This window comes from Adiantum capillus-veneris, chromosome 12 (assembly GCF_014529385.1).
Source record: "Adiantum capillus-veneris isolate H3 chromosome 12, ASM1452938v2, whole genome shotgun sequence".
Classification (NCBI taxonomy): domain Eukaryota; kingdom Viridiplantae; phylum Streptophyta; class Polypodiopsida; order Polypodiales; family Pteridaceae; genus Adiantum; species Adiantum capillus-veneris.
Window position 1 is genome coordinate 32298616 of NC_140942.1, and position 144179 is coordinate 32442794.

The 144179-nt window shown below is 41.2% G+C and overlaps 1 protein-coding gene across 1 annotated transcript; it reads right to left on the bottom strand.

The window, feature by feature from the left end:
- Nucleotides 1-21549: 21549 nt before the first annotated feature.
- LOC147445538 (uncharacterized) lies at nucleotides 21550-68875 on the bottom strand. The gene is made up of 2 exons (XM_086524598.1): nucleotides 68351-68875; nucleotides 21550-21834 (listed from the first exon to the last, which is right to left on the bottom strand). The coding sequence occupies exons 1-2, from the start codon at nucleotides 68873-68875 to the stop codon at nucleotides 21550-21552; spliced, it is 810 nt and encodes a 269-aa protein (XP_086380724.1).
- Nucleotides 68876-144179: the final 75304 nt, after the last annotated feature.

Sequence of the window (144179 nt, forward strand, 5' to 3'; positions counted from 1 at the left end):
CGGTACATTCTCTGTCAGGCTTATCCCTAGAGTGAGCACTGTGTTTTCCTTAATAGAGGGTTGAGCCAAGTTAGGGAAGCTAAAGTTGTCGCTCGGAGGCTCAGATTGCATAGAGACCCCAGGTGAAATGACGTAAGATGGGTCCATGGGACTCATCAGAGGAGTCTCCATTTGTGATAGAGTAGGCTGTTGAGCCTTGCTCGTATCCAGAAATCTCATGGGGCCAGTTGAGAGTATATTTACCCCTCGGTTTTGCCTTTCTGATTGAATAATGCCATGGATAACATTACAGATCATTTTCTGTTGATCTTCGATGCTCGTGGCACTAGAGGTGGATTGTACAATCTCTATCCATCCTACATGGTAGGCGTGGCCAGAGTGTAGATCCGTTAACACCTCAGTGTGGAGGTCGTATGTCCAATGATCATTAATGAACAATCCTTCTAGATTCGACGTCTTAACGGTTTCTTGTGAGGTAGAAGCAATGTTGCTCCCCGTGGTTTTACTTGTCCCCAACGGTACTCTAGAGGGAACTTCTGAAGGAGGCAGCTCAACAGGGCCTTCTTGGTAAGAAGTTGGCAGGATATCCACATGGACACTCTTTGGGGGTGTGGGGTCCACGTGCGATGTGGAAGGAGATTCCACTTCCCCACCCCCTTCGTGTGCTTCATTTGCATCAGGTTCTGAGCGAGTAGCTCTACCTAATGTTTCCATGAAACGGCTAAACATACTAGTACTAGGCTGTGGAGCTTCGGGAGGTGCATGGCCTTCTCTCTCAGTGTTTTGGGTAGGGTATGCTTCCATGATTTCTGAGTCGGAGGAGGAATCACTAGCGGCTATTTTAGGGTCTTGGGTGGTGCTACCTTGTGTCCCCGCTGAGGGTCTAGAGCTTATCGTGGATGGGTAATGGATGTCCGTATGAACAGAGGCACCCTCAATATGCTCGTGTTCTAGCACCCGCCCAGAGCGTAAGTGCATGTGCTTTTGATACCCTGAGGTGTCAAAAAGCTGCTCTAGGAGGCCTTGTGACTAGTTTTTAGCGTGTTTTTTGTTTGTTTTTTTGCTAGATTTTTTAGAGCGTGTCGTGGAATGGGCCGTGTGATAGCTCAAAACGAGCGTATCGGTCAGAGGGTCGTGCCGTGCTTTATAACCCTCCGTTTGGTCACTCTATGCCCTCGGAATCCCTAAAACTGTCAATTTCCAGTAGGGAACTAGGCCCAAACTAGAAAGTCTAAGGGTGCAAGTGGGAAGAGAAAGGAGGAGAGTGGAGGACTTGTCCCACATGCTCTCATTCTCTCTTGAGGGAGTAGGGTATATATATAAGAGTGAGTCTAGTATATATCATAAGACTGAGGACTGAGGCCTGGGCCTGGGCCTGGGCCTGGGGAAACGATCCCGATCTAACTTTTATACAAACCAACCCGTCCGTTTTAAGAGTCACGTTTTTTATTTTCGAAAAATTTAACCACCCGCTCACTCGCGTTTTTATTTTCCGATTTTTTAAAAGATTTTTTCCAGCTTTTGTTTAAAATAATAATAATAATTATTATTATTTTTATAAAATGCAGAAATGCAGTTTTTTTTTTTAATGCAGAACTGCAGAAAACGCAGAAATTGAAAAAATGCAAGAATTACAGAAATTGAAAAAACGCAAGAAATTGTAGAAAATTGGAACTTGACAGAAAATTAAACGCAGAAATTGAAAAAACGCAAGAAATTGCAGAAAATTGGAACTTGGCAGAAAATTAAACGCAGAAATTGCAGAAATTGAAAAAACGCAAGAAATTGCAGAAAATTGGAACTTGACAAAAAATTAAACGCAGAAACTGCAGAAATTGAAACTTGACAGGACCAAAAAATGCAGAAAATGCAAAAACGCAAGAAATGCTAACTGTGCAGTGCAAACCAGAAAACGTAGAAAACGCAAAAAACAGAAATCTCCACACAACTACACACACTCATTCCCTGCCTTTCCTATGATAGAAATTGCACCACAAGAAAGCGTAAAGTGCTAACCGAGCTTAGTGTAGTGCATATCCCCGGCAGCGGCGCCAAAAATGTGCGCTCCTTGCCGCACTGTCGAAGCAAGGGACTTGCCAATACACCGTGTGCGAGCCACAAACGGCTCCAAGCACACAACAAGCCTAAACTAGCAAGCTCAAGGAAGCAAAGGGTGTGTCACTCACCGCTCTACGCTCGCCTTCGTGGTGGATTCCTCACCGCGATGAAGAAGAAGCTGCAGTCGTGCCGCGCTCAACCACTTCGCCGCCGTCGTGCCTTCGTAATGCTCGATCGCACACACACTCTCCCTCTCTCTCTCTCTCTCTCACACACACACACACACACACGAGGAGGTGAAGAAGAAGAAGATGGAGATGGAGATGGAGCAAGAGCACTCTTCTATTGCACAAATGAGAGAATGAGTAAAAATTAGGTTTAGTTGGCTTTTATAGGAGCTCACCCCATTCACACTTGGGCGCCCATGCTTAGCCAACTAACCCTAGCATGTTCGTGTTAGAGTGCGCCTCTCATCGGCGATCACTCCTACCCTTTTCCTATTGGTCCGACAAGCCCGGTACCTGACTCTAAATAATACAACGTTTATAGATCATAGGGTGTCCATGTGCCATGAGGGTTAACAGAGAGAGAGTACACACGATATAGGTGGTTCACCCAATGTGGGCTACGTCCACGGGAAAGCAGCCACTCAATGGCTTTAGTACTTCAAAACAAGAAGTAGTTTACAAAGGGATTATACCCTTAATGGAGCTCCCGTCTTGCTTCACTCTCACCACCTCACACTCACCTTGTTGCATCAACTTCACACTATATGAAATGTGTGTAGAAATGGCCTCCTTTTATAGGCCAAAAGGGCTGCCCTCTGTTATGAGAGACAGCCATGTGTAGCCGCCCTTGTGCGAATAAGTCCAAATCGGACCCTCCAATCCGCCCATGTGTGGCCGCCCTTGAGAAGACAAGTCCGCTTTTGAATTCGGCCACCGGCCACCGGCCATGGACTTCCGACCACCGGCCATCGGCCATTGACTACCAGCCACCGGCCAATCAACCGGTTTTTTCCCGATCACTTTCCGGCCGCCGTCCGGCCATAATATTTCGGCGAAAAAAAAATCTCGGGGGCCTCCGCCCCCGAGGCCTTTAAAGTTGCCCCTGATTCTTGTCCGTGAAAATTTTGGTTTCCGGTGAGTGATTTTCCTTCACGCACGATGGCTTCTCCTCATAATGGGGGCCTTACAAATGTGCGCTTTTACCACAGAAAATTACAAGGGTAAATCAGGCTCCATACTTAACACAGACTAAGTAATCTTGTGTGAAAATTTAAGTTAATAATAATAATATTTCGTGAAGATGATGTTAATTAAAGGAATTTTTCTTCTTACAACATTCTCTTGATCAAGTGTTACAATATGAAAAAATATATATATAAGTTTTTGTTTTAAAATTTATTTTTTCAATATTGGGAATGGCTCAACCTAATCCCTAACCCAATAATGACACATGTTACACTAAAGTAACAAGACAACATTTGCATATGAAAACCAAAAGTAAAAAAGAGATCTTAGTTGTTTCGTAAAGAAATACTTTCATTTAAGGACAAATTATAACTTTTTAGTTGTAAATTTTCTTCAAATGAAAGAGAAATATACAACTAAAAAAGTATGTATGATATGAAAGAGTTGAAGAAAAAGTCATGAGGTTCTTAAATGAAGAAATCCATTTAGAAACTAAACACAGAAAAACAAGTGAAAGGGTCATTAGGTTCTTAAATGAAGAAATCCATTTAGAAACTAAACACAGAAAAACAAGTGAAAGGGTCACGATGGCTTTCAATAACAATAGGAAAGTGATAAAATTGCTTAAACTGGTATCAGTGTTTGGGAAAGAATTGCATTAGCTTAGTCTTGAGCCGATTGAAAATCGAGACTAGCTAGCTGTAAACCATGGTAAATAAAAGAAAAACGAATAAAATATGTGAGAAAGTCGTCTAAATATTTTGTAAATTTTAGAATTTTTGCTAGTATTTTTGGTTTTTTTCTTTGTGACGAGGAAACTCGATCAGTAGCCGCTTAATAAAAGAGACTTTCTTGAATGTTAACACTAACTAGAATCAAGCTATAAAATGCAAGAAATGTAAAGCCATGTGAAGTTGTGAAATGAAAGGTGAAATAAAAAGGACTAATTAATATATGTGTGTGTGTAGAATTTATTACAATTATGCAAGGTGAAGCTTCACTTTAGCATTCTAAAACAATAGAATGCAAAAAAAACCTATATGTGTGTGTGTGTGTAAAATTTACTAAAATTAATGTCAGGTGAAACTTCACTTTAGTATTCTAAAACAATAGAATGGAAGAAAAGTAAAGACAAGATGTGAAATGAAAGGTAAGTCTCCATCATGCACTAAAAATTAGGAATGTCCCCCTAACCGAGCCCAACACTAAGGGTTTCTTTTAGAAAGCCAAAAAGAAATCCAAGTGAGCATTAAATGAAAGGACCAGGATACAATGATGAAAAGACGCATTTACATAATAAATCAAAGATATTATTTTCAGAAAACCTTTCTTTTCAATCAAAGAGGACACTTGTCCACCGTCGATAGCCTCTCTATCAACTACTCAAAATGTGCACATTTCCCCCTATGATCCTCTACATGCCAAAAATGATATGATTTCTTCTATTGGCCTGAAGAAGGCCATATGGTGGTGGTGGAGAAATGATGCAATCTTTGAGCCGTTGATGCAGAGATTGTCAATGGTGGACATGTGTCCTCTTGATTTTAAAAGGAAAGTATTGTAAACATTATATCTTCCTTTTAATTTGCAAATGTGACTTTCTATCATTGTAATTTGGTACCTTCATTTAAATCTTCCTTGACTTCTTCTTGTATTTTTGTCTTTGTTTCTTTGAAGTGTTTGAAAAAACCTCAAAGAATAAAACATTAGAAGTACATTAATAGAATGATTTGAAATAATGCAATATTTGATTTGTAAAAAAATCTTTTCATTTAAGACCTCCTAAAGGAGCTCCAGCCTTTAGGAAAGTTGACTACAAATGTGAAAGCCTAATTATTTTAACAGTTTGACACTAACCCATGTACTGGGTAGGATATAGGTCAAGATGATGATGAAGGACATATGTATGTAGTAAGGTTTGGAGCAAAGTTTCTCAATGATCATCAACAAGGCTACCGACATGTTAAAAGAGAACTTTGGGATGTTGCTACTTCTCTAAGGTCTAACAAAGAATATTTTATTGGAGCTTCAGTTGTGGTAGAGACATATTTCTTGCCATTGATAGGGATGATTACAAACTTCCTATCCCCGGATATTGCCATGCTACAATGGATAGCTCACATAAAGTCTCTTAACCTTGAATTTTCTTATATTGTAGGTAGAGATAATCCAGTGGTGGATATGTTATCAAGGGCTAGGTTTGAAGACAAAGAAGACATGTTTATCACGAGTGATGATGTTGGCTTGAAGTTATGTACATCATCTTATCTACATGAAATTGCGGTAATATTGCTCATGTTTTTGAAGTATTTTTTGAATATTTCTATGAGGGAGAGTGGATTTTGATTGGCTAATGCCTATGCACTCTAACCATGCAAGAAGGATGGACTAACCAAGATTATAAAAGGATCAAGAACAAGGCCAATATCTATTTTCTAAATGATGGTTATCTATGGAAGTAGTCAAAGCGTTTAGGAGGGGTACTGCAACAGGTTGTTGGTGAAAATGCAACTCAAAAACATTTTATAAAAGAGTTTCATGAGAGATTGTGGTCTCGACACAGAGGAGTATGGGCAACCTTTGTCAATATAAAGATCAATACTAGCTCAATTTGTGGAGACATTCTTAGTATGCCAACAATATTCTAATGTGCGACATTGAGATGGATTGCATCCCACCTATTCGCTGGCTATGCACTACAAGTAGGTGGTGGACCTTATTAAAATGCCACTAGTAGTGTGGCAGATGAGTTATATCATTCTTTCCAGAGAAGATCTTACTAACCAGGTTGAAGGGAGTTTTACCAAACACCGAGCGAAGTTTTTCGAGCAACCTATAGTCCGAGAGAGTCTCTTAATTGGTGAGCCTTCTATATATTACCATTATGCTTTTACGCTTCCATCAGCCTATGTAAACATTTTGTTGGTAAGGTCACACAAGGCCTCCCTGTAAGTCCCAGCCTCTTGCAACATTTGTAGTTCTTGACGGCTAACCTTTGGAAGATTGTGAGCTACAAATAGTTCTACACAACAAAAATTTGAGATGTAGTGTATTTCTAACGAGCTAAACTTGAGAAATCCAAAGGCTAGATTTGGGCTTTCGATTAAGAAAACATTCAAATTTTACAAGTGTTAGTGTAAAAGTTAGCTAATGCTTCAAACTTAACCTTAAATTGGGAGGATTTCAAATAGTATTTATAAAAGCTAGTGGTGTACTCTATTTTCAATGGCCTCAATTAAAAAATATCGGCTAGGAGCTTGCCCTTGAGAAAAGTGTTAAAAATTACGAGTTTTAGTGTAAAAACGAGAAAATGCTTCAACTTTTGACTTAAAACTCGGAGCTTTTCAAGTGTACCTTTTCTATATATTTGGGGAACTTGCCTTCTTTTGACCCTGGTTGATTTTTCTTTTGGGAAAATTATAGAACTGCCACGATATTTTTAATGGAAAATATCTTTAGGAGCATCATCGCCACGCTCTGCTAGAGTGAGAGCACGTGATAGAGAGAGGTAGACAGAGAGAGGGAGAGGGAGGGAGAAAGAGAGTGTGTGTGTGTGATAATTTCAACATGACTCGAGAAAAGCTAGGGTCAGTTTATCCAAAGCCTCCTCAAGTGTGCTTGGGGGGGGGGGGGGGGGGGGGGGGGGGGTCTCAAAAATAAGGGAGGAGGTTAGTGAAACCTTCTCAAATTTTTGCCCAAGAGGCTTTAAGCATGTTCACTTCAGTTGCAAAAGGAAAAGAATAAGCTCTATTGACCTTGAGCACCATTTTATATAAGGAGTGTAGGACCAGTGAGACTCCATATTCATTTTTTCAAAGTAATCGTCCAATGCCAAGAGGCTGGAAAAATTAGAATGCGTCAGAATCCTTCAATTTAGATAACGTACACTCTCTGTGTACATGTGTGTTTTCTCATGTGCCTCGAGAGGTGTTCAAAAGATGCAGTGACAACAAATCTGCACACACTAACAAGTTACGGTAGAACATGAGACGATGTCCCTCTCACAAAAAAAACAACTCTTCCAAGTTCCATCCTCTAGTTTGAATAAACTTTCTTGTGTCAACTTGTGTGGCTTTACTTCTATTGGTTTTCATCCTTTAACATTAATTCAAACAAGTTCTTTTTTTCTTTTATGCTAGGCGTATTGAGTTACTACCGTCCTTGTGTGAACAGGAGCTCAAACCTTTATTCAAATAGGTTCTTTTATTCTTTTATGCTAGGATTATTGAGTTACTACAGCCCTTGTATTGCGAACAGGAGGGTGGAATATAGTGTTCGAGAAAAGTGTGCCTTAGCTTAGCCTTATAATAGAGAAGGAGAAAATCCACTTGAAACGTTTAAAAAAATAGAGTTAAGTTGCAAAACATGTAGGTTAAATTTCCTCAATAGATTTACTCAAACAATGGTGAAATGCAAGGATAAGGAACCTCGTCTAAAATTGGCTCTCCTTGCACTTAGTGTTGGCGGTCTCCACATGCGTTGCCAACTTCCCAGCACACCCGGCGGTTCCAACTAATCTTTCCCAGCGGTTTGTATTCGACAGCTTTTCTGTCGTGACCCATGGCTGCCATCTAAACTGCCTTCAAGGGTGCATGCCGGAGAGAGAGAGAGAGAGAGAGAGAGAGAGAGAGAGAGAGAGAGAGAGAGAGAGAGAGAGAGAGAGAGAGAGAGAGAGTCTCTTGTCCCCAACAGTTTGTATTCGGTAACGTTTCTATTGAGACACCTATCTGCTTGCAAGGGTGCACACAAATGTGTGGAGAGAGAGAGAGAGAGAGAGAGAGAGAGAGAGAGAGAGAGAGAGAGAGAGAGACTCTCGTAGCGGTTTGTGTTCGGCAACGTTTTTGCTGCAACACATGGCTGCCATCTAAATTGCACCATCTAAAGTACCTTCAAGGGTGCACGTCGGCGCACAGTGGTAGAGAGAGAGAAAGAACAAAGGAGGCGGCATTGGGCAAGTAGAAGCAGAAGAAATGGAGCAAGAAAAAGAAGAAGGAGAAGGTCCATAATATTATGGTTTTGTTTGATGAGTCTACTTATGATAAGCTTCTTTTTGAGGTTCCAAAGTACAACCTTATTACCCCATCCATCAACATACAAAATTCCTCTCGGTGAATTTTCCAAGAGGAAATTCTAGCAAATTAGGTTATCTTTTTGGGTTTTGGCACTACTTTTCTCTATTTTGGTGTGAAATTTCTCCTTTTCCTCTTGCTCTCAACCAACATATTTAAAATTGAAAACGGCACGATATTAAGCTGAGATAAAGGTTACTAGCAGCGTAAGAAACTATCCCAAGAGACCTTTAATATCTATTACTGGCGGCGTAAGAAACTATCCCAAGAGACTATGAGATGAGGAGAGCTGAACTCAAGACTTGTCATTCAAGAGGGAAATGGCATAACCAATCTACCACACTTGGGTGATTGAAAAGCTATACCATTTTACTCTTTCTATTATCGCACACAAACCCCAAAAACTATCCCAAGAGACCTTAATTAAAGATCCCGACGAGCCGAGAGAGAGAGAGAGAGAGAGAGAGAGAGAGAGAGAGAGAGAGAGAGAGAGAGAGAGAGAGAGAGAGAGAGAGGAATTCTGCGATATTGCACGGAGCGACAAGTGAGAATAGAGAGACAAGTTCGTGCTTGAAGTGACGATTGCGGATGGGGGCATGGAAGTGCAGAAGAACAAGTTCATCGAGCAATTATGGTCTACCAATCGAGAGAATCTGGAGCTGTATTTTAAATTCGATCATCGCAACGCCGCCCTCATATTCTCGTTCCCATCGTCGTCTATAAGAGGATTGTTGTAGAACATCAAAAACATTACTTGGACTACAACAGGAAACCCACAAAATTCAAAAGGCCACCATTTTGAGCCTTGGAACACTGCTGGAAGGCCAAGGGAAGGTTGCCATAAGTTTATTTTTGAGTGTTGCAGCATTAGGTGAATGCTTTCTGTGCTATAACTGGATGCTATGAAAGCATGCATTTCTGGAACTCTTGTTAATTAATTCGTAATGTTGCAGCTTCTCTAAAAAAAAAAGAACCAGCCTTGAACTGTCGTAACGTGCGCGCGCCGACGCGCGGTGCTAGAGAGAGAGAGAGACGACGTCTTGGCATCTTGCTGACACGGCTTGCGCCTCCAAACCTGCTACGGCCAGTCCAAAGGACTCTTCAATCGGCTCAAGGATCCTGTTTTAGGGCTTGAGCTTGATCAACGTGCAGTTCATCCACGAGCTAAATGATATCCGACTGCTAGTTGCCAGCAGGTCGACGAGGTGCGGGTTTTTAAATTGGACTCATACTGGTCGTCGACGTGTGGGAACATACGGGCCGCAAATATTATACGGGTTCTGTGTTGGACGGCCAAGGCTAGCGGAAGTTGGATGCATAATGGCTTCCATGTATTGTTCTTGAGGAAGCCGATTAATGTGATTATGTACTGGAGCATGTATGTTTGCGCGAGCAGTACTGGCGCGATATGTGTCATTTTGCATCATGACCGTGCCTTGATTGTCGTTTTGCATCATGGTCGTGCCTTGATTGATGCAGAATAGTAAACGAGAAGGTGCTTCATTCGCTCCGAACATTAATCAAACGAACCATATATTGTTCTGCTGTAGTCTGTGTTGGTATGAAGCACTTAGATGATACACAGCAATGAGATCATAGTCATGCATTTCTTGGCTAAGAGGGCGGCCACATACGCCTGATAAGATGGAGGCATTTCAATGGCAGCCTCCACTCAGAGCGGGCCTGATATGAGATGGTTGCAGTACATAGAATTCACAGTAGCCGGTTTTATGCTTTAATAGTCTCCAAACGATTGGTGTTGGTTGTAAAAAGGGCCCACGTCAAGCTGAAACAGGAGCATCAGATTGGTAGCTACCGATGAAGGAGGCGTATCGTAGCTTTGGAGGGTGGTTCAACCACCCTCTACACTAGAGGTGATCTAAAGATGAAGCAACCTGCCAGTTCAGCCATGTATGGCATATGAGAACACAGCCGCCCCCTTATTTCACCTCGGCTTAGAGGTGGTTTTATCAGGCCTATGTGAAGGCAGTCTTACACATAGTCGATGACCGTCGGCCCTATGGGGGGATGCTCAAGGGCATTAATAGGATCTTTCCTTGGGTCCGACACCCCCCGTTTGATGGTTCGTTGCCTGCAGCAAACGAGTCTGATTCTGATTGGGCATTATGGCACCAAAGGATGCCATCAGAAAGCCCTTATCGCATTTAGCTACATGCAAGAGCATTGGCTTGGACTCATCAAAACTTGTACGGTTGTTCTTCATTCTGATGCATGCAGCCATTCACGTAGCCGATCATGGGAAGACATGGGCGTGGTGGCCCGTGGGGTAAGCTGGGCCAAGTTGCGCTTTTCTGCCAAACGTAGCTTGCGAACGACTCATTTGCGCAAAAGTCTCTTGATCTCGACTACGATGTTGATGACACAACAATCCCACCTTCCCTATCCCTCCTCAATCTAATGAGGAAAACCCATAGTCCAAGAAGGCTTCACCCATCGATGATGATCCTGCTTATTGAGCTTAGTGCAATAATTCAATGTTGTTCTTCATTCATGGGGGGTCCACAATTCTTTGATCGGCCCAAAACTTTTGAATTTTGTGGTCTTTGTTGCTGCAACTAGCTACTGTCATCAGACAGATCAATACCTCCACCTCTGTTGGTGTTGGAAATTGGAATCATGGGTAACTATGGTACTTTGACTGTTTAGGGACTTTTTGTCTCACTTATATAAGTATTGGTGCGATTTGTTAAAAGAGAGAGAGAGAGAGAGAGAGAGAGAGAGAGAGAGAGAGAGAGAGAGAGAGAGAGAAATTTAGTGTGTGTGCATGGGTGTGTTTTTTCTCATGTGCCTTGAATTACCTTCAAGGGCGCACACCAACACGTTGTACTAGAGAGAGAGAGAGAGAGAGAGAGAGAGAGAGAGAGAGAGAGAGAGAGAGAGAGAGAGAGAGAGAGAGAGAGAGAGAGAGATTCTCCAACATGACACTAAAAAAAGTGCAATCCTAGGCGCGTGACTTGCCAGGATGTGTGCCGCATGCGGATCCACCAAGAAGATTTTAAAAGATGTACACTATCATCCAGATTATTCATTCCCATAGCGATTGTGATAACACAATCTCAACACAATGAGCTTTGAAGGTAAGAGGTGTTATCGTTTTGGCATGATATCTGGCTTCATGAAGAATCTGTCCTAGTTCACGAAGGCAGTGCAAGTGGTGAATCCTAAGGGGCACATGGAAAAGAATAAACAATCCAAATGGGCACAATTGGCACAAAGGGCGAAGAATCCTAAGGGGCATAGGCTATATGAGAGGGAAGAATCCAGAGTGATACAAATTAAGCCCACAACTATATCTCGTAGTAGATGGTGTCTCTTGCAGCTAGTGTTAGTAGATGGGAAAGCACTATGTGCATGTCTACATCACAAAAAATAAGGGGGGTGCCCCACAATCACTGTGATGGTCCCTTCTCTTTGCAACCAGCCTACAGATGAGCTACTCCTACAAATATGACGAAGGCATCAAATGAAAGCTTGATGCAACACAAAGATTTTTTATGTACTCTACACGCATGGTCATGTTGTGTATCTTGAGCCCTTGATCAACCTCCAAATTGGAGGAAAGTTCAAGCTAAAAGTAGACACCTACGAGTTAGAATTACAACATTCTAGTTAGATTTTGAGCATGATTTGAAGAATATTAAAATTAGGAAATTCTTCAAATTTTGACATAGCAGTTGATTAGTTTTTAGTATGCCCTTGTTTTCTTCAATTACAAAAGTGTGTTTTTGGCAAGCCCTGGTTGGGACACCATCTAAAAACACTATTATTGGTAAGTGCCCATGCAATTTTATTTGAGAGGGTCATGTTCAAGAAAGTCGGTTATTCTCTTTCGCCTAAACCATTGAGCTTCCTCCTTGTAAACATGCAAACAAGAAGTACAAGTAAAAAATTACAAATCTGTAGGATTTTTGAACTATTTTTTATATTTTTAATCAATTTTTATGCCCTTTTCAAATGTTTGTAGTCCGATAATCTTGACATGATGCTGCCATACTTCACAATGTGGAGATAATAGAGGGAGGAATGATGGCTTCTTATGACAAAAGTACTCACCCTATTAGTAGAGGCAACAAGCTTGCACCCACACCAAACGTAGTTGTGTCAATCCAGTAGAATGTTATGATGTTGAAAAAAAAAACCAAGAGAATGAGGAGCTCTTTTTTATAAGAGATTTTGCCAAAACTGTTTTGTTTTTGTTAGCGTGGATCTACCCTTGTGTTCTAATACTATTTTTTTTTCTTTTTAACTATTTTCCATGGGCCCTACATTTGTAACTACAACTAAAATAGGAAAAGTTATTCTTTTTTATGGGAGCGCTCTATCAATGCTCTAAGAAAGGGGCTTCTGGCTTTACACAATTCAAATTGGTCTAAAATTGAGAAAGAGGTTTCTAGAATGGACACAATAAAAATGTTTGTAGAAATCATGCTTGTGAAAAATTGCTAGTATCTTTATAATTGTTTATTATAGTCCTTATGCTATTATAGTCCATAGCAAAGATTTCTATTTTACAGCCATCACTAGCTCATTAGACTTGCATATTAGAGGATTTGCAACTCATGGACAGTGGTCCTGAAGTTGCATACATTGTAATAGCACTATATCTTTCTATTGACATGTCCAAAATTTAAACTTTGGGCATTGCTAGGTTAGTGTCTACATATTAGTGATTGTATATATATAAGCTACAACATAACATTGAAATCACGTGAAAAATAACACCTCTACCCACTCCCTTGATTTGTGTGCTAAAAATCAAGAGATCTGCTTGCTATTTTGTTATTGTAGCTTACTCTTTTGCTCGGTTTAGAGATTGCTCGAAAAATCTTGCTCGGAGTTAGGATCCTTCGGTTAAAGGTAGAGCTTTGCATACCAAAGCTACTAGTTCAGTATGCAAGTTTTTTCTTGAAGATTTTATTTCCAGGTATGGTTGTATCGGCATAATTACTCTAATAAAGGAGAGATAAATGCAGATGAAGATGATAATTTCTTTTCTTGGTTGGGAATTTTCTCACTACAGCATACAATCCAGAGGGAAATGGGAAAAGTGAAAGAGGGCATCCACCTATTGTAAAGCTTTAGCAAAGTCATGCCAAGGGCATATTGGTGATTGAACTAAGCTCTTAACATTTTATTTAGGGTTGGTTGCACTACACACAGTTTTGTTACAGGTTTTTTGCCATTTGAGTTGTTGCATGGGCAAAAACCCATTATGCCTACAGAGGAAGAGGCCATGTCTTGGACCATAATGCCATGGGAAGAAGGTCTATCTGCAAAATATTTTCTTGCTTTGCACATGCACCAACTTGAGAGGTGTCAAGAAGATCGCGAACAAGCTAAAGGAGGCAAGGTTGAGTAATAAAGTGGAATTCAATGTAAAGCACAAACTACGACCTCATGCTATTAAAGATGGGAATTGGGTGCTTGTTTATGAAAGTAGCTTGGAGAACCAGTTTATTTCAATGTGAAAGATGGGTAAATGATGATTTGGACCATATGTGGTGCTTCAGATTTACAATAATGTGACATATAAGTTATGTGAGCTGAATGGAATTGTGCTTAAGGTGCCTATTGCATGGAAACAAATTAAGTTGTTCAAGAATCGAGAAGGCTAACATGATCACTCAAGGTGGCAAGTAAAAGGGCTTTGGTATGCAACAAGTATTGGATCATTTTAAATATTCAAAACTACATAAGGGAAAACTTTCATATTCTCATTCTTAAGACATAAGCATTCAGAACCTCAAATAATATCAAAATTTCCATGTAGATCAACTAAATGTATCAAAGTACGTGGTACATACACAATTGGGGTGCCTAAAACCTTGATTTCAATCTTATTATGAAGAACTCAAGATTTTTAAGAGTTTTTGCATGATAAAAAATTCAAGATAGAGTTCAAGCAACAAGATTTGCTTGTGTTAGGGAGCCCAAAAAATATGTAGTTTCTTGGTTTAAACATATAAAGTCATTTGTAGTTGTCAAATTGCACTAGAATAGTACCAATTTCATGAGGGGACCTTTGGAAGACCAAAATTATGCTCTTATTCAGCACGTGCTCAAGTACGAAATTATGTCTATAGCTTACATGTGACTTGAAAACTTATCTTTGAAGTGCATTCCATTGTTTTATAACACTAAATGCTAACACTTGGCTTTTATAAACATAAAAAAGGCCATCTCTATAAAAAGATACAATAATTTTATAATTTTTTTGGCAAACCAGCTTGAAATTTTACTAAAATTTATGTCTTAGAACTTATGAGAATTGTCTCCCACAGATTGTATTTTGATATTGAGAAAAATCCAGTGTTTTCTTTCCCTCATAACTAGTCTATGGTAGCAGCAAGGTGTAAAAAACTTTTTTCTAGCTTGACAAATAAATTGCCAAAACATGGTAGAAAAACAGGACACTTAAGTGTCCAATTATAGAACCAGTGTTAAGGGGCCAAAAACTAAGTTTTTGATGCTAAAAGTGGATATGTTTAAAGAGACCACAAATGGAATTTTGTTACTAAAATAGTAGTGCTCAAAGATCTCTACATGCCTATCTTTACGATTTGTCAATTATAGCTACGATGAGAAAGTTATAGCGGCTTGAAGTTTGAGTCGATTGCAGATCTATAACAGATTGAGTAGTTGTAGATAAAGGGCCAAGGCTGAAGTAAAAGAACGGGACTAAATTTCTCATCATACGATGCATGTCGATCATTTCAGATTGGCAATCAGAGTTCTGGTTGCCAAGTTATTGGCAATTGAAGTTGCACCGAGGGCCAATTTTTTGCCACGTTGGTCTCCTCAATCAACATGACATATAAGGTTTTTGGAACTTTTTAAGGGTTTGTATGTGTTCTATGGGCATATGCAGGCCACACAAAGTGACGGCACATCAGTTGGTGTCTAGATGAGCGAGATATTGAAGTTCAAATTTTGCAGCAATCGGTTGCCGGCCGATTAATGCCATATGATTTTCCCGAATTTTGTCACCTCAGTTGGAGGGCTCAAAAATGTCCAAGAGCGGTGGGATCAGCACAGTCTGAAGCCAAATTACAGGACTTTGAATGATCTTTTATGGCTTGATTACTGGATCCATGGGTAACAAAATGCATTAATTTAAAGTTGGTGGGGAAAACTTACCCAATTGTGGTTTAATGAAGGATTTTGAGGCCTTGGAGGTGCGGTTTCTGAGGGCTACCACGTGGCCTAAGATAATACCACATATGAAAAAAAGTTTTATACCTTGGGCTATGAGCCCTCACTTGGCAATCAAAAGGGAGAGAGAGGGAGTCCTCTCCACATTGGCCATGGTGGCTCTCTATTAGTGGGGCAACAAGCGCTGCTCAGGTGTGCTCGTGGCGGCGAAGGCCGGTGGCGGTGGTGCTGGACATTGGTGGGCGTCCATGCAGTCACTTGTTGATGTGGCAAGGTCAATCACTATGGGGTAGTATTTTTATGAAGATGAAGGTGGGGCACCGAATGATTTGAAGCCAGATTACGAGACTTTCAATGAGCTTTTACAGCTCGGTTACTGGATCCATAGGTAACAAACTACAACATTCTGAAGTTGGTGGTGAAAACTTGCCCAATTGTGCTTTAATGAAGGATTTTGAGGCCTTGGAGGTGGGGTTTTTTAGGGCTTCTATGTGGTCTAAGATAATCCCACATATGGAAAAAGAACCAAAGGGTTGGGGGTTTATACCTTGGGCTATGAGCCCTCACTTGGCAACCAGAAGGGAGAGAGGGATTCCTCTCCATGTTGGCCATGGTGGATCTTTGTCGGTGGTGCAGAAAGAACTACTCACACGTGGTTATGGTGACGGACACTGGTGGCGGTGGTGCTGAACATTGGTGGGTGTCCATGCAGTTAGTTGTTGATGTGGTAGGGTCAATCACTATGGGGAAATATTCTCTTTGAGGATGAAGGTGGGAAATGTGGTGTGACACTTGAGATGTAAGGAAATTCCAAATTAAGGGTGCCCTCCCATGCAGAGGGGAAGTCCAAAATAGAAAAGGATGGCTAAAATAAGGGGAGTGGGACCAAAAACAGAGAGAAGGGGGCATACGCCCATATAGGAGGTGCAAAATCTTTTTTTAGTAAGCAATTGAGGAGAACTAGAGAAGGTTAATCACAGAGGGAGACAACCTTTTGCAAGGAGAGAGGATATTTGGGAAAGGAAGATCTCAGTGAGAGCTATTAGAGCTCAATCTTTTGGAGCACAAAGGAGAGCTTTTGAGAGCTCATGAAGCCAGATAAGGAGCTCTTCTTTGCAACAAGAGAGGAGAGGGGCTTCATCAATAACGTCAAACATTTAACTTTATTAATAGATTCTCAAACAAGATGATTACTGATCTAATTGGGATTAAACCCTTTGTACAAGAGCATAAACTCCTTAATAAACAATTAATCCAATTATTGATGTCGTTAACGGCACTGCTTGGGCAAACAAGTGTCAATTCTCATCCGTGGTTTCATTTCCAATTGTTTTTCATGCTTCATTCTCATTGCAAAGAGGTTCTAGTTTATCGTACAGTGTTGTGCATATTCTCTCTCATTTTTTTTCTTATAGCCAAAGGCCCCATGCCTTCTCGCCTTGCCTTTCAAACCCAATATCCCCCAACATTGGGAAACCATTTCTGAACTAGAACATGCATGGGTAGCCATGATGTTGTCCTTAAGAATAGTGAAGAGTTTATTCCCCTTGATCTACACTCTCTACAATAGATTCTCTACTTGTAGTGATTGTCAAGGAAGGCAATGAGAGAATGATGATACTATGGTGCACAAAGTTGAAATTGGTGCTTCAAGAGTTGACTATGGGTGTCCATGGTGATGCCTACATAATGATGCTCATAGTATGCTTGTTGCGATACTACTCTTTACCTTTATATTGTAATGCATGTAGGTTTTGTACCTTTATCTATGGAAAAATTTTGGTGATGGTGTGGCATTGGACCATTGAGTCATTGCTAGTGCATGATAGCCATATTTCTCCCATAGGCTTTGTATGCTCCCTACCCTTGCCAAGTTTCATAGCAATTTGACACCAACCCAACAATCTAGTACCACACCAAAACAATTTCCGACCCTCTCCCACCTAGGGTCCATCGCAGTATTAAGGCTATGGTGTGGTAAAAGACCATCATACTAAATTACAATTGAAACAAACTTTGTAGAGATGGGGAGGAGGGAGATGCATTTCCCCTCATGTTTCATTGTGATGTGACATTGAATCCACGATCACTAGCTCCAAAGATGCTTTGCCGTGATCATAAAAAGAAAGTTTAGTAAAGTACCTCCAACGCTTCATTGCACAATGGAAGTTTCTCAATGATACTAGTTTTGCTAGCACTCTTTCTGATCTAAGAGGTTAAAGACTTGAATTCAATATTGAAACAAAATCCAACCTAACCTAAGTTTTCACTAGCTCCTTAGCTACCTAGAGGAGCTTCTAGCTCTTGACCTCTCCAAGGTAACTCTAAGTTTTTGTAGTACTTTACCTCTGCAAAACATAATCTATACTATGAAATTATTTAAGTACTTTGTGTATATTGTATGTGTGACCTTTTTTCAACTAGAAAAATCTTGATCAGCACCTGAAACTTGCAAAAAATTCCACAAAGCTTTTGAAACTTGTCAGTTTGTATCTTTGTATCTCTAGTAGGTACATTTCGGCCAACCTTGGAATAAGTGATGTAAATAACTATTTCTAGGAGTTTATCAAATCACATACATGCACTGTGATGTAATGTGAAGACTTATAATTCCTAACTTTTTAGATGTGGAGTCTGACCTTACACACGTGCTCAAAGGAAGAATTCACATCCCATGGAAATTCTAGGTATCACGTTCCCAAGTGGAATCTTCCTGAGGATATGTTGACCATTTAACAAGGTGTTCAATAATGGTCCGATTTCATAGAGTCTTAGTTCTACTTTGAAGTATCACTGTGGGATATGCTTCAGAAGTTCCATCAATAGAGGTAGATAATAGAGAATCATCAAGAATATGTTGCGGATCAGGTACATACTTCTTGAGAAATTTGACGTGAAAAACATCATGTACATTTATGTTGTGTGGTAACAAGAGTCTATAAGCTTGATCATTAATCATCTATGTCATTAACAAAGGTCCACAATATCTGGCACTTAGCTTCTTACACTTACCCATTGATAAAGAACTACATTTGGGTTTTACTCTTAAAAATGCCATATTGCCCTCTTTAAAAAGTCTTGCAGATAATTTTGGATCATCATAACTATTCTATCTACCTTGAGCAGTCTTAATATCCTGCCATATAAGATCAAATTGTAATTGCATTTCATCCAACATTTTCTTGGTTGCTTGCACTCGTATCAGAGGGTCTGTCCATTTGAGTGGGGTAAGACACTTGGCCGTACAATGCTTGAAAAGGAGACATTCCAATTGAGCGTTGGAATGAGGAATTATACACAAATTCAACCAAATACAAATATCTAGTCCATTTACTTTGCTCATGCATACAATAAGCTCTTAACATGTCTTCAATGATTTCATTTGTCCTTTTTATCTGCCCATCAGTATGAGGATGATAAGCAGTACTAAAGGCTAACTGGGTTCTTCTAGCTGAGAATAAGGCTTTAAAAAAATTTGAGGTGAGCTTCGTATCACGATCAAAAATTATATTGTGAGGTAAACCATGATACTTGAAAACACCTTTCATGAAGACTTGAGCTATATCCTTGGCCATAAATTTTGTCTTGACTGGAAATAAATGGGTCATTTTTGTAAGCATATCAACAACCACAAAAATAGAGTCATATTCCAGAGATGTAGGAAGTCTTGTAATAAAATCCATGGATATGAATTCCCATTTCATTTTTGGAGCATCAATAGGTTGAAGCTTACCGGTATAACCAATTCGTTCAGCTTTAATATGTTGACATGTTAAACATCTTGTAACATAGTTCAACACATGAAACTTCAGTCCTGGCCAAAAGAAACTCTTTCTTACAGTAAGTAAGTCTTAATTTATCCTGGGTGTCCTGCTTTAGGTATATCATGAGCTTCATGTAATATCTGAAGTTAGATTCCACTTAAATACAAAGATGATTACCCTAGTAAAGGTCATCTTCTTCACCGTGGAAGCCTTTGATTTGCCTTTCCTGCTTCCCTATGCAACTATTTAAGTTCATCAAATATTGGATTTTATGTAATAAGAGTGCTAAGTCATACCTTATCGAGTAAGGTTAATTAAAGAAGTAGTAGAGGTTGTGATAGCCGCTACAATACTCTTCCTGCTTAAGGCATCAGCCACAAGATTTTCCTTCCCATGTTTATATTCAATACCAATGTCATATTTGCATAACAACTTCATCCTTCTTTGTTGCTGCATATTAAGGTCAAGTTGGGTGTAGATCCACTTCAGGCTTTGATGGTCGGTATGTAGTTCAAATCTCCTTCCAAGAAGATAATGTCGCCATACTTTAAGAGCACGCACAATGGCCAATAATTCCAAGCCATGTGTAGGATAATTTAACTCATGTATACGTAACCTACGAGATTCATGAGCTATTGGTTTTCCTTCTTGAGATAGAACACCACCCAGTGCTTGTCCACTTACATCAACCACATCATAATTAAAAATTATTACACTTAGATTGTGGAGCAATGGACAAGGAATGCAATGTGCTATTCGGAACCATATTCTGATTACCAGTTCAAGAGAAAAGAAGATTGCAATTTGCAACAGTAAGAGGCCTCCACAGTGCTTCAACTCTCTCAAGATAATAATAATTCTCCTCTCAAAACTAAGGGTTTTGACTTTAAAAGTTAAGGGGCCTTTCCCACGGCCATCCGGCCTCTTACAAGGGTGTAGACTCAGAGAAGTAGAGACGATATTGTCTAATTACATCACGGTTACAACTCATGCTAGGCTGAATTACATGTCTTTCTTCAAAAAATAGAGTGTTTACAAGGTTTGATGTCCATATGCCTATATCCACCAAACATTCCCCCCTTCCTATTCATTGCACGTCCTCGTGCAAGTTGTTTCTTGAGCGAGTCTATTACCTTCTTTCAAGCGTTGCAAGGAGATTTATGAATTTCTGAGCTCTTGCTTCAATCTCTACTTTGGTGGCCAGCTCTTTGAAGGAATTATTACTGAGGGTACTTTGGTAGGCGATGTGGTGGGCTGATAGATCTTTTGTCATTGGATTGAATATGGAAGAGTCCACTTCAAAGAAGCCTGTCATGAAAGCCTCTTCGAAGTTCTACATGTAATAAGAGGGCAGAAACATGACTCTTGTGTATAATCCCATGATGACATTCTTGCTTGGGATTTCTGTCTCCATATTCCAGCAAATGCCTCGCGTACCTTCGACAAAGACTTGTCAGGGATGGTCTGCTGCTTTGATATCACTGAAAGTTGTCATGCATGTGATGAGCATCTTGACAATCTCTACTAGCATCTGACAGGTGAGATCTGGGATCTCCTTCATCATGTTGATTACCCCTTTTAGAGTTTGAACCATGTACTTCTCAGATGGTGGGTTTTTCTTGAGAGGGTTTGTGATTACTGGGTAGTTTAGCACTGCCGGTCTTTTATTTTGCCAAAGATAAAAACTGCCCCAGGATTGCTGTCTGTTGATGGGACAGTAAGTGGATCGATCTTGAGATGCTGGGGAGCGTTCCTATAATAGGTTTCATTGGTTGGCCGTTCATTAAACCATTTTTTTTGCCAGAGGGATTGATTATCTATGATTGTCCAAATCTGAAGTGCCGTAATAGGAACCCCCTTGTAGCCCCCTCTGCTGTTTGGTTCAAGTTCAGGGAGCATTTTCTATTGCCATAATTTAACCTCTTGGTGCATTAGTGGTAGGGAAATCATCTCATGCCCGAGATTATTTACTACCTCATTTGGAGTAATCATGAGGAGGGCAGCCGATTCCAGCACCTTCAGTTCATACTGCATATAAGCTTTGTGGAGAGGGTCCTTTACTTCTGAGATCCAGTGCTAAATTTCGTTCTTTGCCGAATTTGAAGTGGATGTCATGGCTGGATCTGCAGATTCTTGCGTTTCTTTTCTTGTGCTGGTAGTGGGCACCTCTGTTTGATGAGCTTCAAACGTGGATTGTTCGAATCATCCTCCTTGCTCAAATTCCCTTGGGGCCTACTGATATTTTGTCTCATATGCTCTTAGAGTTGCTAAATCCCCTCTTGCCTCAGCCAACTACCTTTTTAATTCTTCGATTTCCTCATCCTTGGCCTGTTGTAGGGCCCTATGACCTATCGTCATGATCTGTCTATCATATTTCTCTTGATTCGGGGCTTCTTTCAACTCTTTGATTTCTTGACTCAAGGAGGTAGATCTTGCAGTCGTTGTTGAGGAGGAGGGGGTCTCTTGTATGGCCAAGAGTTGAGTTAGAGATCTTCTAACCACTGCATATGAGCCTTGTAGCTTCTCTTTTTGTTCTCTTTCTCTGGTGAGCTCCTCCTCGAGATGTTGCTGCTCAACCTACAATGCGGAGTTTGCCTTGTTAAATTATTGCACTTCCTTGTAATAGTAGGCTGCATTCTCGTGTTCTCTTTGCAACTTCGATTGTGCCTGGAGTTGTGCCTTCTCTAGTGCCTCTATTAGTTGCTTTACTGCAAGGACTATGCTGCCATTTTAGATGCTTCTTTCTTGGTATCTTCTAACTCTAGATCTTGTAGATTGTAAAGAGTCCTTTGACATTGAAACTGTAGCTTGATCTGCTCTAAGTGACCATCAATGTCAAAGTATTTAATTATCTTCGCTCCTTCCTCCATGGACGCTTGTGAGCATGGCGATCTTGGCCTATGTTGGTCTTTTTGGCCCTGATCCGTTGGCCCTGACCCGATTGTTTAGCTGCCTCAACATGCTTTTCTCGTTGTTTCAAATCTTCTAGAGCAACAGAGGTTGTGGCGGGCTTTGTTTGTGCGGACTCCGTTTCTTGATTTGTTTTGTGTTCTGTCTGCTTTTCCTCCGCTCCTTGTTCTGTCAAGCCTTCAACTGTTTCCTTCCCTTTTTTAGAAGTCTGTGGAGGTGCCTCAGTGTCCTTGGGAGAACCAAGGTCTTGACCTTGCTGGTCTTGTGTGTCTTGCTATTCCTCCCCTTGCGAGCGACTTTCTCTTTTTCGCTTCGATTAGATTCGTCAGATGATTCGAGCTCATCGAAGTGTGGCTTATTTGATTCTTCTTTTTGTCTTTGCTCCATCTTTTTCTTGAGTTCATTGTGAATGCGCTGCCGCATGGTGCTGGTAATCTCCCATTTTTCTTCAGCTTCCTGCCTCTTCTGCTGCTTTATTCTTTCTAAAGACGTTGTTTGCCTGTGTAGTAGTGGAATATTTTATGCTTCATCCTTTTCTTTCTCATCATCCGCTTCTGTTCCTTAGGTTTGTTTCTGATTTTTCTTTTGTTGGCGGAGCCTTTCCCTCAATGCCTGAGCTTCTTCCATTGTTCTCCTGGCATGAGTAATGGGGATAGCCTCTTCTAGGTGCACATTTTTTATACTCAACCGGGTATATCCAAGTGTGTATGGGCTGTCCTTCTCATCCTCCTCCGAATACTGTTACTCCGAAAGAGTGTCTCTTGCTTAGGAACCTTCTTCCTGGCTACTCCGAGCATCTAACTCGGTCTTCTTGCTGTCAGAATCCTTTAGCGGTGCGCTTTGCCTTGTCTATTTGACTTCTGGTTTTGGCCTTGTAGAAGGGTCCTGCCATTGGTCTTACAGCTCTTTTAGATTTTTGGATCAGATCTATCTGCGCTTCAGCAGGTGGTAGATCCTCGATCATTCTCAGTGCTTGATAGGAAATACATGTTGATGGGAGCAAAGCATGACATGAACCCCGACATCCTCTAAAACGTCAGGAGCCGATGCACGCCGCGAGCCGGTCACGGTAAAGCGAAGAGGGGGCACCACCTAGCTTTGAGCGGCTAGGACACAGAAAACAGGGATTTGAAATATCAGGAATTCTACACACACAGAGAGAGAGAGAGAGAGAGAGAGAGAGAGAGAGAGAGAGAGAGAGAGAGAGAGAGAGAGAGAGAGAGAGAGAGAGAGAGAGGAAGAGAGAGAGCGAGCGAGAGAGAGAGGGATTAGAGAGAATAGACAGGTGATGAAAACCCTCAAGGGTGTGAGAGAGAATGGTTCTCTTGACATATTTACAACAACCTTATTTCTGACGAGGTGGCATATCATGGTGATAGAGAGATAGAGAGAGAGATAGTGAACCTACTTGGTGCGTTCTCGAGAGATGACCCTTTGACATGAAAACTTGCTAACATGAGTGTGTGTGCATCGACCGTTGGAGTCGAGATGTGGACATAGCTTCCTTTACATAGTACAATTCCTAAAGAAAATCACTACGCTAAGTCCCCTCTCTTGTGATGCAAATGTTGCCAATCCTCCCCCCAAAATACTACCAAGTGCTGACCTTTGATGAACTTCCCCCCCCCCCCCCGGATAGAGACCTCTCAATGCCTTTTTATAGGTGCTAGCTGCTTTAGATTATGGTAATCAGGCTTGATTAGGGTAATCTAATCAGGCGAGACAAAGCAAGGTGGTGGGCCCTAGGTGGTTGACCCTTGCTTTGTCTTGGGAGTTATTATAAGGAAAACCTCTAGGTGGGCCTTTGTGACCATCACCTACAGAGATGATAATTTACAAATTTGGGATTTTTTACAAGGTTTGGTTGAAACTGAAAAAAATGATGATAATTTACGATTTTACTGAAGAGGGCGTCGTGGACGTGACGCCGGTGAATAGCAGCTTCACTGGTGCGTCGGTGTGGCGCGTTCATCACTTCGGGGTCGGCCGGGGCATGCCTTCGACGACTTTGCTTGTTTTGGTGTCGATGTCGCGAGATTTAGGTCGTCTTCCTTCTTATCGATGGCATCGATGTCGTTGAATCCTTCATTTTTTTTGTATTTCTATTGGTGTGTGTGTATATGCGTGCGTGTGTATGTATGGGTGCGTGTGCGTGAGTGTGTGTATATATATCTGAGTGTGCGAGTGAGTGTATGGATGTACGTATGTGCGTATTAGCGTGCGTGTGAACGGGGGGTATATGTATTCTCTCTCTATATATATATATATTTATTTATTTATTTTTGTTTTGGTGGTTTACTGCTGCAGGGAACTGGAGACCTGAGCGTCAATGAGAGAGGGAGAGTGTGTTGAGGGGTGTGTGTGTGTGTGTGTGTGTGTGTATTTGCCAACGCGCTCGCACAGGCTTACTCTGGGAGCGCGAAAGAGAGAGAGAGAGACTTTCAGACGGGCCAGCATGCGTCAGGGGTGAGTGGGTGAGGGTGGGGTGTGTGTGTATGTGATAGAGAGAGAGGAAGTCAATTTCTGATGCAGCGCTTGCACAGGCCGAAGAGAGAGAGAGAGAGAGAGAGAGAGAGAGAGAGAGAGAGAGAGAGAGAGAGAGAGAGAGAGAGAGAGAGAGAGAGAGAGAGAGAGAGAGAGAGAGAGAGAGAGAGAGAGAGAGAGAGAGAGAGTGCATGGAGGGCTACCTGCGGGCTGAGGGCAACACAATGAGAGCGAGAGACAGAGAGAGAGGGTGGGTTGAAGTGGCGAGGGAGGGTGAGAAGGGGGATAGGTTGTGTGTATGGCATTTTTCCACTGCGCCCGCACGGGCTGGGTCAGGGAGCGAGAGAGAGGAGGTGGCGGGGGTGGCCCGTATCCGTTAGAGGGAGAAAAAGGGGAGGGAGGGGTATAGTCAACGAAAGGGGGGGGGGGGGGGGGGGTTTGTGTTATAGATAGAGAGAGAGAGAGAGAGAGAGAGAGAGGAGAGAGAGAGAGAGAGAGAGAGAGAGAGAGAGAGAGAGAGAGAGAGAGAGAGAGAGAGAGAGAATATTCTCTATGGCGGTTTCCCACCGTGGAAGAGAGTGAGAGAGAGTGTGTGAGTGGAGGGGGATGGGGGGGGGGGGGGAGGGGGGGAGATAAGGAAAGGGTGGTTGTGTAGGTAAGTGAATTGAGAGAGAGAGAGAGAGAGAGAGAGAGAGAGAGAGAGAGAGAGAGAGAGAGAGAGAGAGAGAGAGAGAGAGAGAGAGAGATTCTCTCCTAGTGCTTGCGGGACCGCTCCCCCAAGAAAGAGAGAGAGAGAGCGAGCTAGAGAGGGGAAGATGGGGGGGGGGGGGGGGGGGTTGTTAGGCTGGTGGTCTTCCAGGGCTGGGAAGAAAACGGGGGGGGGGTATAGGGAGGAGAGTGAGGCTGAAGGGGTGTGGACGAGAGGGGAGATGGGGGTATAATATGGTGGCCCGCCATAGCTGGGATGTGGATGAGAGAGAGAGAGAGAGAGAGAGAGAGAGAGAGAGAGAGAGAGAGAGAGAGAGAGAGAGAGAGAGAGAGAGAGAGAGAGAGAGAGAATATATTTGAAAGAGAGAGAGAGGGAATATGCAAAACGCGTGGTGGCCCTTCAGAGGGTGTGACAGAGGTATCTCGTCTCATGCGCCCACTGGGTAGGTGATGCAGCGGCAGAGTAAGTGAGAGAGAGAGAATTGGTGGAGCCGAGCAGTAGGAGAGAGAGAGGCTCTGTCTTCGGGCGATAATGGAGGGGTGTGGCCAAATTGGTGGCGCCCCGCTAGTGATTAAGCCTAAAGGGTGGTGAATGGTAAAGAATTTTTTCCTTTTTTGTTTTTTTTCTTTGGTAAAATGCTCTCCCCTTCTTAGGATATGGTTCTCGTGAGTCACGGTTTCAAAAACCGGCCGTCATTAGCCCTCCCATCTGGCTCGAGGCATTCATGCTTCTAGCCCTACCTCTGATTCTTTAGTTGTGGAGTTGGAGGGTTCACCCTCTTCTGGAATATCTAGCATGAACTTTGGATCAAACCTAAGGAAATACAATTTCAGCCTCCATCCATTGACTCTGGTCTTGTGAATTCTCCCATCTGCTTCCATCAACTTATAGCTACCATTGTCATAGCACCTTTTGACAATGAATGGTCCTTCCCATCGGGGTTGAAATTTCTTGTCCTTCCTGGTGTCAAATATATTGTCGTATCTCAATACTAGCATGCCCTTTTCCAGGCCCTTTTCCTTAAGCCCTTGATTGAAGGTGAGCCAGCGTCACTCTACCTACGCTGCATAGTGATTGATTTCTTCTTCCCTATCTAGTTAGAGCCTTTCCAGATCTAGGATGTGGTTGTGGAGATTTACAATTGGGCACTGTAATTGGCTAGCCATGAATCGTAAGCTGGCTATCTGTACCTCAATGGGTAGAATTGCCTCCTTTCCATAAACTAGATGGAAAGGGGTGAGACCTAATGATGTTCGGAACATCGTTCGGTAGGCCCATAGAGCGGCCATGAGATGTTTATCCTAGTCTCCTGTGTGGTTGTTCACCTGCTTTGTGATGATTTTGCAGATCATTCTTTTTACCTTTTCGACTAGGCCATTACACTGTGGATAGTATGGTGTGGAATGTCAGCGTGTGATGCCTAGCTTTTTTATTAGTTCTCCCACCAGATCGCCTCTGAAACCTGGTCCCCTATCTGATATTATCTCAAGAGGAGTGCCAAAACGGCAACAAATGTGCTCAAATATAAACTTTGCTACTTCTTGGGCTGTAATGCGGGTGGTGGCTGCTGCTTTCGCCCATCGGGCCATGTAGTCTACACCAACTAGAATGTATAGTTTTCTTGATTGGGCCCTTGATAAAGGACCGATTGCATCTATTCCCCATTTCTCAAATGGACCATATGAGATGATAGGAATAGGAGTCTGTGGCTCATAGGTTAGTGTGTGATCACTGGCCACTTGACAGGCCTTGCATGTTTTACACCAATGATGTACATCCCTGTTTAGACTAGGCCAAGAGTATCCTGCCTGTAGAATCTTCCTACTGGTGATATCTAAAGCAAAATGACTGCCGCAGACGCCATCATGGAAACTTGAAATTACCTCTGTGATCTCCACTAGAGGTTGGCACTCGCCTGAGAATCTGGTCCTTGCCCTTACAATACAAGTGGTCGTTTACAAGGTGGTATCTCGTAGCCTTCCTTACCAGGCACTGTTTCTGGCCTTTAGTGTACCCTTCCGGACATTCTCCGATATCTAGAAAGCTGATGATATCAGGCATAGAATCACTACCTTGAAAGAGGGGTAGTTTCAGTTTGATTGCTCCTACGAGAACGTCTTGTATTCTTTCCTTGGCTAGAGCATCTACCTCCTAATTTTTTGTCCTGGGGACATGAACTAATTGCACTACTTCAAACTTCCTTAAAAGATGCTTAACTTGGCGTAGTTGACCAAGTAAAACTTGATTTTTACAAACCCAAGTGCCGTTTATCTGCTTTATCAAAAGCAAAGCATCGCCAAACACATTTAGGTGCTGAATTCCTTGTGAAATACACTGCTCTAACCCAAGAATTAAAGCTTCATACTCTGCTTCGTTGTTGGAGTGGGAGTGTAATAGCTTTGCGATGGAGAATACCCTTTCCTGTTGCTCATTGAAAATGACTATGCCAGCTGCAGACTGGTCCACTGTTCTTTTGTATGCTCCGCCAAAGAAAAAAGAGTGAGCTCTTTCTAGCTTAGGACTCTCTACCATTGGTGTCTCTTCTTTTGCTTCCATGTTGACCTTCAGCTTCTTCTCATAGTGGCGATGGGTAAAAATACCCTCTAGACTAGCCCTGATGGAGTTTTCTACTTGCATGGTGTAGTCAAACTCTTGTAATCTAACCAGCCATTTAGAGATCCTAGATGAGACATCCATGTGTCACATTACATACCAAAAAACCTCCTCCATTGTCAGCATTACAAAGGGTCTAGGCAGAAGATAGGAGCCAAACATTAGTGGGAGCACCATGTGTTCTACTTCGGTAAATCCCTTTTCTGGTGGGGTCATGACACGACTAGAGAAGTAAATAGGACGCATGAAAGAAGTTTGGGGGTCCTTTTGCATTAGTACGGCTCCGAGTGTATCACTTCCTACATTGGGGTTCACATAAGATGGCTCGTCCCACTTGGGGGGTGAAATGGTGGGAAGCGTAGCTAGGATTTGCTTCACCTCAGTAAATTGCTACTCATTTTCTTCACTCCATGAGAAGACATCTCTCTGGGTGACTTGTTGTAGAGGGAGAAACACTTGAGATAGCAAGTGAATGAACCTGCTTAAGTATCTTACCTTCTGAAGGAAAGAAACCAGTTGCTTAGCTGTGGTGGATGATGACAAAGATACCAGAGCTTGGATCTTGCTAGGGTCAGCCTCAATCCCTTTTGCTGAAATTACATGGCCAAGGACAGTGACTTTGCTTTCACCAATGTGACACTTATCCACGTTGAGCTGGCCACCCAAGGTTTGTAGCCTCGTCAAGCCATCATAGACTTTGCTCAAATGGAGGGAGCATGAACTATCGATGCAAAAATCATCTATGAAGACCCGTATTGACGTTCCAAAGTAGGCTTGGAAGACAAAAGTCACATAGCACTGAAATGTGGCCGGAGCGTTGGTGAGGCCAAAAGGCATCACTCTGTAAGAAAAGTATCCCCAAGGCGTTATGAAAGTTGTCTTTTTTTGGTCTTCTTCCGTAATGCTAATCTGAAAGTATCATGAGTAGCCATCACATACTATGTAGCGCTCATGACCTGCCACTTCATTGAGAATTTCATCTTAGAATGAGAGGGGAAAGTGATCCCTCTTTGTGGCTACATTGAGAGGTTTATAGTCCACACAGACTCTCCAAGGCCATTCTTCTTTGGTGTGACTACTACTGGAGAGACCCATTCTGAGTCTTCGACGGGGTAGATGAAACCTGCATATAGCAAATTCCTCACTTCTTTGAGTAGTGCCTCTTGTTGGATTACCCCAAGTCTTTTGAGCTTCTGCACCACAGGTTTACTCCTTCCTTGAGTTTTATGTGGTGTTGTACTACTGTGATTCCTATGATCTTGTTATAGCCATCAATGAACAATGTAGTGAAGTTACCTAGCATGGAGACATATTCCTTCCTCTCTTCATCGGTTAAATCATTTGAGAGCATCCGATGTAACTTACATGCATTCTCTAAGGATTGCATACCTGATGGTTCCTCTCGGTTTGTCGGGGGTGCTTCAAATTGTGTCAATGTTTTTGGGTCTTTAAGGATGACCCCCATCACTTCGACGCTATTGTCACTCTCTTCAGTTGTTTTTGTCTCTTCTCCTGAGGTGGACGAATAGTCACTGGTGGACTCATCCTTTGAAGCCTCCAAAATCATGTTGCATTGCTTTCCAGTCCTCATGTCATAGAATATGGACTTCCCTTTAGCATCCTTCATCTGAATCATTCCGGTGCTCCAGTCTTGCTTAGCTTCCATAGCCATGAGCCAGGTTCTCCCAAGAATGATATGGTAGCCCTCCCCTTTGTGTGGCATGACAAAGATGTCTACCTCCCCTTTTGTATTGAATGCCTTTACCTTGACCGCATTCACAATGCCTACACATTTCACTCTTATGTTATTTGCCATTTTGGCTCGGCAGGGTGCCGGCCTACTCACCTTTGGACCTAAATGGTGCATCATTTTTTCACTCATGACACATATTTGTGCGCCACCATATATGTAGACATTTGAGATTCGTTGTCCCTTGATGTGGGCATCCATACTTGGTAGGATGTCATCGAGATCCCTCCCAGAGATAGCCCCAACTATCCTTGGTCTTTATTTCCTTGTACTTACCATCTTCGTCCATTGCCTCCTCATCCTTGGTGCAAGGTGGATTAATTGGGGCCAAGTTATCTTCGGGCCCTGTATCAACACATCCTGAACTAAGTCATATGGTTTAGCATACTCACCTAGTGAGAAATCCACGATGTCTATCTTTTGTCGTGGTTTAGCTGCTTGCTTGCTAGACTCGACTTTCCCTTTCATTTTATCTTCTCTTTGAGAGGCTTCTTTGTGCCTGGCACGCTTCACTCCCATGGCATCCACTTCTTCTACTTTTTCTTTCCCTTCGTGCTTCTCTTGAACTGGTTCTTTTACCTTTACCCCCGGGGGATTCACTCTATACACAAAACGGGACGCCACCTGCGAGCGGATAACTTTGATAAAACCCCTATATACGACTCATATTGGGGAATATGACCCCCCTTTCTATGCTTATACATCAATTAATACTGAAAACTATCATACCCCTATCTTACATATAAAATTTAGGTATCACGTGATCTAACTGAGCAAAACTAGTCAAGGAGTGTGTAGCATAATGGATGGCAACATATTAAGGAACCTCTTATGTTCATAATTAGATGTACCCTCAATATGTCTTAGTTTAAATTTCAAAATATGTGTCTGTTCAACGTACACTCTAGCTACTCGTCCAATTATGAACCATCTAAATTACTTTAAAAACATGGTTATAAAGTTGTGTTCGGTTCTCCATGTAATATTTCATCTATACAAACTCATTATAGCTTTCATCCCTCAACAAATGAACTATAATCACAAAACAAGAATTTGATACAAAGCATTGTTAGTTCTTGCATGTATCTTTGTAGCTATTGAATCACAAGTTTAAGGGTACACTATTTGGGAATCCATGATTTTGAAACACAAAAACTTCCTCTCATTTTCCCCTTTTCTCACCCCCCCCCCCCCCCTCCCAAACATAAATATGATACCCCCTCCCTTATTTTTAAGCTTGGGAGATAAGTTATTGGGGCATGTCCCTAACTTATACGCTTATGTAACTTGTAAAAAAATGCCCCTCCCCTGCACTTACGTGGTGTGATAAGTTTTCCACGGTGAACCCCCCGGGCCTTTACCTTCCCTTTAGCTTCCAAGCTAATAACACTCACCGCTTGGTTTACAACAGGTGGTGGGGTAGTGGTGGAATAAGAGGTTGTGGTGGTGGTTGTTGCTGTTGTACAGGTGGGCGAAGGATCTGGACCAGTGGAATCGGCCCTGGTTACCTGGGTGGTGGTGGTCTTGCCCTTGGCAGAGAGATCTGATTTTGTCTTCCTCCTCTATTGAAATTCTGTCTCCTTGGATGTGGGCAGTAGTACATACCATGGCCGTCTTCCCCGCAATTATAGCAGTGGTACTCTTGGTTTTGCCTTCGTTGTCCTCTTCCTTGTTTTGGATTTCTGACAGGTGCATGCCCTTGCTGTACTAGATGTATGGATAAACTCTCTAGTTGGGTAGTGATGTGACTCAGCAGGTCTTGCTGCTCTTCTGATGCCTCTTGTGGTTGGGCTCTATGAACCGCTGTTGCAGTCACTGGGGTTAGTTGGACTGTGCTTGATTCCTCTGACTCGCTGACTCTTGCTTGCATGCGCAGCTTCTTGTCTTTAAGGCGGGCTACTTCTACTACCAACTCATATGTTGCAGGAAATCTTCCCTCCACCTTCTCCTTAAGCGGCGACCCACATACCAGGGATAAATTAGAAGCAGGGAATCAACAGAACCAAACTTTATGTCTAGATGCTTTCCAACATGGATCGCGATCCATATTCCAGGTAGACATCTGACAGTAAGATTTGATCAGTGTAGTCCTAATTACTAGTTGAACAACTTTTCCAAAAGGATCCATAGACAAAAAGAAAAAAAAAACTGATTAGAATACCAAAAAGGAGTTGGTTGCAAAAAATTGCACAACAAACACAAAATCTTTCTTTTCACCTAGAAAAAACTGATCAAATCCAAAAAGACTTCGGGAATAGCATCACCATACCTTGTGTGATTAGCTCACAAAGTGTCAGTCCAAAATCTTTCCAAACATGGATCGTGATCCATGTACCTTTTTGGAATTTTGAGCTGATAATAGACAAGCAGGGAAGTGATAACAATTGAAACACTTTCTCCCAAATGACCCTTATGAGAAAAGTTCAAAAAGAGGGCAAAAGGGGGCAAAAATCAAGTCAAGGGGGAAACCACTGAAACAAACCCTAAAATTGACTTTTGTCTGTCCAAAAAATCTTTAAAACATTCAAAAACCATATAGCTAGCATCATTAGGCCAAGGACTAGCTGTGGGAAAAATATCAGTGCATTTTGACACAAAGGAACATGGATCAAGATCCATGTTCCCCTGACACATTTTGACACTAAACTAGCACCATAGCTAGAGGGCATCACAAGAGTCTAGTGGTCCTTCCAGAGTCAACTTTGGGTGCAAGAAACCATCCCAACAGCTCAGAACTGATAGAAGCTGAGGCAAAGTGACAAAATCAACCTAGCCTCCAATCCAGAGGTTCATTTCTAAAAAAATTGATACCATAAGACCTATTAATCATGTTAAACCTGATGGTAGCAACAAAAGTTCATTTGGATTCCCAACATGGATCGCGATCCATGTACCTCTGAGTCAGAACAGAGACAGAAATTTACCACACAAAGAGCTAGCCCACAATAACGTGGTGGTTCTTTCAAAACTAAAATTGGACCCAAATTGTTGAGGGTGTGTAAGGAATTGTGTGCTACTGAAAAAACCTAGCTAAGTTTTGTCGATTACAAGCAAGAACTAGCGAGAACGGTTGTAAGCTCATAGCTATCAAGAAAATTCTTGATAGGTTGCATGTACTAGAGGATACTACCTAGCAAGTAAGAAATGGGAGATTCGAACTATTTAATGAGGTAACTTGGTTTGGATTTTGTATTACCAATCCTTCATGAATTTGCGATCAAGAAGATTGTACGAGAATAGGAATCCCAGTGTCTTTGATCAAGGGAATAAGCACTCGACGGAGGAAAGTGTGAATTAGAGACCATTGCCACCTTTAGAACCCATTTTAGAGGAGAGTTTATCTGACACTTTGTTTGAGAGATCATAGTGCCTCATGACTGAAGAACGACTTTGATATGTGCAGGTCCTTCTCAGCCCGCATCTGATGTAAAATTGTTGTCTTTGAAGTTTCAATTTGAAAATGTTCTTAAGGCCAAAAACTATAAGGATGGAATGAACCGCTACTATGCTAAGATGGAAAATAAGCTGAGTGAGTTCAGAGACCTTGTAGATGTTGATTATGACGAGGAAAGATATTCGATAGAGAGGGAATAATGTACCTGGTGGTTCATAACTCTTTTATTGTGGATAAATGGGGAATGACTGGCACCAAGGACAAGGTAGATTATGAGATGGCCGATGAGCCACCCAAAATGGAGAAACAAAACGTGATACTTAGATGCACCAATGAGACAGAGCGTCTTAACACAGACAACACATATGTGGGGCTTTATAATTTCAATAATGGAGAACAAACACTCTATTACAGATGTGATGAGCCCCGCATCAAGGAATTGATTGACCAAAAAACTTGTATGTTTACACATACACGGAGGGGATAAGTATTCAGGTGGTCATAGTAGAGAAGTATGGCCGAAAGTACTCTCCAATGGATTGTAAGGAATTAGAGAGATATACATATTTTGGAGGACCACTCCACCAATACTATGTAAATGTGGAGGAGGTAAAAACCACGACTACTCACACCAGACCTGAGACTGTACATGGGAGCCCCTTGATAACTAGGGTGGAGGATTCTTATGGACATGAACGAGTCTAGAACCTTTAGAATCGACAATGTATAGGGCTTCCATGGACACATATAGGGGCAGTACTATTCTTCACATCACTTACACCACTAAAATCCCTCTGACTATTGCGCGAGATTGACTTGATGAACGTACATAGTAGATAGGATACCACTGTTAGTACCAAGAGGAGATTATGAACCTAAAGAAACCACACCATGCGAACCAAGTGTTGCTAGAATGGTTGTAGAGGCCAGAAGTATGTGACCATCTCAGGTGGCAAAATGCGTACCCAAAAAGTATAATGGATCTGTAGATCCGTATGCCCATGTATCAATCTTCAAACAAGTGCTGAGAGCAGAATAGGTAATTGATTTCCACACTCACTATGAAGGTTTTGGGTTGACATTAGAAGGTACTGCCTTGACTTGGTTCCAACCCTTAAACAACTTGGAATTCCCAAGTATTGAGGAACTTCTCCGAGAATTCGCTGAAAAATTCTCAAAAAGGGGGGGATCAAGCATAACATTGTCTCCCAGATCTATGCAATTAGGCAAAAGGAAAAAGAGAAAGTGAAGGAAGCATTGCTTCGTTTCAAGCAGTACATAAAAAGATGCCCTCCTCGAGAACTACCTCAGGATGAAAGACTATCCGTCCTTTTCATAGAAGGATTGTGAAATGACACACTCAAAAAAGACTTGCACTTGAAGGCATGTGTAACTTTTGAGCAAGTCATAAAAGAGGCTTTGTATCTTGTAGATAACTGCAAGGCATATGGGGAGGTGACTGAAGACACAGGTGAGGGGACGAGTAGCACCTCTTCAACCACTAGTGAGTACACGACCAAATTGGGAGGGCAAAACCCAACTGTGCCGGATGTTGATCAAATGATCAACAAAGTGATCAGGAGGATAAACCAAGGAAAGAGGACAAACCCAAACACACAACAACCGCCCATCCAAAAATGCGACACGTGTGGAGGAGATCATACAACCCAATGGTGCAATCTTCAACAAAGGCCAGTAGTGAACACACAACAAATATTGAAATGGTGTGCTACATAACAAAAATGGACAAACCATGATACTCTTGAATGTTTCTATAATCGGAACTATGTTAGAGAGAGACAATATGGACCACGTGGAGGACAACAATTTTCGCCCCCTCCAAAGTACCAAGTAGGGCCAAATAACGCAATCTTAGGGCAGGAAAAAGCTCAACTTGTGTTGGGACATCAACCTCCCTTACCCTAGGAAAATAGGGATATGGTAAGGATTTCTCAATCAATATAACCCCCTTCTTATCAGAGTATGGTCCAAGTAGTCTCATACCGGGAAGATTCAGACAATACTTATGTGAGGGGGTTCGATGGGAGTGTATATGCTCCATAGGGACATAATCCATGGATAATTCCTGAAGAGATGTCCGAACCCTCATACATAACATAGAAAACTAAAAACCATTACTTGGTCAATGAGAATATGTTCATGTTCATGGAAAATCACGTTTCAAACGTAGGGGCTACCCTCCTAGAGCACGACCACCAATGGAGGCTCCACAGGCTTCTCCACCACCTGTAGGACCATGCTATGAACGTGGCGGTGATCATTGGGCAAGAGTTTGTCCAAAGAAAGGAGGACTGGTGAAACTTTTTGGATTCTGTGACGGATGCACGACCTACCATCTCATTCCACACTGTCCAAAAAACCCTAAAAACAAAGGAAAAGCAAACATGAACAAAATGGGGATTGTGCCAAGCTCAAGTGGATCAGAAACAGAACTGAACATTCCGATAAACATGGTCACTAGAGCTCAAGCACATGAGGCAGCAAGGAAGATCCCAACCAACCAAACAGAGATAGAAAACTTATATGTCCGAACCCCTAGGAAATCCTGGAAGGCAAAGTGAGACAAAATGAAAGTCAAAAGAGAAAAACAAAAAATGGCGTTGGAAATCAAATTACTAAAAATAGAGGAACAAATTGAATGGGAAAGAGACCTTAAGGGAAACAATGAGATAAAAGAACCATCGGATCTACCATCAGGAGGGTCGGTCTTGGTAGACAAGGTGTTCGAACATTTGGATGCAATTTTAAAAGATTACGAGGCAAGGCTAAAGCCTAACCAAACCCAAGAGGATAGGTGGTTAATGTACCCTCATCCAGGCTATGGAAAGAGAGGCTACATATGTGCAAGGAGCTCATCCAAGCCGCTCAAGCACTTATGGAACCATCAGTTCTTACGGCTCCAAAAATTGAGGTACTAATCTGAGAAAAGATTCAGGAGTTAGAGGGGCAAGGAATTGAAAAGAATAACCTACCAGATCCTGTAGACGAGACACCATTGGATATGAGGGTAGTAGCCAATACAACAGATGGAACGTATTATCAAGTACCATGCCAATTCCTGAGGTAGAAGAAAAATGGCCTCAAGAGCTATGGGAACAGATTAGGAATAGAAAAGATGGAAGTGCCACACTTATGTCAGCTCCCATCCCAACAATCCACCTGGAACATGAGCTCTATCCAAATGACAGTAGATCACTGTATGGTGATGCAGGTACAACAATATCGGAAGACAATAAACCGCAGTCATTAAAGACTTTACCATCATTTATTGGTAACCATGAAACTCGATCAGAGGTAAGGAGAGTCCTATCTCAATGGAAAACCAATCCTAAGATGATGGATACTAAAGCTCTTCACGAGTTGATGTTATCCCCTATCCGTTGTACACTGACTCTGTTAGAGTTATTGCATATCAGACCGCATCATTGGGATGAGGTCGGGAAAAATTTGGAAAAAATGGGGCTGGTAATTCCTTCACCCAAGGCTTCTCCAAACACACTAGAGACGCAACCCTTGAAACAAACCGATCATGAGCCAGTAACAGTAACAAGGTTGGCGATTATTGCGAAGGTGAAGAAGGAAATACTACCCTGCCAGTGGAGTACAAGGAGGTCAAGTTGATAGAAATATTGGATAGTGGTGCGGGAATAGCCATAGCTACCAAAGCAATGTGGAAAAAATGGAGAAAACCTACTCTTTGAAAGACACAAATGAAACTTCAATTGGTAGATGGATGTCTAGAAAGACCCATTGGCATCTTGGAGCAGATTGTGGTAACCTCTTGTTGCATTGCATATGAATACACTTTTGCTATTATGAATTTTGATGAGAGTAGTAATTTTGACATCATATTGGGAAGACCATTCATGCGTGAGCTCAAAATAGTGCAAGATTGGGGTTACGATTATATCTATCTAAGGAACAAGGATGTTACTACGAAAATTAGTGTCACGAATCATAGCTATAGAGATATAGAAAGAACCCCAGGAGAAGACTTGCACGCCACAAGTGACCAGGAAGGAGGCATACCGGCTTGGCTACAAAATAGAGCTCACTAGTGGGCAAAAGAAGCTTCAGAGTGTGGAAGTCTAAAAAGGGAAAATTGCACTCTTGATAGGACTTCTCAAGACGAGGCATATATACCTGAGCCTTTTTCCAGAAGAGAAGTTTGAACCTTTTGGATGGTAACAAATACTAGCCACTCTTGATGTTTGTGTAAACGAGGTGACCCTCACCAGATTCTGTGATGATAAAGGGTATGTTATCGTTCCATTCTAGATGATGGGTGTCAGCCTAACTCTAAAGTCACAGGGGGAAGTCCCTGACAAGGACGGTGTTGCCGAGTGCCAACGCATAGTGGATGAAATCTCTGTAAGAGATCTTGACCAAACGGATGAAGAAGATTTCTAAGACTTGATTGATAAGATGCTAGAGGATAACGCAGACAGCGAGCTGTCTAGTAGCTCGAGTCAAAGCATCAAACGAAAGGATCGACGGGTGATCTACTATGATTTCCCAAACCAAAATCCTTGAAGACAACACAGATATCAAGAAACAACCGAGGCAAGCACAACGAGGACTCAATACCTCTGTTAACTAACAAAACACAGTATTTAAGATTAGTAGAAGCGACTAACTGCCTCAAGGACGGGATATCAAAGAAATACATGAAACCTGACTCAACCAAAACAAAATCGAAGAAGGCAAACACACAAAAATAATAAAAAAAGAAAATACTGAAAAATCAATTACGTTGTCCAAAATGGAGTGAAAAATCAAATACAATGAACTGAAGCGAGCCTTGAAGAAAGTTTTGACAACAGAAATGGAAACTGATGAGGAATCAAATGATGATAAATTTGATGCACCTTTCCACTATAAGAAGTATACCATTAAGGATAGGAAAATTGTGGTGCAAAAACCCAAACGAGATCCCAAGGAACAAGGAAGTTCATATGATGGGCCTGAAAATGCCAACTGCATCAACTTAGCAGAACCAGGCGAGGAGCCTAAACCGACATACATTGCCACGAACCTTACTGATGAGGAAGAGCAACTTCAAGTTGATACTCTCAGATGATACAAAGATGTCTTTGCGTGGTCATACAAAGATCTAAAGGGGATAGATCCTAATATCTGTCAGCACACAGTTCTCCTTCAGAGTGATGGGCAGACCACACAGACAACGTCCTTACACATACAATGAAACTTTTGCCAAAAAAATTAAGGAGGAGATAGACAAACTGAAGGACACTGAGTTTATCTACGAGATTGAACACATTGATTGAGTGTCCCCGATTGTGGTGGTACCTAAAAAGAACGGCAAACTGCATGTGTGTGTAAACCTCAAAGAGGTAAATGCAGCCACCATCAGGGATAACTATCCATTGCCAATAACATATCATGTTATTGAGAGGGTAGCAGGAAAAGAGGCCTATAGTTTCTTGGATGGGTTCTCGGGCTACAACCAGTTGACGATTAACACTAGAATGGTAACAGGACACTTTTATGTCCTTGGACACTTTTGTGTCCTGTTAAGCGACCATTTTGCTTGAATTATTTGAAGAGTATGAAAATGAATTTCTAGGTGCTATATATCCACAAAGTTGCCTTATGAGCTGAAAAAAACCTAGCATTTTTTTTGGACTATCGATCTCACCATTAACCTTACTCTTGCACAACATTTTTGAACCTAAACTGTGTGAAAAAACAGGTCCTGTTTTTGGCTTTTTTTCAATTTTTGGCAACTATACCACTCTAAAATTCATGTTTGTGAGGTTTAGATGGCTGGAGGTTAGGCCTTCATAGTTCTCAACATGTTTTGATGCTTGTAGGGAGAGCTAAGTGTTAAAATTGAAAGTTATGACCAATTTACAAGAATTGCATAATCCTGTTTTTTGGCCAAAATTAGCACTTTATGATTTTTTTGGTGGCTTTCTTGATATCCAAATTCAATTTTGATTGTGTAAGTGTAATGTATAACATAAAGAAAATCTTCCTTGAGTTTTGGGGGACCTAATATTCTATATAGCATAGTATATGATGATGGTTGAGTTTTTTGATTGCTGAAGAATACGATACATTTTAGAGTAGCAAGTATAACTTTCTCAATATTGCTAGTTTCTTAGGCCAATTGTGTGTATTTTGTAGGTAGTAACCATATCTAATCATAGACTACAAACCTGGTTAGATATTGAGTAGTTTCTATGGGTTTCTAGAGGTCATAATGCTAAACCAAGTTTTTTCATGTTTGCTGTATTTAGCACTTTATCATTGCCCCCAAGGTTGCAATTGTAAGAGATCCATTATACTTTTGACATGCTCCATGGCTCCTTTTGAATCCAAGGGCCCAAAAGAAACTAAGAAAACATGTATATAGTATCTGTATTGAGCGTAACTATAGAAACTTTGATGATAGTTCCGAAGAATGGCAAAAATGCAACTTTGTTGTACCTATTTTTTTTGCCCAAAAAAAATTAGTGAGGTAAAAGCAACCATATGTTTTGGTCACCAACCCATTGAAGTTAACGGGGCATTTTATCTCATGTCCTACAAAAATCCGCACTCTTATTTATATGCAATCAACCGTAAGAAATTGCTGTTTTGGGCAAAATGCAATGGTCCATCAACTTTGGAGGCTTGTAGTGACCAAGGGATGAGAAAAATTACAAGTTTCTCATTATTTCCATATGTAGTAGTTATTGAACTACAAGGTCATGAAAGGATTTTTCAAAATGAGTGGATCTACTATGGTTTTGGAATTTTTTTCTAAAACTCTAAAAGGACACTTTTATGTCCTGTTAGGTTACCATTCTAGTGTTAAAGCGGAAGATCATCATAAGACAGCTTTTGTGACAGAGTGGGGTGTATTTGCCTACAGGGTAATGCCTTTCGGCTTGACCAATGCCCCGACTACATTACAAAGACTAATGATCCACGCATTCAAAGAATATCTCAGACAATTTTTGGAGATCTACATGGATGATCTTTGTGTTTATTCTCATTGACGAAGTGACCACATCACTCATCTGAGAAAAATCTTTGAAAAATGCAGAACGTATCGTATTTGCTTAACCCGGAAAAATGCGTCTTCATGGTAACACAAGGTAAAATTTTGGGTCACATTGTGTTCAAAAACGGATTTCAACTGATCAAGAAAAGGCACAAATAATTGTTGCACTTCCGAGATCAATGAAGATGAAAGAAGTGCAAACATTTATGGGGCATTGCGGGTACTACAGGTGTTTCATATATATGTATGCCGTAATAGCTAAGCCGTTGTACGTCCTCATTGCTAGGTTTGAATGGACGGAGGAATGTGAGCAGGCTTTCCAAAAATTGAAGCAGCAATTAATTTCAGCTCCAATTTTGCAAGCCACTGACTAGAGAAAAATCTTTGATGTCCATGTGGATGCATCAGCCTATGCCATCGGGTGCATATTCACCCAGCCAGGAGAGAAGAAAAGGGATTTTTCCATTTGCTACTCTACTTGACAACTAACCAACGCAGAGAGAAATTATACCACTACGGAAAGAGAGGGTCTGGGAATGATATATGATGTCAAGAAATTTAGACACTACCTTTTAGCAAACAAGTTTGTCTTCTTCGTGGATCACCAAGCGTTGCTATATCTAGTAAACAAACCTTGCAACACTGAAAGAATTGTTCGCTGGTTTATACAGCTGCTTGAGTTTGACTTCATGGTATTTGTAGAAAAGAGGACCACACACAAAAGAGCAGATCATCTTTCACGACTATTTCATGGGGAAGCACCTGAGGGTGTCGATGATGACCTTCTTGATTCATATTTGTTTAACATCAAAATGGTACCAAGATGGAGAGAAGAGTTCATCCCTCTACTCACAATTGGCTCATTGCAGATAGAAAGACAACCTCAATTATCCATCAAACATAAAATCTCCAGCTTTTAGCAGGACAACTGTACAAACACGGTAAGGATGAGATATTGAGACTATGTGTACAGCCCGAAGATACCACATACTACCTCAAATAGGCTCATATACAAAATACGGGATTTCACAACGGTTAAACACAGACAGGCCGATGGCTACAAAGACTGGGCGTATACTAGGCAAGGTGGTCAGTTGCAATTTCGGAAACTATCTTCTTGACACTATTGTCGAAGAAAATCTGAAAGGGAGTCAAAGAAGTAAAGCTTACATGAACAGGGGACCAATGCTAACATTGACGGCCGGTTTTCAAAACCGCGATCGCAAGAACCATACCCTAAGAAGGGGAGAGCATATTACCAAAGAAAAAAAAAACAAAAAAGGGAAGAGTTCTTTACCATTCACCACCCTTTAGGCTTAATCACTATCGGGGCGCCACCAATTTGGCCACACCTCTTTATTATCGCCAGAAGACAGAGCCTCTCTCTCTCCTACTACTCGGCTCCACCAATTCTCTCTCTCACTTACTCCGCTACATCACATGACCCACAAGGCGCATGAGATGGGATACCTCTGTCACACCCTCTGGCAGGCCGCCACACATTTTTATATTCCCTCTCTCTCTCTTTCAAATGTTCTCTCTCTCTCTCTCTCTCTTTGCTCGTCCACATTTGGCAGGCCGCCATATTATACCCCTATCTCCCCTCTTGTCCACACCCCTTCGGCCTCACTCTCCTCCCTATAACCCCCATGTTTTCTTCCCAGCCCTGGCGGACCACCAGCCTAACACCCCCCCTATCTCTCTCTCTCTCTCTCTCTCTCTCTCTCTCTCTCTCTCTCTTGGGGGAGTGGTCCCGCAAGCACTAGGAGAGAATCCACTTAATCTCTCTTTCTCTCTCTCTCTCTCTCAATTCACTTCCCTACACAGCCACCCTTTCCTTATCTTCCCCCCTCCCCCCCTATCCCCCTCCACTCACACACTCTCTCTCACTCTCTTCCATGGTGGGAGCCTGCCATAGAGAATCCTCTCTCTCTCTCTCTCTCTCTCTCTATATATATATATATATATAATATATATAACACCAAAACCCCGCCCCTTTTGTTGACTATACCCCTCCCCCCCCCTTTTTCGCCCTCTGTCGGATACGGGCCATCCCCCCCACCTCCTCTCTCTCACTCCCGGACCCAGCCCGTGCGGGCGTAGTGGAAAAACTCCACACACACATCCTATCCCCCTTCTCACCCTCCCTCGCCACTTCAACCCCCCTCTCTCTCGCTCGCGCTGTGTTGCCCTCAGCCTGTGGACATCCTGCCATTCTCTCTCTCTCTCTCTCTCTCTCTCTCTCTCTCTCTCTCTCTCTCTCTCTCTCTCTCTCTCTCTCTCTCTCTCTCTCTCTCTTTCGCCCCGTACAGGTGCCGCATCATAGCTTGACTCCCTCTCTCTCTATCACATAAACACACACCCAACCCTCACCCACTCACCCCCGGCACATGTTGGCCCGTTCGAAACTCTCTCTCTCTCTCTCTCTCTCTCTCTCTCTCTCTCTCTCTCCCTCTCTCTCTCTCTCTCTCTCTCTCTCTCTCTCTCTCTCTCTCTCTCTCTCTCTCTCTGTCGCGCTCTTGAAGCAAGCCCGTGCAGGTGCGTTGGTAAATACACACACACACACATACACACTCCACCCTCCATTGCGCACACACGCACACACACACACACACACACACTCCAACCCCCTTATTGCGCACACACACACACACACACACACACACACACACACACACACACACACACACACACACACACACACACACACACACACACACACACACACTCCAACCCCCTTATTGCGCACACACGCACACACACACACACCCCCCCCTCAACACACTCTCCCTCTCTCATTCACGCTCACGTCGCTAGTTCCCTGTAGTAGTAAACCACCGAAACAAAAAAATTATTTATTTATATATATAATACATATACCCCCCCGTTCACACAAACGCTAGTACACACACACATACATCCATACAGTCACTCACACACTCACATATATATACACTCACGCACACGCACCCATACGTACACATGCATGCATATACGCGCACACCATTAAAAATACAAAAAAAACTAAGGATTCAACGACATCGACAAGAAGGAAGACGACCTAAATCTCACGACACGGACACCAAAAAAAGCAAAGGCACCGAAGGCATGGCCCAGTCAACCCCAAAGTGATGAACGTGCCACATCGACGCACCAGCGAAGCTGCTATTCAACGGCATCACATCCACCATGCCCTCTTAAGTAAAACTGTAGGTTATCGTCATTTTTTCCAGTTTCAACTAAACCTTGTAAAAAATCCCAAATTTGTAAATTCTCATCTCTCTAGGTGATGGTCACAAAAGCCCACCTAGAGGTTTTCCTTATAATAATTCCCAAGACAAAGCAAGGGTCAACCACCCAGGGCCCACCACCTTGCTTTGTCTCCCTTGATTAGATTACCTTAATGAAGCCTGATTACCATAATCTAAAGCAGCCAACACCTATAAAAAGGCACTGAGAGGTCACTATCGGGGGGGGGGGGAGGCAATTTCATCAGAGGTCAGCACTTGGTAGTATTTTGGTCGGAGGATTGACAACATTTGCATCACAAGAGAGGGGACTTAGCGTACAGATTTGTTTTGGGAATTGTACTATGTAAAGGAAGCTATGTCCACATCTCGACTCCAACAATCGATGCACACACACTCATGTTAGAAAGTTTCCATGTCAAAGGGTCATCTCTAGAGAGCGCACCAAGTAGGTTCACTATCTCTCCCTCTATCTCTCTATCACCATGATGTGCCACCTCGCTAGAAATAAGGTTGCTGTAAATATGGCAAGAGAATAATTCTCCCTCACACCCCCGAGGGTTTTCATCACTGTCTATTCTCTCTAATACCTCTCTCTCTCTCGCTCTCTGTGTGTGTGTGTGTGTGTGTGTGTGTGTGTGTGTGTGTGTGTGTGTAGATTTTGTGATATTTCAAATCACCGTTGTCTACATCCTAGCCGCTCAAAGCTAGGTGGTGCCCTCTGTTTTCTTTACCGTGACCGGCTCGTGGCATGCATCGGCTTCGGCGTTTTAGAGGCCGTCGGGGTTTGTGCCGCGCTTTGCTCCCGTCATTTGGTGCCCCCACGGAGGAGGGTTTCTCGAAAACCTTCAATTTATAATTTTGAAAGCAACACACATCATCAATCATGGACAAATGACTGAAGGAGTTATCTAACTAGAGGACGAAAGAGGAGGAGGATAAGGAGGCACTAGCCACCTTCATTGAAGTACTACTGACAGGCTACAATGTCGTCAGTATTCAAGAGGTAAGCTCCCCATCTCGTGTTGCTCGTTCTAACCACAAATGGAGAGCATCAGGTGGGAGACCTATGAAGTGCTATCACTGTTGTCAACCAAAACACATTGTCAATGAGTGCTAGCAACAAAGGCAGCGAAGGGGCTGAAATCGTTTACATCGACATTCACCACGAGGAACTCGTCCATATCAAAGGGGGAAAGAAAATGGTAAGGCCTCTCTTTCCTAAGGAAACTGCAATCAAAGGTATAATCTCTATTCCAAAATGGCCTAAAAGGGTTGCTCGAGCCAAAGGTAAGGAAAGGCTAAGACAATTTGGAAACAGATGACCCCAACGGAAGAAACGTCTGGCCAAGTGAGTGCTGCAAGTTTAGAAAGCCGGGTCGTACCCAGTTTGCCAAAGAGAAAGTTGTTGGAGGCTCGCCATAGCATAGGCAATCTCCCACAAAATCTATCAATCCAGAGAGAGAGAGCATGACCCGGCTAGGTCTTGGAGGCATCACACAAAGAATGTACGACAGCGTCATTGGATGCAAAGATTGAGAGGATTCAAGAGCGTGCATTCTCCAATGCAAATAGAAATCATCCCAAATCAACTAATGCTAATCGCACATCAAGCATCAATACAAGCAATCATCTACACACATCAAGCAACGAAGTGAAACACACTAATCTTGGAGTCTCTCAAGCACAACTCTAATTGCATGCATTGACGATTAAGAACACAAGATCTCATTCAAGTCGGCCACCCCAACCATGCTAATCATGGTGTCCAAATTAAGTCACACATAATCAAATTAAGCTCAAGGCTTCTTAAACCTACACACACACAAGCACACCATTAGAGGACAACTCTAATCCCTCAATCACGAGTACGCCCACTCCACTTAATCGAGAGAGTTAGATAAGGACTCCACTAATCCGAGTAGCTTAGCATAAGTAAGAGTTAGATTAGAAAAGATCAACACTTCAAAACAATGAAGGAAAGTAGAGAAACATGATTGACAACATAATGAAGACTAGATTAATTCAGAGAGGATTACACTTATTACATGTGATTAGCACTAGGCTTCTAAGCATGGGAATTAAGCTCAAAGTCTAGGCCATCAAGACCTACTCTAGGGAGAGAGTTCTCAAAAGGACCACTCCAGAATGACCTCTCATTAAGCATAGGGCTCTTTTATAGCTTTGGGCCTCAAACCCTTCAACTATGGGATAAAGTGAGCTCTCTAGCCTAGACTCATACAACTTTGGAACTCCTAAATGAGCCCAAGCCCTATACAATGAAAAGTAAATATTGTGCACCATGGCACATCCACAGCTTGGTGTATAATTGGTGTAGTCGTTAGCCGCTGCTAACAAAAGTCATCCGAGGCTAAGTGATGGAAGGTCACCTATTGATTGGCATGGTGCATGCGAGTACTGCTAGTCCACTTTGACAATCTTGAAGCAGAAGTGGTGAGAAGATTTCCACGCCCTAGGGAGGAGTGATTTGGCTACTGTTCTCGCTGTTTTGGAGGACTGGTAGAGGGTGGGTCTCCCTTCTCTCCCCATACAACTTATCCTGAAGAAGCTCTCCACCACCGATGAAACCCTGTGGGCTAGAGATGAGTTTCAGCTGAATGCAGTGGAATTCATGCAGTGCACCGACTATGGTAATTATGTGCAGTTGCTGCTAGCCAAAAGGCTGGGAGTAGTCAGACGCGTCGCCATCATCCCATACGTGCTGAGCGACGAAGGAAAGGTAGAGACCATGAAAGGCGACGACCTCCTGTGGATGTGCCGACTCATCAACATCGGCACAGTAAGAGTATAAGTAAGTGCTCCACCCTTTGTGCATGATGGAAAACGGGCCAACAACATTCCCGTTTAGATTTTTGCAGCATATGCATGTGAATATTTATGTAGATAGGAAGATCTTCTACTAATAGAAGATTGTGTATTTGTTTGGCGCTCCGGTTCTAGGAGAAATCCTTAGCTCCCCAAACCCTATCATTCTCACCATATTGGATTACCACCACTCCTTCAATGTTTTCATCTTTCTCTTGTTTTAATCTATCCACCCATCCCTGTAAAAAGCCGCTATGAGCCACTACTGTCATTAATATATATATATTTTAAAAGTTTGTAATTTCCTGTGTTACTTCTCATCCCTTTTTTACTTTGGACAAGTAAAAATTAAAGTTTTCCTTGTTTTTCCCCTTTTTACAAGGTTTTGCTCTGCTCACCCCAATCTTTTGATTTTTTGATCTTTTAGCACTCTATTTCTGACCAAATTCAAGGTTTTGATGCTTGAGAACCTGTTCTAAGCAAAGGAAATACTTTTAGCACATTTTGCCAAAAAGGTACATGGATCGCGATCCATGTTGGACAGGAAATTTGAAGTTTTTTGCACAGTCTTTTTCAGGAAGTGTTTTTATCCCCTTCTTGAAAGTTTTGCTGGGTTTGGTCCAGTTTTGAAGCTCTGACTATCACTTCTTCAACTTTTTAGAGTTATGGTCTTCAACACCAATGTAAGGTTTTTGACAAATTTTCCCTCGATTCTTTTGGCCCCAAATGATGGTGTAATTTGTTTCCTAGCCTACTCCTATAAATTGAAATGAATCTGCAAACATAAAAGAACTTAACAATATGAAAATAACAACAAAGTCTGTGGTGGAACAACCATTTTCAGGCATGTGAAAAACAAAGAACGAAATACTATCTTATACTTCACTCACAGTTTTCTTTACTCTTAAGGAATAGCACTGGCTAGTCTCAGACTCCAGTCTCTACCAAGCACTAAACCTACATCTAGCTGCTTCACTGTCTATGTGTAAGCGGAATGGGTGTCAAAAGCGTTGAAGGGAGATTTTTGTTTTTGTACACTGAGTCACTCACCACCTAAGGATCGATTTCCCCGGCAACGGTGCCAATGTTAGCGGGTCACCGCAGCATAGATCTTTTGTACTAACATGATGTCAATATGCAAGGAAGCGACTCGGGATGGGGCACGGAGACTTAATGAGAGTGTCAATCTCACCAAAGTAAACTCAGAGGGCTACTCATTATATGACAAAAGAAAATCAACCACTTCCTAGTCAGACAATCAATTTGCGTCTAATCTCATCGCTCTAGGTCATCACTTCTTTTTGGCATCCAAACACTTAAGGGTTCAATCCTACCAAGTTCTGTCACCACACTTAAGGGTTCAATCCTACCAAGTTCTGTCACCATCTGAGAAGGTACATAAATCACGATCCATCACAAAAAATTTGTAAAAATTTGAAACAGAAGTACTTGAAAAGGTCCTCCTTAAGCATAGAAACACTTATCCATGGTCAAAACATCATAAAACAACCATTTTAACCTCCAAGGCAATGCATTTAGCTCACAAACAATATGTCGCGAACCACAACAGAATTGAAAATGATTACCATAGATTGTAGAGCAAGAGACAAGGAATGCAATGTGCTATTCGGAAACGAATTCTGATTACTAGATCATGAGAAAAGAAGGTTATAATTTGTAGCAGTAAGAGACCTCCACAGTGCACATTTTCAACTCTCTCAAGCTAATGATAATTCTCCTCCCGAAACTAAGGGTTTTGACTTTGAAAGTAGAGAGCTTTCCCACGACCATCCAGCCTCTTACAAGGGTGTAGACTCAGAGAAGTAGAGAGGGTATTGTCTAATAACATCACAGTTACAACTCATACTAAGCTGAATTACATGGCTTTCTTTGAAGAATAGAGTGTTTACAGGGTTTGGTGTGCATACGCATGTATACGCTTGTATCCACCAAACAGTGAGCATAGTGAGTGTCTTTAAGAATTCTAAAAGCTATAGTATTGGAGCATTCACCAAATCTTCTTTGAGTTTCTCAAAACTAGCTTGAGCACGTTCATTCCAACTAAATACTTTAGCCTTCTTAAGCGTATTAGCCAATGGAGATGCAATCTTAGCGTGGCCTTGAGTAAATGTACAATACCATCATGTTAAACCAAGAAATCCACGTACTTCTCATACTAATTTGGTGTAGGCCAAGCTATAAGAGCTTTGATCTTACTTGGATCAGTAGAAACACCATCCTTGGTTAAAATAAATCCCACCTTGTCAGTGAAGAAGGTGCATTTTCTACGTTTAGCATAAAGTTGATTTTGATGGAGAAGCTCAAGTACTCACCGCACATGTTTTTCGTGTTCTTCTCTGTTTCTTGAGTAAACCAGGTCAGCATCAAAGAAGACAAGAGCAAAATCATCAAGATGCTCTTGAAATACGTCGATCATAAGACGATTAAAAATTGCAAGAGCATTAGTAAGTACAAAAGGCATAATTGTAAATTCATAATGTCCAAGACGAGTATTAAATCCTGTCTTTGGTAAGTGCTCCCGAGCCAAATCAAAGTAGTCATCCATGTGCTCAATCCAATCTTCAAGAAATTTCCTACAACTTTGCCTTCCCCGCTAAAATTTCCACGAGCAATAGGTGCATTTGTGTTAGCAACAACTACATTTCCTCTAGATGGCATGGTAAGTTACTCCACCATATCAACCAAAGTCACACTTAGTAAAATATTCTAATCCTGCTCAAAGTCCTCCAATCAAATAGAATAGACAACGGAAGATAAGATGAGAGAGAACTAGGAGAAATAATAAGGAATAAATTAATCCAATTTCTATATCACAAAATCTTGAGTTTTCAAAAATTTTACAAGTGTCTTGAAAGTTTCTAATAAATTCTAATGTCTTTGACATAATGCACTTGGTAATATCCGTCGTGACATACTTCCACCAATGGAGCATAGTTGTCCTATTCCTTGAGCATATCGGATGGGTGATCCCAATAATCTTTTTTTATCTTTGGCTGGAATATTTCTTCATTGGTGTGTGATTCATACCATTCTTGAGCAAGGGATTTGTTCGTTATAGGTACCCCCATTTTGGCATGAACAATTGCCTTCTTGTACCCAAAGTAGTTATTGAAGTAAGCAAATTCTTCTGGAAACACATTCTGTGTGTCCCATCCAATTGAGTTGTCTATATTTGCATAATTTGCAAGGCACTGAGGTCTGTTATAGGAATTGTATAAAACTTTTACATGGCAATGATTGTGGATTAGTGACTTTTCAAATAAGTCAAATATTAAATTCCAAGGTACCGGGCTAAAGGAATGTCGGTTGTTGTTTTCACATTGATGGCCCCATACATTGAACATAACAATGTCAAAGCATACCGCTAGCCATTACTTAAGGAAGTATGTTTTTGGCCATCCATGTTTCCTTTATGGGTCTTAGGATAAGTTCATAAGCATTTGTATATAATATTTGATTAGTGATAACAATCTTCACTCCCAACTTGGATTGTATCTACTATATATTCCCAATAGGTGAGGGTTTATGCTCAGGTGGTCTGAACTCGGGATTCCCTGCAACGTAATGATACCAAGCTCGAAATGTATTAGGTACAATAAAATCCATAGACATCAACCTTTTCTTCTCTTCCCCATTATGCGTGGTAGTGACAAGCCTTTTCACTTTCACTCCAGTTTGGAAATGCTCCTCCACCATAAGGCGGGCGTGTAATGGAAATTGCCTATGAACTTTGAGAGTAGCAGAATTAGGAAATTAGGTGAAGCACTTCTGAGAGATTATTTGTGAGCATAGCGGGTGAAATTATTTGATGGTAGCAACATAACCATGGCACTTAGTTAACTTGGCATGAAAAATACTTTTGCAAGAGAGAGAGTTTAGAGAACATGACAATAGTTGAGGACCGGATTCATATGGAGCCGGTCCCCCCTCCAATAGACATTTGTATTATAGTTTCTCCCATCAAGAGAGACTTGGTACAATCCAATCTTTGTGTTCCTTGTGACCTACGTGATGCAATCAAAGATGGAAAGCTTCATGCATCACAATCATAGCATAAACTTAAAGAAATCATTAACTATCCCAAGCCTCAGTCCCAAGGCCTCAAACACCTTCGAAGGTGGAGAAGCTAGCAGGGAATGAGGATACGGAAGAGGAAGAAGAAACATTCCATAGGAGAAAGAAGTAGTTCTTCACTTATCATTACTCTTCTTGCTAGCATACATAATAGCATAGTAATGGAGATGGAGAAGATGGCAAGCTTAAGCATTGAAGCATGACTCTTGGTTGGATTTGCATTCCATAGCCAAGAGTGTTGGTGTAGGCTTTCACTCTCACAAGCTTGGAGAGGGAGGTGGTGTTCCTCTACTTTCACCAAGTGAGAATGGCTTCTCAAGTGAGTGTGTGTGATGGTGTATATCCTCCTAGCACCCCCCCTCCTTGCTTTGGGAAAAAATTCTACTTGCTATAAGCTCATTGGACCCCTCTCCCCTTAGCCAATCACATGCAGCCTGTAGTCAAGCACATGGGTAGTCTTTTGACAAGTGTCCTCCTTACCCTTTAGAGAGAGAGAGCTTGAAAATATCTAGATATTTTTTAGGTGGAAGTAAAAGCTCATTGTACCCCTCTTTACCAATAGCATTCAAGCACCCATGTGGTTAAGCTTAGTGAGAGTCTGACATGTGTCCCATGTGATCTTTTAGAATTCCCCTAACTTTGAGATTTTTATGCATAGGAAGTTTCTCAAGAAACTTCCTCATTAAGTGAGTAGGTTCTCTTTTTGACTCAAGCATCTTACCCCCCATGCATAGGAAGCTTCTCAAGCAACTTCCTCATTAAATGTGACAAGTACCTCAAGTACCTTAGTCATCAAGCATGACAAGCACCTTAGGTGGAGTTCCCACCTCAAGCATAGCCCTAGCTTGCCTAAGTTTAGGTCGGGTTCCCACCTCAAGCACAACCCTAGCTTGCCTAAGTTTAGATCGGGTTCCCACCTAAAGCACAACCCTAGCTTGCCTAAGGTTCTCACCTCAAGCACAACCCTAGCTTGCTCAAGGTCAAAAGGACTTTTAACACTAACCATTGGAGGTCTTTAATGAAGCTAACCTTAAGGTCTTTTAAGCTTCATTAGTTAACCTTGCTCTTTGACAGACCATCTCTCATTAGTCCCCTTTACCATTGGCCCCATGTAGAGATAGATCCGTAAGCACATGTCTATATTCTAACCCTTGTTCCCGTTTATTATCCCATATTAAATGATCAGTTTAATATGAGAAAATCATTTGGGTTGGTTAGATATTAGATATTTGATGACAAGGAGAGTATATCCGCCCATATCCCTCAAGGTAAGAGGTCAATCATCTACACACACACACCCCATCACTCATGTTAGTTAGAATAATAAAACCAAGATTCAAACTCAAATATTCTACCCTCAAAACCAAAAAGATACATAGTGTTTCTAGGGAGATACATAAATACGAAAGGGTCCTATGAACCAATTTTTTATTCACATCTTGCGTATCAAATTTTAGCACTTCAACTTGTGCATTGAAATTCAAGTCTTCCTTTTCATACCATTCCTCTCCTCGTGATAAATTTGTGGGTGGTAATCCATTAAACCAGTTTACATGAGCATGACGTTTATTTATATCACCTTTGTAGAAATATCTACTGAAGTTCACTGGCATTGGTTGTGCTTGGGAAAAGTCAGCTATGCACTTGGGCTTCTCATAGTTATCAAAGATAATGGTGACATTATGATGGTTGTATTTAAGAATAGGTTCATAGACTCTATTGAGCCAATCCTGGGGTACATAATACTTGATTGCCGCTATTTGACTTCTTTCATACTCTCTATATGACCTTCTCACAAAAGCGGTATCTTTGGTTTAGCATAAGGGCCTTCTTACTAATTATGAGTTCACAACTTGGTATGTCCAAAAGAGAACATAGGTTAAGGTAAAGTACATATCCTTGCACTTTAACATCGCCTTCTTGGATATTTTCCTTGACCCAAAGCTGTGGGTTGGTCATAAACCTATTAGACACTTGTGTTTGATGTTCAAGCTGAGCTTCAACATATAACGCTCATGCTACATAAATGTTAGGTACAAGGTAGTCTATAGTCCCCTTTGAAACTCGAACCACTTCAATTTACCAATGGAAGCTAGATCCAACCACATAAGTGAAAAAGAATCTTTGTGCAAAGTCACTGAGGAGTTCATCAAGACAATTAAGAAGATCTATCTAAAAACAAGACAAGGAGAGAGAAACTTAGTACACATGTGAACCAAAATTGAGTCTATGCTTCTTTTTTTCATAAAAAATTGATATTTTTGATTTCATATTAGGGGTGTCTCAGAGCTAATTCTCTAAATATTCTTTTAATTCTCATGATAGGGTATTCTCTCAGACCTTCCATGCGACAATGTGGTCTATAGTTATCTTATAGTTTTTCTTTCCCTATTATAGTTGCAAGAGCTTCAAACTTCTTAGCAACTTCAGCAATCCTTAAAATTTGGGAGCGCATGGCCAAGTAGTAGAGTATGTATTCTAGGTCGCCTAGCCATATTTTGAGTTGAAGCAGCCTGAGGTTGGCAAACCAATCTCTTGGAATTGAGTGAAGGGTTCTTGGTGACGGGTAAGGTAACTACGATCAACACTCTTCCAACAAGTTATGCTTCCTGGCATGCCTTTGGTCCCGATTTCTAAGTAGAAGAGTTCCCGTTCATCCCTAGACAACCGTGACATCGTATTGTTAAACACTATGGCCAAAACCTCATTCCCCTAGCTAAAGTATTCATATGTCACTCTGGGAGCCATTTGTTACTACAAAACAAATATTCAAAGAAATTACAATGCCATTGTTGAACACTTCAATCACTTCACCATAACTCAAACCAAACACTTCCACTCAAGAAGACAAGTCAAATAAGTATCGCCAACCAGTGTCACTTATAGATGCATCATGAATACAATATCCTTTCTAAAACAGCATACATGAATGCGTACACAATGCATAACTAACCCGATTAGTATCAGGCTTTAGGCTATCCTCATACCTTAAGCATTGGCTCTAATACCAAGTGAGAGATACCCCTCCCCGGGGGTCTATGCACAAAATATACAATTTACACTTTTATAAAATTTTCAATATACATCAAAGTTGCGGAAGCATTTGCATAGGGGAGGAGTTCTTAGCGCCCGACCAAGCATGGAGTTTAGACCATGAGCCGGACTGCATCCACGGGTACCTAGCAACTAGTGCTACCACTGAATGAATGTTATGAATGAAAGCGTACTCAAGAAAATATAACATTGTGTAGGGTGAATATATGTGTACACTATGTTGTGGGAAGAGAGAGAGAGAGAGTAAAATGGAGAGTGAAATAGAGTGCATAGAGACATGAGGAAATGACAACAAAAAATCTTTCAATTCCCTCTCTAAATGCGGCAACCATGTATTAATGCAATGATAAAATTTGGGTATACCATAATATCAAAAAGTTTATAACAAAATAATTAGTAGAGCACCGAACCCTGTGTAGGGATTGACCAGTCCACTCTTCCACATCCACTCTACTACGGATAGAGAGAATTTCACATGGTGAGAGATACCCCGCCCCGGGGGTCTATGCACAAAATATGCGGTTTACACTTTTATACAATTTTCAATACACATCAGAGTTGTGGTGACATTTGCATAGGGGAGGATTTCTCAACACCCAACCAAGCATGGAGTTTAAGCCATGAGCCGCACTACATCGAGAGGTACCTAGAAACTAGTGCTACCCCTTAATGGGTGTTATGAATGAAAGCGTGCTCAAGAAAATATAACATTGTGGAGGGTGAATATATGTGTACATCGTATTGCATGGCAAGAGAGAGAGAGAGAGTATAGTGGAGGGTGAAGTAGAGTGTACAGAGACATGAGGAAATGGCAATAGAGAATCTTTAAATGTCCTGTCTAAATGAGAGAGGCAGCCATGTATTAATGCAATGACAAAATCTAAGTATACCATAACATCAAAACGTTTATAACAAAATAACTAGCAGAGCACCGGACCCTGTGTAGGGATCGACCGGTCCACCCATTCACATCGGCTCTACTATGGACAGAAAGAGTTTCACTTCGCCGAGAGGGAGCCAGAACATTGATGGGGACTTTTCACAAGCCAAGCTCCCATACCCCTCTTCTCTCGTCCCCACCCCATGAAAACCCCCTCTTAGGGAGGGAGTGATAAAAGGCATTGGAAAAAGTAAGAAAAAAAATAAAGTATGATTATGTAAATATACAAGAAAGGTAAAATAGGCCACCTCATGCCTGCGGGGTAGCTCATCCCCACCTTGCCTCCTTTTTCTTCACTGTTGCCCCGCCGTGTGTCCCTTTTCCTCTCCTCCACTCAAAAGGTCAACCCCCTCTCTCTTCCCCTTGTCCTTTCTCCTTTCTCTCTCCCCTCAAGCTACCCCACCTCTCACCAATAATGCATTATAACTCACCAATAATGCATCCTAACTCACATGCAACTTACCCTATCTTCCAAAATAGTATACCCCACCCCCCCTTTCTCTCTCCTATCATATCCCATGACCCAAATACCCCCCCCTCTCTCTAAAGGGCGCCATGTCTCTTGTTTTGTAGCTAAATAACCTCCCCCACACTCACACACACTCAGTTTCACTGAAAAAGGTGTCCACAGACCCATCCCCACCCGCTGGTTACCTGATTTTTCTTATGTTCACACACATCTACACACAGATTCACCTCTGAACACACTCCCCTCTCTCCCCTCTTGTAATTACTTTATTCTCCATGTCACCTCTCACTTTTTTTTCATCAACCCATCTCTCTCTCTTAGTCTCTCTCTCATGAGACTGCTATTCTGGCACATATACACACAACCACACAAGTGGGGCCCACAGTCCCATGGCCTATGTAGATAATGATTTCTTCATTTCTAAATTCTAGAATTTCTCCCCCCTCCTCCCCTATATAAAGAGGGGTCACCATCACACTAAAGACACACACAACATCACCAAAGAACACACTATGCACTGTGTGTGCCTAGTGCACACCCACACACACCCACACCATCACCATCACCGCAATCACCATGCTTGTCTTGAGCATGACCTCTACACCCTTGGCTATGGAAGATGAAGGGCAACTAAATGAAGGATGATGGCCATAACCCTCGTGCGAGTCTTCGCCATCAACTCCCACCTATCCGCCATGTGCTCTACCACTCTCTCCCTTCTCATTCCCCTACCCTATGCTCCCCATTTCATCGCCTTATTCTCTAAATAAAGCTTGAGGTTTTGTGAGTATGTTTTCTTGCAATGTTTTGCCCATGTGAGGTGTGCGGAATCGCCACCTAGTCTTGTGTTTGGAGTGAGCTTGTGTATATGTGAAGGGTGTGCGGATTCGCCATCCTTTTGTGGTGCCTAAGTACTAAGCCGCTATACCCCCTCCCTCACTCTCTCTCTCTCTCTCTCTCTCTCTCTCTCACTTGATCTCATCCCCTTTCCTCTTCATCATTACTCCCAAGCATCCATCTCTCTTGGATGAAAACTTTGTTATGGTGGTGTGTTGTTTGCGTCCTAGCCGCTGAAGCTAGGTGGTGCCCGTGTTTGCTTTACCATGACAGGCTCGAGGCGCGCCATTCGGTCCCCGGTGTTTTAGAGGCCGTCGGGGTTCAGGGTTCGCTTTGCTTCCGTGATTTGGTGCCCCCACTGAGGATCTTTTCATGAAACCCTTCAGTTTACAAGACTGAAACCCCTAAACTATTGTGAATGGATGAATGGCTAACAGGATTTGCTAATTGGACGACAGAAGAAGATGAGCTCCAAGCACAACTAGACGAACTCCGCATCTCCATCGAAGCTCGAGTGCCAGGCGTAACAGTAATCGCTTTGCAGTGGGAGAGTCAACCAACACGCCAAACCCAGTGGATATACATAGGCCAAGTGCCAAGAAGAAGAAGGAGAAGGTCGAAACCATGTCCACAACCTACAACCAACCCACAACAACAAAATGGAAGGAGCTCTACACAATAGAGAATCAACACTATTCTACTTTGAGAATCGGGTAACTCAAGTCACCGAGGTAATTATCACATTCAATTTTCAAGTCGCACCTGATGCTGAAGCACAGATAACAGAAGCATTGGCTCACACTCTCACTAGAGAAACTAGGGATCTACTGAGTTTGTTTCAGGAAAGAACACCACCCTCTCCCACAAGCTTGGACAGTGACTAAGCACCTCTAGGCTTCACATGAATCAGTACAACCTACCTCAAGACAGATCACACATACCAACACGTGTACGCTCAATCAAGGTAATAATGGACTTGAAGGCTCACTACCAACACGTCATTGACACCATGCTGGGTGGGGAGTGGTTTTTTGAGGTTCTAGCATCAGATCAACCATTTGTCTTACCTTTGGTACAAGGCAATGTACCGTTTGAAGTTTTAATCTATGTCCTAGTATAAGAGGGTATACACGACTTCTTGTAAAGAAGAAAAAAACTTTTGCAAGTTAAGCAGTGTGTCTTTCTAGCTCTCTCTCAGTAATCATGGCAAGTGTAGCATTTCCAACATTTAAAGGAAAGAAGGGGGAGGATTTGGTTACAGACTTCCTAGATGACTTTGAAGTAGCATGTGTAGTGAGAAACAAAGATACAGATGAATCCCGGGTTAGAATCTTTAAGCATCTCATGAAGCTAGAAGCTAGATCATGGTACAATGCACTTCCACAAGCAACCAAGGATGACTGGGAACCCTTAAAAACCGCTTTTAAGAGGCGCTTTGGGGGAGGTACCACTTCAGAAAAGTTGTGGGACATGAAGCAGGAGGGTCTTTTAGAATATGCCACCTATGAGTACAAATTTGCGGATTTGTAGGAACGGTGGGTTGAGTCACTGGCAAGGGGGGAAGCTGCACCCGATTTCCAAAAAAAAGATCGGTTCACGCATGGCTTATGGATGCTTCTCAAGGAGAAGGTGAAAGGTAGATTCCCGGCTACGTACGAGTTAGCCGTTGAGATTGTTCGCCTTAAGGACAAGAAGCTGCGAATGAAAGCCAAAGAAACCGAGTCAATAGAAGCAGGAACATTGCGTCGACCAGCAACTATGACAACCACCATTCCACCACCACCACCGGCTCTTGGGGTAAGAGGTGACCAACAAGATATGTTGGCCCATATTACTGACCAACTGCAGAATTTTTCTGTCCACTTAATACAGCAAGGGAGGAGTCAAGAAAGAGATCAAGACCCTAGAAGAGCACGACGACAAAACAGGGAGTATCATTGCTACAACTGCGGAGAAGACGGTCATGGTATGTACTACTGTCCCAAACCACGACAAAACTATAATAGAGGAGGTAGGAGGAACCATTTGTCACCCCCTAGAGAAAGAACACCCCCACCCCGAGCACCACCCTCACCAACACAAATTCTACGTCCACCCCAGACACCACTACAAGCATCCATCCCACCTCTTCCACCAGCCCCACCACCTGATCTCCCTGTAAACATCATAAGGCTAGAAGAGAAAGGAAAAGCCGTAGTAGTGGATCCACCCAGAGCAAAGGAGAGGGACAAGGGTAAGGAGAAGGTAACCTTTTTAGAACCACTTGAAGCCATGACTATGAAAAGAGCTAGGAGGGAGAAAGCTACACAATCAGATGATGAGAGAAGCATGAGAGGAGAAACTAGCAAGAGGCCATCCAGGCCACGACGGAAATTGGGCATCGCCGACTTCTAGCTAGGGGAAAGTTCTAAGCCCTATGACCTAACATTGGATGTGGCAGAGCAAGGACCGAAGATTACATGGCCACAAATGCTACATCTTGCACCAAAAGTAAGGCGACAATGGTCTAAAATGGTAAGTACAAGACGCTCCAAAACAAAGGTAGCCGGAGCAATTTCGGGATGCAACATGGATGACATCCTTCCAATTGTCGACGTAAACATAAAAGGAAAGAGGGTTGGAAACACCTACATTGATGGAGGTGCACAAATCTATGTAATGAGCGAAGCTATGATGCTTTGATTAGGGATCGAGGTTAATAGGCCTTCTCCATGCAAGGCAAAGATAGCAAACAACGAAAAAGTAAAGTGTGTGGGTGTGGTAAGTGCCGTGAAAATAAAAGCTTTCAACACTGAGGTAGAGGTAGATGTTTTTGTAATGCCTACTAAGGGGGAGGGCTATCCACTAATTTTGGGAAGGCCATGGTTGATGGCCATGAAGGCAAAACAGGACTAGGGTACTGGCCTTCTATGCATGACCGGTAACAAAGGGAAGACAATCTACTACGACATGAGGATTGGCAAGCAGAAGAAAATGAATCTGGAAAGATCGGCAGATGAAACCACTAGAGAATCTTCCAGTTCTGAGGAGGAGACCACATCCATTGACAAAAGTGACAGTTCCATTGATGTGATGGGTATCATTATGAAGGATCCACAAAGGGTAAGCACAACTGGTGATCCATCACCAAAAGGGAAACCCAATGAAGAGGAGAGAAAATCACCTGGCCTAGGAGGAAGTAGGTTGAAGGGTATGTTGTCTACGGAATTAACACTTGAGGAGAAAGATAGTTTTTTGCAAATGTTGATGGGATTTCCTAACCTGTTCATTGACAACTATGAAAGAATCACAGGCATTACAGTGGTGGAACATCATATTAAGCTGAAGGAAGGGGTAAAACCAGTTGTGCAAAAGCTACGACGACTGGGGGTCATACAAGAAAAGGCACTCTTGGCCGAGGTAAGGAAACTGTTGGAGGCGAGATTCATCTATCCTGTAGAAAACTCGGAATGGGTGTCACCCGTAGTGTGACGCCTGAAAAGAATGGTAAGTGGAGGGTCTGTGTTGACTACAAACCACTACATGCAGCTACAAAGAGAGACCACTTTCCTCTCCCTTTCTTGGATGAAATTCTGAATGAAGTAGTGGGTTTTGAATGCTATACCGTCTGTGATGGTTATTCAAGATACTTTCAAATACGCATAGCCTTGGAAGATCAGCTAAAAACCACTTTTATCACGCCATGGGGTTGTTTTGCATACAGGGTTATGCCATTTGGTCTCACAAATGCACCTGCCACATTCCAAAGATATGTCACATATGTTTTTCAACCGTTCTTTGGAACATCCATAAGAGTGTTCATTGATGATTTTTGTATATACAGCTCCCGTATTTCACATTTAGAAAAGGTAACTGAAGGTTTGGCCAGGTTGCAGAGCCTAGGTGGGCAATTAAATGTGGATAAATGTCACATTGGGGAGAGTAAAGTCATTCTACTAGGCCATGAAATTTCAGCAAGAGGTATCAACGTCGACCCAAGTAAGGTGTCCGCACTCATAGCCCTACCTTCACCAACGACCGCACATCAACTGGTCTCTTTTCTACAGAAGGTGAGGTACTTAAGTAGATTCATACATCTACTATCACAACTTGTTCTACCACTGCAACAACTCACTCAAAGATCAACTTTCACTTGGGACGAGGAAAGCGAACATCACTACAACAAGGTAAAGGAGGTCTTAGCCACTCTGCCAACTATCTCACCACCTAAGTGGGATGAAAAATTCTATGTCACCTCAAGTGTTGGTGATGACTCATTGGGGGCTGTGCTACTCCAAAAGGATACGACGACATCTTTCATGAGGCCAATCTACTTCTCTAGTCGAATGATGACAGCAGGAAAGAAAGGTTTCACCCATGTGGAACACTTAGTCCTAGCTCTTAGATTTGCAACTACAAAGTTTAGGTCATATTTGTTGGCTAAGCAATTTGTGATTCTAACCACGGATGAAATATTTCCCTATGTTGTACAACACATGGATGTGTCTGCTAGAATTACTAAATGCCTAGTTCTTCTGCAAGAGTTTGACTACACGGTACAGGTAGAAAGCACGACAACGGCAAGTTTGGGGGGACTCATGACCTACCAAGTCTTTGAAGGGAAGGAGAAGCAATCTAAGGAAGGAGAAGTCCGATTACCTCCAGTACCACCGATGGTAGAAGGAGCATACTCTCTCTACTTTGATGGAGCCTACAAGCGAGCGTCCGACAAAGCAGCTGCAGGCATAGTGGTCTTTGATGACAAAGGGACAAAGGTATTTTCGTTGGGCCAATTGTTAGATTCACATTCTAACAATGAAGCTGAGTATGCAGCACTAACCAAGGGTCTACAATGGTGCGTCTCGCAAGGTGTACAACGCCTTAATGTATTTGGGGATGCTCTACTTCTGGTAAGGCAAGTAAATGGATCATGGACATGCAAGAATCCTAGTTTAAGGACTCACTTAAGTGGTGTAAAAACCTTGTTGGGTAAGTTTGAAGAAGTTCAAATACACCATATCCCAAGGGCTCAAAACCAAGAAGAAGATGCCCTAGCAAGTGAAAGACTACAGGAAGTGGTGGTTGGAGCAATAAAACTAAAGCTGCCTCTATTTCAAGGAAGTGATGCCTTGCGTGACATCATGCATTTTTTGGAAACAGGGGAATGCCCATCAGATTTAACAAAGGGACAGAAGCAATGGCTGACGCGGAAGGCCACAAGATATCGACTCATCAATGACGGTTTGTACTGTAAGGGTAAGGACCAAATACTCAGGAAGGTCCCTCTCTCTCAGGAAATCACGGGAGTAATTGCCAGTTGTCACGACGGGGTTTGTGGTGGTCACTTTGCCCTAGACATAACAAGTAGGAAAATCTTGCAGGCAGGCTTCATATGGCCTAGCCTCAACCGTGATGTACACCACTGGTGCAAAACATGTAAGTTGTGTCAAAAGGCCGGCACTAGGTCACTTATGCCTGAACCATAGACACCTATTCTCTCATATGGCCCATTTGAAAAATGGGATATCGATGCCATTGGGCCATTACCTAGGCCCAACTCAGGAAAATTCTACATTATCATCGGGGTCGACTACATGACTAGATGGGCAGAGGCTACAACCACCACTAGAATCACAGCAATAGAGGTAGCTAAATTTATCTACGAGCACATATGATGTAGGCTTGGCACACCTTTAGAGATCATCTCTGATAGAGGGCCAGGTTTCAGAGCAGACTTGGTAGGAGAATTAATGCAGAAACTGGGCATTACAAGGAGGCACTCTTCACCATATTACCCTCAATGTAATGGCCTAGTTGAAAAGGTAAATGGAATGGTTTCTAAAATTATTACCAAGCAGGTAAATAATCATCCTGGAGACTGGGATAAGTATCTACTACCAGCTTTATGGGCCTATAGAACTTCATTTCGTACATCCTTGGGATTCACACCATATCATCTAGTATTTGGTAAGGAAGCAATCTTGCCCATTGAAGTGCAACTACAAAGTCTCAGAGTAATGGCAAGCCAGCTTCAACAGCCCAACATGCATTTGAGAGATCACATCATCAACTTGGAAAGACTGCAGCTGGACAGAGAAGAAGCAATAAATTATTATGCAGCACAAGCAGAGCATAGACGGCTTAGCTTTAACGAGCATCTCCGGAAAAAAGAATTGAAGAAAGGAATGTTGGTGCTCCGCTACGACAATCACTTCGATACGTGCAAGGAAAAGAAACTCCTACTCCGATGGGAAGGTCCTTTCATCGTCAAGAAAAAGTATGCCAATGGAAGCTACCTGCTTATGGAGGCTGATGGAAAACTTCATAAAACCAGGGTAAATGGTTGGCGACTTAAACCTTATTTTCTTCGATTTGACCAGGCTCCACCAATTGACATTCCAGATGAGGACACACCATCAGCCGCCACCTCCGACGATAATGATCAAATAGATGAGCTAGAGACATGAATGCCTCTAGCCAAAAGGGGAGGGCTAATGATAGGAGCTTTTTACAAGCCAAGCTCCCATACCCCTCTTCTCTCGTCCCCACCCCATGAAAACCCCCTCTTAGGGAGGGAGTGATAAAAGGCATTGGAAAAAGTAAGAAAAAAAATAAAGTATGATTATGCAAATATATAAGAAAGGTAAAATAGGCCACCTCATGCCTGCAGGGTAGCCCATCCCCACCTTGCCTCCTTTTTCTTCACTATTGCCCCGCCGTGTGTCCCTTTTCCTCTCCACCACTCAAAAGGTCAACCCTCTCTCTCTTCCCCTTGTCCTTTCTCCTTTCTCTCTACCCTCAAGCTACCCCACCTCTCACCAATAATGCATTATAACTCACCAATAATGCATCCTAACTCACATGCAACTTACCCTATCTTCCAAAATAGTATACCCCACCCCCCTTTCTCTCTCCTATTATATCCCATGACCCAAATACCCCCCCCTCTCTCTAAAGGGCGCCATGTCTCTTGTCTTGTAGCTAAATAACCTCCCCCACACTCACACACACTCAGTTTCACTGAAAAAGGTGCCCACAGACCCATCCCCACCCGCTGGTTACCTGATTTTTCTTATGTTCACACACATCTACACACAGATTCACCTCTGAACACACTCCCCTCTCTCCCCTCTTGTAATTACTTTATTCTCCATGTCACCTCTCACTTTTTTTCAATCAACCCATCTCTCTCTCTTAGTCTCTCTCTCATGAGACTGCTATTCTGGCACATATACACACAACCACACAAGTGGGGCCCACAGTCACATGGCCTATGTAGATAATGATTTCTTCATTTCTAAATTCTAGAATTTCTCCCCCCTCCTCCCCTATATAAAGAGGGGTCACCATCACACTAAAGACACACACAACATCACCAAAGAACACACTATGCACTGTGTGTGCCTAGTGCACACACACACACCCACACCATCACCATCACCGCAATCACCATGCTTGTCTTGAGCATGACCTCTACACCCTTGGCTATGGAAGATGAAGGGCAACTAAATGAAGGATGATGGCCATAACCCTCGTGCGAGTCTTCGCCATCAACTCCCACCTATCCGCCATGTGCTCTACCACTCTCTCCCTTCTCATTCCCCTACCCTATGCTCCCCATTTCATCGCCTTATTCTCTAAATAAAGCTTGAGGTTTTGTGAGTATGTTTTCTTGCAATGTTTTGCCCATGTGAGGTGTGCGGAATCGCCACCTAGTCTTGTGTTTGGAGTGAGCTTGTGTATGTGTGAAGGGTGTGCGGATTCGCCATCCTTTTGTGGTGCCTAAGTACTAAGCCGCTATACCCCCTCCCTCACTCTCTCTCTCTCTCTCTCTCTCTCTCTCTCACTTGATCTCATCCCCTTTCCTCTTCATCATTACTCCCAAGCATCCATCTCTCTTGGATGAAAACTTTGTTATGGTGGTGTGTTGTTTGCGTCCTTGCCGGTGAAGCTAGGTGGTGCCCCTGTTTGCTTTACCATGACAGGCTCGAGGCGTGCCATTCGGTCCCCGGTGTTTTAGAGGCCATCGGGGTTCAGGGTTCGCTTTGCTCCCGTCAACACCTCCAACCTACCTAAGCCAGACATAAGCTAAGGCTACTTCGCCTCCCTTCATGAACTTGAGCTCTGAAAGGATCCCAAGTACCAGTAGGTGGTAGGGTATCAACACCAACCATACTAGTTTAGGCGCCATGCCTCTTTGATGGCCAACACGGAGAGTTTAGGCCAAGCAAAGGAAAAATCTCGGACGCGTTAGCCTTGTAGGTCATTCAACACCCAATGCACTAACCGTGTAGATGAGCCTAACAAAAAGAAGAAGACCTAGGCAACACCCTTGATCCAGCAAAGCCCTAGGTCAATGACCCTTTAGTCTAAGGCTAAGAAATTCAGGTGATCCCAGTCTTGTAGTAGCGATGCTACCATGAGAAACATAACACATGAGTCCAATCACAATACCACTTCCCATATGCACAAACAATCTTTTCCAAGCAGTTAGCTCTAACCTTACACATCTACCATGAACCATCTAGATCCCTTTATGATCCAATCCCAAAACTATACACCATAATCCAATCACATCTCACAGATGAGCATGCCACCGAACTTGAGTGAGGCATGACCAATCCTGCATAATCACTTTAGAGCATAACATGGCTGCAAAAATTTTGGCAGCATTTTGACATCATAACCATATTCAGAAACAAAACCATGAGCCACACCTGCTTCCACCATAAAATCACAACCATAATCCATGAGGGAATTTTAGCCCTTAACCACCAATTCTAATCACACTAAACAAACTCCCACACTTGGAGTTTGACATAACCCCTGCAATCAATTGAAGTACATATACATCTGACTCTTAAGACATGATTCTTTCATGCATAAAAAGAGTCCGACCAACAACTAATCATGATATAAAAATGAACGTATTTGACCTAATCCAATGCATTAAGTCCAACTCCATAATATAGACTATCACTCTATCACATCACTTTACCCTTATGGTACTTACACAACAAATGATAGCCCAAAAAGAAAGCCATTTTAATCATATCTGCCTATGCGGTTCGGGATGTCTAACCATATACCTTCACATAAGTTTATGGACATCTAATAGCTAAAATCAACTCACCAAAACAAACCATAAATCATATATAAATGGCTCGGTTGACTCAAAACGTCATATGGTACCCCCCCCCTGATAGCACCCCTACACGTGTAGGTAAAACCGGTTATGGATCGATTTAATAACTCGCATTCCGAGGTGATAACAGAGATCTAAGTACATTTATCATCAAGTTTCATCAAGCTTTTCAATTAGTTGAGTGGGTTTTCCCAACCAGTGAATCTATATAGTGGTTCTCCAAGGAGCCTAGAGTCAAAAAAATTGGTTGTGATGTGGGCAACAAGCTTTATTTTGACCATATCTCTTAGCTCGTGCGCGATTTTCACATGACACCTTAGAGAGAAAATGTTCTAAATGATGTGTTTTATCTTTATCATAAAGGGTTTGGACTGATTCATAATGCTTTGTGAGTTATGACCAAAACAGTGTTCCTATCGCCTTTATGACGTGAAACAAAAAGCGTTTCTTATGCACGCACGTGATTATAAACACATCATGTGCATAAATCAGAGTGCTAAACATGATGAATTAATCATGGGGAAACCTTATACATACTCGGTTAATCCATACATGCACTCGTATACGAAAAAACAATCATCGAGTGTGACTACTTAGAAAAATGACATAGAGAGGGAGAGAGAGAGATGATGGTGGCTATGGAGTTTAGAGCTTCTCACCGTGCTTTAGAATCGATTAGAGGCTGTCAAAAGGCTTCTCGATTTTTTTCAAGAGAGCGGTGATGAGAGCTATGTAGATGTATTCACCACGAAAGCTTTCGGAGAGCGCGTACAGCGTGAAACGAGAGAGAAGATAGTAAGCAAGTAGAGAGAGAGTATCCTTCTTTTTCTTCTTCGTCTTCTTCTTCCCGAGAGGTAAGAGCTTATGAAGATGGTGATGAAGAGCTTACACCACTCCGTATAATAGATATGTATAGCCTTGCGGTAGTAGACGCAATAGACGACACTAAAAATTGAGGTGTTTATGCCAGCTTATAGCTTCTCCAACTGCGCGGAGTGTTCCCCAAGCTATAGGTAGTGCTACCTCCCAGCCACGATTAGCTTCTTGCTTTTGGAGAAAGACTCCGGTCTTTTCTAAAAACATGGCACAACTTTTGGTGGTCAACTCTCCCACTTACCATACAACTTTTAAAGTAAAATTGGTCAATCAAACAGTATCCGGCCAACTAATGGAAACCTTAGCTAGACTATGTTGCACCGTAACGTTGTGAAGGATTGGGGGGCTGGCCTCTACAACACCTCAAACCAAAACCAAGAAAAGAGGATTAAGAGTGTAGCTCTCTCGAGATAATATGGGCTGATCTTCTCTCACTAATTTTCTCAATTTGACACACACTCAATCTCGACTAGCCTCGACTAGCTCCGACTAGCTTCCCTCTACATCGCTACAACTCCCACTACACTCCATTTCACTCAAAGACACCAAGGAAGAAATAAAATCAAGGAAAAAAGTGAGAAAAAAACCATGGAAATCTCTGCACTTTTGACCATAACTCAAAGAGCTTCACTTCTTTTCAAACGCCCTTTCATGTGCTAGTAGAGCTTCCATAGGCGCTCCCATATATACACATAGCTTGACCAAACCCACTCAAATCAAGCTTAATTTGAAAACCCACAAAGTTCAGCAAAAGAAATTAAAAAAAGTGATGGAAAACTTGGGGGAAACCTTGCCCTTTGATATATGTACAAGCAAGGCATTGCAGCACATAGTGTACCCTCGACTAGCTGCACCACAAGGAGCTGCACACACCATAGCCACCATACCTCAAAACAAGATGAAGAGAGGTCAATATACAGAGCTAAGCACCCACTTTCATCATCCCATTGAGGATAGACACACTCTCAACTCACCACATCGGGCCCTCGACTAGCAAGACAGGCTGCTCTACTCCCAAACGCCTCTATCCCTCGCGGCAATCAAGGCTTTTTGCTGCTAGATCTTCCTCTGTCAAATCCCCCACTCACTCACGACCTCAAGCTGATAAAAACTCAGTTTTTGTTATATTTTTCAAGTACTAAGTGACTCTTTCAAGTCTCAACACGTCTATGTACAAAAACAACAAAACTATGCACCCCGCACAACCGGCCCGCATGCGTAGAGACAGCTGGCACACACCGCCTTTGTACACTTTGTACAAGCATGATTTATTTACATATAAGGGACCCAAAAGCATTAAAAAACCCTTTCCAAAGTCCTTGGGGTGGCTTGCATCATTCCGTAAAAACACGTCACATATTGCCCCCCCAACAAGCATGGAACACTTTCAAGTGTTTCATGTACATTTGTTGCTTCATCACATGATTCTGGTCACATAAGGCCTGATTCGGATCCCATTGACTCTTGCCTTATGCATATTTCCATCCAAGTCCTTGAGCTGATAGCTTCCATTATCATACACCTTATGCACCACAAAAGGACCTTCCCACTTTGCCTTGAACTTTGTTTGAAAGGTATTGTCCAAAGCACTATTATACCTCATAACCAACATGCCTTCAAATAGCCCTTTTTCCTTTATCTTTTCATTGAATACATCAGCCCTTCTTCTTCCCAAGTCTTCATAGTATCTAATGGCACTTTCTCTATCCAATAAGAGGCTATACATAGATGCCAGTCTCTCTTTTACATGCTCTTCCTCAACCAAACTATGCTTCAAAATGAACTCCAATGAAGGAAGCATCACATTAATCGGCATAGCACACTCTTCTCCATATACCAAATGAAATGGAGTGAATCCCATGGATGATTTTTGAGTCACTCTACATGCCCACAATGCCCTCTCCAAATACATATCCCAATCTTTTGGATGTTCTTCCACAAGCTTGAACAATATCTTCTGTAAAACTCCATTGAATGCCTCCACCAACCCATTGCATTTTGGATGATAAGGAGTAGCATACCTATGTTTGATCTCCAATTTCTCCACCAATTCAGTGATAAGATCATTCCTAAACTCTTTCCCTTGATCACTTACAAGCTCCAACGGCACTCCAAATCTACAACATATGCAATCAAAGATAAAGCTGCATACATCTTTGCTTGTAGCCCTTCTACTAGCCTTTGCTTCTGGCCATCTTGTCATATAATCCACTGCACTAAGTATGTAGTGCTTCCCATTTCTAGTGCCTCGAAGAGGACCAATTACATCCACACTCCACTTCTCAAAAGGCCCATAGCTTACAATGTGTCTCAAAGGCTCGGGCATCAACTTTCTCTTTTGATATATTTGGCACTCGTGACAGCTTCTACACCAATGCACAACATCCCTATTCATACTTGGCCACATAATTTGAGCATTCAATACTTTTCTTCTTGTAATTTCCACTCCAAAATGGCCTCCACATCATTCCTCATGACATGCTTTTAAGCAATCAAAAACTTCATCATGGTAGAGAAGTCTTCTCATGACACCATCAGCCCCCTTGTGATACATTTGCTCTCCAATCAAGACATACTTCATAGCTCTTCGTGTGATTGCATGCCTTTGTTGAGAAGCCAATCCCTTTCTTGCAAAACCCTTTTGCAACACATGTTCTTCCTCATGGAGGGATTCCCTTCCAAGATACCTTGGCTCTCTAATTATCACCGCATGCACATCCTTTGTGAACACCTGTTCCGCCAACTCATGAGCCCTTACATTCATATTTCGTGGTACATGCCATATTTGAAAGGAAGTAAAAGACTTTAACAACTTCCTCACTTTGAAAAACCAGCTCTTCATGCCTTCTTGATTTACCTTCCAGGTACCTTGAACTTGCCGCACAATCAACATAGAATCACCTTTGATTAAAAGCCTCCTTACATGTCTTTTAACACATTCTTCCAGGCCCAAATAGAGGCTTGCATACTCAGCCTCATTATTACTCTTTACATCCACTTCTTGGCTTCCAAACCAGCACTCAATGCCAGTTTTATCCACAAATACATAACCAATAGTGCCCTTATTAATGCTCCTTTTGAAAGCCCCGTCAAAGTATAAGGTACCCTCTACATCCTGAAGCTCCGCATGCATAGTTGGACTTGGTGCTATCTTCTTTTCCAAATCTTTCTTCAACTCACTCCTTGCATGAATCTCTTTAAAAGTCATCATATCCGCCATATTTGATCTCACACTATCCTCCTTAGTAAAGCTCATGTCAAATTGTTGCAAGCTAAGTATCCACTTTTGCAATTTAGGACTATCCCCAGGATACCTTAGTGCATTAGGCAATAAACTACATGATGTTAACACCACAAAAGGCTTACAAATAAGATAAGATTTTATCCTTTTTGCTGCATATACCAATGCCCAAAACAATTGCTCGATCTCATGCCAAGATTTTTGGGCATCATTCTTCACTTTGCTTATGTAGTAAACCGGCCTCATATAAGATTGCTTTTTTCCTTTTTGCATCAATACTGCACCAATAGCATGCTCACCCACGCTCAAGATCAAGTAAAACATTTCATCCCAACAAGGAGTCATCATCAAAGGTAATGTAGATAGCTTTTCCTTGATGTCTTCAAAAGCTATTTGCTCATGCTCAGTCCAAAGAAATGGGTCTTTTTGTGTTGCTTCTTGCAAAGGGTGCACATATTCAACAAGCATACAAAAAGACCTTGACAAGTACCTTAACTTTTGTACAAAACTTATCAATTCCTTTGTGCTTTTAGGACTCTCCATCATAAGCAAACATTCCATTTTTGCAGGATCTGGAGCTATCCCATTCTCACTTACCTCATGGCCAAGAAGTATCACTCTAGCTCTTGCAATTTTACATTTCAAAGGATTGAGTTTATGCCCATCATCATCAATCCTTTTAAACACCATATCAAGATTTTTCACATGAAGCATTCTATCACCGTAAACAGAAAAATCATCCATAAAAACTTTTACAAAGCTTCCAAGGTAAGGCCCCAATACTTTGTCCATCCAACTTTGGAAGCTCGCATAAGAATTCATCAAGCCAAAGGGCATCACCCTATAGCAAAACACTCCCCATGGGGTAAAAAATGGTCTTCTTTTGATCTTCATATGCAATCCCAATTTGAAAATTGTAAAGAATGAGGATGCAAGAGAGCTACACAAGACAAGCACAAAGCACACAGAGATGGAAAGCTTCTTCTTCTTCTTCACAGAAAAGAGAGTACAAAATGACTAAGTGCTAAAGCTGAAAAGTAGCACATATGTACATGCGGTCACTAAGTGTGAACTCGCTAGAAGCGTACTAAGCTGGCACTATAAGTGTAGTCCAGCTGTAGAATCACTGGCAGAGATCCTCCGTGTCGGTCACCTTACGCGCCAGTGAGTAAATGCCGTAAGCGGCCAAGACCCGTAGTGGATGCCAGCTCAAGGTGTAGAGCTCGAAATCTCAACACTCCCCCTCGAGCTCTGCATGTCGCAGAGTCCAAGCATAGTCCGAAAACGTCGAAGCTTCTCAGCTCCGAGGGCCTTGGTAAAGATATCCGCTATCTGCTCCTCTGTGCTGACGTAGACCAAGTCGATGTCGCCTGCCAACACTCGCTCTCGAACGTAGTGGTAATGGACCTCTATGTGTTTGGTCATAGCATGGAACACTGGGTTCCTAGCCAACTGCATGCTGCTGAGGTTGTCACAATGAATGACAATCTGCTGGTCCACCTGCACTCCCAAGTCCTCAAGTAATGTGCGTAGCCAAGCTACCTCGCACGCCGCAACTGCTGCACCTCTGTACTCGGCCTCTGTGCTCGATAAAGCAACCGTAGGCTGCTTTTTGCTGCTCCAAGTAACAGCAGCACTCCCAAAAAAGAACATGAAGCCACTCGTAGATCTCCTATCAACAATGCTACCTGCCCAATCTGCATCTGTATACCCATACAATGCTAATGGTGCATCTGCTGCATAGAACAATGCGTAGTCAAGAGTCCCTTGCACATACCTAAGTGTGCGTCGTACTCCATCCAAATGTGGCTTCCTCGGAAGCTGCATGAATTGACTCTCCAAGCCTACTGTGTAGCTCAAGTCTGGCCTTGTGATAGTCAAGTAGATTAGACTACCCACCATCTTCCTGTACATATTGACATCCTCAACAACATCACCCTTCTCTGCACTCAGCTTTGCATTCACATCCAAGGGAATGGAAATCGGCTTACAATCAGCCATACCATACTTTGACAACATGTCCAAAGCATATTGTCTCTATGACAGCCATACACCCTCTGGAGTCCTAATCACCTCAATGCCAAGAAAGTAGCGCAACTCGCCCAAATCTTTCATTTCAAACTCCTGTTTGAGAAGACCCTTCACATGGTCAATCTCCATAGCATTGTCACCAACAATAATAAGGTCATCTACATATATGGTAATGACCACAATCCCCACATCACTCTCACGTACATAGAGTGAATGATCAGCATGAGCTCTCCTAAAACCAATACTGACAAGATACTTGGCAATCCTGTCATACCATGCTCTAGAGCCCTGCTTCAAACCATACAAAGCTTTGAGAAGTCTGCATACATAATCTGGGTAACCTGGATCGACATAACCAGGTGGCTGATCCATATACACTTCCTCTTGCAACTCACCATTCAAGAAGGCATTCTTTACATCCATTTGATGCATAATCCATCCTCTAGATGCAGCCACTGCTATGACAGCTCTCACAGTCGTCATCTTTGCCACTGGAGCAAAGGTCTCCTCATAGTCTATGCCATACGTCTGTGCATAACCCTTTGCGACCAGCCTTGCCTTGTGACGCTCAATGTTACCATCAACCTTATGCTTGGTTTTATACACCCATTTACAGCCAATAGCTTTCTTGCCACTTGGCAATGGCACCAACTCCCATGTGTCATTTGCTTCCAATGCAGCCATCTCTTCATTCATTGCATCATCCCAATGCACATTTCCAACTGCATCCTCAAAACATGTGGGCTCCACATCCTGTATCACCTTAGCCATGTAGGCTTGGTGATGCGCTAGATACCCATCATAAGTCAATTTCTGAACTGGATTTCTGACTCTATTAGATCTGCGCGGTCCTTGGTCACTCCTTTGCCCTCTAGCATCTTCTTGTACTTTCCTTACACCAGGTGTCCTGACAGCCGGAATTCCAAATTCCTCATCAAGACTTTGTTCAGAACCATCTGAATCCATGTCTACATGTGAAAAACCTGATGATGCATCAACCATAAAGGGAGGTTCATCAACCTTTTCCTTTCCTTTTCGTGATACATTCCCTGTACCTGTTGGTGGAGTAACCTGCGTACGTAGTCTACCATTCCATGGTTTCTCAACAGAGCCATGAGAAGAGGACTCTTGTGGTCCACTCAAAACCTGTGACTGTGGCCTCACATTTTGTACAACCACATCATCTTTTACATCAGCCCCAATAGTGCCATGTGCATTACTGTACCAGTTGCTCATCTCATCAAAGACTACATCTCTGCTCACTTGTAATTCTCGTCTAGTAAGATTGTAGCACCTGTACCCCTTTTGTTCAAGGGAATATCCCACAAGAATACATTTCTCTGCTTTAGGATCCAATTTCCTACGCAACTCATCTGGTACATGCACGTAAGCTATGCAGCCAAACACTTTCAAGTGTGCCAAATCAGGCTTTGTACCTGTAAACTTTTCCTCAGGTGTTACATCATGCACCGCAGCTATAGGTGTCCTGTTCATAATGTACACAGCTGTATTTACAGCTTCAGCCCAGAAATGATGAGGCATGTTCTTCTCATTCATCAATGCACGTGCAACCTCTGCAATGTGCCTATTTTTCCTTTCTGCGACCCCATTCTGCTGTGGAGTATATCTGCATGTAAACTGCCTGTGTATACCATGCATTCGCAGAAAATCTGAAAAATCATTGGAGAAGTACTCTCCCCCTCCATCTGACCTCAATGTCTTGATTTGCATATCTGTCTCCTTCTCAATCATGACTTTGAAGTCTTGAAACTAACCAAACACTTCACTTTTGTTACGCGTGAAGTAGACCCATACTTTCCTTGTATGGTCATCAATGAAAGAGACATAATACCTGCAACCATGTATACTTGCAGTATCGGTTGGACCCCAAACATCTGTGTGCACCACCTCAAGTGGCCTTTTACATACATTGCGCTCATGTGGAAATGAGCCCTTTGACTGTTTTCCAAACTGGCATGCTGCACACACTTTATGCATACCATCCACCTTGAATTTGGGCAAACCTTTTACAATCTGTTTTTTTTGCATGCTGCGCAATCTCTGCTCATTGACATGGCCAATGCGTTTGTGCCAAATGTCAACATCAGCCACAACACCTGTGCCCTGTGCAAATAATGCAGCTTTTACCTCAGGCATGTCTACATTCAGCGTAAACATTCTGCCCACACATTTGCCCTCTGTGATCAGCTTACAGCCATTCTGGAAATCTTCTACATAACAGCCATTTGGATTGAAACGAACCTGCAAACCCTGCTCAACCATTTGTCCAACAGAAAAAAGATTCTTTGTAATGTTTGGGACATGAAGTACATCTGCTAAGTACTTTGATTTCCCACTCTTCGTATTTAGAGGTATGTCCCCTACATGAGCAATGGGGTGAGCTGTGTCATCTCCTGTCTGCACATAGCCTGACACATCTGGTTTGCGCATATCTCTAAACCACTCTCCACGAGACGTCATGTGATTAGAGGCACCTGAATCCACATACCAAACATCATCTTGGGTGGAATTCTCTGCAGTCATTGTATTCATTACATGCTGCATAACAAACATGCGTTCGTTTTTGCTGTCATCTGCATCTCTGCTAGTAGATGCATAGTTGCCCTGTTCTCTCTTTCTACTTGCTTTTCCCTTTGGACAGTCACGTGACATGTGACCTCTTTCACCACAAGTCCAACATTCTCTACTATCTGGAGTATGTTGCTGCCTGCTTGATCTTGCACCACGACCTCTTTGACTCCCCCTGCCTCGAGACTGGTTTCCCCTGCCACCTGTATTGTTTTGATTTGATTGACCTTCCAGAAATTGGCCCCTGCAACCCCTTGGGCCTCGACCACGACCTCTACCTCTACCTCTGTTGGAGTTAGAATAGAAGGCCTGTTCAGAATTATTTCTACCATGAGAAGAAGATGTGTCAAGGTTCTTCTCCTCAAGAATAAGCATAGAAATCAAATCTTGGAACACGGGGATGTCGTCTCTTGTATTCATGGAAGACCTAAAATGTACATACTCATCTCCTAGACCATCCAAGCATGCACGGACAATGTCATCGTCTTCTACTGAGACTTTAATAGATCCAAGAGCCTCAATGATACTCTTGATCTTCAAGGCATAATCATTGATTGAGAGGTTGTTCCTCTTAACCTGATTTATCTCCGACTTTAGTTGAAGCTTCCTGGCCTTGGTGTTCACCTCGAACACTCTGCCTAAGTTTCTCCATGCAATGGCGGGGGTTTCAGCATCCTATAGATAGCCCATCATGCCATCTGTGATGCTCATAGACAGCCAATACATCACTTTGCTCTGGCCTTGTTGCCAGTCCCTCAAAGCTTTCCTTTGTTCTGCTGTAGCATTTGCCTCGGAAATCTCTGGTTCCTTTTCATTGTCTCCTTCTACATAGTCCCAATAACCTTTTCCTTTTAGGAAATTTGTTATTCTGAACTTCCATGCAGGGTAGTTATTTTTCTCAAGCTTCTCAGTAACAATCTGACTGAAACCGTCAGACATTTTGAAGCACTAAGACAAAATAGCTGCAATCTGCAAAAACTTACAAATTTGCTGAACCTGCTATCGTGGTTCCTGTAACGCTTTCTACACTCAACGAGTGTCCACAATCAAGCGTTTCACAACCACTGTACTTGTACAGTAAATCTCTGTATACTGCACTTTGGAGACCTGTTCAGAAACTTGTGCGAAAAACCCCTAAAATTTTTTTCACTGCGCGAGGCGCCTTCGGCATCTGGTCGTGGATTGCGAACGAAGGGATTGTGATGCTCTTGCTCTCTTAGCCTCTCTTGCCTGCACCAGGCTCTGATACCATGTAAAGAATGAGGATGCAAGAGAGCTACACAAGACAAGCACAAAGCACACAGAGATGGAAAGCTTCTTCTTCTTCTTCACAGAAAAGAGAGTACAAAATGACTAAGTACTAAAGCTGAAAAGTAGCACATATGTACATGCGGTCACTAAGTGTGAACTCGCTAGAAGCGTACTAAGCTGGCACTATAAGTGTAGTCCAGCTGTAGAATCACTGGCAGAGATCCTCCGTGTCGGTCACCTTACGCTCCAGTGAGTAAATGCCGTAAGCGGCCAAGACCCGTAGTGGATGCCAGCTCAAGATGTAGAGCTCGACATCTCAACAAAAATACCCACTAAAACCATCACATACCGAATATCTCTCATGACCTGCAACAGTGTCCAAAATCTCATCCTGAAAGGGAAGGGGATAGTGATGCCGCTTTGTTGCAGCATTCAATGGCTTATAGTCCACACATATTCTCCATTTATTTCCCTTTTTTGGAACTATAACCACAGGGGAAACCCATTCTGCATCATCCACAAGGTAGATAAAACCAGCTTGCAAAAGCTTACTCACCTCTATCTCCAATACCTTTCGTTGAATGGTGTCCAATCTCCTTAGCTTTTGAGCAAAAGGCTTTGCACCTTATTTAAGCTTTATTTCATGAACAACACTCTTTGTTCCCCTCATTTGAGCATAATCTTTGGCAAACAACTTGGGATACTTATCAAACAATGCATCATATGCTTCTCTCTCTCGACTAGTCAGGTCACCTGCAAGCATATCCATTAATTCAGCTTTTGGTACATTCGGCTCATGATCAGCCCCATGGTCATTTTATGATATCATAGCATTCCCTTTATCACAATTTTCATCATATACATGTATCCCACAAAGATCTACATCAATATCAAGAAGACTTTGATCATAAACCTCATCATCAGTACATGTAGAGGATGCCCTAGAAGAACTGTCACACATGTCATAAGTGGATGGCGATAAATCTTGATGCATAGCTGGTTCATCATCAATTTCCAGCACCTTACATGTTTTCATATCATATCTAATCCTCTTATCTTTAGGCCTGTCCACAAAGAGGTCAATACATCCCCTGTACCAGTCCTGCCGTGACCTCATAGCAATCAACCAAGGTCTACCCAATATAACTGGATATGCCCCAAGCTTTGCAGGCATCACATGAATGTCCATGATAGCCCTTTGAACCAAAGAATTAAGCTCCAAGTCATGAATAACTCCCAAGCATTTCACTCTACTACTATTTGCCATCTTTACACTGAACAAGGATTTGCCTGTGAGCTGCAATCCCAATTGCTGCATTGTTTCCTCTGTCATAATGCACACTTGGGCTCCACCATCCATGTACGCCTTATTCACCCTCCTTCCATGTATCCAAGAATCAACCACAGGCAAAACATCAGTAACTTTATGAAGCTGCACTACATGTGCATCGCGTGTCTTTACCTTCACCCTTCTAACACTAGCTAGTTTATGCCAGTGCCTTCTCATACTTGAGCTCAAATGCAAGAGTTTCCCATATGATATGTCGGCCCTCTTGTTCTTCAAGTCTTCTAAGAGATTGTATGATGATTGACCCGTCCCAAGCTGAAAATCATCCATGCCTATCTTCCTTCTTCTTGCTCTTACCTTTGCCTGCTTACTACTTTCAGCCTCTTCCATAGGTGCCTTGCCTTTATCTACATCTCTCCTTGGCTTTGTCCTTGCTCTTTCCTCTTTGAAAAGGCCTTCACTCCTTGATTTTTGTGCCCTTGTTCTCTTATTTGCAAAGACATCAACCTCATCATCTTCATCTCCCTCCTCAACTGCCTCCAAAATTCCTACGTTAAATTGTGGAGGTGCTTGAGCTTGATTTTTTCCCTGTTGTTGTGCAAGTCCTTGACCTTGGAGAGGTTGCACATTTCCATTTACATTGCCTTCATTACCTATTTGTCTTTGTATGATAGGATATATACCTCCTGGCTCTCTCCTTGGTCGATTGCAATTGGGCGATATATTCCCTCTCTCCCCACAATTGTAACACATCACATTATCACCTCTATTCCTTTGAGTCCGTTCTCCTTGAGGTCTTCTTACTTGTTGTTGGATAGCTTGCATAGCAAGGTTGAGGTTTCCTATTTTCTCTGTCAATCTTTGAATGTCTTGGTGACAGGATTCCTGTCCTCTATTGTCCACTCTTGGAGCTTCTACATGGATTTCCCTTTCAACATGCATATCCAAAGGCAAAGGCTCGACCACATTATTTGTTGATACATAACCATCCCTTTGATGTACATTTTCTTCTCTTTACCTATTTGCCATTTCATGCCTTCTCACCTTCTTTCTCCATTGCTCTGTAGCAACCTTTACTGCCTCATTGTAGGTCCCTGGGTCCTTGAGCTCCACCTTGTCTCTAATGCTTTGATGTAAGACAACCACAAACCTATCTTTCTTCAAGAAATCAGGGGGCATTTGATTCTCTTCAAGTCCCTTTATGATCTTTCTCCAACAAGCTTCAAACCTGTTTATGTGCACATTGATGTCTTCATGTTCTCCTTGTTGCAGCTTGCTTAGCTCTCTCCACAAATACTAAGGATCATCCTCCTTCTCAAACTCTTCTCTCAAGGCATGAGAAACAAGATTCCAATCTCCCTTTACACCACCTTCAAGCCTATCTTCATACCATTCACGTGCTTCACCTTCAAGTAGCAAACTCACCAAACGTACCTTGAATGCACCATCGTCCCTATTGCTCTTCAATGCAATCAATTCGATCCTTCGGATGAACTTGTCCACATCTTCTCCTTTCCCACCCTTGAAGACTTCATACCCATATCCCGCCATAGGCCTTGAGTTGATCTTCAAATGGATGCCAATCTGTAGATCAAAACCCTGTTAGAAGGATTCTCTTCTCCTCCGTGGGGGCACCAGTTTATGTGAAGGATTGGGGGGCTGGCCTCTACAACACCTCAAACCAACACCAAGAAAAGAGGATGAAGAGTGTATCTCTCTCGAGATAATATGGGCTGATCTTCTTTCACTAATTTTCTCAATTTGACACACACTCAACCTCGACTAGCCTCGACTAGCTCCGACTAGCTTCCCTCTACACCGCTACAACTCCCACTACACTCCATTGCACTCAGAGACACCAAGGAAGAAATAAAATCAAGGAAAAAAGTGAGAAAAAAACCATGGAAATCTATGCACTTTTGACCATAACTCAAAGAGCTTCACTTCTTTTCAAACGCCCTTTCATGTGCTAGTAGGGCTTCCATAGGCGCTCCCATATATACACATAGCTTGACCAAAACCCACTCAAATCAAGCTTAATTTGAAAACCCACAAAGTTCAGAAAAAAAAATCAAAAAAGTGATGGAAAACTTGGGGGAAACCTTGCCCTTTGATATATGTACAAGCAAGGCATTGCAACACATAGTGTACCCTCGACTAGCTGCACCACAAGGAGCTGCACACACCATAGCCACCATACCTCAAAACAAGGTGAAGAGAGGTCAATATGCAGAGCTAAGCACCCACTTTCATCAGCTCATTGAGGAGAGACACACTCTCAACTCACCACATCGGGCCCTCGACTAGCAAGACAGGCTGCTCTACTCCCAAACGCCTCTATCCGTCGCGGCAATCAGGGCTTTTTGCTGCTAGATCTTCCTCTGTCAAATCCCCCACTCACTCACGACCTCAAGCTGATAAAAACTCGGTTTTGTTCATATTTTTCAAGTACTAAGTGACTCTTTCAAGTCTCAACACGTCTATGTACAAAAACAACAAAACTATGCACCCCGCACAACTGGCCCGCATGCGTAGAGACAGCTAGCACACACCACCTTTGTACACTTTGTACAAGCATGCTTTATTTACATATAAGGGACCCAAAAGCATTAAAAAACCCTTTCCAAAGTCCTTGGGGTGGCTTGCATCATTCCGTAAAAACACGTCACAACGTCCCGATATAATTATGACTTTCTCGTACTGCCCGAGTGTATTTACGATATCGCTTTTTATATATAGAAAAATCGTAAAAAACTCTTTTGATCCCGTTTTTACCCGAGGTGATCATTTTTAAATTCGACGGAGACTAAAATTAATATTTTTATGTTTAGGTCGTCATAAAATGCACGTTGATTTTCAAAAACGCCAAAAATCACAAAAAGCTAAAAATAGCGTAAAAAGCCAAAAAAAGAAAAATTTTCTAAAATTGAACCACAAATTCCTCTTGTCCACTAGAATAGGAAAGCGGATTCACCTTTCACTAAGTATATACCCTTTTCTTTGTCAATCTAGTGGTTCGTGGAGAAGATTGAGCTGATAATATCCACGTATTCTGATATGGGACTGGCGACAAGTTGTCGGCTATTCTAATAGCATGGTATACGATTCATGTTAGAACTTTTGGAGCGCCCATTTATGTGAACTTTCCTTCCTTTTTTGTGCTCTTTGAGTGTTGTAAGCACGTATTGTGCATGATCTATTTCTTGCCTTGTCATTGACTTCAACACTTGTGTGAAAGTCGTTGCAACTGCATGATTCGGAGTTGTGTATCGTGGAGTTCTCTTTGAAAGGAAGTGGAAGTGTTGGTGATAAAAACGAGTTGGATCCTCCACTTTACTTAGTATTAGGTCAGAGAAAGTGGCAGTAGCTATATCCTTGGTGAATGTACCTGTTGTTTTCCTATTCGTGGCCCTCATTGTCATACCTTTTATTGGCAGCTTCAGTGCCTCGGCCAGTATGTCCTTGTTGATAACCACTTCCACTTTCTGGCCGTGTTGATCCGTGATCTGAGAAGATCTATCCTCTTTGATAGTGGATAATAGTTCATAGGCCCGCTGTAAATCCACTCCACATGGATCTTGGTCGTAGAATTTCACAACTCCTAGTCTTCTATTGGCTTCTTTAGTTTGTGGCCTTGCAACTACATCATAGACTGCCTTGGGTAGCAGTTGTAACTCCACCTGGTTTCCATCTTCACTCTTGAACCTGTCGGTGAAGACTGTAGTGGTATTTTCTTCAAGTTGGTCTTTGGACAGGTAGGTTGCCTTTGCCGTTTTCACAAAGCTTGGCTACAAATAGTATGGTGGAAATTCAGCTTTTCTTTCTGAGACATCCTCTTCTTTGCCTTTTTAGCCGCTTGCATTGCACCTAATAGAAGAATACAGTGTCAAAGTTAGAAAATTCCATGGATTCCGGTTTGAAATGCCTTGAGTCTGAACTGTTGGCAAATGATGTCCATTTTGCTTCAAATCAATTTTGGAGCATGCATAGATGCATAAAAACATGAAGAGATCAAAGCTTGTTACATCATGTACTTTGGTCCCATCAGGTCAAAGTTAAAATTTGGACTCATTTTGGTGAAAAAGTAAATAATCATGATTATTAACTTTTTCAACAAACTAGACATTTTTTGTTTTGATCTGGTTATAAATATGATATAGAGTCTCTGTAAGAGATATTGGGTGATTTGGATAAAAAAATGTGACAGTTAACTCCAAATTTGGACAAAAGAGCCTTTGGTGCATTTTTTGACAAAATTTGAGATTTTCTTGATCTTTTGGGCTCAAAGTTGATATGTGGCATGTAATAGATGTTTAGAAGTGATAGGTGAAGTAATAAAATAATTTTCAAGCCAAATGTGTACAAAAGTAAATAATCATGATTATTTTCAATAGTCACTTTTTTTGCATGAAAAGATAATTTGATGACCTAAACATCTCTAATACATCTAAAACAAGTCCTAAAACGAATTTGATAAGGTTTGGTCGTGTCAGCATCACTTCATGCTCTTGTCGACTATGAAATCATCGATTTTTCCTTCTACTTGGTGTATAGAGTTGTTTTGTCACTTTTGATGCCATGGACTTGTCAACTACATAGTCTTGATGCTGCTCATCCAATTTGGGCTCATTCGGAGTCAGTTTGACTTCATATGTCAAATTTGACACTTTGTAGTCATCAAGCTTACCTTGACTATTTTCTTGAAACCCTCTAGGTACATTGTGTATAGACCTTGTCTATAAGCTGCCCATGGGCATGTGAAAAAAACCTCGATTATTTACTTGGGACCCCCTCGATCCTTGCCAAATGGTCATCTAATTATATGGAAGTGTTCTACTATCTAGGGGCATGCTACACTTCAAGTCTCGTCCGATTCGGTTGAGCTGACAGACCACTATGGTCATTTTTGTGACGTAGGACTTTGTGATCAACTTGGATTCTAGGGTTTTTTTGCTAGGCGTAGACTTGCTATTTGAATATATAGAAATGTTCTTTGATAAGTTTAGAACTTACCACTAATGTCTCGTGTGACGGCGTTGAAAATAGGCAACTGTGGACTCCGAATATTGAGCACGAAGAAGGTAGAAAGCTCTTTCCTCCAAGAGTGACTAGAGGAATTGAGGTGATTGTGGGCTACCTTGGATATCTATACTCGGACTTCCTAAACTATTTTTCCCCAGATTCCCCTGTTAGTCCTACTAAGCCGTGAAATCTACCTTAGACTCAAAAAATTTCTCAATCGGAATCCGTTAGCTCATTCTGTCAGAATTTGCAAAAATAGGCCTTGGTAGCCTAATTTAGGCTTCTCGCTTCCATTTGTCGTTTTGATTGAAAATTTTTTTGTCCTTCGCACAAAAAACAGCTATTTTCTATATATACTATTAAAAAAAGGCTATTTTTTGATAGTATATACACTATTTATTACACTCATCAAGGAGATGTTATCAGTTGAAATTCCCCTATTGATGATTTTTAAGGGCATTATTAGGTAATGTTGCAAAAAACCATATGTTAACATCCAACTTTTTCCTCCCTCTTCAAACATTTCCCTTAATTACTGAAGTTCCCTTCCATTCCTCCTAGATGGAGTATTCCGGGATGACTATGTGCATGGATTGAACAATCGTGTCTATGCATAGCCGTGGTTGGCTCTATCATGCTTTGAAGGTCAATGAAATTTAAACCAGCATACTCTGAAAGAGTCGGGTCTTGAGTAGTTAACTCAAGGGTTTCCGTGGTTGAGGTTTCCTATTGATGTTTTCTAAATAGAAAACTCTATAACTTGTGTGCTCTTTGTCTGATTGTACCATCTAGATGCTTTGGCACACTAAGACTCGCTCTACGTATGAATGATAGCAGTTGCTGAGCTTTAACTCTCCATTAGTATTTTGGTTTTCCATTGATGAGCTGTTGTCGTTGAGTGTTGTGAGACTTAACTTTCCACTGCTTCATCGGCTATACAGTTTGTGGAGAAGAAAAATGCTCCTTTTACCTCCAAACCCATATTGTGTTAGTTTCCCTTCTCAAAGATGTTTTTCTCGGAGTCGTTAGTTGTGAAACTTTCTTCGATATGGTAGATGAGTTTTTAGGCACCCAAATTTGAGATGGCTTGTCCTTGAGTTATGCTTTTCATACCCAAATTTTCACGACTCCTTGCATGCTACTTGTAGCATTTGCTTATCTAGAGGAGGAAGTAGATTGATTACTCTCTGTTTTCCTTTGTGAGCGACCTCTTTTCCATTCCTCTTTGCTCGATGCAATTGAAACAATGAGTTGTCTTCCTTTAGGTGATAGCTTGAGTTGAATGGTGTCCCAATTTGGCACTGCCTTGTACATCCTTATCCATGAGATTCTTAGAATCATTGTTTCATTCATATGTTCATCAAGTATGCATACAAATTGATGACGGCATGAACATCCATGTACTATCACATTCAAGTTGACTACTCCCAATGTCGGTGTTGGGTTTTTGTTGCATCCATTCATAGTAGATATTCCCGATGCTAAATATTGATTCGTCACTTTCTTGTAAGTGGAATAATTGACTGCATTCACTCGAGCTCCGGTATCTACCAGGGAATTTGTGCTATGATTCTCTAGTTGTACTTTGATAAAAAGGTCCATTGCAACTAGCCATTCATCATCCGTTGACACTGCATCATTCTTCAATTCCCATAGTGTTGATGGGAATACGATTTTGTTGATCTCTGAAAGAAACTTTCCTCTTGAGTACTTGAGGTCAAAATTTCTCTTGGGCTTCATCAATAACCTGCTGTCATTTCATCTTTCTTTGCTTTGTTGCATGCATCTTCCTTTGAAAATCACTGGTTAGTGGCAAGTGGTACTTCCTTAAGAGGCATCCACTAATCCAGTTAGCCATTGGCTCACCATCTAGAATGAAAAACTTAATTACTCCACTTGGGGATACGTCTTCAACAATCCGTTTTCCTTTTTCTTGAACTTGGGAGTGTGTTGCTTCAAGGAATACACTAAAACTAGGTCCCCTTTCTTGAAGATTTTTGTGACTAGATGTGAATCATTTTTATTTTTTTGTTACTGTTTGTGTTCATAGATGTGAGCTAAAGCTATTAGCCTTTACTCATTTGACAGTTCATGTCCGGTCCACTCAAGATCTTTAGCTACCCTTAGTGTTGGCAATAGAAACTCTATTGATAGTATGACATCAAGACCATAAACAAGATTAAACGGTGTAGCATTTAAAGTTGTCTTGAATGAAACTGTATAAGCCCATAGAGTGGCATGTAGATTAATTTCCCAATCATTTCGTCCTGAACTAACCACCTTAGTCAATACCGAGCTAAGAATTTTATTTGTGTGCTCAGCTTGTCCATGTGTTTGTGGATGATATGGAGCGTATAATTTGTTATGAATGACCAGAAATTCATTCAACAGATACTCAATTAACTCATTGAGGAAATGAGTTCCCCTATCAATAACAATTTCTATTGGAAGTCCATATCTTGTGAATATATTCTCATACAAGAATGCGGTTGTGGTTCTAAAATCATTCTTTCTGGTTGCCTTAGCCTCTGGCCACTTGGTCAAATAGTCAGTAGCTACAATGATATATTGAGCTTGAGTTCTATAAGTAGGTGGTTGTATTGGGCCGAAAAATATATGCCCCATTTTGCAAAAGCTCTAGCCCCCATCATTGGTCTTAAACGCATGCTATCTACCCTGGTTGGCATTTTTGCTCGTTGGCATGTATCACACCTTATAACATATTCTTTGGCATTTTCAAAAAGTGTTGGCCACCATATGCTTGCCATTAAAATTGCTGTAGCGGTGGTTTCACTAGGAAAGTGACCTCCAGCTAATCGAGCATGTGCTTGTTCTAGAGTGGGGATATATTCGTCTTCATTTGCACAAAGACGCAACAATGGACTCGAGACAGATAGACCATGGTAGAGTTAATTCACCTGAAACCATGAGTAGAAGTCCCCCCCTTGACAATAACATAGGTGTCTATGTGTACTTCCCTCAAACAACTATCATTGTGAGACATACCAGAACTCGACCAAACAACAAAAGCGTGGTCTTACCATTTTATTTATGGCAATGTCTATAACCCATACAATTATTGAGAAATAACTAACATAATGGAAACATAAAGACGGACTAAAGAAAAACAAACTTCAGGACATCACTTTCTACGAAAAGAACTCGTGCTGCATCGTCTTCATCACCTTCAACCATATTGATCTGTCGCTTGTTCTTCTTAAAGCATTCGTCCGATGGATGATTAGTCTTTCCACAATGGGTGCAAGGATTTTTTCTGAGGCAATCCTTGGTTTGATGATTGTTGCGTCCACATATAGCACAAGGTCTAGTGCTGGAAGTAGACCTGGTGGAATTGGCAGGTGAAGTGCAACCACGGGCTACATATGCAGCTGGTACAAAAGAGCTGATTCATGGTACTCGTTTCTCTTCTTCCTGAAATGAGTTAACAATACCATCCAAAGAAGGTACATGATCCTTCTCCTTTAAAATGGTGACAATTTGATGAAATTATGCAGGGAGGCTATTAAGAAAAATGGCTATAAGGTATTCATATGGCAAAGGGGATTCAACATAAACTAGCTATGTTTTGATGATCTTCAGTCTATTAGCTAAAGCTGCAATATTTTCATCTTCACGCATGCGAATAGAATATAATTCCATTTTTAAACTAATTTTTGAATACTTAGCTTTGGCACTAAAAAGCTTCTCTAACTGTATCCAGGCAGCGCTTGAAGAATCAACATCATCCAAATAATGAATAAAGTCGTCTCTAAGGAAGTTAGAATGATACCAAAAGATTGTTTGTCTTTCTTCTGTTGCTCGACAGATAATGATCTTGTAACTGCAGCGGATGTGCCAGATTCATTGGCTGATAGCGGCTTGATGACGTTCCACAATTTTTTTTCGCATCAAATAGTCTTTAACTTTGATATTCCAAGTGTGGAAGCCGGATCCATTAAACTTATCCACCTTTGATGCCATCCTTGAAATGCTTTGTGATACGCCATAAAAAACCTTGCTGATCAACCTCTCAAGCGGTATTTTGAAGTTCTTATGGGAATCCCAGCTGTGCCTTGAATGACCAATTTCACCAACAAAGAAAAAGGAAAAAGCTTACTTTGTTGGAAGTGTTTGAAAATTGCTCATGTACAAGACATACGTTGCAATAGCGGTTTGAAAAACACGCAAAAAAATTGCTCAAAATTGCTTCCGATTATCAATGCTGAGTACCGTACTGTAGGGTTGAGGATACCCGAGGTGGGAATACCTGCTTGTATAAAGACTAAAGACCAAATTGGGTGGCCACAGCAATGTGAAAAGCACAATCAAATAAATAAACGATTTTTCAGTAGCAGCCGAAACAGGGCTATGGCGTGGATGATTGAATTGCTCACAGTGGACTGTATGAAGCTAGTTGGTTGACGAGCATAGTTCAAAAATTTATTCTCAGGCCAGGACGATTTTGCTTATGCCACTTATGGGAAAACTTGCAGCTCGATTTCCTCCCTTTTCTTTGCATAGGCGGCTGCTCCCGCGTTGCTGACTCAAGGTTAAGCACCAAGCTCTGATACCAGTTGTAGAGGAAGGACAGGCCATGGAAGCATGATGGTGTAGCAGAGCGCACGCGAGAGAGAGAGAGACAGTTTGACAGAGCTTGAAAAAACACACGCTCCTCTTCTATTACATTAAGTCTACTTTTTACATTTATCCTTTTGAAGTTATATTGACCATTGCTTTTATTCATGCAATCTCCACTATAGACTCATGTTACTTGCATGCTATAGGGGTAATTCCTATGAGCTAGACATGGTTACTGGGCTTGCATACCCAACTACTTGCTATGCCCTTTCTAGACACTGTATATGCTACAGACAAAAGTCGTGGTTTGCTCTGATACCATTGCTACAGACGGAAGTCGTGGTTCCATGCAAAATACATATAATAACATGCTACAGCCAATAAATCAAAGGATATCCATACATGCACAATCATGTATGCATAGACACAATAGCAAATCTGACATGAGAGAGGCTGAGAGCGAGACAGAGGAAAGAGCACGTGTAGATGCACCTCCTAGAGTGGAGTGCTATGCCAGCACAGCGAGAGAGAAGAGAGGAGAGGAGAGAAGAATACACAGACACTGGGTGCAATCTCCCCCCGTGCAAGAGTGAGCATTTCCCTCTTGCACGTATTTATTTATAGATTTCTTGAATGCGCACAAATGAGTACAAACTGGTTGACCGGACATAAATGGCCAAAGCTCATAAAGAGCACTTGAATAATCAAATATACATAAAATATAATATCCTTCTACATAACCCATTATCTGCTGATGCTTTTGCCACCTGTGAGCTGCAATAAATGGATAGATATCAATTCCATAACATACCTCTCCGTTTGAAAGCAACTGTTCTCAGTTGCAAAGATAAGAAATCTGCAAACGATACTTGTCAAAAACAGTGATTAGAAATCTGTGTCAAAAAAATTAGCATATAATCAAAATAGTGAAACTTAACAACATTGCATATGCCTGTCGTCATCCACATACTACGTATTCTAGTGTCCCATACCACTAGAATAAGCAGTATATGTCATATCCTGATGAATCAGGACATCATTGGTCACACTCATCATTTAATAAGTCAATGCTCATCAATGTCAATTGCAATTCCATCAATATTGTCTCGATAGAAAATCATCATATAGAGAATCCAATTTCAATTCCAATTCCAAATATAATCCAAATCCAAAATATCTTTCATTTTCTATACCCGATTAACAAAATCATACCAGTCGCAGTCATGGCCAACCACTACAGCATGATTTTGTGATCAGTGTGGCCTAAATCGGCGAATCTACACCCGACGTGTTGCCTAGATCAGCAAATATACACTTGTGCTGCCTAAACCGGAGAATTTGCACTGATATTATGTAAACTTTTGAATGTATTATGTGTTGTGTGCTGCCTAAATCGGCGAATTGGCACAGGATGAATGTTTACACACTGCCTAAATCGGCAAATTCGTGTGTGTGTGACCAATGGACTAAGCAAGACATAAAAAGAAAACATTTGCCACCTAGTTGACACCAGATTAGAGTATGTTCTAGTAGCAAAGCACTTACAAACTGTGGCTGGTTATGCCAGAATACCCTAGCTCATGTGAGGAGTGGAGGGATATAGTTGGAGGATATTCTGCATCTGAAAAATGTATGTACCTCTGTGTGTCAATTTGGATTAGGGGGTCGCACAAAAATAGAATGCACATACAAGATGGAGAGGGTTGTAATTGTGGTTCTTGAATGGGAATAGTAGACACATCTAGAGGTTGACACAGTTGTAGACAAGAGAGTTAGCATACTTAACAAATGAAGTGCTTATAAGAGGTTAGGTTTTAATGTACCTCCTAAGTCCATGACTCTTGGTTCTTTCTATACAAATACGACCTTGACATATAAAAGTAAGAAAGGACTTATCTTGCTCGAGAGGGTGGTCTATGGTACAGGGCAAGTATTGAGGTTGAAAAGGTTAGCAGTGTCACTACTTGTAGCTTTCAAATTGTGAAATAACTAATGAAAATTGTGTTGACTTTGATGAGATCTATAAAATAAAAAAAACCCATAGAAAGTTAAAAATATAATAGTGGTAAGAAGTTTTTGACTATTATTTGTAACAAAATTTAATAAAAACCAATATTTGTGCCCATCAAAGAGAATAGCTGCAGTTTTAAAGCTTTATTAAAGACTACTATGGTCATATTTGATTGTAATGTCATTCCAACTTTTTGGCTGACGGTCCAGCACATATGTTGTGATGTATCATAGACTCACTGGCACAAACAATGAGAACATATCAAGGATTGGAAAATTGTGTTCATCTATGACTATTTCACTAGGGCCTTCAAAAAAAAACTTGAATATTACAGAGAGAGTGTATTCAAGCCAAAAGTAAACCACAACAACGTCCTGACTTATAAGATTGCATTTTTGTTAGGTGTGCGTCTTATCTTTTCTATTGCATCATTCTAAAGATGGTCAAGATCTTCAGTCTCCCTAGTCTTGTCGTCAACGATCGAGACAAACGATTGAAGCCAATGCCAATTCTAGGTGCTCAAAATCGAGGCCTTGGACTTCGAGCTTGTCCATACTATCTTCAGGGGCACGTTTAGATTATCCTCTTTGTCCATGGCAACTTGCAACTTACTTGGAAAATAAAATATCCCATGCATGTGAAGAAAACCCGGAAGAACATATCAGATGTCACTAGTGGTGTGAGGGTGACATTGCATGGGGCTCATGATCTGGGTGAGTTGTAAAGAAGGGAGACGGCATGATGAGGATGCACTCCAAGTAGGTCGCGTATTAAACTTCAATTTCTCTACCATGGATAGCCAAATAGAAAGGTCTGGTGTCCCTCCAGATGCGACATGAAAGTGCATGATTAAAAATAGATGAATAAGTAAATATAAGTCTCATTGTAATCTGCAAAGCGATACTTAATGAAGCATAATTTCCTGTCTTATGGGAGAAGTCTACAAGATATTTTGCCTATCAAGTGAGATCAGAGAAGGGGAGGTGGGTTGAGTGAGAGAACCTAAATGGAATAAAAGGAAATGTTATATATTAAACGGCTACAAAAAGCCAAAATCACCCATGAGTAATGAGATCAAATTGGGACAATCCTTAATCCTTGTGGATCTATGCAATGTCTGGGTACAAAATCAAATGAAGTAAAGTTAAATACTTAAAAATAAGACTAAAACTATTAAAAAATAAAATTGTAAGATCTTTTATTGAAATCAGCTTCATCCTCGTCAAGTCTATTGTCCAAGAAAATATCGCAGCAGTCGCTGATGAGCGTCGTTAATGTCCACCTCTGTAAGAAGTCGACCTGTGGAAGAGAGGGAGAGGAGTAGAGGGGGGGGGGGGGGGGGGGGGGGGGGGGGGGAGCGATGTTGGTGGGGCCAAGAAGGTTCTGTGTATGATGGAAGCATGCGGGATGAGGGATCTTTACATGGGACTTCAAATCCTCATGCGACTAGTTTGCAAGAGGGAAGGTGGATCTTTGTTCTGCACACAGCGATCTTCTAGAGAAATATCATAATGGATTGACATCTACAACTAGCTGACCAGGCTATATTTTTTAGTAATCGCACCTGTAACAGCCACACCAGGATTTAAGGGAGCCAACCTCATAGCTGGATGGGAGCAACACTCCTCCTTTGTTGAGCATCAGCTTGGGAGCATTGGAGAGGGTTCTTGGAGCTTCTTGGAAGGATATTTCGGATAGTTGTTATCTAGAAAGTTCCCCTTCCAAAGAGTATTTGACATGCCGGATACCAGGGCAAGACCCATATCTCTATAATAGAGTGGCAAGTAGTACTCTTCCCATTCCTTTTGAGCTCATGCATCAGACCTCTAAAGCTTGTTTGCAAAGGGAATTTTCCGCATCATTATCACGGATTCAGATGAGATAGTAGTCCCTAATGCATTGCAGTAGTTTGGTGATGCAAATGAACATACTCCTCTTCATGAGATCCTGAAGGCAGGGTCCATAGCCCCTTTGCAGCTACATGTAACACTAAGAGAGAGTGTGTGTTAGCATGTACAGAGAAAGAGTGAGAGTGAGTTGACAGTGGGCTGCGTAAGGCATGCTGGTGGTTGGTTGGGGGTCCAGGAACGAGAGGGATTGTGTGTGTGTGTGTGTGCGCATGCAGGAGGGTGCGAGGGAGAGTCATGGAACCAGTACAGTGGGAGACAAGTATAGTGGTTGTCAAGTTGGAGTCGAGGGAGAGAATCAGCAGTGGTATAAGAGAAATACTAGGGTGGATGGCGGCTGGAGTTAGGGAGAAAAAGAGAGACTAGAGTTGGCGGGTTGCATGCAACTTAGTAAAAGAGTGTCATTGGTTGTAAATTGTCTCGGTTAAACTGGTGTTCTGGCGGCTTCAGCTGCATACAAACTGAGGAAGTGGAGAGAGAGAGATTCATTGCCGCACATAAGTGATGAGAGCTCTTGGTGAGCAACTGGCCATCCAGACAGAGGCAACGACACATCAGAGACGGCGCAACTGTGACCATTGCATGCTGGCAAAATAAAAGAAAATAAAAAAAATAGCGGGTCTGTGTAGAGTTGCGTGGTTAGAGGGTAGCAGAGGCGGATGCAAAGTGCCATGCTCAGGGGTCTTCTTGCCCGATTTCAAGAGTGTGCCTTGCCCAATTAAAATAAAAGGTTTTTTTTCTATGGGTTTCTTTCCTCCGCTATTGAATAATTGGTCACGCCACTTCTTTTCTTATACACTACTTGATGTGAGACAGTCACCCTTCGACACTTTTGTAGTGGTACATCTATGTCCATTGACTCCTGGGTTGTTCCACGATATCCTATGTGATCGCCTTGGCTTCTACTTTGCAACAGTTATGTGTGGAATGGTGATTGCATCTCCCACTTGAGGAGCATGCCTCAAGTTCAAACCTCATCTAAAAGATCCTTCCTATGGCAGAGCACCTCCAATTCTTCTCCTATTACTGTTCATCTTCATCTACTATACATATCCTATGACCATATTTATAGTGTTTATAGTATAAGATTGTCATTTATACTATCTTATTCAGATATCTTTCACTAATTACAAATTAACAAAGGATTAACACCAAATTTGCATGAAAAAGTTAATATAAAACAAGGACATCGAATTATAAATTTCTAAAACCAGGAGAAAACAATAGCACTTAGCTTTTGGTTATCCGAATCCTCAATCTTTGGAGCGTAGCCTCAACTCTGATACCATTGCTACAGACGGAATTCATGGTTCCCTCTGATACCATTGCTACAGAGCGAAAGTCATGGTTCCCTGCAAAATACATAGAATAATATGCTACAGATAATAAATCAAAGGATATCTATACTTGTGCAATCGTGTATGCGTAAATGCCATAACAAATCTGACATGAGAGAGGCTGAGAGCGAGACAGAGCAAAAGAGCAAGTGTAGGCGCACCTCCTAGAGTGGAATGCTACGCCAACACGGTGAGAGAGAAGAGAGGAGAGGAGATAAGAATACACAGACACTGGGTGCAATCTCCCTCCATGCAAGAGTGAGCATTTCCCTGTTGCACGTATTTATTTATAGATTTCCTGAATGCTAAAAAATGAGTACAAACTGGCCAACCGAATATAAATGGCCAAAGCTCATAAAGAGCACTTGAATAATCAAACATACATAAAATATAATATCCTTCTGCATAACCCATTATCTGCTGATGCTTTTTCCACCTGTCAGCTGCAATAAATGGATAAATATCAATTCCATAACAATATGTCCAAGAATTTTTCCTTGTCTGCCCATAAAGGTGCACTTTTGAGGATTTAAGCAAATCCTATAAAGTCTACATTTCTCTAATACCTTTTTGAGGTGTTCAAAATGATCAGCTTGGATTGATGAATGCACACATAAATCATCCGTATATACTTCCAAGAAATTCCTCAGATATTATTTGGAGGTGTGGCTCATCAATATTTGCAAGGTGGCCGGAGCATTAGTTAACCCAAAAGGCATAACCCTATAGGCAAAAATACCCCATTTAGTTGCAAAGGTAGTTTTATGATGATCTTTGGGATCCGCCAAAAGCTGATTGTACCCTGAAAAGCCGTCTAAAAAGCTGTAAGATACTTTTCTTGCAACTTGTTCTTGGGTACCACCACAATCAGAGACACCCAATGTGTGTGTTCAATTTCATAGATGAATTCAGTTTCCTTGAGCTTTTCTATATCTTCTTTGATCTTCCTAGTAAATTTTCCACTATAAGTGTATGGACTTTGTCTACTTGGTTTTGCATCATCTCTTATAGGTATGGCATGTTAAAATATTTATGGATCAACACCCTTGAGATCTTTATAATACCAAGCAAAAATATCTCAGTATTCTTTTAGTAATCTTATAAAAATATATTCTTCTTCTTTAGTCAAGTCGTTTGCAATGTAGGCAAGTCTAGTTTCTTCTCTTGGTTCGGCTAGATCTATCTTCTTTGCATTTTTAGGTCCTTCATAGGACTCACCGTGTTTTCCTAGTTCCCTGACAGGTTGTTCAACACTAGTCTTTCGGTTTTGGATAGTATAATTCTTGTAATGGGATGGAACACTCATTACATATTTACTCTCTACCTTGGTTGTTTCCATTTCAGTGGTATACATCTCCTTTAGAGCTTTCTTCAACTCTTCATATTTCTTCTTTTGTTCAACTCATGTCATGGATGAATCATCCTCCTAGTATTTAGGTTCTGATTGAGTTTCCTTTCTCATTTCTTGTGATGTCTTTGATGTTCCTTGTTTGTTGTCAAGAGGATATCTACCCGTAATTTTGTCTTTGACACAATCATGTGCATCCATCTGCATCAGAAATTGTGTTCTACTAGAAACTAATGGCATAGGTCTAGATTTCAATTTTTTGATGTCTCTTTTTCTTCTATACCATTTCTCTCTTCTTGTTTTTGGGTTTGGAAAGTCAAAAAACTTTTCCTCCCCTCCTTTTAGAAGTAGTTATGCTCCAACATATTCTTCTTCTGACCCAGAATCATCGGATGTAGCTGAATGTTCTTCAAACTCATCAGTAGCATCATAATAGAGGCTTGAAAAGACTTATTGAGCTTTCAATAAGTCCTTGGGTTCATCAACTTCATCTTCAATGTGACGTGTTAAGAGCATTTGTATGGGAATTATGTCATAACCATCCTCATTGCATAATTGAGTAGGCATAGACGTATTCACACATCCATTGTTGCCAAAATTTGAGTCCATTCAAATGGCTCAAACAAATGCTCCGGAAAGGATTCTAGTATATGTGCTTCATATATGCAATCCCTTTCTAAGATAAATTCTTCTCATTTTAAACTCTCATTTTATGAGGCTCCACACATCCAAATAGGTGTGTCTTTGTTTAATCAAGATGAAGGTTTTGATTCAGCTGAAGAGAGTGAGTCAAATTCTTGTATGGGCGTTTTTTTGAAATCTCTATAAGTGTGATCTTTCAAATTAACCCTTGTGATCGATCCCACTTGCTTCAAATACAGGTAATTGTTTCCCCAATACTGAATCAGTTGTACTTTTGCTGCATGAATGGTTTTCCCAAGATGATTTCATAGTTAAGTTTCTTTCCAAAGTCCGCTATCAGAAAAGTATGTTGATAATCAATTCCACATGAACTAACTATCACTTTTTCGAGCAGTCCTAGGGGGTTTTCTATATGTCCATCTACCAATTGTAATTCAATTCCACATGAACTAACTATCACTTTTTCGAGCAGTCCTGGGGGGTTTTCTATATGTCCATCTACCAATTGTAATTTCGTTTGAGCTTTTCCAATGGATGGTTTTTCCCATGATTCCCATACTGCTTTTGTGGCTATGGCTATGCTTGCCCCACCATCCAGTATTGCCATGGTTTCTACATCATTATACCTCACAAGAAGGGTTGTGTTTCATTCTTCCTCCTTGTGGTATTCTTCGACTTTGTTCATAGGGATGGATCTAATATCCTTGTTATCCAATTCATGTTTCAATTTTACCAAATTTGTTGAGATTAGCCCCTCCACCTCACACCGAGTGGCTGCATCTACCTCATCTCAACTTGTGCGTGAGAGGTGCATAAAGAGACAACTTGACATTGTGCATAAAGTTCAAGAAAATACCACAAGTAAGAATGATTTATTGTCAAAACTAATCTTGTAACTTTTTTGAAATTTTTTGGTAGATGATGAGTGTTTGTCATAAATTTTGGTGGTAGACATCCACACTCTTAACGAGGGGTCACATAGGCAAAAACCTTGAGTCTCACAAGTCACATTTATTTTTTAATTCTTTTATTACATAATGACACCTCTTTCATTCTTTCCATACAGTGTGAAAAAATTTCTAATGAAAATAGCTGCATCATTATCTCACATAGTCTCTCCCTCAAACACAGTTTCTCGTCTCGTGTGGACTCATTTTCATACGGGTTTACCAGTGGTAGATGTAGATGCAGATGATTGTCCCCCATGAAACAAGATTATCACGTCATTGATACATGCCACACTAGGCTTTGCTTCCTTTTTCATGGCTGATGAGGGGCGGTTTGTGTGTTTGAGACTTATGGATCACCTTGCTAAATTACACAAGCTGGGAAGGAAGGTTGGGTTGGTCATGCATTAGACGATCTCTCTTCATGTGCAATCAAGTTATTTATACAAGAATGTAGAACAAGTGAGTACATACATCTTAAATCTTAGCTTTCACCCATATGTATGTGTCTATACTATGGAGATGATAACATTGTTACTATGCAACTTTCACCCATTTTTGTGTAAATGTAGCTTTAACCCATGCGTAATTGTTTATACTATGGAGATGATAACATGAGAAGTTTTTGTGTAATTGTAGGTTGAAACATTGGCACTAAGTATGTTCTATCGAACATTGTAATCTTCCTCTAATTACTCGTGAGGTAGGTGAAGAGGTTGCAAGAAAATTATTCAATGCTCAAAGAAATCTCATTGTAGAGAACAAAAAGAAGAGTCCATTTCCACGCACTTTGGTACATGGTCACTATATTTGAGGTGGTGCAGAAAGGTCTCCTATGTTTTTTAGGTGAGATGGGAACTCATCATATTTATTTATTGTTGGTTTAAAAATTTTCTTATCGTAGAAAATATGTTTTTGAAATTTCTTTTTGCCACAGATGGTTAGTGCGGACTTTCACGGATAAAGGAGATGCTATTTTGGATATTTTTGTTGCATGTGGAGGCCAAGGACATGCATATCAAGAGCTGAAGAGGCATTATCTAGGGACAGAGGATGATGCTAAGCTGGCTAAAGCATGCCTTGCAAATTTTGCATGAGATATGAGAGGACAAAAATGTGCTTTCTAGTTACCTTTTTTGGATTGAAAAACTACTTGTTTTTGGTAACAAACACTCTTTTCAGGCAACTTTAGATTTTGTACCTTTGAAGGTTTTCATTAACATTTTCTTCTTGTGTGTGTATTTAGTCATTCCTAAATCTTACAGTTACATGTATGTGATGGTGGTTATTGTGTGACTATATGTTTAGCGTGGATAAAGACCTTTTTCTTTACAAGAGACTTGCTTTTGTCTCAGTGCTTATGTTTGTGAAGGATAATTAATACCTTTTTGGTTATATTTTTTATCTATGTTGAGTTATTCCTTGATCTTATTTCCTTGCATATAGGATGGTAGTTGTTGCCTTGGGGCATTTGGATTTTGAAACAAAGGTTGTGTTTATATGAGGAGAGTCTTGTTTATATTTTGGCTTTTGTTATTTGCAATATGAGGTTGGCTTGGATTTTGTTGGGGCTCCCAATTATACTAAATGTAGAGCTCAGTAACAAAATAAATAGCAGTAATTGATTTGCAATGAGAAATGTCCTTGTTCTATCTATCAAATTTTTATTTTAGTGTTAGCCCTCAAAGTGAAGTACCGAATGCTAGGTTGCACCTAGTTCAATCCTTTAGGAATTAGGGATGGCATATCAAAAGGAGAACATACATGTCATCCCTCCTCATGTGTTTAGAGTGGAGAAAAGCTAGCACAAAAAATCCAATTGCCAATAAATTGAAGTAAGCTCACAAAAAAATATCCCCCCGTCCTTCATGCATTCCTCCACTAGTATGGATAAATTTCCTTGGCCTATCTTTATACCACCACAAGTAAAATCTTCATTGGTTGTGCACACACAACCAACATCAGTAATTTCATTGTCAAATATCATGTGAACTTTCTCCCTAGATTGAAATTCCATACTGCAAATGAGAAATACTAAATTTTTGAAAGCAAAATCAAGTAGAAATTATGTCAAAATTACATACAAAAGAATGCTAAAAAAGTATCTAAATCCAAAATTTACGTATTACAATAGACTATAGGGTAGACAAGTGGTGGCGATTGCGAACAAATACTCCATGATACTTTAGGTTGGAGAAGTGGTGGTTGGAAATTTTATGGTTGGGCAAATACTTGGGGGGAGCAATTCATAATCATGCTAATGTATAACATAAGTTCAAGAGGAGGGGTTTTAAAATGCAAAAGTTTTAGGAAATTTAACAGAGATACATTAAAATAAGGATTTTTATATACCATTTTGAAAAAAAATCCTAAAATAATGGGTCATTTTACTCATTCACACATGTTAAAAGAGGGATTTTTTTAATACCCCATGAAGGCACATTATATAGGGGGTATTGAATGATGAACCCCTTGTGGGAGAATACTCCATGATACTTATGGTTGGGCATATAATGGAGCTTGAGAGCAATGAATGATTGATATTAAAGATGATATATTTGAGATATGATGGCCATACAATGTATCTATTTCTATTTGTATGCTTAAATATAGCTTAGTTTGGACAAGTGGTGGACCTTGTGGCTCTTTATACTTCAATGGAGCATAGCTTGTACAAGTAGTGGGCAAAAGATGTTATGACCCTCTATGCTTCAATGAAGCTTAGCTTGAACAAGTGGTGGACCTTGTGGCTGTTTATGCTTAAATGAAGCTCAACTTCAATAAGTGGTGCACCTTATGGATATCTATGCTTGAATGGAGCATAGCTTGGACAAGTGGTGGGCATTATGGGCCTTTATGCTTCAATAGATCATAGTTTGGACAAGTGGTGTACCTTGTGGACTTGTATGCTTGAATGGAGAATAGCTTGGAAAATTGGTGGGCCTTATGGTTCGCTATGCTTCAAATGCACATACATTGGACAAGTGGTGGACCTTGTGGCTATCAATACTTGAATGGAGGCAAGTGGTGGAGGTTATGGCTCTATATGCTTCAATAGAGCATAGATTGAACAAGTGGTGGACCTTATGGTTATCTGTGATTGAATGGAGCATAGATCGATGGGTGTTATAGATCTTTATGCTTCAACAAAGCATAGATTAGATAATTGGTGGATCTTGTGGCTCTCTATGTTGGAATAGAACTTAGCTTGGACAAGTGGTGGACCTTTTTGCTCTCTATGATTGAATGGAGTATAGCTTGGTGGACGTCATGGATTCCTATGTTTCAATAGAGCATTTATTGAGCAAGTGGTGGACCCTATGATTCTCTATGGTTGAATGGAGCATAGCTTGGACACATGGTGGACCTAATGGCTCTCTATGTTTTGATTGTGTATATACTCGACTAATGGTCGGACTTATGGCTCTATATGACTCAAAAGATCTTAGCTTAGACAAGTGGTGGATGTTGTGGATCTTTACGGTTGAATTGAGTTATGCTTGGACAAGTGGTGGACCTTATGGTCCTCTATGCTTGAATGGATCATATCTTGGACAAGTTGTACAGCTTATGGCTCTATATAGCGTAGATTGGCCTTGTGATCCTATATGATTCAAAAGAGCTTAACATAGACAAGTGGTGTACATTGCTTCAATAATGGACCTTGTGCCTTTCTCTACTTCATATTGAGCTTAAAATTTTGACCTTTCATCAATTGTCCATGCATAACCTAAATGTACATTGTGGCATGGATTATAGGTAGTGGCATATGGAAGATCTTGAGATCAATGAATCCATGTTAGTAGAGATGGTAGATTGAAGATATAATAGGAGCTTGGCCATAAAGTGTGTCTCACTTTGTTTCATCAACTTCCTTTGAATAGTTTGCACAAATGGTAGACATTTCATCTTCCTATGTTTCATATTGAAACCTATCCTAAGATAATTTTTATCTCTAGGAATCAATTAAATTCTTATTGTGCATGTGACCAAGTGGTGCATCTTGAAACCTAAATATAACTTAGCTTCAACATAGTAGCACTTGTTGGAATGTAGGTTAGGTGGCCGTGGGAAACCACCCTTACTCATTTTCTTTACTAATCAATATAGAAAGAGAAAGTGAGAAAGTTGACCACTCTCTCACTTTCCTCTCTACTAACCCAAACAGATTGTGCTTCATCCCCTTCCCTAATTCTCTTCTCCCTTCTCTTGCATCCTTACCTCTCTTGTACACTCCGCATTAGCGCCCCATCAATTAGTATTCGAGCTACGACTAGGCAATGGCGGTGGTCTCTTAATGGCAATGGAGCATGGAAAAAAATTAGATCGGAGTGATTCGGAGCAGATCCGGCATGGATCAAGCAAGATCGTGGATATTGGCTTCTATTACGTACGCAACCCCTCTTGAGGAGAATGGGAGAATCTTTGCGAGAAGCCATGGCATCTTTGTAGAAACAATGATTCTACAAAAACAAACAAAGCTTTGTCTTTTGGTTTGAAAGTGAATTACAATGTTTTATTTTGGAAAACCTTAAGGATTGTGAGCTTGGAAGCAAAAAGAAAAGTAAACTCAGAAGAAAAACGGGATCTTTTGGAGGTCTCTTGGTCTACACAAATGGACGATGGAGATTTTTCTTTTGCCTTGAAGTTAACCTTAGGTATTTGAAAATCTTGGAAGCCATTTCCTAACAAAATAAAAGGCTTGAATAGAATAGAGAAACAAATCAAGCAAGAAAGAAAGAAAGTGTGTGTGTGTGTGATACACACACATTCACATAAATTTATTCCAATAAGCATAGAAGTGAAACCTTTTTTTTTTGTTTGAAGAAGAGTAAGTACAAGGGTGTGTTCATACACTTGGGCAAGAGTGTGAAGAGTTGATTCTAGAGATAGAAAGAGAGAAATAGCGAGCCAGTGAGAGATAGAGATTAAGTCCGCCTCTTTTGGTGCACGCGTACGCTCAGGTACTGGCAAGTAAGCCACCCATCATCGAACCGACTTTGTTGATTTTTTTGATAATTTTTATCCCTCTTCTTGACTTCGTTTTTCGATGACCTGACATCGCTTTTGACATCGATCGACGACTATTCCGCTAGCCACTCCTAATTGATGGCGGGATGACATCGACATTGAGGATTAGAGCTATTTTGACACCAATTCTCACGTTTTGACATCAACTTGACATTACTCCCATTACAAACGGATTTTAGAAAGCTGACCCGACATTGATTTCACACGACAACATTTTTCCATGATCAACAACTATACTTGCCACACGCATGGGTGAGATGCCTCTACCATAGAGGAGTGACACCCGACATCGGAATCGAGCGCACGATCGCACTGTACGGCACAATTTTTTACTACGACACCTTTGGTGGCTATTTGACTAGCATATTTTTGCTTAGCAACGAAAATCAGCATGTAGCGACATCGACATGCAGGTTACAGGTTACAGGGGGTTTTCATCCGATTTACACACAAATTTTCTAGGTTTTCAGACACAGCACTTTCACAGGCAATTTAACTGTCTTTTCAGCAGCAATTTCTCAGTGGACAGATGCTCTTTTTTGTGAGCACATCTAGTGCTACCGCAGGGATCACTTTTATTGCATGCAGCAGTTCTTGGCGCCTATTTGAGTGCGGTTCACTCATGTACGTTCAGTTGCATACACTGCACACTATCCTACGTGCAGAGTCACTTTTGGTTATTTTGGAAATTTTTCCCGACAGTTTTTGAGACTCAGACCAAAAGAGCCCTTTTTGAGACAGTGGCTATTAGCCTTTGGAGGGTCGATAGTGTGAGTTTTTCTTTGAGCTCGGGTGTGCTCGAATGTTGAGACACCTTTGGTGATACAAGAGGCTAAATTTCCTCACTTTTGATACCCTCTTCATAGGAAATGCATTCATATGCTTTTGATGCCGAGTTGGCGATCACATTAGCAATGATAGGATCAGTTTTTTGATGCCCAGTTAGTGCAGCTGACACATTTATGTGTATTTTGAGCTGAGTTTTGACTCCTCACACAAAAAATATTTTGCCCAAATTTTTGCAGCTTCTCGCCATAGTTTGGCACGTCTCAAACCCTCTTGTCACATGATGGCTTCTTCTTATAACAAGGAGGAGTATTTCATTTGCAAGTTCAATGGTAGCAACTTCACCTTGTGGAAAGAGCGCATGAAAGATGTTTTGACAAACAAAGGCCTATCAAAATCGTTGAAAGAGCGTGGAGAGGATCATGACTATACGCAAGCTTAATGGGAGCTTTTGGATGCGAGAGGCATGGCTACGATACGTCTACATCTAGCAGAGTCATTGGTCTTCACTATCATAGAGAAGACAACAACCAAGGAGCTTTGGGATAGCTTATGTATGGGAGAGAAAAAGTGCATCCAGCAAAGTTTTTCTCATGAAAAAGCTTATGAAGCTCAACATGAAGCTCAACATGAAAGAAGGTAGAACATTTTTTTCATTTGAATGAGTTCAAATCCTTATTCAGTCAGTTGACATCTCAAGGCTTTAAGGAGTTTGACGATGAATTCAATTCTATATTCTTGTTATGCTCCCTACCCAATTTATGGGACATCTTTTGCACAACCATTAGCAATTCGGCTTCGAAAGGCAAGTTAGTGTTCAATGATGTCACAAATGTGTTTCTCACTAAAGAAATTAAACGTAAATCTATTGATGGTGCCAGTCATGGAGATGCATATATAGCAGGCATTAAAATGACGTCACAAATGTGCTGCCCACTAAAGAAATTAAAGGCAAATCTATTGATGGTGCTAGTCATGGAGATGCATATATAGCAGGAAATTCAATGAACGAAAGAGGCCGTGATAGGAACAAATACAAAAGCAAAAGTAGAGAGCAAAATCCTCGTAGTCCTAGTAGACACACGAACTCAAGTAGAGACCGTAGTACCAGAAATGTCGAGTGTTACTATTGCCATAAAAAGGACCATTACAAAAAGGATTATTGTAGTTTCCTAAGAGATCAAAAAAACATGCAAAAGTATAACTCTTGCAAAGGTAAAAGTATGGTAAATATTGAGGAGCTCAATGTGGTTGAGTCTCTCATACCTATCACGACAGTAAAGGATGCTCCTCCTCCAATGATAAACATTATGCCAACAAAGATTCATGCAGAGATGAAAAAAAATCCCTAAGATGTTCTCATTTTCATTTTAGATCTCACTCCACGTGCTTTGGTTGCACAGGATGAGGGTAATGCACATAATTGGATTCTTGACTCTGGTGTAAGTTTTCATGTGACACCACATAGAGAGTGGTTTCCCTCTTCTGCATTCATGCGTGGCATAGTCAAGCTCGGTGACTATGGGCTTTACATTATTGGCATTGGCGATGTGAAACTTCAAATGCATAATGACACTACTTTTGTGTTGCAGAATGTCAGACATGTGCTTAAGCTTACATAGAGCTTGCTTTCTATAGGGCAATTGGATGATCTTGGATACACTATAGTTTTTGGTAATCATTCTTGGATGACCCAAGAACAACCTTGACATGATGAAAGGTCGTAACAACAGATACGTGTACCCTATGCTTGTTTTAAGCGTCGATGAACACTCTGTCTATGTTGCTGAGCTGCCGTCTAGTAAGTTGTGGCATAGCCGGATAGGGCATATTAGCCAAAAGGGAATGAAAACACTTCAGTGTTTTCACTACTCACGTGTGTTAGATTACACGAACTTTCCATTGTGTGAGCATTGTCTATACGGCACTGCCATTGAACAATAAACTAGGCAAACCGTCTAGATTTAGTGCAGAGTGATTTGTGTGGTCCAATTGCACATAAAACTCTAGGGGGGAAAAACTACTTTCTCACCTTCATAGACGATTCTACCAAAAATGTGTGGGTGTATCTCCTTGAGCATAAGGACAAGGTATCTTCTACGTTCCAAAAATTCCTTGCCATGGTTGAGGACCAACCAAGAAAAAAGCTCCAAGCTTTTCGAACGGACAATGGTGGAGAATACGTCTCCACAAAGTTCAAGGATTTTTGCAATCGAAGAGGCATTCATTGACTATTTATTGGTCCATATACACCTGCACAAAATGGGATAGCTGAAAGAATGAATTGTACGATTCAAGAGCGAGTTATCTCTATGATGTCTATGGCAAAGCTTACTCCAGAGTTTTGGGGAGAAGCTGTTCTAACAGCAGTGCACATCATCAACAGGTCACCTGGTTCTCCTTTGAATTTCAAAATTCCAGAGGAGTTATGGAGTGGGAAACTTCAAGCTATGAGCATTTACGTGTATTTGGATGTGAGGTATATGCACATGTACCCAAAGAAGTTCGTTGTAAGTTAGATCTCAGGTCACACAAATACATTTTTATCTACTAGGGTACAAATGGAGAGATGGGCTATCATCTTTGGTACCTAGAATCCAACAAAGTCATTCTCAGCTCAGACGTGATTTTCAATGAATCAAAAATGCACAAGAAGCCCATCAAAGAAATTGAGTACAAATGCATTCATTTTGAGGATGTAGCCTCCAAACCAACTCAGTCTAGTAGCGTTGCACCTAATCCTCAAGTGCAAGATACTAATCTTGCTCTGGAGTGAGCAAAGTCCAGCAGTAAGGCACTAAAAATTATGTAAGAGTATCATGCGCGCTCGAGCGGTTTGAGCCAGGTATACACCACATTTTGGTCACTGATAGTGGAGAGCCAACCTATCACAGGAACAGAATAATAGAGATAGACAACAAAAACAGAGGAAGAAATTTTTGTATTGATAGTGTTTGATACAACAGAGGAGCAAAATATATGGGCGCACTCCGTTGTACGGAGCTCGAACCTCCTGACCACCTCCGAGCTTCAATTCGCTTGCATGCAGCGTCTCACTCGCACTCGCAGAAGAGAGATCGGTGAATGATCCCCAAAACGCACCACCCGTCCTTATATTCTGATTTTGTTTTCCTCCAAAAGCATGCGACCTCTCAAAATAGCTGCTTTTCTATTTTTGGCGTTCGGTCGACTTGACTTGCGCGCCAAGTATACCTACGAGAACAAGGTAAAGACGTGATCGCGAAGCGATCCGTAAAGGATAGATTTTTGAAACTTTAAGTCCACAAATTTTTCAGCTGTCTTCAACTGAACATAACTCCCAAACGGAGCCAAAACAGCCCAAGTCCGTCTCACACAATCTTGTCGCCCTCGCTGCGCTCTTCGACGGCTATGTGATGGAAAATTTCCATAGCCTGCTCTAATTTGCTGAAAATCAACCTGCAAAACTGCATTTTCTACAAAAACGATGCAAAAACAGCAAATCCCACTTTTTTCTTAACCTTTGGCCCTCAACGAGCATCAAAATATCAAAATCTCTAAAGACTCAAAGAACCAAAGTTGTTCCTTATAATGCAGGCTCCAATCGCTTCATACATCACTTTTTCAAAATCCCACGTTAACACCTTGGAAAATGTCCCAGAAAGTGCCTTCCGGATCAAAAAATTTTATTGGACAAAAACAATCCACACATCCTTCTACACAGTGGACTAACTTTAAAACGATCAAAACTTCCTAGAAAAACAAAATTTTATTACTAAAACACCTCAAAATCAAGTCCTGTTACAATCTCCCCTTTTCAAAATTAACTCTGTCCTCAGAGTTGGAAGGAGGGAAATTCGCTTTGCAAAACACTAAGATCAACCCATGATGCATCCTCTACTGGATAGTTCTGCCACTTAACCAAAACTTCCACAATGTCTCTATTTCTCAAATGTTTGACACGCCTATCTAGCACTAAGTCTGGTTCTACTGTCAATGTTCCGTCATCTTTCAACTTAGAGTTGTCCTGTAAAACATGATGCACGTTAGGAACATACTTTTTCAATAAACTCACATGAAATACAGGATGCACTTTGACATGAGAAGGCAATTCCAATTTGTAAGCTAATGAACCAATGCGCTTCAAAATTTTAAATGGCCCAGCAAATCGTGGAGACAATTGCTTATCCTTTCCAAGAATCAAATGAGACTTCTCGAGAATAACCTTTAAGAAAACCATATCCCCAGTTTCATACTCCACAACCCGATGTTTCTTGTCATAATACAATTTATGTCTCTTTTGGGCTTCTCTAATATTCCCCCTGATTTTGGCCAACTAGTTATCCATTTTCTCAAGCATCTCACGTGACAGTTCTACCTTATTCCTCGAGCTAAGAAAATTTATAGGTGTGGGACAGTTATAGCCATACATTGCCTCAAACGGAGTCATCCTAATAGATAAATGATATGAACTGTTGTATGCAAATTCAACCAAAGGCAAATATTCATTCCAATTAGATTGGTTTTCATTGACATACATTCGTAACATATCTTCTAAAATACGATTCACTCTCTCCGTTTCCCCATCGGTTTGAGGATGAAAAGCAGTAGACATGCGTAACTGGGTATCTATAGAGTCAAAAGTCGCTCTCCAGAAATGAGAAGTGAACTTAGAATCTCTGTCAGACACTATGCTCTTGGGCATGCCATGCAAATGAAATATCTCTTTCACAAACAAGCGTGCAATGGTCAAAGCAGTATCAGTTATTTTCATGGAAAAGAAGTGAGCCTGTTTTGTGAGTCTATCTACCACCACAAAGATCGAGTCATACGCTCCGCGAGTAGTAGGAAGTCTAATGATAAAGTCCATGGATATAGACTCCCACTTCTGTAAAGGAATGTCTAAGGGTTGAAGGTCACCAGGCATTCTCTTATGTTCAATTTTAACTTGTTGACATTGAAAGCATTCACGCACATAATTCTTAACATCCAATTTCATACGTGGCCAAAAGAATGAACTTTTAATCTTTTCATATGTCTTATTCAATCCGGGATGACCAGAAAAAGGTGAGTTATGACACTCATGCAGAATTTGACTCTTAATAGCAGAATTTGCAGGAATACACAAGCGGTCATAATAATACAGATTTCCCTTATACAAGTGATACCTATTCTCATACATCTCACCAATATTCTCACGCAAGAATTTCAAAATAGGCATGTAAAAAGAATCATTTTCAACTTCGGCATGTATCTCATCAATCAAATTGGATCGCACAACAGTCAACAAATTACACATGGGCCTACGACTCAATGCATCTGCAACTTTATTTTCTTTCCCACACAAATACTTCAAGTCAAAATCATACTCATCCAGCAATTCAATCCATCTCCTTTGTCTGTTGTTTAACAATGGCTGAGTGAAAATATACTTCAAACTTTGATGATCAGTACGCAATTCAAATTTGACACCAAGCAAAAGATGATGCCAATGTTTCAATGCATGAACAACAGCAAGCAATTCTAGATCATGGGTTGCATAGTTCAATTCATGTCGTCTTAATTTTCTAGACTCATATGCAACCACTCTTCCTTCTTGTGTCAAAACACACCCTAGTTGTTCACCACTAGCATCACATGATACAACAAATGGTTTGCCCATCTCAAGAACTTTCAAAACACAATTTTCTGCTATTTTAGCTTCAAGGTCTCAAAAGCAGTCTCACAGGTAGAAGTCCACACAAAACCCTTGTCTTTCTTGGTCAATTCGGTCAAAGGACTTGCTATCTTAGAGAAATCTTTTATGTGTGCTCTCTCATATTGTGCTAGACCCATAAAGCTTCTCACATCCCTTAATGACTTTGGTGTTGGCCACTCCACAATAGTCTTAACTTTGTCAAGGTCAATGTGAATCCCCTCTTTAGAAATCACTCTTCCCAAATACACAATCTGATCCTTTGCAAAAGCACACTTACTTGCTTTGGCATACAATTTATGTTCACGCAAAACCTCAAATGTTTTCTTTAAGTGCAATGCATGATCTTCTTCATTCTTAGAATACACAAAAATATCATCCAAGAATACCAGAATGAAGTCATCAAGATACGGGTGAAAAATATTATTCATTAATCACATGAAGGTTGATGGTGCATTAGTCAAACCAAAAGCAAGAACTGTAAATTCATAATTCCCATAACGTGTACGAAAAGCAGTCTTTGGAATGTCCTCGACCTTAATGCAGATTTGATGGTAGCCAGAATGAAGGTCAACCTTTGAAATATTGTGGCACCACTCAAATGGGTAAGCAATTCATCTATGTGAGGAAGAGGATATTTGTTCTTAATGGTCTGCTTGTTTAACCCGCTGTAGTCAATGCATAACCTATATATACCATCCTTTTTCTTTTGGAATAACACAGGACTACCCCAAGGAGATACACTAGGTTTAATGAAACCCTTTTTCAAAAGATCATCAAGTTGTATCTTGAGATCTTTAAGCACATCAATATTGAACCTGTATGGAGCCCTTGAATAAGGTGTTGCTTCGGGATATAGATCTATGGCATGGTCTACCGCTCTAGGCGGAGGCATACCATGAAGATCTTCCGGGAACAAATCCTTAAAGTCATGTAAGAGATCCTCTACAAATTCTGGATTTGCCTCTTTTTGTTTATTCCCAGAATCCTCTTTAATCTCGTTAGCAAACACAAGAAACGTCTCACACCCTTGTCTCACCCCCCTCAAAAGTTTCATGGCAAAAATTAGAAGTGATTTAGTATTCCTCTCCTCAGCTTTAATCGCATGACCATCTCTATTTTTAAAAACCAACTCATGCCTCTCACAATCAATCAATGCATATTCGCAGCCAACCAATCCATTCCCAAAATTACATCCCGTTCACCCATGCCAATAACATAAAATTCTCCTGAATGTTTCTCTTTGTTCAGCAAAAAAGGTAAGTTTTGAATATGACCTTGTGTATAATGTTTCTTTCCATTGGCCAATTCTACAGGTCTCCTAATGTGGGAATCAAAATTCAATTTCAAAGTCTGCGCAAGCTTGTTAGACATAAAACAATGCGTACTACCCGAATCAATGAGAAAATTCACAATTTCAGTTCCTATCTTACCCCGAATTCTTATAACGGATGCCCTTAAATGATGAACAGACGTTGTCATACATTTCATAGGAATTTCAGAGCACTTACCTTCCTCGCTCGCTTCCTCAATCGTGGTGTCCATCGCATTCATATTGGATTCCATTCGTGCAAGAACTGCCTGATCGATCTCCTTATTTGGGCATTCGAACGTCTTGTGACCTTGCTCACCGCAACGGAAACATAACCCAAATCTCCTTGCTCGTTCTAGAAAAGCAGGATCATGTTGCCACCGCAGCGGTTGTCGTCTTCTTTGGTTCTGATTTGCATCATTCTGACCCAAATTTTGATTGCGGTTGTTTACAGCATTCTGACTTGAACTTTGATTTCGATTGAAATTCTGATTCTGATTTGAAAAATTATTGGGTGGTCTTCTCTGATTATTTGAAAAAATTCCTTCGGGGAAACTCAGTGTTTGTCTAAAAAGGCCTACTCTGCGTTCTATGCCTGGTAGGTATAATTCTGCTTCGAGTAGGGTTGCGGCTCTCATACTTCACCTTCTTCTCATAATTTTCGGCTTTCGCAATAGCATCCAGAAAATCGGTAGCCCCTGCATCCTTTACTTGATAATACAGATCTTTACGCAGTCCTTTGATAAATTTGTTTGTCAACGCCTCTCCTTCTACTTCCGGTGCATACTTGTGAAGTCGCAAAAACTTCTCCTTATACTCATGTACAGTAAGACTTGGCTCGTCCTCAGGTTGCTACTGAAACTTGTAAAAATCCATCTTTTTATCCATTTCATAGTGTGGAGAACAGTACCTTTTATACGCTTGCGTTTTAAATTCCTCCCAAGTGATTGGAGTAACCTTTGTTCGCTGTTTAAGGTATGCTTTCCACCAAAGCTTTGCGGTTTGTTGAAGATGAACAACTGCAACCTTTGCTTTTGCTTCTTCAGAGAACTTCTTCAATGCAAAATAATCTTCTAACTCTTCAATCCATGCTTAGAGATCTTCGCTAGTTTTCTCGATGCCATTAAACTCGTTAATCTTTGCCTTCTTGAAGACTTGTTGCAAAGCTGCCCTTTCAGAATCTTCATCTGCATCTTCTTCATCAAGTTTCCTTCTTCGTCCTCTCCTTTCATTAGTTTCCGCTTCGCCGACATTCCGCTCTCTTTCGTGTGGACGACCTCGACGTCCATCACCACCGTTCCCATCATCATCATCTCCATCATCACCACCATCACCACCGCCAGGTGCCTGAGCGTCGACACGTTGATTATTGTTTCCTGGTGGAATAGCATGGTTTCCGTCTTCCTGTTCGCCATTAAGTTCCACATAGATATCAGGGTCTCGTGCTGCTTTGCCCCGTAGAGCCTCAGCACGCTCTCGATTTGAAATTTCCAGATCTTCTCGTAGTCGTCGAATCAGGTCTTCTTGCTTCTTTATCTTCTTCTCGTATCCGTCCATGTCCAGAATCAACCGCTTGCTCTGATACCAATTATCACAGGAACAGAATAATAGAGATAGCAGCAAAAACAGAGGAATAAATCTTTGTATTGATAGTGTTTGGTACAACAGAGGAGAAAAATATATGGGCACACTCCGTTGTACAGAGCTCGAACCTCCTGACCACCCCCGAGCTTCAATTCGCTTGCATGCAGCGTCTCACTCGCACTCGCAGAAGAGAGATCGGTGAATGATCCCCAAAACGCACCACCCGTCCTTCTATTCTGATTTTGTTTTCCTCCAAAAGCATGCGACCTCTCAAAATAGCTGCTTTTCTATTTTTGGCGTTCGGTCGACTCGACTCGTGCGCTAAGTATACCTGTGAGAACAAGGAAAAAACGTGATCGCGAAGCGATCCGTAAAGGTTAGATTTTTGAAACTTTAAGTCCACAAATTTTTCAGTTGTCTTCAACTGAACATGTTGGGATTAAAGCCCAAGTGGCCTCTTATGCGGATATGGCCGGCCGCCCGCCTAACTCACTTACCTCTAACTCTTTGTATATACTAACATATACTTTGTGAATACTAAGATTAATTGGGAGATAACCCTTCTAACAGTTCTCTGCGTACTGTACTGTGTAAGCTCACTGTGTGTGTGTGTGTGAGAGAGTCGACCCATGCTCCGCTCCGCGACTTCAATTGGTATCAGAGCCTTGGTTCAGTGCGGATTTGCGCAATCGCGCGCGCGCGCGCACTTTTCCGACAGATTCTGGATCCGGAGTTCGAAAATTCACACTCGGCGTTCCGGGAGCGTTTCCAGCAGGCGACCTGGGGTTTTACCACCCTTTCGAAGCCGTTTATGCCCTCAGAATTTTGTTCTGAGCACTACAACAGAAGATAGATTTCAGCCGCAAAGAAATCCGTCTTGTGTAGATTGACAAGCAGGAGGTGGTCAACATCAATATCGACATCGACATACATCACTTATTCGTCTTCAGAGCATCATCTATAGACCAGGTACACATATATATCATCAGATATATATATTGCAGTCTGCATTGCTACTTCTTGTGCTTGCCAGGTTCCAGGGGAGGTGTGGCCATACGACGGCTTGACACCATTGGCATGTATTGCAGATTGATGTACTGTGATTGTGGGTCTGCTAGTTGTGAGTCACGCTAGCAGACAGACCGCCGCAGCGGTCATAGGACAGTGATTGGTCTATTATAGGATGTATGCTAGTTCTGGGCAGTTTGCTGAGCCATCTGAGAGGGTCGTGTGTGAGGTTTTTTGAAGCCAAGCACTGGGGGCTGGGTTACCCAGTGTGAGGTGGATTAGGTTGTTGGAGTTCCCCTCTACACGCATCCTCTTCGGCGACTTTTATCCCTTAGGATGTATGACTTTGTGTAGACACTGGATTGCATCTTATGCGTTAGGCCGTTGAGGCATTGCTCAGGGTTCAGTCTTGAGACAGATACAGGTTCTGTCATCGCCCAGAGAGGAGACAGTGTATGCTTACAGGATTTGTCACTGGTCAGCTATTTATGATTGTTTTTTGAGCTATCTTTTGGTTCCCAGAGCTCAGTTTACAGGGGAGACTCTGTCAAAAATTTTCAAAATACTGATAGTTCCTGAGGAGAGGTGTTCAGCTTGTTGATTACAGCTTGTTTACTGTGTACAGAGGCCAGTTTACAGGGGAAACTCTGTTGGATTTTTCTCAGGAGTAAACAGTTTGGCAGATATGGCATCTTCTCAAAGTGAGAATCTTTACAACATAAAGAAGCTGGATGGCACAAACTTTCCATTCTGGAAGAAGCAGATTTGGCAGGTTTTGGTGCAGAAAAAACAAGTGAAGCCACTGAAGCTCAAAGGGGAGAGACCAGAAGGTATGGCTGAAGATGAGTGGGAAGAGCTTGACGAGTTAGCTTGTTCCACAATCATGCTGACACTGGCAGAAAATGTTTACTTCAACGTAGCAGAAGAGACTACAGCGTATGGCGTATGGAAAAAGCTATGTGATATGTACGAGAAACAAAGTGCTGCTTCTCAGATTTACTGGCTCAAGAAATTGGTGGATTTGAAGATGAAGGAAGGGACAGCCATGTCAAATCATCTGAATGAATTTCACACAATTTTCAGCCAGTTAACAGCACAGGAGATAGTCTTTCCAGAATCAGTGAAGGCTATGTTTCTCTTAATCACTTTGCCAGACAGTTGGGATACTTTTCGTACAGCGTTAAGTAATTCTGTCACGCCAGAAGGTCTTACAAGTTCCAATGTAGAAGGCAGCTTGCTCACAGAGGAAGTGAACAGGAAGAACATTGACAAAGGCAAAGGCAATAGTGCTTTGGTCGTTCGAGGGAGACAACAGTTTAAAGAGAAGAAGGGTAAGAAGGCACAAAACCGAAGTAAGTCTCGTGATTCGAAGTCAAAGGATGACATAGAATGCTACCATTGTGGCAAGAAGGGTCACATGAAGCGAGACTGTACGAAGTGGAAACAAGAAAAAGGCAAAACAAAGAGTTCTGAGCAAGATGAAAAGAAGAGTTCAGTGAAGATTGAAGAGGTGAATGTCACAGGATATGGTTCAGACACTGATTCTGGTATAGCAGCTGGTGACATCTTCCTTACAAGCAATCTTGATTCTGTTTTCTTGACTGCAGAGGATGGACATGCTATGAGTGATTGGATTATCGACTCAGGGGCATCTTTACATGTTTCTCCGCACAAAGAGTGGTTTACATCATATGTGGCTACTAAAGATTATGTCAGACTTGGCAATGAGCAGGTTTGTGACATACTTGGAGTGGGAGATGTGCAGTTGAAGTTTCAGAATGGCTCTTCTTTATGGCTCAAGAATGTCAGACATGTTCCAGCAATCCGAAAGAGCTTGATTAGTACAGGGAAGTTGGATGATGCGGGTTATGTGACAGTTTTTGGGAACAGCGCTTGGAAGATCTCCAAAGGTTCGATGATTGTAGCACATGGCAGCAAGTCAGGAACTCTGTACACTTTACATGTTTCAGAGGTTAAAAACCATGTAATTAATGTGATTGAGCAGCCAAGTGTGTCACTGTGGCATCGTAGGTTGGGACATATGTCAAAAAGAGGAATGGAAATACTTTCTCATTATGGTTATTTGCCTGGCTTTTCATTTCAAGATTTCGAGTTTTGTGAGCATTGTGTTTATGGTAAGCAAACACAGGAACCGCACAGATCAAAGAGGAATCGTAGGGACGAACGGTTAGCTCTTGTACACAGTGATCTATGCGGACCAATGCCTAGTTTGTCACTAGGGGGAGCAGCGTATTTTTGTACATTCATAGATGACTATTCTCGCAAAGTATGGGTTTACTTCTTGAAGCACAAGGATGAGGTGCTCAAGGTCTTTAAGACATTCTTGCAGCTGGTGGAGAATCAGAGTGGTCAGAATCTGAAGTGCTTGAGAACTGACAATGGTGGAGAGTACGTTTCCAAAGCTTTTCAAGACTTTTGTGAAGCAAAAGGGATTAAGCGGGAACTTACTGCACCATATAATCCTTCACAGAATGGGGTTGCAGAACGTATGAATAGGACCATACAAGAGAAGGTCAGAAGCATGTTGTCAAATGCTGAGTTGCCTGATGGATTTTGGGCGGAAGCAGTGGCTACAGCAGTCCATTTGATCAACAGGTCTCCTAGTAGGGTTCTGGATAAGAGTGCAGTGGCCGAGATGCTATGGACAGGCAAGGCACCTTCGTATAAGCATCTCAGAGTCTTTGGTTGTGAAGCTTATAGCCATATTCCTAAGGAGTTCAGAAATAAGTTAGAACCAAAGAGCAAGAAGTGTATATTTCTTGGCTACGGAGAATCGGGCAAGATGGGTTACCGGCTTTGGGATCCTGAGTCCAGAAAGCTTATTCGTAGCAATGATGTGCATTTCAATGAAGCCAAGTTTCACGCTAAGCCAGAGAAGACAGAGGAGATCAGAAGAGTTGTCTTCAGGGAAGATGGACCTAGTGCTAGCACATCAAGACAGCATAGTCAGGCTCATGAACAGCCTATAGTGGCTAGAGAGGCAGAATCAGTTGTGGTGAGACGTTCTGAGCGTGTCTCCAAACCACCTGATCGTTATGTGCCATCTCTAAATTATGTCATGCTCACAGATTGCGGAGAACCATCTTGTTACAAGGAAGCATTACAAGTGGTTGACTCGAAAAAATGGCAGTTGGCCATCCAGTCAGAGATGACAGCTCTGCATAAAAACTAGACATAGAAGTTGGTTAAATTACCACAGGGAAAAAAGGCTCTACCTTGTAAATGGGTTTACAGGTATAAGATCACCGCTCATGATAGTCAGCCAAAGTACAAAGCAAGGCTTGTTGCCAAGGGCTTTAAGCAAGAACAAGGCATTGACTTTGATGAAGTCTTCTCTCCAGTGGTCAAGATGACTACATTGAGATGCTTTCTTGCATTGGTTGCTATATTGGATTTGGTGTTGCACCAAATGGATGTCAAGACAGCGTTCTTGCATGGTGATTTAGATGTGGAAATTTACATGCAGTAGCCAGAAGGGTTTGTTGAGAAAGGCATGGAACATTTGGTATGCCAGTTGTTAAAGAGTCTTTATGGCTTAAAACAATCACCGAGGGCATGGTACCATATGTTCCACCAGTTTATGCTTTCTCAAGGCTACAAACGTAGTGAGTTCGATCACTGTCTATATACAAAGAAGGCTAAGGATGGCAGTTGGCTGATCCTTATTTTGTATGTGGATGACATGTTGATTGCTGGCAAACACTTGGAAGAAATTTCAGCTTTGAAGTCAAAGATGGAAAAATCGTTTGACATGAAAGACATGGGTGAGGCAAGTCATATACTTGGTATGCGCATTGAGAGAGACAGATCAAAGAAGTTGATTTGGTTATCTCAAACAGAGTATATTGACAAGGTTTTGCAACGTTTCAATATGGAGAAGGGAAAGGCATTGAGTGTTCCATTGCCACCATATGTGAAACTTAGCAAACAAGATTGTCCTGTGTCTGAGGAAGAAAAGGCTGAAATGGATAAGATTCCATATGCGTCTGCAGTGGGTAGTTTGATGTATGCAATGATTGCTACACGTCCGGATATTGCATTTGCAGTGGGAGTGGTTAGCAGATATATGTCAAATCCCGGCAAGAAACATTGGGAGGCAGTGAAAGGTATCATGAGATACTTAAAACATACAAAGAGTATGCGCATATGCTATGGTAGTCAGGATTTGAGTGTCAGAGGATACACTGACTCAGATTATGCAGGAGACTTGGATAAGAGGAGATCTACATCAGGCTATGTCTTTACATTGGCTGGAGGTGCCATATCATGGTGATCTCGATTACAAGATTGTGTTACGCAGTCTACTACAGAAGCTGAGTATGTTGCAGCAAATGAGGCATGCAAAGAAGCTATTTGGCTTGGTAGATTGGTTGCAGACTTGGGAATCAAAGTAGATATGCCAGAGTTATATTGTGATAGTCAAAGTGCTATACAATTGGCAAAGAATCCAGTGTTCCATTCGAAGACTAAGCATATTGATGTCAAATATCACTTCATTAGGGAAGTACTTGAAGACAAGCAGATACAACTGCTGAAGATCCACACCAAGGACAATCCTGCTGATCTACTCACAAAGGGACTTCCAGGAGAGGGCTTTGTGCATTTTCGTGAGTTATTGGGCATTGGATAGATGGCAGCCATGTAAATCTTTGTACATTTATGTTCATAGATTTACAGTTACTTAAAGTGCCACATTGGACTTTAAGTGGGAGGTTGTTGGGATTAAAGCCCAAGTGGCCTCTTATGCAGATATGGCCGGCCGCCCGCCTAACTCACTTACCTCTAACTCTTTGTATATACTAACATATACTTTGTGAATACTAAGATTAATTGGGAGATAACCCTTCTAACAGCTCTCTGCGTACTGTACTGTGTAAGCTCACTGTGTGTGTGTGTGTGAGAGAGTCGACCCACGCTCCGCTCCGCGACTTCAGAACATAACTCCCAAACGGAGCCAAAACAGCCCAAGTCCGTCTCACACAATCTTGTTGCCCTCGCTGCGCTCTTCGACGGCTATGTGATGGAAAATTTCCATAGCCTGCTCTGATTTGCTGAAAATTAACCTGCAAAACAACATTTTCTACAAAAATGATGCAAAAACCGCAAATCCCACTTTTTTCTTAACCTTTGGCCCTCAACGAGCATCAAAACATCAAAATCTCTAAAAACTCAAAGAACCAAAGTTGTTCCTTATAACGCAGGCTTCAATCGCTTCATACATCACTTTTTCAAAATCCCATGCTAACACCTTCGAAAATGCCCCAGAAAGTGCCTTCCGGATCAAAAAAATTTATTGGACGAAAACAATCCACACATCCTTCTACACAGTGGACTAACTTTAAAACGACCAAAACTTCCTAGAAAAAGAAAATTTATTACTAAAACACCTCAAAATCAAGTCCTGTTACACAACCTGCTACAAAGAAGCTATACAAATGAATGATAACATTAAGTGGGATCAAGGTATGCAATCAGAATACAATTCAATTGTGGCTAATGAGACATGGGATTTGGTTGAATTACCAAAAGGCAAAAATGCTTTACCTTGCAAATGAGTATACAACGAAAGATCTTGAGCCTAGGTACAAGGCTCGTCTAGTTGCCAAGGGTTTCAAGCATCAAAAAGGTGTGCATTTTGATGAGATTTTCTCTTCAGTAATCAAGATGACTACACTTCGCACTATGCTTGGCTTGGTTGCTATCTAGGACATGGAGCTTGTGCAAATGGACATGAACACAACATTTCTTCACGGAGATCTAGAAAAATATGCCTACATGAAACAATCAGAAGGTTTTGTATGTGAAAACCCAAAGCCAACTAGACCAGAATTGGGTTTGTAGACTTGAAAATGCACTATATGGCCTCAAGCAAGATTCAAGGCAGTGGTATCAAAAATTAGACAAATTCATGCAGTCTCAGGGTTACATAAGAAGTCAAGCAAATCATTGCTTATACACAAAGAGCTTGAATGATGGTTATTTAATCTTGATCTTGTATGTAGACGATATGCTTATCACACGCAAATCAATTGTTGGGATCAATCAATTGAAAAAGATGCTAAGCACTCAATTTTCCATGAAAGATTTGGGAAATGCCAATCACTTTCTTGGTATGCGCATCAAGAGAGACAAGCAACATGGAATTGTTGAATTACCTCAAGAAAAATGCATCCACAAAGTCTTGCAACGTTTTAGTATGAAAGGGGGGAAGTCAGTGAGTACCCCAATGCAAGCATACTCCAAACTTAGTAAGGAAGATTCTCCCAAGACAGTTACTGAGAAAGAGGAACCGGAAGAAGGTGCCATATTCTCAATAGCTAGCAGTTTAATGTAGATTATGGTAGCCACGAGACCGGACATTGTACATGCAGTGGGAGTGGTCAATAGGTACATGGAAAACCTTGGCACGAAGCGTTGGGAAGCAGTGAAGAAAATACTCATATACTTGAAGGGTACAGCTTGCAATTGTTAATGCCTTAAAAACAACGATGCATCTATTGTAGGTTACACTGATGCAGATTATGCGGGTTCTGTGGATCATAGAAGATCCACTTCTGGCTATGTGTTCATGTTTGCATCGAGCAACTATGTCTTGGACATCGTGTCTCCAAGACTCCACGTATTCATCTACCACTGAGGCGGAATATGTTGCTGCGTCTAACGCAAGCAAGGAAGCAATATGGTTAGCTCATTTAGTCGAAGATTTGGGCATTCAAAAGGTTCCAGTACTACATTGTGATAGCCACAGTGCCATTGATTTGGCAAAGAATCCAGTGTTTCACTCAAAGTCAAAACACATAGAGGTCAGATACCATGTCATACAAGATGCATTGGTTGGCAAGAACATCGAGCTTGTCAAGGTTCACGCTGATGTAACAGGACTTGATTTTGAGGTGTTTTAGCAATAATTTTTGTTTTTCTAGGAAGTTTTGGTCGTTTTAAAGTTAGTCCTCTGTGTAGAAGGATGTGTGGATTGTTTTCGTCCAATAAAATTTTTTGATCCGGAAGGCACTTTTTGGGGCATTTTTGAAGGTGTTAACGTGGGATTTTGAAAAAGTGATGTATGAAGCGATTGAAGCCTGTGTTATAAGGAACAACTTTGGTTCTTTGAGTCTTTAGAGATTTTGATGCTTTGATGCTCATTGAGGGCCAAAGATTAAGAGAATAGTGGGATTTGCTGTTTTTGCCTCGTTTTTGTAGACAATGCTGTTTTGCAGGTTGATTTTCAGCAAATCAGAGCAGGCTATGGAAATTTTCCATCACATAGCCGTCGAAGAGCGCAGCGAGGGGAACAAGATTGTGTGAGACGGACTTGGGCTGTTTTGGCTCGGTTTGGGAGTTATGTTCAGTTGAAGACAGCTGAAAAATTTATGGACCTTTACGGATCTAACCTTTATGGATTGCTTCGCGATCACGTTTTTACCTTGTTCTCGTAGGTATACTTGGCGCACAAGATGAGTCGACCGAACGCAAAAAATAGAAAAGCGGCTATTTTGAGAGGTCGCATGCTTTTGGAGGAAAAATCAGAATAGAAGGACGGGTGGTGCGTTTTGGGGATCATTCACTGATCTCTCTTCTGTGAGTGCGAGTGCGAGTGCGAGTGAGACGCTGCATGCAAGCGAATTGAAGCTCGGGGGTGGTCGGTAGGTTTGAGCTCTGTATAACGGAGTGCGCCCAGATATTTTGCTCCTTTGTTGTATCAAACACTATCAATACAAAGATTTCTTCCTCTGTTTTTGCTGTCTATCTCCATTATTCTGTTCCTGTTACAACTGACGACAACCCCGCAAATACTCTCATGAAGATCTTAGCCTCGAGAAATTTACACATTGCATACAGCTTATGGGTGTAGGATGAAGCCTAGGTGATGCTTTATCAACTTTGTATAGACTAACTATACTGATGCCATGATTGGTCACCATGACCTTTAAGTGGGAGGTTGTTGGGATGTAGGCCAGGTGTCCGTGGGGAACCACCCATGATCATTTTATTTCCTAATCAATATAGGGAGAGAAATTCAAAGAGTTGACCACTCTCTCACTTTCCTCTCTACTAACCCAAACAGACTGTGCTTCATCCCCTTCCCCAATTCTCTTCTCCCTTCTCTTGCATGCTTCCCTCTCTTTCACACTCCGCATTAGCACCCCATGAGCTCCCATCCTACAGCTTATCAAAACACTTCAATTCTCTATGTTTAGCACCCCCAATGATGGGTCTAGTGTGTGTTCCAAGGGCAGTGCCTCTAGTGGCAATTTGGGGGCAATGCCCCCAGCAGGGGGTCTGGGGGGGTTTCCCCTCAGTGGGGGTTTCCCCTCAGTGGAGGTCTCGGGACAATGCCCCGAATGGGGGGTCCGGAGTGGTAGCGCCCTTGGTGGGTCTCTTGGAGCAACACCCCCAGCGACCCCGGCCCATAAGGTATACCCTCTTTTATGTTTTTCAAAAAAATACCTAGGTCAAAATGCTCAATTTGAAAGAAAATCTTTGAAATTTTAACCTTGTTTTTCAAGTAAAAAAAGAACAGGTGGCTTTTAAGATAACCTAGCATAAGAAGATAGTGAAGAACGATGAAATAATAGAAATAGCAAAATAGTAGAACATAGGTGACTTGCAAAACACATGCAAAACATTATAACATATGCAATTCAACAAAACGGAGGTGACTCAATAGAACAAAGGTGAATCAGCAAACACAAAAGCAATTCAACAGACTAGAGGGGATTCGATAAAGACAAAGGTGATTTAGTAAAATAGAGGCAAAATAGAACACTTGGAAACAAGGGGAGATTGTAGCTCGTGCAAAACAGTATCCTGCAATGTCCGAGAGAGTCATACACATAGATCACATCAGAGCTGAATTGCATAGAGTTATTTCACATTGTCACAAAAAACATCTCTTGCTGTGTAGAAATCAAGAGTTTGGCAAGGTGTATGTGTTATCCCTCTCTCTCTTTGTCTATCTATCTGTTTCTTTCCCTCACTCTCAGCTGCATTGGTTTTCTGTCTTCAAGAAATCAAGTTGCTTCTTTGCTTTTGTGTGACTCCTTTTATACACACACATACACACACCCACACACAGACACAACCCACACATATTCTCTTCCTTTCAATTCTCTTCACTCACATGCACACCCACATAGACATAGAAACACACATAATCACATACATAATCTTTCTCTCTCACACAAACATTCAGACGGAATCCAAACTTTTCCATTATAGCTATGTACATCCTTCTTATGCAAGTACATCACTTGTGTTAATAACATTCATGCATTGTATGTGTATACGTATGAGTGACTATGTGATTTTTTTTTCTGTGTAAATTTCTATGTACATACCTATAGGTAGAAACAAGAATGTACATGAGAGTGTAAGTTTGAGTAGACTTACTTGTGATTTTCAGTGAGGCTGATTCTTGCATTGAGGTTTACTTTGGTATTGTTTGACTACTTTCTGCCCAATGCGTCTCAACGTGCCATTTTCATTTTTCTTTCTCAACAAAGGCATTATAGCTTTGTGACAAAGACCCGGTGGGATGAAATGAGAAAATTTCTAAACAAAAATAGAGACCAGCTATCATCTTCATTTTACCTAGGCTGCTAGTTGGACCTAGAATATTGACACTCTTTCATGTTTTAGGTTGAGGTTTGGATTAAAAATTGAGATTGGTGGACCTTGCTCTCATGTTGTAACATCTCCTTGAGGCATGGTCTCATATGTTTTCTTCACAAGTGCTTATACTTTGAGGTTGGTGAAGTGGTGGATCTTGCTCTCAGACTATAACATCTCTCTCATGCACGGTTTCATATTTAAGGTGGAATAGTTATCCTAACTTACGTAAGTAACATTAAAATTTGAAAGCATATTGAGAGAATTGGGTGGCATTATTTGAGCTGAGCTTCAATTATATCTTAGAACTTTGAGTTTCACTCTGAAAGAAACTTTAAATTTAGGCAGGAAAGTTTGATTTATTGTGCTAAATTTTGAATTTAAGCGGGAAATTGGATTGGGAAAATTTGGAGCCTAGAAATTCAAATTTAAGCGGGAAAATTCAAACTGAAACGGAAAAAATTGAATTTGAGTGGAAAAATTTACATTCGATTGGAAAATTTTATGTTTGAGCGGGAAAGTTTGAATTCACTTTGTTCAAAATTGCAATGTGGTGGATCTAGGAGACACCAACCATTGCATCTACCTTCCAACACTTGGTTAGAATGGCCAAAGTAGTGGATCTAGGGTCTAGCTATCCCACACACTTTGTTTAAAATTGGAAGGTGGTGGACATAAAGGACACTAACCATTGGATCCACCTTTCAAGACCTGTTTAGAATGGCCAAGTGGTGGACCTAGAATGTATCTTTTTTACACACTTTATTTGATATGTCAAGAATGAATCCACATTTCAAGGCTTGGTTAAAAAGTGGTTGACCTTTAATGCACCCAAGTTGAAGACATCATAAAAACGGCTAAGTGGTAGATCTTGGATGCACCCACCTACCAATACTTATTTAGAATGACCAAGTGGTGGGTCTTGGATGCACCCACCTCCCAAGACTTGTTTAGCATGGGTGAATGGTGGATATTGGATGCATCCACCTTCAAAAATCGGTGAGAATGGTCAAGTGGTGGATCTCGTGCTTACCTAGCCCACAAATTTTGTTTAAAATTGCAAGGTGTTGGATATAGGAGAAACCAACCATTGCATCCATGTTGCAAGACTTGGTTACAATGGCCAAGTGGTGGATCTTGGATGCAACCACATTCAAGACTTGGCTAGAATAGCTAAGTTGTCTAAGGGTTGCATGTCCACTTTGGGGGGTCACTATGTGTAAATTGTGTATATCACATGCATTCAAGGATTATTTTTAAAACTCCTTATCTATAAACTTTTGACAAATAAAATATACTCTTTTTCTATCAAATCTATAAATTTTTTCCCCATCCCATTTTATGGTATTCTTCTATATGTGAAAATGTGAGAAAAAATAAAATTTAATAACCCCTTCTGTTGCACTCACGAGATAGTCACATAATTATAAAGTGATCCCACTGAGCCTATCCCGCACACTTGGTTTAAAATTGGAAGCTAGTAGATTTTGGAGACACTGACCATTGCATCCACTTTCCAGAACTTAGTTAGAATGACCATGTGTTGGATCTTGCTTTCTTAGAATGGCCTGGTGGATCTAAGGCCTATCTTTTTCACACATTTTATTTTAAATTTCAAGGTGGTGGATCTAGGAGAAACCAATGATTGCATCCACATTTGAAGCCTTCGTTAGAATGACCAAGTGAAGGATCTAAGATCTACTCATCTCAAAAGCTTTGCTTAAAATTCTAAGTGTTAGGATGATCGAGTGTTAAATGCACACAGCTTGAAGACATTGTTAGAATGTGCAAGTAAATCTTGGATACACCCACCTACCAATACTTGGTTAGAATGGCCAAGTGGTGGTTCTTGGATGTACCCACCTCCCAAGAATGAGCGAGTGGTTGATGTTGGATACAACGACCTTCAAGACTTTGTGAGAATGGCGAAGTGGTGGATCTTGAGTTTACCTATCACACACACTTCGTTTAAAATTTCAAGGTGGTGTATCTAGGAGACGTTGTGAGCGGGATGGAAACACACACAACGTCTCTATAATGACCCGACACACACTCTTGGGATGATACACACACACATTATGGGGCACCACTCGGCTTACACAACCAGCCTGGCCGAGACAGGAAACACACAGACGGAGTGAGAAGAGAGAGATTTCCCACTTGCCCACTCAACACTCACACATACACACTCACACACACACTCTCAATTCAGCTCAAAGGAGGTAAATTACTGTTGTTTAGACTCAATGAAGCTCAGACCAACACCAATAGGTCAAATAGTTTACATAGTATTGAGGAAATACACCTGATACAACCACAAAGTTAAGCAGAGGCTTCACTCACCGGAGAAGATTACACAGAAAAAAAGCAGAAAAAGAGTGAGGAATTTGGCAAAATGGACAGTTTCATCGCGTCCGGAACGGCCCAAAACCCCAGTCTACAATGTCAAAGTGCTCAAATCCTACCTCGAATGAGCAGTTTACGGCCAAAACAGGCTCCAAAACAGGCTCCAAAATGGGCAAAAACACAGTTGCGGCTGTTCCTCCTCTCTTCTCCACGTTTTTTCTGGTCTTCCCTCTGTTTTTTCAGTTCCCACACTAAGCTTTATTAGTTGGGCACCCTTGGCCTTTTAGATGACCTCAAACGGACCCCGAACATGCCAAAAACTGACCTCGCAGTGCATAGTTGTCACCTTTTTGCATCATCCGCACACCTCGCACTCATTTCTTTTCAATAATGCGTCTCGCAACCACGTGAAGTGGACCCAAAAAGTGGTCCTAGTGATGACCTTTCTGCATAACTCTCACAAGAAAACACCCACGTTGTGTCCGTCCTCATCCGCGTGCAAATATTGACCCCGTTCGCCCTCTTGACGCCACTAGATGCCATCTGACAGACCTACTTACCTCATGTCGTCGGCCCGCGGATAGCTTCCTCGAGAAGTTTTACGTGCTACCAACTCCTCCTTATTGTAGAAAAAACACAATGGTACTGGTAATAGTGAAAATCGATGCACTATGTACACCCTGTCCTACCTGTACACATGTGGGCCCCACGTAACCACCTGGCTCTGAAAAATGGGCAATTTTTTATTTGATGCACCATGCATGTATATGTACATATGCGCAATCCCTTGCTCCAAAAAACTCCTGACATAATTTGACCATCCCCTAGCCTGCTAGATCATTCATGATCAGCAGCAGCAAAGAGAGATATGAGACTCGCCGCCGCATCACAGGTCTCCTCATCCCTCACCAACACTGCTTGATCCACAAACAACTCATCTTGCTCCACCATCATCAATCTAGCATGATACAATTTAAGACGCAATCCATTTACCCTTGACTTATGTAGAACACCATCCAGGTTAGCCAGCTGATATGTGCCATTTGGAAAACAGTCCACTACCTTGAAAGGGCCTTCCCACTTAATTTGAAACTTCTTTTGGAAGGTGTTGTCCAGCTTACTGTTGTAGCGCAAAACCAAGTCATGTTTCTTGATACCCTTACTTTTGACCTTTTCATTTATCCTTGACAAAGCCTTATCCTGCATCTGCCCATAATGCTCCAATGCGCTCATCCTATCCAACTGGACCTCTTGTAACTGCAAGAGCCTCTCTTTGAATGCATCACTAGGCGGCCCAAGCAACTTCTCTAACATCTTGACCGCAGGCAACTCTACCTCCACAGGCAATAGTGCTTCCTTTCCATACACCAAATGAAATGGAGTAAACCCTGTACCTGTCTTCACCGAAGTACGGTAAGCCCATAATGCACTAGGCAATTCCAAATCCCAATTCTTTCCTTGGTGCTCTGTCACTTTAGAAAGAATTTGTACCAACTCACCATTGAATCTTTCATTTAAGCCATTACACCGCGGGTAATAAGGAGTGGTATGCTGGTGCCTAATCTTCATCTTTGTGCATAAGAAGTCTAGCAGTTTAGCTCTAAATCCTGGCCCCTTATCTAAAAGTAGCTCTAATGGCACCCCAAACTTGCAACATATTTCATCATACACAAATTTTTCCACATCCTTTGCAGTGATCTGTTTTACTGCTATAGCCTCTGCCCATCTAGAGAGATATTCCACTGCCGTCAAGATATAGCTTTTGCCCCTGCTTGTGATAGGTAACGGGCCTATTGCATCAATCCCCCACTTTTCAAACACATCAAACGCCATAATGGTTTTTCGTAGCTCTGGCTTCAACACTCTCTTCCCAAATGCTTGACACCTATTGCAAGACCTACACCAATGGTGAACATCCTTGTGCAAACTAGGCCATACATACCCCTCTTGCAAAATCTTATGCAAGGTGATCTTTAGAGAAAAATGGCCACCACATGCGCCTTCATGATTCTCTTCCAACACTCTGTAAAGCTCCTCCCGCCAAGGTACACGTCTCAACACGAGATCAACCCCTTTCACGTATAAGACATCACCAATCAATTTGTACCTGTATGCTCTACGCACAAAGCCATACTTCTTAGACTTCTGAATCTCCTTTGGAATGATTCCTGTTAGCAAAAACTCCTCTTCTTGAGCCAAACTTTCCCAACCATGATAAAGAGGTAAGGTGGTCCTCAACACAAATAGCTCCCCAATCATGCCTTGAGCTACTTCATGTGCCTCTCCATTTAGAGCATGTTCAATGTGTCTGATGATCCATGCTTCGAAATTTTTTAACAGGCATTTAATTCTGAAGCACATTTCCTTCAATGAGGTGTTCTTGCTCTTCCACACACCCAGCACTTGCTTCACCACTAACAAGGCATCACCTTTTATGCTCAACCTTCGAACCCCATGCTTCAAACACATTTGTAATCCGGCTTCCAGAGTAGCATATTCAGCCTCATTGTTACTATGAGCATCCAATTTGAACCCTCTCTTGCATACTAGGTTCCCCTCTGGATCATAAAGTGCTATACCCCCTGAAGCTGCATCATGGCTCTTTCTGTATGAACCATCAAAGAACAACACATGTGCATTGATGATCTATGGAACTTCTTCAACTACCTTTCTCACCACCTCTTCCTCAACAATAAGGGGATTCTCCTTGTAGGTCAACAAATCAGCTAGGGTAGCCCTTGTACTATCTTCCACTAGAAAAGAGAACTCAAACTCTTGCAGCTCAATTACCCATTTCTTCACCACATTTGACATGTTAGTACCATTAATTAACTGTGGCAAAAAGGCATAACTCGTCAAGAAAACAAAAGGCCGTGGTAGCAAGTAATGACAAAATCATCGACAAGCAAATATTACATTGGCCATCACTAGCTCTACTTCCGATAACTTTCTCTCCGCTACCAACTTCACTCGGCTTGCACAATACACTGGCCTCATATAATGGCTGCCCTTCCCCTTTTGCAATAGCATGGCTCCAATGGCATCATCCCCTATTGATGGATTTACATAAAACACTTTCTCTCAATCAGGAGCCTGCATGGCTGACAACCCCCCTAACAACTCTTTCACCTCTTGAAACACTTCTTCACACTTGTCATCCCATTGCAATGGATCATGCTTTACCACTTTCTGTAATGGATAAAGAAGCTGCGAAGACAATGGAATAAACCGTGCCATGTACTTCACTTTGTGTATAAAAGTTGCCAATTGCTTCGTACTCGTAGGTGATGGAAGAAGAATAATAGACTTAACCTTATCTGGATCAGCCTCAATGCCATTTTCTCACACCATATGGCCCAATAACTTCACCCTTGGCTGTGCTAGATGACATTTCTTTGGATTTAGTTGTCCTCCACATTCATCATATCGAGCCAATACCATCTGCAGCTTCTCATGGTGTTCAGCCCTACTGCTATAAACACAGAAGTCATCCATAAAAGCTTTAACACAACTACCAATGAATGGTTCCAACACCCAATTTGCTCTCTCTTGATAGAAGGAAGGTCCATTTGACAACCCAAATGGCAATACTGTGTAGCAATAGCAGCCCCATGGCGTAATAAAAGTGGTCTTTGTGCAGTCTTTAAGAGCAATCTTCAATTGAAAATAGCCTGAAAAACCATCACACACACTGTACCTCTCATAACCTGCCACTGAATCCAAGATCTGATCGATGAATGGAAGAGGATATGGGTTCTTCTTAGTGGCTGCGTTTAAGGTTTTAAAATCTACACAAATTCTCCACTTCCCATCCTTCTTTGGACTGACTACAACTGGACTCACCCATTCTGTGGTTTCCACAGGGACTATGAACCCTGCCTTCAACAACTTGTCCACCTCTTCTCGCAAGGCTTCCATTTGCTCTTGACCCATCCTTCTTAGAATTTGCCGCACTGGCTTAGCACCTTCTTTCAGCTCTATATGCATCTCTTCGCCCTTGAACCCTCTGATCTCTTCATATGAAGTAATGAACAAATCAGGAAAACTAGCAAGCATTTGCAAATATATATCCTTCTCCATAGCTGAGAGGTCTCCACTGATCATCAATTCCTGCTTCTTTGACAACTCAACCTTGGTTTGCATCAACTCTTTAATCACTTCATAAGGCCCTTCACTTTCATCTTCAATCTCATTCGCAAATGCAACTAAACCAAACTCTTGGATTTCTTTGTCCATCAAAAGAAATGCAACATCAGCATCCTCATCACTGCTGGTAGTGCTATCACTATCCTCATCTGTCACCGTGGAAGAGTCTTCATCACTAGACTCATCCTCATCTTAATAAAGCTCCTCTAATCGTTTCCTTGTGTCCATATTATAAAGCTTCTTGGTACCTGTCTTTCCATAGAGGCTAATCGTACCATGTCGCCAATCTTGAACAGCTCCCATTGCACGTAACCATGGTCTACCTAGTATAATAGGATATGCTCCCAACCCTGCTGGCATCACATGAAAATAAACCACTGCCTTTGCATCATATGCCTCCACTTCTAAGCTCTTTACAACACCCAAGCATTTTACTTTTTGATGGTTTGCCAATCTGATCCGGAAACCTGACACCCCAGCCACTGTGAGACCCATCTTCTCAACGCATGAGTGTGTTATGACGCATATTTGGGCTCCGCCATCCACATAAACTTGTCCCAAATTTTTCCTTTTATGCCACACATCTACTATTGGACAAATGTCTGGTAGCTCATCCATTGCCAACACCTTTACTGAACCTCTCTCTGGCTCTTTCTCCATTGGGTTAACCATCCGCTTCCACTTTCGCTTTAGCTTAGGCACCATCTCTATAAGCTGCCCAAAAGTAACATCTTCCTTCCTGCTCGTCAGATCCTCCTTCAAGTCATAGCTTAACTGCCCATCCCCCAGTGGAAAATCTGAAACATGAAACTTTCGACGAGCTCTCCTTTTCCTCTTGGCCTTGACATCCTCGCCTTCATGGCTCTTTCCTTTCTTCTTACTAGGACCTGGGGCACTTCTTCCTTCGTTATCCTCTGTGGTCCTCTTCCCAATAGGCATCACCAATGTATCCTCTAGCTTTGATGCCTTCTCCAAGGTGACTACACTTAGCACTTTTGTCTTTCCCTTTTCCTCTTGGGTTGATCCACTGGTTCCTTCATCTCCCTTAATTTCAATGCCATAATCATTTGACCTAGTTAACACCTGTCTTGGCAATGGATACATGTCTCCCCCCATCCTTGGTGGCTTATCACATTGAGGGCTCATGTGACCTAACTCTCCACAATTATAACATGTGGGCGTCTGCCTCCAAAACCTACCATTGCTTTGTCCAACACCATTCCTAGGACTTTCTTCACCTCCTGGCTGATTTGCAAACCTCCCTGGACCTCGATTATTTCCCACTTGACCTAGCATGTTTAGGCTGAGATTCTTCATCAAATCTACCACTTGCCTCATGTCTTGCCTTAGCCCATCATCTTGCACCGATGTAGTGACCACTGCTGGCATAACCTGAGTAGTAATAGGAACCACTGGTTCATGATGAACTGCTGGCATGCGACCTTGTAAAGAGTCCATAGGCTGAAATTCAGACCTCATGGGCAAAGACTCCACCCCTAACTGGCTCATTTTCGTCAGCTTCCACTCTTTGTTCCTTGCTAACTCTAGTGCATCTTCATATGTCCTAGGCTTCTTTAGCTCCACTCTCCAACGTATATTCTCCCAAAGACCATCCAAGAACCTGTCCTTCTTCATCATGTCAGGCGGGAGTACCTGTGGTGCTTTGGCCTTGCACATTCGCTCCCATGCCAATGAAAACTTACGTATGTACGCATCTACTGGCTTACCTTCCTTTTGCACCAAAGCCTGTACTTCTTGCCACACTTTGTCAGGATCTTCTATCTTCACAAACTCCACTTCCAACCCATGTCCTAGATTGTCCCAACTCAACCTTACAGGTGGATCAACCACACGCAACTCCTCTTCAAATGCTTTAGACCAAACTCGTGCATCACTCTTCAAACAAATTTGGAGAAGACGTAACATCTGCGCAGGGTCATGAATCTGGTTGCTAATGTAGGCAACCTCCATCTTTTCCAAAAAATCTTCCACATCTTCATCACTTCTTCCATGAAACTCCGGATAAGAGAAAGCCATGGCTACCCAAGTTACAATGCTTTGAGAACCCCTTCGAACACACGTGCAAGAACCCAAAACTTCCCACTATCCAATCCCCAGAAACTTCAATGGAGCTCAAATTTAGATAAGGACAAACACATGCACATCAAATGAGTTTTCATAGTTGATCATCGGAATTACAACATGCAAAGGACATTCCAAGATCTCTCGTAATCTTCTTGGCCCGAACATAAAGACTATGCGCTGCTGGAAAAAAATCTTCCTAGACACATGAACATTTATCTGGATTCTTTGAGTTAAATGAAAGGGAGTGAATTGAGGGCCATTTTGATCATCCATTAAATCCAACCATGAAGCTCCCAAGAAGGCACACCTGACTTAACCTCTTATTTTGCCAAAATTTCAGTAGCATAACAACATAAATGGCTCAAAAGACCAAGAAACCAGCCATCATAACTTGGAAAAATTTTGGCAGAGTTTCCCTAGAAGTAGAGCAGTAGGAACCCAAAATACAGACTGTATATGTATGCATAAACTGTCAACAATAGAACCCGAGCATCAAATAGGACTCACTAGTACATAGCCTATGGCGAGGTCACGAAAAGGGTGCTCCAGCTACCTATATCACCGAAAGGATCTCCACATTTGAGAATCCCCCAGCTCAATAAAACCTCATGCTATCGACCCTCACACGAAGGCTAATGCAAATCGCATTTAGTCAAGTCTCAGAAATGACTATCTTCCAGACCAAGTCTCAGAAATGGCTGGGACTTCCAAATAAACCTATATATGGCTCCACAAAGCCGTACCATGGCAGTTTCCACAAGTAACATACAATCCAACAGACAATGCGCTCAAACAGGCGCCAAGTGATGCATACCCACAACAACTGCAAGTGACACCAATGCTAGTATATCATTGTACTCCAGCTACCTGTACCTGTGTGAATCACCTGTCCCTGTATCTGTCCCTGTAACGTGTAACCTGTAATCTGCAACCTGCAACCGGTAATCACGAATCTCGAAGCTCGAAGCTCGAAGCTCGAAGCAGAAGGTACTCGAAGAAGATCCTCCGTGGGGGCGCCAAAAGAATGTGAGCGGGATGGAAACACACACAACGCCTCTATAATGATCCGAAACACACTCTTGGGATGATACACACACACATTATGGGGCACCACTCGGCTTACACAACCAGCCTGGCCGAGACAGGAAACACACAGACGGAGTGAGAAGAGAGAGATTTCCCACTTGCCCACTCAACACTCACACATACACACTCACACACACACTCTCAATTCAGCTCAAAGGAGGAAAATTGCTGTTGTTTAGACTCAATGAAGCTCAGCCCAACACCAATGGGTCAAATAGTTTACACAGTATTGAGGAAATACACCAGATACAACCACAAAGTTAAGCAGAGGCTTCACTCATCGGAGAAGATTACACAGAAAAACAGCACAAAAAGAGTGAGGAATTTGGCAAAATGGAAAGCGCCATCGCGTCTGGAACGGCCCAAAACCCCAGTCTACAATGTCAAAGTGCTCAAATTCGACCTCGGATGCGCAGTTTACGGCCAAAACAAGCTCCAAAATGGGCAAAAACACAGTTGTGGTTGTTCCTCTTCTCTTCTCCACGTTTTTTCTGGTTTTCTCTCTGTTTTTTCAGTTCCCACACTTAGCTTTATTAGTTGGGCACCCTTGGCCTTTTAGATGACCTCAAATGGACCCCGAACATGCCAAAAACTGACCTCGCAGTACATAGTTGTCACCTTTTTGCATCATCCGCACACCTGGCACTCATTTCTTTTCAATAATGCGTCTTGCAACCACGTGAAGTGGCCCCAAAAAGTGGTACTAATGGTGACCTTTCTGCATAAATCTCACAAGAAAACACCCACGTTGTGTCCGTCCTCATCCGCGTGCAAATATTGACCCCGTTCGCCCTCCTGACGCCACTAGATGCCATCTGACGCACCTGCTTACTTCATGTCGTCGGCCCGTGGATAGCTTTCTCGAGAAGTTTTACATGCTACCAACTCCTCCTTATTGTAGAAAAAACACAATGGTACTGGTAATAGTGAAAATCGATGCACTATGTACACCCTGTCCTACCTGTACACATGTGGGCCCCACGTAACCACCTGGCTCTGAAAAATAGGCAATTCTTCATTTGATGCACCATGCATGTATATGTACATATGCGCAATCCCTTGCTCCAAAAAACTCCTGACAACGTCAAGAATTACATCCACCTTACAAGATTTGGTTATAATGTCCAAGTTGTGAACCTATGGTCTACCTATCCTACACACTTTGTTTAAAATAAGAAGTTGGTGGATGTAGGAGAAACCAACCATTCATTAGGAAGAGGATGGGGTGTAGGAGTGACTCTTTATTTTCCATGAGCTTATGGAGGTGATTAACATTTTAAGAAATAGGTGTACGCCATGTGTGCAAGAATGGTGGGTGTGTAAGAGATGTGTAAGAGTGTTCAAAGAATGCACTTTTTCTCCCAAAAAGAAGATGGATAATTTTATGATTTTTGGTCTTCCATAACTCCCACATATGATCTCCAATTTGAGTGGAGATCATAGATCTTAAATTTGCACATCCATCTCTTTCCATAGATATGCTACATGATATGGTTTTACCTGCTAATTTTTAAATTTCGTTTTGGGGGGAAATTTGAATTCAAATAAACTAGTCATTTTGCCTGTTTGAATTCAAAATCTATCCTTTGATTACTTCCTTAATACTAAAGGTTTGAATTCCTTAAACTGCCAAATAAAGAGGCCCTCCTAGACTCCATTCTCTTCCTAATGGCATCCACCTTGAAGGACTTGGTTAGAATGACCAAGTGATGGATTTTGGATGCAACCACCTTCAAGAATCTTCTAGAATGGCTAGGTCGTGAATCTAAGGTCTACCTTTCTCACACACTTTGTTGAAAGTTGTAAACTGGAGGATTTAAGAGACACCAACCATTGCGTCCACCTTCCAAAACTTGGCTAGAATGGCCAAGTGTTGGATCTCGGATACACTGACCCTACAAGACTTGTTTAGAATGGCCCATTGGAGAATCTAAGGTCTACCTATCTCACACACATTTTTTGAAATTTCAAGGTGGTGGATCTCGAAGACACCAACAATTGGATCCGCATTTCAAGCCTTTGTTATAATCGCCGAGTGGTGGATCCTACTTTTCAAATCTTAGTCAGAATGGCCAAGTGGTGGATCTATGGTCTACTCATCCCACAAAATTTGTGTAAAATTACAAGTGTTATGATGGCCAAGTGTTGAATGCACCTAACATTAAGACATGGTTAGAATGGCCAAGTGGTGGATCATGGATGTATCCACCTACCAATACTTGGTTAGAATGAACAAGTGGTGGATCTACAGTCTATCTTTCCTTCAAAAACTATTTAAAATTGATAGATGGTGGACGTAGGAGAAACCAACCATTACATCCACCTTGCAAGATTTAGTTAGAATGGCCAAGTGGTGGATCATGGATGTATCCACCTACCAATACTTGGTTAGAATGAACAAGTGGTGGATCTATGGTCTATCTTTCCTTCAAAAACTATTTAAAATTGATAGATGCTGGACGTAGGAGAAACCAACCATTACATCCACCTTGCAAGATTTAGTTAGAATGGCCAAGTGGTGGATCTTAATTGCAGCCAACTTCAAGACTTGGTTAGAATGGTGAGGTAGTGGATCTAAGGTCCACATATTGCACACACTTTGTTTAAGATGGGAAGTCAGTGGATGTAGGGGAAACCAATCACTACATCCACCTTGAGAGACTTGGTTAGAATGGACAAGTGGTGGATCTTGGCTACACCCACCTTCCAAGAATGATTGGATATCTATATTGGATAAATGATTTCTTTTAGCATTTTAAAGTCTTGAAGAGTGTAAATAACATTTTGTGTGTTAATTAAGTTTTTATACTCTTTCAAAAAATGATTACATTCAATGTGCCATTATAGATTCAAACTTATTTGTGTTTTTCTTTAAATTCAAAGAAAACATGGCTCAAAAACAAAAATCTGTGACGGTTCTGCTAATGTTGACTTTGCAAATGATGATAAGAGAAAATGGCACTTAGATGTTTATGGAGTGTAAAGTGCTCAGTTTCATAAAGTACATGTCTCTGTGTCTAGTGATAAAGATGAGAATATATTTGATGATCTAGGGTTGGTAGTCTCTGTAAGTGTTTCAATAGTTGAAGGAAAACATGACATTGAGTGCTTTAACATTGGGATACTTGGAAATATTGAGTACCAACTATTGGCAAACTTCTATGTCGTTGAAAAAATGGTCCACGACAAGGAAGAGACAATGTTTTCACGAGGTTGGGATGTTAATGAAGATTTATTTGATATCACCGTAGATGGGCTACAAGATGCAGTTATTATTGCTTTAAAAGGCAAGCAAGTTAAGGATAAGAAATCAACCAGGAAGACCACAGCCAAAAAGGCAAGGGGTGTTACAACAACTAGTGTTGCAAATGTAGATAAGGCCATTTTGAGATCAAAGGACACAAGCAATTACCCCTTGTTAAGGTTTTTGGCGCTTGAATGCTTAGAGAACGAGGTCCAAAAATCAAAGAAGCGTTCTACAAGAGGCATGGAGAAATATTCTACATACTTTCCTTTCAAGTATAACGAGTACAAGATTCTTGTCACTACTTGTTTTCTTGCTGTGGTCAATATAATTGTCTTCAACTAAAGCGTGATCAAGTACAAAGCTGTATGATCTTCTTTGGAGCAAGTGAAAATTGGCCTTCATCATGTGCTTATCTAATTCCTCTAAAGAATTGTGGCCAAAAGTCCAGAGTTCAAATGACACATACTAAGGTAGAAGAAGAAAGACTTGTTGAATACAAGTTTTGGATCATTGATGGACAACACTCAATTTATGCAACCAGAGTGTTAAGATTTCAATAAATGAAAAAGGATGGTGGCTCCCAAGATCTAATACAATTTTATGAGAAAAGAAAGTTTCGGATTGTTGTAGATCCATCCCCACCATTTGTAACAACCATATCAACCATAGCAAATGAGCAGGCCAAGGAGCTATATGTTAAGCAACCTTAGAGTGGCATTCTCAAAAATCTTCACAGCCAATGGATATTTCAAAAACGCCCATCACATCCAAACATTGGAGAAAAGGAAGGCACGGAAACTCGCACACCTTGGGATGTAAGTTTTTCTTTATTTCTCTCTCATGGATATATAATGAGAAAACATTTCAAATTCTTATATTTTATTTGTTTTTGGTTTTGTGGGAGGTTCTCCAAATGACAAGGATTTCTGTTGGTGCATCATTCATCACCAAACAAGCTCATATCCTCACTTACTCTGATCCTATTTATGATGGATGGTTGAAGATCATAAACAAATTAGAGAGATAGAATAAGAAACCAAGGTCCACAAATGTTTTATATTTGTGTGATCTAGATGAAGATGAAGTGGAGAAGATTCACTAGAGAATGGAATGATTGTTTGTTCTAATGGTGCAAAGACACATCAAGTGTAATAGACATGCCTAATCATATCAAGCAACTAAAACAAGATTGAATTATTCAATATGACTTTATTGAGAAATTCAATGTGCTCAATGAGGAGAACCCATGTGAAATCTGGGAGGAGCTTTCTATCAGATTCAACATTAATGATGCTCTTTACTCCCATATCTTGACACTCTGTGATACTTGGCTGGCATCACAACTAAAACATGGTACAAAGAAGATTGATTTTCTAGAAGAGGCAAGAAAGTATATCCAATGGAAAATCAACATTGTAGAAGAAACAGAAGATTCAATTATAGATCTTCCATGGTCTATATGTATTGCAAGTCTTCAAAAGGCGAGGATCTGGTGGGAGAAGAGGAGGAGATTAATTGCTTAATCTATTCAGCAAATGCTCACAACATCACCATCAACCAGTCTATCTCTTTTCCCAATTTCCAAGCACACAAACACACACACAGACACACACCTAGACTATGACACACACACCCACACAAAGAACATAGAATTGATATAGAGAAGCTTGTAGGAGTGTGTAAGATAGTTGTAAGGGATGGAGACTTGATTAGAGAGTACACAACAAATAGAACATAGCATAAGAGAGTAGAGAAGAGAATCTACAAAAGAAAGGTCTAAATCTAGCCCCAAACTTTACGGCACCTCTCTTGTGGAGTTGGTATTTAATATATTATTTGTGAGTTTAAGGTGCCAAAAATTGAGGCCCCTCTTTACAAACACTTCACTTTTGTAAATGAGTGAAGCTCATTAATTCTTGTATGACCCATAAGGGGAGTTCTCACTACAATTATTTACGAAATCATAGTGGCTTATTGAAATGAAATTCTAAAATACAGTGGGAATATAAAATGGCCAAGAGTAATTGCCAGCCCCTCTTCATCAACTCCCCGCATTCCACTCTACAAAATCATCATCATCAACTCACTTAGAAAATAAATAGACAACATATAATTAACCATTATGACAGCTACCCCAATTGAAGCTAACCACTACAACAGGAGGGTGCCCAGTCTTGTAACATCCCACCAAGGATAGCAACTATCCTTGGTTGCTCAATAAAGAAATCAACTAGACCGTGAGTGTTGGAAACTGTGGAGAAGGTGGGGGAAGTTGCGAAAAAATAATTCAGGCATCCATTTGGCATTCTCTCTAGGGTGGTCCTTGAAAGTCAAAAGGTAACAGTTATAAACCATGCCAGTGCATGTAGTGATGGTCTCATGATCAACTATTGTGTCAGGGTAAGTTGTTCTTCTTAGTCTACAACTGAAGGTGGGTCTTCTTAAATGTGGTGTGTAGGTAGGGGTCCTTTGAATGGTTGTAAAAGACTAATGTGAAATGCATTGTGAATGTACCAATGTGCAGGTAGGTCTAAACGGAAAGAAACATCATTAATGACAACTAAAATTTTAAAAGGTCCATAAAAATGAGGAGCAAGCTTAATAAAGACATTGGTATCAACACTTTTGATCCTTCGGTTTTCAATGCGAACTAAAACATGATCACCTTCTTTGAATTGGTGTGCCTTGCGGTGCTTGTTAGCATGCTTAGTGAAAAGTTCTTGTGAGTGTTTAATAGCAGAATGTACACTTGGTAGTAGTGAAATTATGAACGGCAGGCACAACATTAGAAAGACGTGAAGCAGGGGTAGGAAGAGAGTGACCATATACAACTTCAAATGGAGATTTACCCGTGGCAATGTGAGTGGTGTTGTTATATGCAAACTATAGAATATGCAAGTAATCATCCCATTTCTTAGGTTGACAAGAAACATAATCCTTTAACAAATCAATGATTGTGTGATTGGTTACTTAGGTTTGACCATTAGATTCAGGATGAAATACAGAAGTGAAATCAAGTGTAGTGCCAAGATTCTCAAACACATTAGTCCAAAAAGCACTACAAAATTTTGAATCTCGATAAAAAATAATGACTTTAGGCAAACCATGATGTCGGAAAACAGTCTTAAGAAACAAAAGTGCAGCTTGATGTGTTGTGAGTGTTTTCTTACAAGGAATGAAATATGTTTGTTTAGAAAAATGGTCAATAATAGTCCAAATCATGTCATGCTTGTGCATTGTCAATGGGAAACCAGTAACAAAATCCATTGAAATGTCATCCCAAGGTCTTTTAGGAATGGAGAGAGGGTGTAAAAGTCCCAATTTCTTACCTGTAGAGCTGCTTTGATTTGTTGACATATCAAAAAAGTTGAGACATACTGTTTAACATCAATTCTCATAGAAGGCCAATAGAAATCACGACATAAATTTTGAAAAGTTGCAGCAAATCCTCTATGTCGAGCATAGGGTGGTTTGTGCAATTCTTCAATATATAATGTACGGAAAGGTTTAGTCACACACAATTTTTGTTTGAAATAAAGGAAGTTTTCTTGAATAGTGTATTTGAGAAATGTGTGCATAGAATTGTCAAGCATATGAAAACATGTCATTTTGAAGTCGTCAGCATGTGCATAAGTGTCAGACATAGTGTCAAATGAAGTTCCCATAATGGTTGATAGATGATTAAGTGAAGGTCTTCTACTCAAAGCATCAGGTACAATGTTTTCTTTACCAGGTTGGTATTGAATGTTGGGCTGAAAATTTTGAATAAAAGCAGCCCATTTAATATGTCTATCATCTATTAAGGGTTGAGAAAGTAAACATTTGATACTTTTTTGATCAGTTTTTATGATCAAATCAGTACCCATTACATAGTGTTTTCCAAATTTTCAATGCATGTACCAAAAACAATCAACTCTTTATCATAAGTACTGAACTTTGTTTCAAAAGGTTTGAATTTATGACTTTCAAAAGCAAGTGCATGGTTATCTTGCATAAGGACTACACCGATACCTTTTCCACTAGCATTAGTGACTACCACAAAGAGTGGTCTTTCAAAATCAGGTGATTGCAATACAGGTGCATTAGTCAAAGCATGTTTAAGTGCATCAAATGAGGTTTCTTGTAAATCAATCCATTCATAAGGTGTGTTTTTCTTCAACAGGAGAGTCAAATAATGTAACTTGTAAGCAAAATTACGAACAAATTTTCTGTGATAGCTACAAAGATCGATGAAAGAACGTAGCTCATGCAAGTTTTTGGGTCTAGGCCATGACTCAATGGCTTCAATTTTCTTGGGGTGTACATGTATTCCCTTACCCGATACAATGTGTCCTAAATATTCAATTTCAAATCGAGAAAATGAACTCTTTTCAAGATTCAAATACAAGTGATTTTGTGCAAGCAGATCAAATACACGTGGTAAGTGCTCTTTATGGTCTTCTTCAAATTTACATAATACCAGAATGTCATCAAAAAATACAATCACAAAATCTTGATGGTCAATGAAAATTCTATTCATCATGCGTGTGAATGTGGCTGGTGCATTTGTCAAACCAAATGGCATGACAAGAAATTCATAGTGTCCAGTTTGTGTTCTGAAAGCAGTTTTGTAGACATCATGTTGAAACATTTTGACTTGGTGATACCCTGATTTAAGGTCAATTTTGCTAAAGATGTTTGCCCCTTTCAGTTTTTCTGATAGATCATCCACTCTATGAATAGGAAACTACTCCTAATGGTGATCTTGTTTAAAGCCCTATAGTCGATACACATACGAAAGCTTCCATTTTTCTTCTTGATAAGAAGTATTGGAGCTTCCTATGGTGAACTACTAGGTGGGATTAGGACTCGATCAAGTAAATCAGTAATTTGAGTTTGTATCTCCCTGTGTGCGGTTGGATTTACACGATAAGGTGCTCTACGAGGTTCACTACCCAGTATAATGTCTATTTTGTGATCTTTTGGGCATGATGATGACATTCCAGGTGGCAGATCATGCATGAAACAATATTTAAATTGTAAGAGAAACTCATCATGTGTGGAGTTACGTAAAGTTTCAGTTTCAGCAGAAATTTGTTTTACCAACACTAGATATGTTTTTCCCTGTTTTCTAATTGCTCTTTTGGCTTGAGTATGAGAGAGGAGTGGAAATTTTTGATGTGCTGGTGTTGCTTGGATGGAGAATTTTTATTATTATGTTTGAGAGACATAGTATGTGTTTTATAGTTAATCAACGGATCAAATTCATGACAAAATGGCATTTCCAAAATCATATCAAGACCATGCAATGGTGCTACTAGAAATGTTCGTACTTGTGTAAATTCACCAATGCAAAACTTCAATAGTGACTTGGGTTTTACAATTAAAACGTTGATTATTAAAAACAGTTTTGACTTTGTGAGGTGATGAGATTTGAGAGAGAGATAGTTGTTGTCCCAAGAGTGTACAAATGAGATCGTGGCTACTACCATCATCTACCAGAATGGTGATACTTTCCACCCTTAACAGTTCCTTTCACTTTAGACAAAGTGTGAGGAGGTATAAGAGTACCTGAAGATGGGTTTTTATCGTTATCATAATCAGGATCATATCCCTCACCATAGTTAGCTTCCACTTCATTGTCGTCGGGAGTAGCATCTTCGATGAGGTTAAGAGTAGCTCCGTTCGGGCAGTTGTTTTTGACTTGAATTTTTATTGACTCCAGTGGAGTGGCCATTGGATTGACCATTGCCCTTTCAGCACGTATCTGCATAGTGACCATACTAAAAACATTTAAAACACTTCACCTTTTTGTTACCGTTAGAATTTGGAGTTGGACGTTGGTTGAAAGAATTTTGGGTACCTCATTGCTGCATGTTGTTGTTGTTGTTGCTTGTATGAGATTGAGCAGGTGTAGGAGAATTGTCAAATCTGCGTTTCTTGAAAAAGGTACGGCTTTGATGTTTGTTTCTGTCAAAGTTAGTAGAGAAAGGAAGTCTCTTGTTATGATTACTGTTGGCAGTTTGATCAGTGTGAGAGGGTTGTCCACCTTTCTTCTTTTGTGCATTGAGAGCCAAATTGATAGCCTTTGACAGACAATTTGTCTTGAACATATCTACCTCATCACCAATTTGTACTGCCAAGCCTGATATGTATATTTACGCTTCAATTTCCTGCGACTAACATGCTCAATAGCTTGCAATTAAATTAAACAATTCCAAAAACGATCGGTGTAACCCTGTAGACCTTCATTTGACCCTGTCAAATTAAAATCCCAATGACGTCGTGCTTTAGCTTTGTACTTTTTGGACAAAAATTGAGGTAAACACACTTTTTTAAATGCATGCCAGGTATGTGGTCTTTTCCCATGTTGTTTGGTGGCATTCCACCACAATGCAGCGCTTTTAGTGAGATGATTTGATGCACATTTTACCATTTCACGCTCGGGGAAGTCTTCATCATGAAAATAGTCGTCTAGCTGACTAACCCATGCTAGAACGGTGCTAGCATCTTTAGTACCATCAAAATCCTTGAAAGTGAAGGCTTTTCTGCTAATTTTGTTTTGCTTGGGTATCGGTACAGATTGGGTGCGTGCAAAATGCAATAATTTATCTTCAAGTTCTTACCTTCGTATGCGTTCATATGTGAGGGATTATGCAAATTTAGAAGTTGTTCAACAACCGTGGGTGCCTGAGGAAGATGCACCATGATTGCGTGCTTTTTATATTTATTTATTTGTTTTCTTATCTTTTTTTCTCTTTTTCATTTTTTTTTATAAATAATAATGTTTAATAGGGCTATTTGATGATATTTATAGATGCATTATGCGGAACAAGTAAAAGAGAGTAAAGTAAATAACAGAAATGAAATGTACTTAGTTGAGAAATTGCGGTGGCGTCCACTCCGGAATGGTGATGCGCTAGGAAATTTCCAGCAAAGTGAGCGGTCCCATGGTGCATCTGCGAGTCGGTCTAGTGTCATGGTGTCTAATCTCCCGTACCCCCAAAATTATTAGTTATACAATTGGCAATTTTACGTTATGGTCAACGCCCTATCCGCTTCCTACTGCCATAGTGGATAGTCGTTAATGGTGTGCGGCCTTTGATCACCGCCTGCTTCAATCTCTCGAAGTGAGTCGTGGAAGATTGTGAAATAAAGCGACCAAAAATAATCGGCCATAATTAATGGCAACCGGTGATATCAAGTGTTGCGGAAGGTCAATCGAAAACTTAATAAGTAGAAATGTCTTCGTCTTCTGTTGGTTGCTTTGAACCTTCGTCAGTCGATCGATGGGGGGGGTATGACCGGCCTCTCTTGAGATTGTAAAGAGGTTAAATTAAAGGTGGAATTGAGAGTGCAGTGGGCGGCCAAATAGCAAAGTAAAGCCTTGTTTGTTTTATTTTGTTAAAACCAAAGTTCCAAAAGGTGAGGAAGCATTTGCATGGCATGCAGGCAGAAGGCGCACACAGCATGAGCAGCAGATGTCAACAAGGTGCCGTGCAAGAGCCTTTTGAGGCTGCGAGGAAAGAGGGAAAAGTTACTAGTAGACCAGGGTGCTCCTACCAAGATTATCTATGTCGGCTTTGGTGAAGGTTGATAGAGAGGGTTTTCTTGTGTGTAAGAAAGGGTTGCCATTCTAGCTTGTCGTCTCCATGGCCGAGAGGTTTGTTTATGATTCAAAAGCGGTCACCATCGATCCAAACTGATGCAAATGTGGGATTTTTTGTGTGGAAATCATGTAGCCAAGCTGCTTTCTACGTGTTTGAATGTCCACCATCCCTCCTCCTTATTCTTGCTAAATCAAGATTCTCTCATTTTGTTTTTGTTTACACCACCCGATGCCGCCACCTCCCAATGTCAAGCTGAATGACCGACGTGCTTCAGACTGCCCTGCTTTCTTTGAATCTTGCTCTCTCTTTCTCCCCTTCACAATCCGCAAGTATTAGGTCTTGACTTGGAATTCGAGACTCGACATACCGTATCTTAACCGTCATGAAGCCGAACTGGAAACCGATTGCCGATTAGTTGCCGATTTGCCGCCAATTAACGACCAAGTAGAATTTCTTCTGCAAATTCAATCGATTAAATTTCGAATATCCACGAATCCTTGAATCTTTGAATTGCAAATTCGATTAATTGCAATTTGGAGTTTGTCGATTCGAGGAATTCCTTCTTGAGATTGAAATTTGGTGCTGATTTTTTCTAAAACCTGAAGCTCTGATACCACTATTGGGAGAGAAGAGGGAGATCGGTTGCTTAACATATTCAACACATGCTCACAAACATCACCATCAACTAGTCTACCTCTTTTCCCAATTTCCAAGCGCACACACACACACACCTAGACTATCACACACATGCACACACACACACACACAGAACATAGAGTGGACATAGACAAGCTTGTAAGAGTGTGTAACAAAATTGCAAGAGATGGAGGCTTGATTACAGAGTACACAACAAATAGAACATTTCATAAGAGAGTAGAGAAGAGAATCTGCAAGAGGAAGGCCTAATTCTAGCCCCAAACTCCACGGCATCTCTCTTGTGGAGTTGATATTTAATATATTATCTGTGAGTTTAAGGCGCCAATAATTGAGGCCCCTCTTTTACAACCGCTTCACTTTTGTAAATGAGTGAAGCTCATTAGTTCTTGCAGGACCCATAAGGGGAGTTCCCACTACAATTATTTACAGATCCATGGTGGCTTATTGAAATGAAATTCTAAAATACTGTACGAATATAAAATGGCCAAGAGTAATTGCTGGCGCCTCTTCATCAACTCCCCGCATTCCAATCTACAAAATCATCATCATCAACTCAATTAAAAAATACATAGACATCACATAATTAACCATTATGCCAGCTATCCCAATTGCAGCTAACCACTACAACAGGAGGGTGCCCAGTCTCGTAGCAGGATCTTACTTCTAGAGTTCCATCAAAACAATCCTATCCCTATAGGATTGTGTATCTTGGACAACACACGTGATTTGGATAGCAACCTACGATGGTCGAATGAAAGATTCAAGGATCTCATAAATGGAATTATGGTTATTGCAGGTGGGTCAACAGAACCACAATGTGTGATCATTTATTTTTTGAATAAGCATGTGGAATTTACTGATGCTATAGAATTATTCACCACTCTTGTGCTCTTGAGCAAAGGAGATGGCTTTGAGGGACTTATGAGCTCTACAAATCCAGGGACACAATCCACAATACTTGATGCAGGACACCTTCATTTAGATTTTGGAAGTGTAAGTTAATTGTCAGATGTCGAGTTTCTACAACTCAAGAAGAAGTTGACAATCAAGCAATACATTCAAAAGTATTGCAAATAAGATTTCAAGCTTGTTGACATGTTCAATGATGGCTACATAGAAGAATTAGGACTCAAGGAAAAAAGGGAAGTGATATGACTCGTGGAGAGTACTGAAGACCAAAGAAAGCTTAAAACAATGCATTTGAGCTTTGCAAATCAACATGATGATGTCAAAAAATGGTCAACTCTTTAAATTGATCAATTAGATCAGCCCATTGATGACCATGGAGTATCAAATACGGTACGAGCATTGAAAAGTGAGACACCCATATTAGTTACAAACTTTCTAAACCTTGAAGCAAGTATGAGCTAAGCTTCTATACCTACTTGTCATGTAATTAAGCTTTCTATTTGGAAATAAGTTTGATATCTTTTTTAAAACATCTGATGACATTTTCATCATTTATATTTAATCATTGATGTATGATCTTTGAGTTTATTTTATCTCAAAAATATCATATAGTGAACCTTTTTCTAATATTATAAAATCGTAGGAAAGATAGATCGTTACTCATTACATCAATAATTTGAAGTACCATATCTTCTTTAAATCAATGTAAATTGACATACAAAAATTGATTCTTTACTATGTTGAGTTGATACTTCATGATATACAAAATTTAGCTAGAACATATAGTCTACAATGTTTGATATTTTTTAAACCAAAATATGTTAAAAACATTTTGTATTGCTGACTCAAAAATGATGAGAGATATTGAAGTCTTGCACACTATATGTGGCATGATGATCCTCTTGGTATAAAAAATTTTCCCATTGCAAAGGATAACATCTTTGAGATAAGTGGTGTCATCTTTGAAGTACGAGCTTCAAATATACAAGGAGGCGGCTACGGGTTTTTTGTCCATATACACTTTCAAAAGGGTATGAATATTCTTGATTATGGTGATGATAAGTATCTCCATGAGACTTGGAAGAAGTTGTGTGAGGTATCTCCAGGGGAAGCTAGGTACTCACTTCTAGAGAAACCAAATATCAATCGCGTGGATGATAAGGTGCATATTGTTTTGACGTAGAAGATGGAAATTTGGTAGGATATATAAATAGTACGCATGGTTTGAGTATGAGTCCAAATATGTTATACTTTTGATCCCAATTTTCCACCATGCCATAAAGCCAACACAACACAAATTAGCTTGGATAAATGTGGCTATGTTTGTGTTGAAACCTTATGTCACATAGAAAGTGGTGAAGAGAGTCTTGCAGAATATGAATTTACATGACATTACTTGAATCTCATGATAAAGTCCCTCATATGAACGTTATTGATAATCTATTTGAAATCTATTTATTAATGAGTATGTATCATGATAGACACCATAAATTGTGATGGTATTACCATGTTATGCAATGGATATTTGATTTCATACAGAAATATGTTCCTATAGTGATATCCTTTGAATTTCACAACATTTTTGGAGCTAGCATAATAATGCTCTATTTCAAAGTTCACGTATCAAGTTAAACATAATCTATACAAGCATTTATATCTCACGGCACATATCTTATTAGAGCATAAACTTATGCATTAGTAATTTATGCATAAGCATGGCCCCACAAATATCACTATGCACAAGCTGCAACTTGCATGTAGTCCTAAGTGAACCATCCTTTGGAAATGTCAAACACTACATCATACCCAAAATAAGCCTTCACGAACATGCTTAATAGGTGTTGTGGCAAAGAAGTTACCATATCAAATTTTTGTAAATGCAGCAAACTGGAAAAGTTCAGATGCCAAAACGTTCATGCCAAAGTTTTGCATCTCTAATAGCCTTTGAATCCACAATTGCATTTGCAAAATTCTTCCCACACTTGTTATACAAAGTGAGATCATAGAGACCACGACATAAAATGTTGATACAACAAACTTAGCACCAGAACTAAGACCATGAACTGTACATTTTTCATCTACAAATTTAACAACACGACCAAGTCTAGCAAGTATAGATACATATAAAAGGTTCTTCTTGATCCTAGGTACATAAAGTGAATAGACAAGTGTGAACTAACAATTGCAGCAGCCAGTACAATCTTTCCAACTCCCTTGATCAAGTAAGAGGCATTACTGGCACAAGTGACTAAATTCCCATGAGGGACATCCTCCAGAGAGGTAAACAAATCACGATGAGAGGTCATGTGCTTTGTAGTAGCATTGTCAAAGTACCACATATGATCATCTAGAGCAACTGACATACATGCATCATGGACATAAGCATCATAAGTGCACTCTGCACTAAAAGACCATTCTGCATCAACATCACCATCACAATCTCTTTTCACAGAAGACTCACTAAAAGCTGCAAATTTATAGTGGAACCAACCTCTTTCTTCTTAGCCTCTTTTTCCTTCAAGTTAGGACACTGCTTGATCAAGTCATCATTAGCTTTACAATAATGGAAATGCATCTTCTTTTTTCCCTTTTCACCAAAATTCCCAGACAAATTGCTGCCAACAGACACATTAGGAACATGTGACTTTCCACTCGCAAAAGAACCATGAGAAGTGGCTACATTACTGTAACCAACTTTTCTTTTGAGTAACAATGAAGGAATGTTCAACTACACGTTGTTTAGCCTTGTTTTTTTTTTTAAAGTGACTCTTTCAACAACAACGTGCATAATGCATCAAACTTGACAACTTCTGGATTTCCTTGGGTCATAAGTCTCGAAGTACTAGCAAAAGCCTCGTAAGAATCTGGCAAAGCATCAAGAACAGGTTACACAAGGAAAAAATAAAAAAAGACTTCACTTGCAAAAATAAGTTGCTCATTAATATCAAGGAAAGTGTTCATCTCATCTTCCTCATGCACAATCTTTGACTCTAGCACTTTACATAGCAATGCAATTTTAGCCTCATCGCGACTTGCATAAAGACCAATTATAATATCCCAAGCCTGCTTTATAGATTTTGCTGAAAGAATGTGAGGAGTAATAGTGCGCTTTACAAACAACAGAATCAATGCATGAGCCTCTACATCTCCTACATCCCAATGAGCTGGCTCAACTATAGAAAAACAGCACTGGCAGCAGCAATCCTACCACCAAAACCTACAACATCCTCAATGTTGCCCACATCCTCAGAACCAAGACGTACATCAATGCCTTGCAC

Bases quoted from the DNA above. Each gene is read 5' to 3' on its own strand.
- LOC147445538 (XM_086524598.1), bottom strand. From the start codon at position 68,875: ATGAGCTTTACTAAGGAGGATAGTGTGAGATCAAATATGGCGGATATG. The intron at 21,835-68,350 runs GTGTTCACAAAG...TCCGCATTGTAG, and splicing joins CTCATGAGTTGGCGGAACAG to GTTGAGCAGCAACATCTCGA.